Raw genomic sequence first — 144,179 nt, 5'->3', positions numbered from 1 at the left:
AAGTGCTTTTTTGTCCTTGCAGAACCGAAGGAAGTCATTGCATTTGAAAGCATTGGCATCTGGGAGTAAAACTGAAAGAAGAAGTGGACAAAACAGGGGCAGGGTAGTAGTCATAGAGACCAGCAAACCCTACAGCGTGTGCAACCTGTTGCTTGCTTTAGAATAAGTCTTTAAGCTGCTACATTTGTCTGTTTGACCAACGCACAATCATTCATAAAGTAAAAAGAAACTTAGAAAATTATTTGAACACCTTTTGTAAATGTTGTTCAAAGTCTGACTGCTGTGAATTTAAACATTGACCAGACTTCAGCAAAATTATACAGAAATTTGGCTCTTTTTACATCTCTAAGTCTTGGAAATTCTCTAACTTTTAGATTTAAATTCTCGTGATTTTATTCCCCCTACTTTTTTAAGTAACTGGGCGTTTGGTTTAACAATAATCCAACTTTTGAAGCCCATAGTAACACCTTGCAACAGAAAATGAAAAAATAATTGGTTTCCAAACAAACTTTGTTTTACATTCTGTCTTTCAAGGGATTACTGATTCAGGATACTGACAGGGAATATTATCAATATTTCATTTTGGAGATGTGATGTTTACTAGAGAATGTCTAGTATTGTGCTCTTTATAGTATGCTGGTCCTCTTTTCCATAATATTTCTTTTTTATTATTTCTGTTGATCTTTCAGGTAATAAAGTGGTCATCCTTGCTGGTCTGTAATTTGTATTGTTAAATGACTGTATGTGGTACTGTATTTTATTGCTTACTTTATCAAAGTCTATGACCTATTTTCATGGAAAAACACAAACTCTTCTGAACCTGCTATTTGTCTCTGTGGCGAAGACAAACAAATGAGCGGTCTGTTGAATGATTTCTTTAGCGATAGTGCCCGTCGATGAAGGCTCTACCATGCGGTAGTTGAGCGCGACTGGAGTTCTACATCCTGAGCTGAAAGAGAGGGTGCTAAAGAAAGTCTAAGTCAACTACAGTACCACACGGTAGAGCCGTATCTTTCTCATTATCTTCTTAAAAAACATTAAAACCTAAATTGACCTTGATCTTCTAACGATTCGTCGGGTACCCTTCTGCTGAGAAAAGTTTTAGGAAAATGGTCCAACAAATCTTCATAAAGGATAAGTTGCGTAGTTGATTAGAGAAAAAAACATAACTTAAGAGCAGCTTTTAGTTTATCTGGACAGTAACAGATATTTGAATTGAGCAAGATTACTGAATTGTCTGTGTCTTGGTTTGTTGTTGTTGAAAGATGCTGTCTGAGCTCCAGTCGAGTGGACAGGCTGTGACTGGCAGACTCTGCAGTTCCGGGTACAGGATTAGTAGCTGTTATCAGTGCAAAGTATTGATTGGCTGGTTTTGGTGGATTATAAAATAAATTTAGACCAATTGTGTCTTTTTTTTTAGTATTTACTGTCCAATAGATGTGAACTGAGCTTTCAATACAGCCAGTCAAAATGAAAAGGCCAGTACGTGTGCGGATTGATTTTAAATTTGATACACGGGTGATGTGGTGACATTCCTGTGTGCATCTACTGCGTGTTAGAGCTGGAGTCTGATTGGTTGATGGTACTGAATCGTTTTCTAATTGAGATTAGGCGGATTCAGATGGCTATCTCTGTTACCAGCAAGTTTCACGGATGGCAAGAATATCAGCTTGTCATTAATTCGGAAAATGAAAAACAAAAACAACATTGTTTTATTTTGATTTTTTTACCCTGTTTTAAACTGGAAGGTTTAAACCTAGCTAATGGTGAGTCATGAAAAATGCTGTCTTTTTAGAACTAAACTACTTACATATTTTAGTTAGTTTTTTTGATACTTCGTATTTGCTGTGCTTTACAAAAAATGGGAATTGAGAATCCCATACACTGCCCCTTGCCTTTTTATTGTACTGGTAGCATATGGTAAATCAAGATTCTAATATATATATATATATATATATATATATATTATAATATATATATATATATATATATATATATTAGTATAATATAAACTTTTGACTGAGTAAAATTAGACACATGTCGTTCCTAGATTAGGTAAAGCTACAATTCTAGATTCCAGGGTAGTATGGACCTCACGTGTTTCTGTGGTAAAGACGCATGTCGCCTCTACACATGTACTTGCTGTACTGTGACAATAACACAGGAATGCTTTACTGTGAGACAGACATGTGTTGAAAATAAATGTATGTTTAAATTGTGGCATTGTGAGCAAATATTAATCCCTGGGATAGTTTGAAAATTATATGTTATTTGAATGAGGTGTAAGAAATAAATATCATAGGTTTTCTTCATCATACAACACAGGTTCACTCTCATTTTGGCGATGCTGCTGCGTATGCATTAAATAGAACTGAAGAAGCACCGATGGACTTTAGCTAATAGTGAAACTAAGGTGAGTTAGTTGGGGGAACGTCTTGTGTATTGTGCAGAAGAGATTTGCAATGCAATGCAAATGTCAAAACCAGGACGTATAGAAATAGTCTGTTCATGTTTTGTTTGACGTTATGGAGGTATCATTGGCATTGCACTGGGGAATATCTTAATTTAACTAGGAAAAGATTCACCAGTCAAATATTTAAAAAAAAATCAAAATCTAAACAAACAGGCCCTAACTAACAGGAATGCATTTATGTAAATTAAGGTGTTTGAGAAAGTCTTTAAATTGGTATCTGTCAACCTTACATGATATTTAAATACAGGTAACCTAAATAATAGGCTTCCTGCAAAGGGAGTGTCATATTCATATCAACATAACATTTAAAAACAACAACAAAAAAGAAAATGGACACACCTCCAGTATAAGAACCTCCAGTGTACTGCCCCTGCAGCTGTCATTACTTATAAATGAGCATTAATGACCAGAAATATACTTTGATCAGCATTTCTGTAATTCCAAAATAAATCTTTTACCCCCACTCAAAATAAGTATTTTATATATGTATATTTAAATACATACATTTTCAATATTTTATACTGAATTTACTGCCCAAATTTAGTGTTGACAATTACAAAAGTAACTTGAGCCACAGATTGAACAGCAAAAATGAGGCTGACTCGGCCTTGCAAAGCTTCACAAAGACCTTTCCCAGCCCTAAAAAAAAACTGCCTCAGTACCCTCAGCAGAGGTTTCCCTCTTGTCTCTGTAGCATTCCCTGCTATTTCAAATCTTAACTACACTACTACATCCCTGCTTCATATTGTGCGTGATGTATTTCTAGCGATATTTGTTTGTATTGTTGGATATTGTTTTTTTTTATCTGATGTGCTTTTGTTATCCTTGTGACAGCTAGCACAGTTTTGTGATTCAAAATATAATGTAAGTTTTAAATTATGTGATTATTTAATGTCAGTTAAAACAAAATCAACTTGAATTAGGATATAACTATGACGCCTTGCATACACAACATTTATGCCCATGTCTGCATTTTACTGTATAGCTGTTGAAGTCACTACAACAATATCATGGTTTGTTAAATATTGTGCAAACAAACGTTTGAAAAGAAAGTAAATATTCAAAAAATAAAAATACTGGAATAGTCAATTATAAAATGATTAATCATATAATCTGTCTTGTATTGCAACCGATATATATATATATATATATATATATATATATATATATATATATATATATATATATATGTATATGTATATATATATATATATATATATATATATATATATATATATATATATATATATATATATATATATATATTTTTTTTTTTTTTTGAAGCCCCAATAACAGGGCTAAGCCTGCAGCTGCAGCCATTACTATAAATAAAACATGATTTTTTTTCTATGGCTTTAAACCAACGTTTCTCAAATGCAGCCACCAGCGTGATTTTTGTGCGGCCACAGCAGCTCCCAAGTAGCCCATCATTCACTTCTTAATCAGCGCCGCTATGATGCTTAGTGCCCTAACTGAGTCACTGCAGTGAAAATCCCTGCACAGGAGGGTAAAATCATATACATAACATCTGTAGCGCATAAAATATACTTAGTAGCTGCACATTTAAAGTGTAGTGCTGTTTTCAGTGTACAGTGTACAGTGTTTACCTTCCGTGGATGTAAACTGCAACACAAAGCAGACGAGGTTACATGGTGCCATGCTGAAAATGCAGCGCTAGTAAGTTGTGAGAAACGTCATCATGAAATAACCTGTTTTGCTTGAATGCAAGGTGGGAAATTTAACGTTTTTAAAAGTAGTGCACATAAAATTAGGTTGAGCTTTGTTCAAACTGCATGAAAATAACTGGAAATCAGAACGTTTTTCGATTAAATCAGTAGGCCTATCAGAAAATATTTCACAGTCTGATAATGGTGATAACGTTACAGAGACACACCTTGTGAAACCAACTGCTAAGAAAAGCAGAGCATGGAAGGAAGAAAAGTGAACAGTTCAGGACCAGTGAGAAAAGCAGTTTCTGTTTTGTTTTTTTTCTGAAGCCAAGCGATTCAGAAAGTTGCAGTTTGAAAGAGATTCATCAGATTAAAATGTGTGCAGTGCGTCATTGTAACACACATGCAGGTGAAGTTACGAAGAGCTACCATAGTGACTTTCAGAGACATAAACTGTAAATGGAGGAAAAACCAAGCTGCAAAAATAAAAGCTCCAACTGAGATTTTTTGAGTAAGACGGGTCAAATGCAGATGGCTACTTCTAAAGTTGCTTTTCTTTTGGGGCAAAGCAGGAAACCTTTTAGCGACGGAGAACTCGTGAAATGTTTGGCTGTACAACCTGACAACGTCCTTTCCAGAGATGCACTTAGCAACGACACATTACAGTGGACCATTATTTTTGTGAGAGAGTTTTAGTTTTGGCAACCCTTTGTGAACGACCAAGTGGTAAACACATTTTTGAGTCTGGTAGTCAGAATGGAGGAATGCCACATTAGCTTTGACAGCCTGTGAGGCTTGAGCCGACAGAGCAGCAGCTATCCAAAGCTTGCTTCTGTTAACCTGGAACTTTAGAATAACCAGCTTTCAATTATTCTTGACAGCATTGAAGTGCTGAGTGATACCAGTATTGAAGCTATGGGTATTGGAGGTGGTTGGAATGCACTATTGCACGTATTGTGATGTATTGGGCTGTTGCTCTTAGTTCTGTATTGACAGCCCACACTATCACTGTCTTCAAATCAACCAGGTCAAAAAAGCATATTGCATTGTAAATGCCGTAGCATATGTTTATTTTTACAAATAAACACAGATGACAAAACCAACAAAACAAAGCCTAGCTTGTCTCGGCTTAACTAAGCAATACTTTTCCTGTCTACATGAGGACAGGCTAAGCTTGTTTCCCCCACTCAAAGATGTGTTCTTCTTTTAAACTCTTTCACCTTTTTCTGTTTGTTTACCTTTCTTTTCACTACACACCGTCTGCTCTCCTTTCTCTCTCTGACAGGTTGAACCAGGCCCTTTTTAAAGCGCTGTTCATTACGAATCATACCATCCATTTCAACAATTAATTAAACAGTTAACCCCTTTCATATCCTTTATCAAGATGGAGTACACATTCCTTAACTCCAGGGTCCTAAAGCTTTCATATTAACATTTGGAACATTATTAAACTTATTTAATTATTCAAACAAATTCATACAAGAGACTATAAAATAGAGATATAAAAAAATATATAGTACATTGCGGAATTGTTACAGGTCATGGTACAGTTATTTATACTTAAACCACTGTGGTTAATATTAATTAGAAAGCCAATACTAAACAGAATGTGAACACCTCCAATAAACCAAAAAAATTTAAAAAGATAAAATTTAAGTTTTGTTTGGGGACATTTTGCCAAAGTAGAATACTAAATACTAAGTAAAATTCACAGTTTGCAATAATAACCACCTACGATACAACTATCCACACTGCATAGAGAGGCCCAGCCTTGACTGCGAGACTGAGTCTGGCTATGTTTATGTCTCTAGGCCTAGTCCTAAGAGATCATCATCAAAAGCTGAAAAGCTGTATTGTATGGAATCTGGAGAGCTGTAAAAGGGGAAAACTGTAATTGTTTTCTGCTCTGTTACATTGTGTAAGAAGGATTTGTAAAACTTGCTTTGAATGTTCCTTTTAAACATATCTGCAATATATATGGAAGAAGGCAAATACATATTTAGGATTTGTGTGAAGTGCAATGTCTAGGGCTGTGTTCAAAGGTTCAAAGGTTTGTTCTAAAGATAGTTCTAAACCTTGGAAGGTTCATCAGTCAGCATTCACGCACTGTCAGATGTTTTTAATTTTTTTTTTCCTCTGTTAACAGTTTCACAATGCATAGAAGGATGTGCAAAGTGATTTGTGCCTACAAATCCACATAAGATTTAACCACGTAAAGTCCAGATTCAGGTAATACATAAATGTTAACAAACACATTCTTAAAAGTTTTGAAATTTGAAATTTCAGATACTTTATTATTTTTAAATGTTGAAAATGCATATCACAAATTCATAATTTAAAGTCATTTAAAATCATTACACTTGGTGATTCAACATTTATTTACCTAACAGATAAATTTGAAAAAAAACATTGTCGTTCAGCAATTAAATCTGAAAAAATTAGTCTGGTTTTCACAAAATATATATTTATTTTGCCAGCTAAATCTGCAAATAAACCCCTGCCCATCGAAGCGTTTGATTTGGTATTGTGTGCACTCGGAGAGAAAATCTCTCAGCTTCCCCAAATCCTCTGCATAGAATAACAATAACAACAACAAAATCTACACATTTTAAATTTTTGAAGAATGTTTTTAACATTTATATATTTAGTTAAGTCTGGACTCTTTTATTTTGCTAAATCTAGGGAAAAATCTGCAAATTACATTAAATCCAGGGAAAAAACACCTGTTAAAATAACGGTGCTTTTTTTTGTTTTTGCTCTTGGTGTCCCATACATGGAAGCAGTATTTAGCTCTGTTCACTGCAGTTTCACTGACGCTCGCCTTTTCAAACATCATTTCTCCAGTTCTGCAAATCCTAGAGTGGTTATCAACTGCTCATTTGAGGTAAGAACTTGGACTAATTAGATGTCATTTTATGTATTTTATTAGATTTTCTGTCCTTTTATTTTATATATATATATAAACACACACACACACTGACTGAGTGTACAAAGCATTAAGAACACCTTCCTAATATTGAGTTGCACCCCCTTTTGCCCTTAGAACAGCCTCAATTCGTCAGGGCATGGACTCTACAAGGTGTCAAAAGCGTTCCACAAGTATGCTGACCCATGTTGACTCCAGCGCTTCCCACAATTGTGTCAAGTTGGCTGCTAGTGGATCTCTACTCCGAATAGCTTGTTCCATCTCATCCCACAGATGCTCAATTGGATTGAGATCTGGTGACTGGGCAGAACACTGTCATGTTCATGGAACCATTCCTGTACAATCCTAGCCTTGTGGCAGGGGGCATTATCCTGCTGAAAAAATCCATTAGCAGATGGATACACTTCTGCCATGAAGGGATGCACCTGATTGGCAATGATGTTCAGATATCTTATGGCATTCAAATGTTGCTCCACTTTTATCAAGGGGCCCAATGTGTGCCATGAAAACACACCCCACACCATCACACCACCACCAGCCTGCAGTGTTGACACGCGGCATGATGGATGCATGTACTCATGTGGTTTTCTCCACACCCTATCCTCCCATCAGCGTGAAACAGCAGGAACCGGGATTCATCAGACCAGGCAATGTTTTTTCCAATCCTCCAGTGTCCAGTGTTTACGTTCCACTGCAACCACAGTTTCTTGTGTTTTGCTGAAAGAAGTTGAACTCTGTTAGGTCGTCGGCTGCCATACCCCATTCGTGTTAAGGTATGAGTTGTGCATTCTTTTATGGGTCTTTCGGCACCAGTGTTGTACTGGACTGTCAGTTGACTAACTGTAGCCCATCTGTTGCTCTGCACAATTCATGTCAGCCTCCTTTGGCCTCTTTCATCAATGAGCCGTTTTCTACCACTGGCCTGCCGTTGGCTGGATGTCCTTTGGGTGGTGGACCATCCTTGATACACATGGGAAACTGTTGAGCGTGAAAAATCCAGCAGCGCTGCAGTTCTTGACACACTCAAACTGGCGCGCCTGGCACCTACTACCTTACCCCGTTCAAAGGCACTTAAATCTTTTGTCTTGCCCATTTACCCTCTGAATAGCACACATGCACAATCCATGTCTCAATTGTGTCAAGGCTTAAAAATCCTTCTTTAACCTGTCTCCCCTTCATCTACACTGATTGATGTGGATTTAACAGGTTACATCAATAAGGGATCATAGTTTTCACCTGGGTTCACCTCATCAGTCTATTTCATGGAAAGAGCAGGTGTTCCTAATGTTTTGTACACTCAGTGTATATATATATATATATATATATATATATATATATATACGTTTACATTTTTACAGAACTTCCTTATTAGTCATAGCCATCCCCCCTTACTGATGCTCCGCTCCACACATTTTACACACCACTGGTATAACTGATGTTGGCTGAGGCTTTTCCAAATAACAAAATGTCATGCTGAGTGACCTCAGCTGTAAGGACTCTCATCTCCTCCTCAGAAAACGTATTTTATTTTCCGTGCGCCAAGAGGACTTTGCTGCACTTCTTCTGACATTTATTGGTTTGGTTTGATTTTCGTGCTCTACAAATCTTATACAACGCCAACTGCTCTCTGTACTCCTAACTCATCTCACTTCTGGGCTGTAAGTGCGGCCGCTAAATAATAGCCCAATGCCCAGGCGGCATTCAAGATGACCATCATTATCAAGATTGCAGCTCGTTATGTGTGCAATTTGGATTTTGTAGCCACAATTGTTTGCACTATGCCTGTCCTTACATGAGCCCTTAAATGTCACTCACATGTAGAATTCGATCTTTTGATTTGTGTAATGCCTGTGTTACAATCCACTACCAAATCTGTACATAGCATCTCTTTATGGTGCCTTCGCCATACATTGGAGTAGGGTATTATGCAAAAGCACTAGCAGTAAGTGGCACTGAACTGTCTGTATGAGGCGTAAATGCCCTTTCACAGCAAGTGCTGCACATCAAAGCAAGCTTAACATAATTCTATTTTGACTAACTGTATAACTTGTGGAGGCTTTCACACTGGTCCTAACGTAAAATGGGCGGTGTCTAAATATACTGTGTTTCTATTTCTCTGTGGGCATCTAGTGTAAATGTAGGGTGTGACAGGATAGCGGAGAGACAGAGACTCAGAAGCCAGGAAACTGCAGTACAAAGCGCCAACACGCACTTTAATAAACAAAAATAAAACAAAACACACAAAGTAACAAGTAAACAGACACATGGGCCAAAATAAAGGTTTAAATAAACAGAAGAACGTAGGCTGGGCATTTGCCTTCACTACTTACAAAATACAAAAAACTGTTCAGGTTGGGTAGAGCCTTCACTGAACCTTATAAAAACTAAATGTGCAGAACCACAGTAACAAAACACAGTGTACACTCACCAAACTCATCTTCCCAAGTGGAGCCCTGTGGTCTCTTTTTATGTGATGTGAGCCGCATTCTCACATGTTTTTAGCAGGGACTGTAATTAACCCTGTCACTGCCACCCACCACTAAAACACCACAGAACACTACACTATGTATAGGCGGAGCGCTTGCTCTGTCACATATCCCTCCCCTTGTGCAAAGCACAAGGGGAGGGATATGTGCAAAGCACACCTGGCCGAAGCGGTGCAGGCTCTGCAGCCCTAGGCGGTACAGAACAGGTCAGGAACAGTTCCTCGGGAGGCGACGGAAACGGCGAACCCTCAGGAGGAAACACTGGGCACTCCGAACGCAGACGTGCAACTGGTTTTCACCAGGCTCCGCTCAGCAGCAAATGCAGTGCCTGCTGAGGTTGGCCTGACTGTTGTCCTGTGGACTCCACTGGCCACAGCGCTTCTCCCTCTAGCGCTGGAGACATCGGGCCTTTTCCCTCTAGCGCTGGAGACATCTGGCCTTTTCCCTCTAGCGCTGGAGACAGTGGGCCTTTTCCCTCTAGCGCTGCAGACAGCAGGGCTTCTCCCTCTGGCGCTGGAGACAGCGAGGCTTCTCCCTCTAGCGGTGGAGGCGGGAGCAACGGGTAGTCTCCCTCTAGCGGTGGAGGCGGGAGCAGCGGGTAGTCTACCTCTGTCTCTGGAGACTGATGCGGCTCTTCTCTCTCTGGTACGCAGGATGACAACTCCTCTGTCTCTGGCACGCAGGGCGGCAGCTCCTCCTTATCTGGCCTTTGGGCAAGCAACTCCCTCGTCTATAGCTTTCTCCGGGCATGGCCGCTACTCCTCTTCTTCCTCTTCCGGACATGTGGCAACTTCTTCACCCTGAAGGGGGCAGCAGGCCATAGAGTGTCTGAACTCCCCACAGGCGAGGCACCAACCTTGTTCCTCGAAGCCCTTGAGGTCCTGAAGTCCACCATCCTGCTGGAATTGGGATGTGTCAGGGTCCCAGCAGTGTTTTATGTTCTGTACATAAGTGTAGTAACCTCAAGTTTGTATCTGGCACAGTAGTAGGCAGCTTAAAGCCATATGATGTTTTAATGACTCATCATTTAAAACCTTCAAATGTAAGACCCCTTGATGTGCATAGCTAACATTTCTTTATTTAAGTGAAAGTTGTTTTCTGTGTCCTTTTTGTTCACAGCACAAATACCATTTTTATTGTCCTGTACGTTTTGTTTACCAAATGATCACCATTTATACATTACTAATTAAGAGCTAGTTCTTCTCCTGATCTTGGGAGAGTACCCATACTGAAAAGTCGAAATTCTTTTGAATGTGCAAAGGTCATGTTTTATTTATAACCATGTTTCAAAAGTGTACTTTCCATAGTGACTGGACATTCTTGCAATTCCCCTTGTCTAATTTTTAACATGCATTGTAGGTATTTACAGCGAGTGTGCATTCCAGATTGCCAGGAATGCAGAACTAAACTGTGCTTCCCTTTAGAGCCCCTATGTTTACACATTAACAATAGTTATGATCTGTGTGGGTGATTAAAACTGCATGACATTGACTGCTGCAGGTACAGTGGAGGGCAGCTTTGAGTGTACAAGGACAAAAAAAAAATACAGTACAGATGCTTAAATAAACCTAAATAAATAAAAAAATCATGTTTATTTACTGTACTACTTAGCCTGTGCTTTAATTATGTTACAGTATTGTGATGTTATTGTTTGTATATCTGGCTAAAGTTAGAAAAGCCTGAACTTTAGTATTACTGTCTTCTAACTTTAATTAGCCTTATTGATATGGGACAGAAAATGCATTGCTATTGAGATGACATACTGTGATTTTAGCCTATGCATTACCCAAAATTGGCATAATATTTTTTCGTTTGTGTATTTCATTTAAGTGAAGTTAATGTTCATATTAAAATTTAAGTTCTTAAGTATCCCTTTGCCAGGGCACTATAAACGATTTACATAAAACTCGAAGATAGCTAAATTAAGCATTGCAAAATAGAATTACTAAAACCCGAAAAACAGAAGTCCTAATTATACAGTATCATTTGGAATTCAGTGAATTGATCTTCATCCAAAGAAAAACAATGTTTTGCAGTCTCAAGACTCGCAACATATCAGAGTCCACGAGTGGGTGTTACTGTAATTACTGTATCAAGTATAATCCCCTGGTACTTTGTAGACATTCATCTTTTTTTTAAAGAAAATTTGCTGACAATTACAGCTGTAATGAATGCCTCTAGCAATTATTCAGGTGCAAAGATTTGTTTTTCTTCAGAGGAATAAAACCATTTAATGGTATCCAATTAGCAAGAATGTCATTTAACAGCTCCTTCTTGTAACTAAGCTTGTTTTTGTTTTCTTCTAATTGAAGGGCACCGTGCCCTGCCCTTTCCTTCTCCCCACACCCCGTCTTGCCATTTTGTTTTTGTCAGCCTACTTTTAAGGTGTATTTAGAATCTGTTATTGTTGCTGGTCTACCATTTAAACTGCATAAAAAACTCTGATTATTAGAAATAACTGATACAAATATCCATCTGTTTGTCTTTTGAGTGAAATAATGTACCTTATCCAGTGCTCTACAAGGTCATAGAGTAGCAATACATGCGTTGATGTGTAAACCCCTAAATCTAATGTGCTAGCCTAACAAAAATGTCACGTTCTCTCTTATTCCTAAACAGAACACTGTACACTGTTTGATTTCCAGATGGTTGAACAAACAAGCCTGTTACAAACAATGAGCTTTCCCACGTGGGTATTGTGTTTTTATAAGCTGTATGCATCATATACAGTATCAGTAATGGGCAACTGGCAGCCCGGGAGCTGCGTCTGCCCAGCCAACTGTTAACAGAAATATATATATTTTTTTTTTCCCCTCAAACTTATTGTTTGGTTGCTCCAAATCTAATGTGCTTATTACAGTGTGGAAGATTGGTTGCCGTGAGAAGGGTTTTGTTTGTTTTCTCAATGTTAATGTCAGCATTTAATGAATAATTGCAGTGGTCAAGGCCTAAGGCTTCGAGATATTGTATTTGTACTCTAGTCTAGTTTGATCTTGTGTCTTGTGCAAGAAATCTTATTTGTGTGTTTTTTTGAAAAGCTGACTGCCACACTGTCAGTGCTTTATCTCTCATAAACCATTTGAGTTAGTGACTTAATATTTTCAAATCTGTTTATACGGGCTAAACCCTGCATGCTTATGTGTTGGTGGTGACCATAACATTGACTTCTGACCTAATATGGCTGCCATATTAAGGTCATGTGACCCTGGGTTGCAAAATGTTTCACAGCTATGCTGATGACTGACACAGCTTTATGTTTCTGTGAAACGTGAAGATACCTCAGCAGTCTCTGATTTAATTGAGTGTCTAATTGATGTAAAAATCTGGATGGCTCAGCATTTTGACAACTGGAATTTGCCAATTCTGTAAAAACAGAGCTGAGTAATTTAAATTCAAACCCAAGATCACAGGCTATAAATTTGGTTTTCATATTCTGATTTATGTTTTGAGGCTCATAGCCATAATGTCACCAAAGTGTAATTTTATCATCTACGAAATATTGCTAAGATTAGGTCTTGTCTTTCATTTCTGGACTCTTAGAAGCTAATTCATGCTTTTGTCTTATCTAGACTATTACTGCAATGCTGTTTTTGCTGGGTTACCAGACCATGCCTTTTCACGGTTACAGTTTGTTCAAAATGCAGCGACACAGGTGCTTAGGGAAAAAAAAAAAAAAAGTGACCACCTAACTCCTGTGCTGGCTTCTCTACACTGGCATTCCGGAACGATACAGAGTTGATTGTAAGATCCTACTTTTGACTTACAAAAAACCTTCATGGGCTGGATCCTGATTATCTAAAATAGCTTTTGATCCTATATGTACCTAGACATGCTTCAAGGTTGGCTGATTCTGGTCCCTCTTGCTTTGAGGCGAATACCCTGGAAATACTTATATCAATTCTAACATAACACTACCATGGTTTATTTGCACAGGACTAAAAAGACACAGGATGCTTGAATTTGACATTTTACAGAAGGTCCTTATGTCCTGTAAAAAAAAAACCAAAAAAAAACACAGAACCTCTGAGAATTATGTGAAATAAAAAGAAATGGATGGTTCTCACGGGACTAAATTTCACAGATGTCGGTAATCTTTCTGAATCAACCTGTTTATGTGGTGATTTTTAGTCCTGTGTAAATCTGGCTTTATAGGTTACTGTTGGTCAGCTTGTTGGTGTACAGAGTGCCGTGTGCCAGACAATGTTATGGAGCTGTAAGCTGCATTAAATAGGGTTTTTGTTAACGTACTGTCTGTTTTCTCTTTTCAGGTTAACAAAACCCTTGTCGTTTGCGGACTGCGTGGGAGATGAACTCCCGTGGGGATGGGAGGCTGCTTACGATCCTCAAATTGGCATCTACTACATGGACCACACTAACAGTAAGTGTTCATTTTAAGTGTCATAGACTATTAAGTTGTATTTTACAAGTACAAAGCATGTTGTTTCCAATTTTCTAAAGGGGCACAGTACAGAACAGGATAACGTGATGTGCGAGGTGGTTTGTCCAGCTGCTACCTGAGATCTCTTTGTTCCTAAATCCATCCTTTAACACATGTAAAGTATGATATTACCTCTAACAATGTACTTCTTAGTCCTGCATTTCCACTATATGCTGCCTTCATGAGGGCATGTTAAGTTGATTCTGATTTTAAATGTAACCTTATTACATCCAATCATGGAGTTTAGTAATTCATGCCATAGATTACTTCATAACATCTTTGTTTTCTTACTATAACTGCAGCTGAGCCTTCAGGAAACTCATCATACTTGTTTAACTTATATCTTGTTTCCATAAGCACAGATTCACCACCAATCCGAGCTGATCCTGGTTTGCTTGCATTGATAGCCTACCCAAGTTGAGTGAACAGACTCCCTTTCCATGCAGTGCGCCCCCTGTCGTCGCACAATTTTAGCCTAATGATTCACAGTGGAAAGAGTAAAGACTAACTAAAAATTATTTTAGTTGGGGGCTTCCGAGTGGCGTGCACGTCTCGCACTATAGCCTGGAGGTCGCCGGTTTGAGTCTAGGCTATTCCACTGCTGACCGTGGACAAGAGCTCCCAAGGGGCGGCACACAATTGGCAGAGCATTGCCCGGGTCAGATGGGCTCAGGTCGGCCAGGGTGTCTTTGGCTCACAGTGCTCCAGCGACCCCTGTAGACTGGCCGGGCGCCTGTGGGCTTGCCTGTAAGCTGCCCAGAGCTGTGTTGTCCTCCTACACTGTAGCTCTGAGGTGACTGCATGGCGGTGAAAGAGTGAAAAAAAAAAAACGGTTGGCTGACGGCACATTTTTTGAAGCACAGCGTTTGTTAGTCTTCGCCGCTCTTGGGTTAGCACGGTGGTGGTAGTAGATGGTTTACATTACATTGATCTGTGTCTAATTTAAATAAGTAGTCTTTACAGTAAATAAAAAAATACCTAATATGTCATTATTTTTTTATGGATTATATATGTATATATAATATATATATAGATATATATTATATATATATATATATATATATACTATTATATATATATATAGTAGTGCCGTGAAAAGGTTTTTGCTCCCTGAGGGACAGACTGCAGCATTTTTGCACATTTTTCACATTGAATTTGGTCAGATCTTTTTGTGGGTTGTATTAGTATATAGAGAAAGTTTGAGATAAAAAATGACACCAAAGTTTTGGGTGCTTCTTTCATTTATTTGGTGTGCAAGGTAATCAAACATGCAATCTTCAGGTGTGAAAGTTATTGCCCCCCTAGTTAACTCAATCCAATTAAAGGGATAATTAGGGTCAGCTGTTTGAATACTGTATTTAACAATCAGGCCTGATTTGGGGCAGCCCTGCCCAATATAAATCTGACTAACGTTGGCCCTTATCATCAGAGTGAAGTTGTCAGCAAACAGGTTATAGAGGCACATTGTGCCACTATCAAAAGAAATTCCTGAAGACCTCCGGAAAAAAAGTTGTTGATGCCTATCAGTCTGGAAAGGGTTATAAAGACATTTCTAAGGCTCTGGGGCTCCACCAAACCACAGTCAGAGCCATATTGTCCAAATGGAGAAAGTTTGGGACAGTAGTGAATCTTCCCAGGAGTGGCCATCCTGCCAAAATCTCTCCAAGAGCAAGGCGTAACATTGTCCAGGAAGTCACAAAGAACTCTAGAACAACATCCAAGGATCTGCAGGCCTTTCTCACCTCAGCTAAGGTCAGTGTTCATGACTCAAAAAGACACTGGGCAAAAATGGGTTTCATGGCAGAGTAGCAAGGGTAAAACCACTGCTGCTAAGAAGAACATGAATGCTCGTCTCAAGTTTGCCAAAAAGCACCTGGATGATCCTCAAGAGTTCTGGAACAATGTTCTATAGACACATGAGTCAAAAGTGGAACTTTTTGGCCAATATGGGGGCTCGTTATGTCTGCTGAAAACCAAACACTGCATTCCACAGTAAGAACCTCATACCAACGGTCAAGCATGGTGGTGGTAGTGTCATGATGTGGGGATGCTTTGCTGCATCAGGACCTGGATGACTTGCCATCATTGAAGGAACCATGAATTCTGCTCTGTATCAGAGAATTCTACAGAATGTCAGGCCATCTGTCTGTGAGCTGAAGCGCAGCTGTGTCATGCAGCAAGACAATGATCCGAAAAACAAGCAAGCCTACATCAGAATGGTTGAGGAACAAGAAACTTAAAGTTTTGGAATGGCCTAGTCAAAGCCCAGACCTAAACCCCATTGAGATGTTGTGGCAGGACCTGAAACAAGCAGTTTATGGTTGCAGTTATTGCTTCTAAATGTGGAGTAACCAGTTACTGAGTCTAAGGGGGCGATTACTTTTTCACACTGGGGCATTGGGTGTTGTTGCATAACTTTCTTTAATAAATAAATGAAATATGTATCAAAGTGTTGTGTTATTTGTTCACTCAGGGTCCCTTTTATCTAATGTTAGATTTTGGTTGAAGATCTGATAACATTCTGTGTTAAAAATATGCAAAAATGCAGAAAATCAGACAGGGGGCAAATACTTTTTCACGGCACTTTGTGTGTATGTATATTAGTAATTAAACCATATACCGTATTCATTCGAATTTGACACCCTCAAATTTACGATGCAGCCCACCCTCAACTTGAGGAAGAAATAAAACATCCAGTATGCATTTACAAATATACAACCTCAATTATGCATGTGGAGGCAGTTTGCAGCCATCTGCTATCACACAGAGAATTACAGTTATATGCTACTTTTCACTGTTTTTCTCCCAGTTTGTGAACTGTGGTATTGCTTGGTATGTTGAAAAATATGGAAGTCTTATCACCATTTCCAATTTGTCCAAGCTGGTACTGTTAGTTAGAACTGAGCCTAATACTGAAATGCTGAAATCATAAAAGCTAATGATGCTTCTTTGAAAATGGCTGCCTGTATGTCATGGATGATTAGAGCTCGGGCAGCAACATTTTTGTTTCTTTTCTGTGCAGTCAGTCACATTGCTGTTTGTGTACTTGGGTAGTCATGTCTTTTTGTTGCCGATTTTTAATACACGCATCACTGTGCTTAGGGCCAGCCTCAAGACAAGGTGGGCGAGGCAGCCGCTTAGGGCCCCCACCCTTTAGAGGGCCCAGCGCTGAACTGTACTGCCGTGAGATTAAATGTGTTCGTTACGTGCCTGCAAAATGCTCAGGGGTGCAAATTTGGTGCTAGATTCTAGTGCTAGGGTACCGCATATAGAGCCAGCAACATTAAATTCTGGCGTAGACATGTTTTTTTTTTTTTTTTTTTTTTAATTGTGTTTTTTTTTTTTTTTTTTTTTTTTTTGTCCTTAGCAACCATAGATGATTCTTTTCGTTGGGTCTGGGCTACTCACATGACCCACCCACACTCATCCACATACACTGGAGAAACATTACATCTTTCTTCAGCAAGTCATAAAGTTAAATTGGCAATTAGTAGACTTAACAGATGACAATACATTGTAATCTAATGTTTTGTGTTTGCAGGCCGCTTCAATTTCCCGCGAAAGTTAAAAAAAAGTTAAAAAGTTATAAAAACATTTTGATGATTTAAAAAATAGTCATGAAAGTTTCTTAAATATAGCAATTTGATATATATATATATATTATATATATATATATATATATATATATATATATATATCTATATATAGATATATATATATATATATATATATCTATATAAGAATAGATATTATATATATATATATATATATCACAATTATTATATTATATATATACAATTAATTCTAATACCGTTCTTCATTTTGTTAATTAGATTTTGTTTTTTACCAAGTTAAAATACTATTAATAATATTAATAATAATAATGACAATTAATCTGCATCTACCCACTTCTAAAATACCCTATTTTTAAGTACATGTTTGTTAGTAAATTTATTTTCTTTAATACATTAATACATATTATAATTAATAAGTAATGACGACCGATACTCAGAAAGGCGTTACATACTAGGCTCTCTATGAGTCTTCCATGTATGTGAGAGATGTGGCAGAATTATTTTTTACAAATATTTACAAAATATGGTTGTGTGTGTTAGATTGGGGTACATTTTGTTAAACACAACACAAAACACTCCAAACTAATTGAAGGGGGTGGGAGACAAAGTGGCATTGCACACAGTGTCAAAGGGGGATTTTTAAAATTATTATTTATTATTTATTATTATTTGAAGACGGACAAATTAATTGTTAATTATGTATTTATTTCTGCCTGGTTATTCTCGCCGCTGACCTGTCAGATACCACTTATAGTCGGGCATTACAGTATTTTTCAATAGGTCTACTGCAGCATGTTCATTTTAGAAAAAGTGAGTACGTGATATGTTTGAAGTAGACTGGAATTCTGAGTGCGAGTTATATAGTAATTCTGAGTTGTGAATTATCTGCAGTGCAGATGCAGTCTATTTTTGAGAAGAAAACAGTGCTTTAAAAAGTGCGTCTTAAATTTGAAGGAATACGGTATATGCATTATACTTAACCTATTTATGTAGCTCAGGTATTATTTGTAATATTGTATTGAAAAACTAACATAAATACTTTTTTTTTTTTTTTTTACAGCCACACAACTGATGTAGTGTCGTTGTTTTTAACAAGATCGGTCGTTTGCTGCTTGCTCGCTAAAGTTTTCTGTTTCCTGCTCATCAGAGGTGTGGATTACATGTTTACGCTCACTAGTCTCTTGATTGGTCAGTGTTGTAACGTACTTCCACCCATCCCGCTTTGGGAAAGGGTTAAAAAAAGGTCAGGGACAGCCAATGTGAGTTGACTTAATTAACATGGAAAAGCAGTATCAGGGGCAGCAGGGTTTTCAGGCTTGGTAGAGTGGTGCATGGAAACGAGGTTTTAGCCTCTTTTACGTTACAGGGCTGGTCATTTTTGTATATAACATGACCCCTTTGGAAGGATGGTCCTTTTATTCTAACTTGGCCATTTTATGTACATATGAGATGTTTTTGTAAACTGCTGCAGGCATTAGCTGAAATGTTTGTCAATTTCTTATACATTATTACACGGTAGAGACACTTGGTATACAATAGATGTGAACATTTTGATTTTAGATTAATTGTGTGTCATTTTATGTTTTAGTCCTCACATTGTGGTTTATTTACAGCCTCAAAAAAGCCTCAGTGTAACCAGTAACCCGTTTCCGTGCAACTCTGTCCCTTGGAGAGTGTAGAATGTTGGTTTTCGTGATCACTCAAACCAGAAAATGCTGTAATGTGAATCTTAATAACAAGGAAACAAGAATACATTTTGTAAGATAAATCTGGTATTTCACACCTATACCATAAATTCGAACAGAGTTGTAAATTGTATTACTGAGCTGTAAGCACAGTTTGCAAAAGCTAGGTAAAGTTTTCTTGTCGACGGAATGACAGGTGAAGACAGCTACAAAGGCCTTTTCCATGGTCACTGTAAGTTTGGCCTGACGTATTCAAGCTCCAAGGCACAGAAGCAGATTTACCTGTCTTTCTGAGTATCACTTAAAGTTTATTTTTCTTTTTTGAGGTTGGTTTGGTATAGTGTTCTGAAATGATTCATTTTATTAGAATCACCAGGAGGCAACCTGCCTTTTATAATGTTCAAAGGCAGGTCAAGTGTGATATGCCAAACAGCTACAGTAGAGTGGTTTGTTATAATCCACCTGACTGGAATGTGGCGGGCCAGCCTTTTTCTTGAACCTATGTGATTTATTTTCAGACTAAACTCCTTTTCTAGTCACTGCTTTTACAAAAATAGTCCCTTGTGTTTTACTGTAGGTCTGCTGCTGCTGTTTATTTACTATAGATTATTAACTCTTTCAGCACTTATTAACTTCACAGAAGGATTAGCCTAGGATAATTAAAAAGTGTCTTCTGCTGATAAAAAACAGACATACGTATTGTGACAGGGCAGTGGTCCTGCAAGTGTGAATAGTTTGTTCTGTGTGATCAGTTTTTTTTTTTTTGTAAATAAAGTTTTAACTGTTTTTTAATTTTAAGTATGGCAGGGATGGGGTTAAAATCCCATCCCTGCCAGATCAATGCGCAGAATGTGGCTGGGGCTTAATTGAATAATTGGTGATCAGTTAAGCCAAGCCACATGGTATGAAAGAAGAGCCAGTTCCTTTGTTAGAGAGAAGGAGATGGTTCAGTAAAGGCTTTGCTAAGTCTGAACAGAGTAGGAGAGAGAAGGACAGAATAGGTTGTTTTGTTTTGTTTGTTTTGTAATTAATAAAAGTGCAGGAATGTGCTGAACTGCAGTTACCGCCTCTGGGTTTAATCTTCCTGCTGCTGATCAGCCTTGACTGCCCGCCAGTTTACCACAGTATATATAAATGTTCCTATAGTTTTCTGTTTCGCGTTATAGTTCCTATTTCTTTAAGGTCTGAAGTGTTGAAAGTAGAAGTTAAAATTGATCCCACAATAAATAACAAACCTCGGGTAAATAGTTCAGTTAAAAGTCTTGTACCACCAGCTGGTTGTTTAGTTAATGCTATGTATGATGTACTGATGTTCTGATGTACTACACTGGCCTAAAAGAACAGACATCATATTTGAAAGACAAAGTGTGTGTTTCTCACAATTTAGAGAAATTATTTTTGTTTCTTTTCCCACAAAATTAATGTTTTTTTACTGTGCAAAAGGGGTGTGTTGCCTTGAGAGAGAGAGGGGGAAAAAATTCAGTTGTAATGTAATTTGAACTGCCGGTTGACATACAAGTCAAGTAAAGGCTCTTATGATAACTGACAATATAATATATTTATCTCAATGTTGGACTAAACACTGGCCTCCAGGTTCGAGTTTGCTATGCCAGAAAAACAAGGTTGCATTTGCAGAGCACAGCCTCAATTCAATCAGCTGCAATACAACTGACACTTCATTACTGTATTTCTCTGTAATTGCATTGGAGTTTGGCTGCTTCAGTTGATCTCAGGCATTTCCTGGGAGGACTGATGGCTGCTTTGGTCATCTCCTGTTTAAATGTTGGTGCCGGCTTTTTTTAAATTGTATTGTTTCAAGAAAGTGGAGGGGTGGGGTTTCCTCTCTATGAAAGGGTGGGGGGCACGTTACAGGACCCCTAAAGTAGTGTACAGTACAGTGTCTAATAAGGAGCTCTTTAGATGTTCTTTGGAAACCGTTTGCTTGTTAACAGATACTCTATGTCTAACGACAGTGTTTGTAAAGTGGTTATACAATAACAGTATTCTGAATTACTGTGACTCCACTTACTGTGGTAATAAAAACAAATGTTGCAAAATAAGGTTCTGCATTGAAATGGATTGTATCTTGAAATTGATGTGTGATAGTACTGTAAGAGAATAGAGAAGATGCATTTTAAACAGTTAACAAAATTATTAACAAGAACCTTGTGGGACATTTGCTTCTGTAACTCCCATCTCATTCCAGTATCAAACAGGGGCTCCCATTGGTTCAGTCTGCAATCCAATCTCCAAAGGTTAAAGATTGGTTCTCTGTATTGCGTTTTGTGTAATTGATTTAAATTAATTCAACCAACCTTCTGATAGTATAATTAATTTAGTCCTCTGTTTATTTTTTCATTTTTTACTGCAGTCTGTTGTTTAAAACTTCCTTCTTGTGCTACACCAATGGGTTGTTCATTCTCTTGTCAATCGTTGGCACATGTACCTCCTTTCCTGGTTGCTTCGAGGCAAAAAAAAAAAAAAAAAACCCACCACCTAATATTCATTTTTCATTCAATGTAGAAACAGCGAATGAGCAGGTTTATTTAAAAGAAGCCGAGTTCCAGAACTCATGTGTCAACATTTTAAATCTTATAAGTGTAGTCCATGCAGAAAATACTGCTGAAAGGACATGACCTCCATGGCAATTTGGTGCTCCATAATTCTTACCAGTGGCATTAGACCAGCTAATGAAGAGCTTAATCACAGCCTAATTGGGAAAGTGATAAGTGTGCAATTCCACTCAAGTGACATGGTTTTCCTGAAGTGCTTGTTAATACAGTAACATATGTAATATAATAACTACATTGGGCTTCAAATTGCAGGATGTAGTTGTATGTTTATTTTATGGAAATAATTATCTGAATGAGATGGGGGGGGGACCCTCCTTGTTGTTCATCATAGCAGACAATGTACATACTGTACATAGGCATGTAGACTGGCTTTTAAAGTGTAAGGCTTAGGTAACAAAGGGGATTAAAAACAACTTTTTTTAAACAATTGTTGAGTGAAACAAATGGCAGGGCGAACTCCGTAAAGCATTGCAAGCCACATTCTTAAACTAATACCAAAAGTGGTATTTTTTTTAAAGGAACTCATTTTAAAACAAGCTTTAAAACCTAGCCTGACAGCTATTCTGACATTTTTAGATTAATTACTGAATGAATAAAACATCTGTGGCATCTTTTGAAAATGTTGGAGATTAAAAATATATATATATATATATATATATACACACACACACACACACACACACACACACAGATACTTATATACATCTTGTTTCAAGTGTCAGAAAGGCAGCTTCTGACATTCCAGTAGTTTAATAGTGCAATACATACAACACACAGCTATAGGTCAAGTTAACAGCTATAGGTCAAGTTGTGTTTGTGTTTTCTTTGCATTCTGAAGTTACTGGCAATCATTAGGTTTTTTTTATGTATTGAAGCTAAAGCTGTCCATTCTTGTTTGACAGCTTGAAATAAACTTGGTTCACACCAGTGACCCACGCAGCATTTTTCATTGGGTGGATCTCCCCAACGACAGCAGTACTGCTGCATGTGCACTGAATGTCGTCCATATACTTTCAGAGATTTCTTGAGATGTTTTGATAAATGACAGTCACACACAAGAGCATACTGATTCACTGTGTATCAGGGAACTGTTATACTTGCGTTACACGATATATTGTATCGTAATACAGGTGTGTATTGTTTATAACGAGGAACCTGTTAGTTTTTGCATCCATCTATCTGTATGTCATACATACAGAGAATGTTGATCGTGGGAATAAACTTTGATACTCAGGCTCAAAAGCCTAGCTTGGGATGTTTATTACTATGATTTTGTTTTAATTTTTTTTTAAACAACTCCTTACTTGTCGCTCAGCGTAAGCCCCTGTCTCTACCATGTAGTAAGCTCTGCTCCACTTGCAGTACCTTGCTGGGATGATTACCACATGTACAGAATAGTAGAGTTGTGTGTTGGGAGTTGCTCTTTTAATATCTGTCTGTGATGTCAGAGACGACCCAGCTGGAGGATCCCCGGAAGCAGTGGCGGCAGGAGCAGGAGCGGATGTTGAAGGACTACTTGACAGTGGCGCAAGATGCCCTCAGCACTCAGAAGGAGCTCTACCAAGTGAAGGAGCAGAGGCTGGCGCTGGCCCTAGACGAGTATGTGCGGTTGAACGATGCCTTCAAAGAAAAATCCAGCTCCCGGACAAGTTGTGAGTACCAAACAGAAAGTAGGAGAGGCTGTGTGGTCCAGTCGTTAAAAAAAACGGGCTTGTAACCTGGAGGTCCCCAGTTCAAATCAGAGCTCAGCCACTGACTCATTGTGTGACCCTGAGCAAGTCACTTAACCTCTTTGTGCTCCATCTTTCGGGTGAGACGTTGTTGTATGTGACTCTGCAGCTGATGCATAGTTCACACACCCTAGTCTCGTATCTTGTAAAGCGTTTGTGATGGTGGTCCACTATGAAAGGCGCTATATAAAAATAAAAGATTAAAAAATAAAAGAAAGCGTTCCACGTGGATGTGCCCTATAGCCTGTGGTTCTGCAGTGGAGCCTCCGGGTCTGTGTTGTCCTCCGGCACTATAGGTCTGGCGGCCTCGCTGTGGATCCACAGTGTGTAAAATGATGGATTGGCAGGAGCACGTTTCGGAGGACGCGTGCTCCAGCCTCCGTTCCTCGAGTCGGCAGGTATATATGTATGTATATATCCTGCTGTGCAAAAATATTATACATGTTGCATTATGAGCACCAATAATTTACTTAAAGCCTTCACTAGTGTTATCTAGTATTATAACAACCTTGACTTGCATAAAGTCATCTGTAATTGACAAACCCAGAACTGGAAGACCCAAAAATCTGTCTAACAAGGATGAGCAATACTTGAAGATAATATCCTTAAGGAATAGATAGAAGACAAGCATTGAATTGACAACAGAACTGGCAGAAGGCACAGGTGTCGTTGTCCATCAGATCAACAGTATGAAGGTCACTCTTGAAATCAGGACTTAAAGGATGTGTTGCAATAAGAATACCTCTGTTGCCATTGAAGTTGAGGAAGATGAGGAGGCGCTGGAGCATAATTAACTGCTAATAAGTGGCAGCGATGAAAATGACTCTCAGAATAATAATCATAGAAATGTAATTTAAGTTAGGCTTACATATAATGTATAGTGGTTTAATGCAGTTATTATGTTATTAAATGTTTTGATAATTTTAAGCATGCTGAAAGTAGGCCAGATGCAAACGTTTTGTTGTATTAAAAATGAGGAAGATGACATTTGTAGCTTAAAGCATAATTAACTGCTAATAAGTGGCAGCGATGAAAATGACTCTCAGAAATCATAGAAATGTAATTTTTAAAAAACATTACATGTAATGTATATTATTATTAATGCAGTTATTATATTATTATTATTATTATTTTAAGCATTGAAAGTAGGCCAGATGCAAACGTTTTGTTGTATTAAAAATTTACATTTGTAGATTAAGCATAGCCTACACACGTTTTCTGATATATACAGGGCTGTCTTTTAGTGGATTTAACTATTTTATTATTATTATTATTATTATTATTATTATTATTATTATTATTATTATTATTATTATTGTGTTGTAAGCATAGCCTACACACGTTTTCTGATATATACAGGGCTGTCTTTTAGTGGATTTAACTGTTGTTGTTTATTATTATTATTATTATTATTATTATTATTATTAATGGTAGATCTAATTCTGTTTTTAAATACAAATTTGTACTTCTGCGTGTTCATTTTCCAACATTTTGCATACCGTATCCTTGTTAACCAATGCATATAAAAAACTAATAATGCTTTAGCCTTATTCTTGAAGGTGTACAATACAATGTAATTGTGTAATAAAACAAAACTGTTCCTTCGTTTCCACTGACAAACAACCTTTCAACAAAGTTGGTGGAATGTTTCAATTGAGTTACGATGTTGCTACAAGGTTGTGTGTTAGCGGCTTCTCAATGACTGCATGAAGCATGTGAAGCTAGAGAGCTAGTATAAACACCGGTCTCAAATAGTCACCGGTCTCCAATACACACCGGGTCTGCTGGCAAATACTGCAAATAAATGCCGGGGGCGTTCAATTGAAGTTTTACGGCAAGTTGTTTAAAGAAAATCAAAGAGAATGACAACATTTAAGTAGAGACAATTCTGTAGCAGTGAACACATGAAAATAGCTTACAATTTGGATGGTGTGTTTTAGCGTTGTGTACCCAGCACTGCATGATTTAAAATGCTGAATTGTGACTGTTGACTCTAAATGAAACTCTGGGGTGATACTGATGATTAACTGCGTTATTTCTTGGTGGTATGTTGTTTTTATTTTGCAGTATTCTCAGGATCTTCTTCAAGTACAAAGTATGACCCTGACATTCTAAAAGCAGAAATATCAACTACAAAAGTCAGAGTAAGTTCACCTTGACAAATTAAGAGTGTTTGAAGTAAGTGCCTATAGTATTATTGAGCTAAAATCTTTTATAACCTTCACACAAAAGGTTTATCAAAACCACTGAGATGTATCTTTTATTTAAATAAACACTAAAAGATACAGTTTGCGGAATCAGTGGCATTTATAATCTGTATTAACTAGTTTCCAGATCTATTCAATATTGAATTCGGTCAGCGAGGGTTTCAGACAGTTTTTTTTGTTTTTGTTTAAATCATGATTTCCTTTTAGTTTTTTGTTTTTCCGTTTGTGGACAGGATTTCTCTGAGAGTGAGCTTTCTTCTCAGCAAACCAGCCTTAAATAATGACTAACAACACAGATCGGGTTTGCTCAACCCAGAGTAAGAGCAAGTGAAGTTCACCTTTCTATGCCCTCAGCTTTTGAAGTAAACCCAGTGGTTTTTTTTTGGTTAGGATTTTGGATGTGTTGTTGCAGCACATTTTGGAAAGGTTTCTTGTGCCATGTCATGCCAGGCAATACCAGCACTATTAATGTCTCAACATTCTACTGTATTTTAAAGAAATATGCTCGTCTCATTTTTTTAACAGGTAAGTAAGCTGAAGAGAGAACTTACACAAATGAAACAAGAACTTCTGTACAAAGAACAAGGCTATGAAACCTTACAACAGTAAGTGTGATTGGGTGGTGAATAACTTCTTTTGGTGCCTTTCTGTTTGGATTGGATTGTTAACAAAATTAACCTGTGGCTACCTGCTTTAGACAAACAAGAACAAAGAGCTGCTAAAATATGTAGGTTACATGTTCGTTTGACACTAGTTAAAACATCTTTTAACAACGTTATATTCTCATCATGTAAAATGTTTTGTTGACCAGTAAATTTAATAATTTATTGCGTGGCTAGTATCTTACATAAATTGAGAGATTGTTATGCAGTTCAAATGTTCCCTTTCCATATCAGACATGGTTATTAAATTTAAAAAAATTTTATATATATATATATATATATATATATATATATATATATATATATATATATATATATATATATAGTATATATAGTGGATGCTTGGCCTGCAGTTGAACGTAAAAAACCGGAGAAAATAAAAAACTTGAGACCTTTCTTAATGTAATTAATAACCTTGTATTTATACATGAAATGTTATATGTCAAGCCTTGAAAATACATTAAAAATAATGTTTTTATTATTCGTCTCAGGCTATGCAGAAAACTGTGTCAGGTGATCATTCCATTGCCTGAGGACTTTCCCTACTGCGTTAATCTAAAAAAATGAAATAAATGTAGTTCTAATATTCACTTAAAGCAGTACATGCCAATAAAAATTAATCTAGTTTTGAAAGGTATATTTTTTATGCAAGTTTCTGTTATGATTCAGACTTCAGTAAAGGCATCGAAGCACTGAGACTGAAGTAATAACGCTTACATGGTTATGCTTGGATTAAAGGGTAGCCAAGCAGACTGTTTTTATTATATTAACTAAACAATGAAGTATTGTTTTAAATCAGCTTGATTTACTTTCAAGCAAATTTGATAAAATCCACAATATGTTTAAAAGGTTGCAACTGCACACCACAGACAAACAATGGGTGTTTGTTAGACATTCATTCAGTCTTTATAGAACCTTTTATTAATGAAAAAATAAAATAAAAACACCTGAATAACTTCAAAGGGAAACTTTGTTATGAAATACAGGTATTATTTAAAGCAGTGCTGCACAACTGTGTCCTGGAGGGCTGGTGTCCCTGCAGGTTTTAATTCTAACTGCACCCTACAGTACTTTACTGGACCTTATTAGAAGCTTAATTGGTCCAATGAACCAGTATGGTTAGAAAAAAACCCAGGAGGGTTGTGCACCACTGATTTCAAGTATGTATGTGTACTACATTGTATTATTATTATTATTATTATTATTATTATTATTATTATTATTATTATTATTAACAAAAGGTAGCTTAGCTGAATGTTGTTTTTTTTAATCTTGGCAGACCACACAATAAACCGTATAGCCGACTGAAAAATAAGCACATAAAAAAATCACTGATTCTGCATGCAAAGTCATTTAAAAAATTTTAAAGAACAGTTCTAGTTTACTTTTCATTTGCTGAGAGGGGGGGAAAAAAAGTGCACTTTTTTATTTTCAAGTTGATCATTACAGCCGAAATTGATTTAAGTGAATTAATAATCTGTGAAGATACAATACATCCATGAGGAACCAGCACAGTCGGAGCTACGAATCCCCAGCTGTAATCTTTATTCAATGACTTTGCATGTCTCAGAACATGCACATTCCTCATAGACCATGCTAGAATCTTCAGCTATGATAAGGAAGACGGAATGGTCAGTATTGAAAACCTCCTTCTCTTTTAGAATTGACCAAAAAATCTGTGGAGGCCAGTGTGGGTACGAGTTGAAGGAAGCGAAAGCCATTCTGAGTGAGCTCAAATCCATCCGGAAAGCTATCAGCTCTGGAGAGAAAGAGAAGCAGGATCTGATGCAGGTACTGTGGCCTATCTTTATGAAATATTTTGTGAAAATGTTATGACAATATTTGAATAAGATTCAGATGAGCAAAGAAAATGTAGACATATTGTATAACGCTTGAAAGTTGTTTAAAGGTTAAAAACTGAAAAGGCAATCTATTGTTTATTTTATAAAAGTGTTCCTACAGTGTAATCAACATTTAAATCTGGTAAGTGTTGTAAGTATTTTAAAAATACATTACTAATCATTAGGGCTGTGTTCGAAGGTTTGTTTGCTAGCCAAGGATTCGAAGATTGTTTTAAACCTTCAAAGGGTCATCAGATGGGTTCACGCACTGTATGTTTTTCTTTTCTCTGTTAACAGAAACCGTTTGGCAATGTGTGAAAACTATAGATCACACATTAAATGTCACTCACATTCAAAATTCGATCTTTTGATTTGTATAGTGCATATTACTTAAAAAAAAATCTGTTACCAAATCGTTATACATTATGTACAACTCTACATGGTGCCGCTGCCGTGTGTGGAGCAGGCTATAGTATCCCAAGCAGTGGGCTCATCCCTCTAGTGGCTGTATTGTTGCAGTAAAATATATACTGAATACCTAGTGTGCAAGACAGTGTAAGAGAAGTGCTATGGTAGAATATGTTTGAAACATACAAAGTATACGCTAACACTAATAATTTTAATTTCGAAAAGCCCCTCCAGCTCGTGTTAACCAGAAGCAAATCTCTTCATTCTCCATCTCGACAGCAAAGCGTTGTATAGTGTCAGCTGAATTGAAAGAAATGTCTCGAAACCCCTCTACTGTTTGGGATTTTTTTTTGTTAATGCCCAGACGACAAAAAAAAAAAAAAAGTTGAATGCAAACTGTGCAAGCGACACGTTTCATGGAAGTATAACCAATCTCTGGGGTCACTTGACAAGTGTAAGTTCATATTATTATTAGTATTGTTAATGTTTTTAGAAGTAGTAAAATGTGACTGATAACGGCTTGGAACAGTGACTGTTAAATCAAGCTTTGTCCGCTGCAGTCTGTGCTGCTACAATACTGTAAAAAAGCTGTATAGATCGCAAGCAGGCTCGATTACGTGTAAATAAACAATGTGTATTTTTATTTACATTATAAAAACATGATCAATGTTCTATGTAACATATTTTTAAACTACCTGTAAATGTTTTAATCTATTTATATGGATTACCTGTAAAATAGGATTTTCAATCAAATATAAACAAGTCGCTACGGTGACATCACCAATAAATTATGCAAATGAGTATCATCGAAGAATCGAACAATATGTACCCTTTGTTGCAGCCCTAATAACACTATGTAACACAATTTTTGTTCCTGGGTAGTAAGTGTTATTTCCTTTCCTCTCCTAATTGCTTATGCCTCAAAAGTATAGAAAATTGCTATTATTCCCCACAAACTTTGCTTTTGTGACCAGGACAGTGATATTTTGAAATGTACCTATTTCCAATGAGAAAACGGCCTTTTTGTTCACATAAAGTCAGAAGAAAACAACATATGAATCCAAATTAACATGTATTTATACTAAAGTAATACAAAAATGACTACAAAAGATTTAGAAGTGAGTAGTTTTTCGGGATTTACGATTACACTGTAAATCACTTTCACGAATCAGCCCCCAAATGTAGTCTCCCATCATTTTCTCGTTATACTGTCCTTGGTAGCGGCGTTCAAAGTTCAGTATATCCTGGTGGAAGTGCTCGCCTTGCTCCTCCGAGTACGCTCCCATGTTCTCCTTGAATTTATCAAGATGAGCATCAAGGATATGGGCTTTGAGGGACATCCTACAGCCCATTGTGCCGTAGTTCTTCGCCAGAGTCTCAACCAGCTCCACATAGTTTTCGGCCTTGTGATTGCCCAGGAAGCCCCGAACCACTGCGACAAAGCTGTTCCAAGCCGCTTTCTCCTTACTAGTGAGCTTCTTGGGGAATTCATTGCACTCCAGGATCTTTTTTATCTGTGGTCCAACGAAGACACCGGCTTTGACCTTTGCCTCAGATAGCTTAGGGAAGAAGTTTTGAAGGTAATTGAAGCCTGCTGACTCCTTATCTAGAGCTCTGACAAATTGTTTCATAAGGCCCAATTTGATGTGCAGTGGTGGCATCAGCACCTTCTGGGGGTCCACCAGTGGCTCCCACTTGACGTTGTTCCTCCCCACAGAGAACTCAGTCCGCTGTGGCCAGTCCCGCCTGTGGTAGTGCGCCTTGGTGTCCCTGCTGTCCCAAAGGCAAAGATAGCAGGGAAACTTGGTAAAACCGCCTTGGAGACCCATCAGGAATGCCACCATTGCAGCCTCTTGATGTCATCTCAGAAAAATGCAGATATGTATCCATTTAGGCAGCTGGAACTAAACTGAACTGGTGGGCTTAAGGCCCCTGTATTTATATTACTATTTATATTACTGGAAAGTTCTAGAAAGTTATAGATGTTACTCCAAGTTTACTCAGCACTGAATCTATCTGGAATATTCTGGAAAATAGGTAAATTTCAAAATATCACTGTCCTGGTCACAAAAGCAAAGTTTGTGGGGAATAATAGCCATTTTCTATACTTCTGAGGCATAAGCAATTAGGAAATAACACTTACTACCCAGGAACCAAAAAAAAATAAAAAATTGTTACACAGTGTAATTGTATAAATGCCCTTTTCAGAGTGATAATTACTGATATTAAGATGTTATGAACTTATAAAAACATGTAACCAACTGTTGTCCTAAGAAATTTTATAACACCATATTTCTATATTATAATGAATTCAAAATAGCTTTTGTTTTATGTTATTATTTATTAAAGCATGTCCAGCCAGTCTATGGGGATATTTGTGGCTTTTATGCTAATATGTTTTATTTTTGTATTTGTATGGTGTCGCAGAGCCTGGTGAAGTTAAAGGAGCAATTCTATTCAGACCAGTTCATCGACCCTGATCTACGGTCCACCGTGGCAGGGTCCCACTTCTCCCTGTCCAGGCAAAGGCTTGATGCTGGCTCTCAGACTGACATCTCTGGAGAGGCGAGTGTGGGAGGAGAGTTTTACTAAAAGTGTTTGCATCACCATTCCCTTATAAACTGCCTCCTGGTGTTATATAGAAGCTAGTGAATCAATCGTCTCTTACAGCTTTTGAAAGATGTGCAGATCAAGGAGCAGGGTTTGAGACCAGACAGAATTTATTTTTTAGATGTACGGTAGTGTGGAAATGTATTAGACCTCATGGTGTGATCGTTTCAATTTTCGGTCAGCAATCAGCAGCATAGAAACAATAGGCACTCGTGTGTGAAACTGTTAGACCGCTCTTTGTTTTAATTAGGCGTCTTAAACAACTTCTAAAAAGTCTCATGCATTTACCATTTGTGGCTATGAGTTCCTTTTCTCTTACTGTTTTAAATGAACTGCAGGTGTGGCCTGTTAAAGTCATCAATTAAATTAAACAATCACTAATTTGCCTAATTGGACAATTTTCCAAGATTTTCAGTTATAGTGGTTTTGATTTGATATGCACAACAAAACAAATCAACAGAGCAGTGTATGCAGTGTTGTCATGCAGTCCTGTGTGAGATAGCGTTTATCCTCTATAAATCATTGTGATTGGTGTTTTAGAAATACTCAACCAATTGCAATGCTTTAACCATCAGAGTGTCTTCTCTACCAGTGCTGTTTATTCTGAAAATAAGTTTTCCTGTAAATACTGGGATATTTTAGGGAAATAAAATGATAGGTTTTGCACTTTTTTTTCCTTTCTGATTTACATATAAAAAGTCAAACTTGGGTGTTGCTGCAGTCATTCTCTCCCCTGTAATGCAACATACACAGTGTTTTTCCTTGCTGCGCTAAAGAATGTCCCTCTTTTCAGGCTTTTTGAAATGCTTGTGCTTAATACTGAAGCATATGACAGAAATCCAAGTCAAGTACAGATCATCCTGGGAAATAAGCTGCTTATTGAGCACGATATCACACTGGGCTGATTTTCACAGTAGAATGCTAATTGGGGGGGAGATAGATAATGTATTAAAAGCAGTTACTTGTGATGTTTTTCAGTGACAGACTTGATCATGTGATTGGAGAATGCTACAGTCCCAAAAAAACACATTGTGGGGGTGAATAAGATAAAATTATATATCGTATTGTAAAAATGTAAAAGAAATAGGGTTGTCACCGGTAAGTATATGCTAATCAAAGGACACGGAAAGATGTCTTTCACTCCAGGTGACCTTTAATTAATTCAGGATCTATAGACACCGTTATCTCAGATAGATTTTTGCTATCTGGTTGGTCAGTGGCTTATAATTGTTCTCTTTGTCTGTGTTATAGCTTGGCTTGAGAAGCAGGTGGAACCTCGCGGAAAAGGTCCGGCTAAGTCTGCAGTATGAAGAAGCCAAACGAAGGTATTTTTGTCAGTATCCCAGTATTCAGAAACGTCCCTGTTATTGCTACCCGTTTGAGAAGAGAATGCAGCAGCAGCAGCAGCAGCTTGACTGGTGAAGAGTCCTGAGGGCTACTTGTGTATTCAGAATTGTATTTAACCCCAATTCTGGCTGGGAAATGACTATATATCAATCTTCAAAGAATTACGAAACTCAATATTCAATTATAATCTCTACATCCATATAAATCTAGCTGGCATTGCCACTATTGTTATTTTTAGATGTTGTTATATCTATCCTCCTTAACTTCATTGATGTTATGAGAGCTGTCATTGCACTGTCATGCGAAATCAAGCACATTACCCAACAGAAAACTGGTTAAAGTATAGGTATATGCAACAGCAGAGGTAATTGACATTTGACAGTTCAAATAGATTGTATGTTTATTCTGTCCCTGGTACTGTTGGTCCTCTGTAAAGAAATGTTCTAAACACCAATTTACTTTATTCATAAAGCTCTGTTACCTTGATTTAGCTGAGAGGCTGTATACAAATTAAAATACATAATGTAGTTTCAAGGCTGTATATGCACACACGGTTTCTTTCTACCTTCTAACCTAGCAAAGTATGCCATGGCTAATAAAGCTGTTGTTTAAAATGTCAGGTTACACAGTAGAGAGGGGGTTAATGTTTTATTTTGTGTGTTCAATCATTCCCGTTGTTACTGTTATTCACGAATAAATAGCACCACCTGATGGTTATTTTAAGATATGACACTTTATGGCAGCATAACAGATTGCTACTGAAGGTGCTGGGGGTATATGTGGACATGCTCAGTTACCAAAAGAATGTGGCTACCCTGAAAACCCGTCGGTATTCCGAGTAGCAGGGAACTGGAGCTGAAGCTTTGTTTTGCTTCTAGCATGGCTAATCTGAAGATTGAGCTGGCGAAGATGGAGAGTGAGGCGTGGCCGGGCGCCCTGGACGTGGAGAAGGAGAAACTGATGCTGATTAATGAGAAGGAGGAGCTCCTGAAGGAGCTGCAGTTTGTGACGCCCCGTCGACGCACGCAGGACGAGCGCGAACACCTGGAGACTGAGCGCCGAAAACTAGAAGAGGACTTGCTGTCTGTCAAGAGCACACCCAGCCAGGCACTAGCTGAGAGGTAAGTGTGCTGCTGCCGGGTTTTCAGTTGGACCCTGTCGATATAGTAACCGTTGCGGCCTTTGACAAAACAACTTACAGTATGTGGCTTTGCCAGGAATGGATGATCAAACACTTTGATGTTGTTGTCATTCTTTATGAAAAATCGGAAGTTCAGGAATCACAGACATTATTATGAAGCAAACTTCCTGTGATCTGTGATGTTATCTGTCTTTTATTTATATAGCACCCTTCATGTGTTTACATCACATCGCTTCACATAAAAAGAACAAGGGACGATTCTACAGTTTTAAAGGCAGCTCTGAACAGTTGAGTTTTCAATAGCTGACCAAACCACAACAACTAGTCTCAAATAATATGCTGACTGTAGCTGAAACTCACAGGCTTTTGGAAGTGTATTCCCCTCAGTTTCTCTTTTGGGATATTTTTTTTTTCTTCGTAATCATCCGACAACTTTTCCTACAGTGTTATTATGTTTCAGCCGAACCTTACAACAAAAGTAACACCAATTAACTTTTGTTTTAATATTAATAAATCACTAACCCCTTTACAGCCTAACCTTTTTTGTCATAGGTCGAACAGCCTGTCAATCAAACTGTGCAAGTAAACCGAGAAGTCTAGTAGGTTTGCAAAGGGCATGATTGTCTCTGTACAAAGTTTGGTGCAGTTTAATTATGGAATGTCGTATTTACATAGCTGAGAAGGGACGCATAGCACAAAATTGAACATGGAAACACGGCAGCAGGGAAATCGAACATAGCCAATGGAGGCTGCAAAGGGGTTAAGCATTCTATGGAATTCTGTGCAAGACATTTAAAGGTTTTATTTTCCCTAAAATATCCTTCCATAGAAGTACAAAGGATGACTTTTGATTTGGGGGGTGAAAATACAAATTGGATACAAAATCCACAAACACTGTTTAAGGTACTGAGTTTAACAGAACGAGTCCCCACATATTTAAAAGACCAACGTCCCAGCTCATCCTTGAACATATACATGTTGGCACACACATGTGTAAAGCCAGCTAAATTCATGAGAATTAGGCAGCATTTTTTAAAAACCGTATCTGTTTGAAAAACTAGGGGTTCCTGTGGCTCCTGCACAGTGCATAGTGTGTCTGTAATTCAATATCTGCTTACCTTTTAAGCTTGAAAAGCCAAGTCCCTGCAGCCTCTTACATTTTTTTTTTCTCTCTTAGACTGAAATTACAAGACAAGAGAAGGGAGTTGATGCAGAAGTTGGAAGAGTCCACAAGACTTGCAACACTCTTACATTCACAGCTTAAAAGGTGAGGCTTTCTAACATATTCTGAAAACAGCAGGGGAATGTCTTACTCTTTTTTTGATGGTTTTATCTAAAAGAGCAAGGTTGTCCACAGGGGCAGTACACATCCAGGGGGGATTAAGTTAATTTTGTGGATACAATTAAAAAACTAAAAGAAATAAAAGCTGTCAGAGAAGAATTTTGCACATATTGCAGTGAAACAATTATGTATGGTTTTACAGCCTGATTTATACCTAATCTTGGACTACCTAATAAAAAAGATCTACATTCTACGTACCAATAATTGGTACACTTGGTACCCTTGTGTGCTGCATCAGTTTTAGTCTAGGCTGGAGATGAAGGTACCTAGATACCTGGACAAACATGAGAAGAATTACTGAAAGTCTGTTTCTTCTACTTCCACTGACTTTGTCATAATTTCAAATAATTGTAATTACCATGAATGTGTGTTGGTACAAAAAATGCACAGTATTTAAATCTGCCAGTGGGAAAGCATAAACCATTACCAGCTTTGCATGCAACAACACTGATTCGTGGCTACAAGTCTGCAATTTCATAGTACTGTGACAGATATCCAAATATTTGTATTTCAACAAGCATTGCCTAAAATGAAAACAAGATATGCATGTTTGTGCCTGTCCTTTGTTAAAAAGGTAAAATATTAGAATATTCATCTAATCTTTAAAGAATACACGAATATTAATAATATATGATCTTTTACTCTACAACATTATAAACTTAACATACTGAGTGCACTTTTTTTACTGCGAGCACTTTTACAAGTGCTTCATCAAGCTGTCTGAGAAAACCTCTAGTGAGTGTGCCAATAAATTAACATCTAAATTATTTTACTTTTTTTCCCCAGCCTCTCTGCTAGCACGTTGTCTGTGTCTTCAGGAAGCAGCCTGGGCTCGCTGGCGTCCAGCCGAGGTTCCCTCAACACCTCCAGCAGGGGCTCTCTCAACTCCCTCAGTTCCACTGATCTCTACTACAACCAGGCAGATCAGACCATGGACCTGGACTACCAGTACAAACTGGACCTAATGCTGCAAGAAAAGACTGGTTACATTCCCTCGGGACCCATCACCACCATTCATGAGAATGAGGTGGTCAAGTCCCATGGGAACATGCGCTTCACAGACTCTTCTGAATCCCCTGCTCTGTGCCACACAGTAAAGTCGACAGAGCCTTTCAAATCGATGACGTCACTTTCCTCCAGATCCTCGTTGTCCTCACTTTCCCCTCCCGGTTCACCCCTGGTCTTGGACGGAACCTTTTTACAGTCGATACAAGACACTGTTACCACAGACTTTGAGGATTGTGAAATTGCAGGAGACTTTGCAGGCTTAAGCTTTTATGAGAACCACATTTTATTAGACTCCGGAACAGGAGCCGGACAGTTTCTTCCTGGAGACAAGGAGCACAGGGAAGGACGTCCCCTCTCCACATTACGGGAAGGTATGCCACTCTTATGCACTGCAAAGCAACCCTACTTTTTTCCCCCACTCTTCCATACTTTTCACCCATTATGATCTTCAACATGATTATGTATATCTGTTGTATCTATTTACATTACTTGTTCAAGGTTTTGGTGCAGACACACACACACACGCACTTTCCTTGTGTTCCTTCACGTACATTTTATGCCTATAATATAACTGTTCATAGCTCTGAAGTAGCTTCTGTAATGTGGTTTGTTATAAATGGGTGACAGATTATTTCAGGATATAGAGCAAAATTTAACCTTATTGGTCTTTCCAGGTTTGTTGTTTTTTTTTGTTTTTTTTTTTACCTCAAAAAATGTGCACACTTAAACATGTTTAAGCATTTCCTATGGTTTTCTTTATCTTGCATATGTGAAATAAGCATTTTAAATAAGACTTTCAAACAGATTTATTTAAGTACAAAGGCAGGTAGAAGGAGCTGTGTAATGCATTCTAAAAAATGTGTCTGTCTGTGTTGTAAACGGTATTTACCAGATAATAAGCAGTCTTTCTGAGGAATGCAGTAGACAGGGTAACTACTGTAGCAACTGCAATGTTGCAACATGAATGCAAAATATTGTAGTAACCTATCAGTCAGTCATTAAAATCAATTTGAAGCAGCTTTCATGCAGATTTTGAGTTTAGACAATCATAGAGTCATTCAAGCTTTTAATGTGAGCTTATATATTGGTTAAGGGTCACAGGAAACCTGGAAGGACTTAAACTGTTGGAGACTTGCTGTAAGAATCACTTGTTCAATTGAGAATGAGGTTAAAGTTATTAATTAGCACAAAGAGTGGCAATGTTATCCAAATCTTTGGGTATTGGAGGCATCTGCCTACTTTTTTATACTGTGACAGGCTGTATATGTCACTTGTTACCTAATGCTCTTCTTGCAAAGGGTCTTGGGGTGACTTAGTGGAAGTTGCTATAAGGTACATTCACCATGGTTACATCACTGTTTTAAAAAAAAGTCTATGAAAATATATGTCTTGTTTGATAATCTGCTAATAGTTTTGGTACAATAATTTTAAAGATATTTGTATACAATGCGTAATTTTAAAATGAAGTGTAATTTTACTATGATATGATCTATTGCCATTTTGAGATAATTTTCAAAGTTTTGCATATATTTCTTTGTCCCTAAGATAACATGGTGCACAGATCTACTGAACTATTCTAAACGTTCCAGTGGTTACCATATATGCATACACCACTTTATGGTAAAGGAATACTGCAGCTACCAATCTCTGCTCTAACCGAGGAGTTTAAGTGCGCCAAAGTCTGACTGGAAATGACATAAGTAGGTTCACGCGACAAATGCGTAAGGGAGGTAGCACCTGTGTTGAAAACTTGAAGAAAATGGAAGGCAAAGAAAGCTGTGGAAGATGCTAAGGCTGCCCTTCGAATCGGAGATATTATGGGGCAAGTTCAGCATGGAAATGGAGGTTTTGGTCTCTTTTCAGCTCCTCCTACATGGCGCAAGGCAACCCCAGCTCAACGGCGGAAGCTGGTAGTCAGTGAGGTGCAAAAGCAGGAAGCAAGGATCAGGTGTGTAAAGGTCATTTCCCAGGCCAAGCAGGGAGAATGGATGAGATGGGAGAGTGTGGAACAACGGAAGATCGGCTGGCAAGACCTGTGGACAATGGAACAGAGCAGGATCAGTTTCCTAATCAGATCAGCATATGATGTTCTCCCATCACCACAGAACCTAAACCTCTGGGTGGGCGAGGATCCCTCATGTCCTTTGTGTTCATCACCTGCAACATTAACGCACATTTTGACAGGATGTAAGGTGGCTCTTAGCCAAGGTCGGTTTACTTGGCGCCATGACCAGGTGTTGCGATGTTTGGCCTTAGCAATGGAAGACAAGCGTAACCTGACCAATAAGTTGCCACCTGTTCCATCAAAACATTACACACAAAAGACAACATTCCTCCGCCCAGGAGAGCAACCACCAAGAAAAGGTGTTAAAACCAATCCTCGCCCAGGACAACTGGAAGCTGTTAGAGACTGGAAAATGCTGACAGATGTTGGTCAACGGTTTATTTTTCCACCTGAGATTGCCACCACTAACTTTCGACCAGATATTGTCTTGTGGTCTGGGTCAGCACGCCTTGTTCACCTGGTAGAGTTAACAGAGCCATGGGAGGATGCTGTAGATGAGGCGTACGAGAGGAAGAAACTGCGGTATGCTCAACAAGCCACTGAAGCGGAACAGCGAGGATGGAGAGTCCGGGTTTACCCAGTGGAAGTGGGTTGTCGAGGATTTGTGGCACACTCTACAACCCGGTTTCTCAGAGACGTCAGATTCAGTGGCCAAGAGTTGCGTCGCACAGTGAAGAACTTAACTGAAGCAGCAGAGAGGAGCAGCAACTGGCTGTGGTTGAGACGGAAAGATTCTGGCTGGGGATCTCAAGCACAATAGAAAGAAAGAAACGCTGATGTACAGGTAAGTAAGCTGGGCTGAGTTGAGTGGGGGACGGAGGGGGGTGATGCGGGGACGCCAGAATCACCGTCGAGCCCTCTTGAGGTGTCGTGGGCTAGTCGACGAAACACTGAGGATGGAACGTGCCCACTTGAAGACCCCAGAGATGTACCCTACTTAGCTCAATCCAGACGGTTGTCATGCTGATGCGCTGGGGAGACCACACTGGGTTGATCCCCGGAACCAGCATCGCAGCCGTTGTGTGTGCTAATGCACTGGGGAGGCAAAATGAGCTGATCCCTGGAGCCAGCATTACACTTCAGCAATCAACACCAGACAGAAGGATATCTACATCATCAGATGGAAAACAACGCAAATGGATGGAGATGCAGATGGATCATATTAGTTTACTGTAAAGCTAGGTCTTAGTTGGTGCTTATCTTGGTGAGAGCCGAGTTCAAATCAGCATGAAGTTCAACATCTACTGTCATGTAATGGAAATCAATCATGTGGCTTTCACAAAGCCAAAGAAAACATGCTTTCTAAATTTAAGGAACTTAACATACTTGCAGTCGTTTTAAGATGTAAGTTTAAGATGGCCACTGTTAAGTCAAGTGGTCCAAACTACCTTAAGATTGTTCAACATGACCTATGTTTTCATATCAAAGTATTAGAAAACAAAGAAAAAGAAATATCTGATGTCCTACAATGTATTATTTGATTGATATTTTTTTTGCTATATTATAAAATGTACAATGCAGTTTTTACACAGTGCATTAATATCAGGTAAACAAGGCAATCTTGTTGTTGGAGATGTCTGTAGTTCTGCTTGGATTCCTTCCCAGCTAGGCATTTATCTTGAATAGATACACAATCTCTGCATGTTGCTTGGAATTTAAAAACTTGGCAACGGTAACATAATTAAAGGGAAAGTGTGTTTTTAATCTCTGCACAGGTTCTGATTTGCAAAGAAGAGGCGCAGGTCATTTACTTGAAGGGAAGACAGCGTGTGTGTCTGCAGCGGTATCTGACGAGTCGGTTGCTGGAGACAGTGGCGTGTATGAAGCGTCTGTCAAACAGTACGTGTGATCTGATACAGAGAAAAAAAAATCACCAGTGTTTCCTTTGTTTGCCTTCTGTCTGAACCTCCTACATTAGATCTGTTTTCATTTTAATAAAATCATGCAAAACCTGCTTTTAGATATGAATTTGCCTATTTTCTCAAGTCTTCTCTCCTCTAAAAATTAATTGGGACACCTGTCCATCACAAACTGGGCTGCATTTGACATCTGCCCCCAACTGCCATCGGATTCAGATTGCATTTGATCAGGGTTGGAAATTAATTAACCAATAATTGATTTGTTCCATGGAAACAGTTGGTCTCGCAACAGAGATTTTAAAGAATGCAAACCCTTATAAAAGTAAAAGCATAGCAAAGAATAATAAAGCATAGTGAAAACAGAGGTAAGCATTGTAAAACAAATTAAAAAATACTTATGGCAAAGCATTTTAATAAACATGGCAAACCAGGGTAAACTGGTAAATGTATAGTATAACCATGGGGGAAGCATGCTACAACTGCAAAACTACTGTGCAAAAGTCTGGTGGTAAACCTTTGACGAGTCAAAATAAATCAGTGCATTTCTGTGTAAATATGGCAAACTACTATATTATAAAGTGGTAAAACCAACACTGTTTGTCCCCTTTCTTGTTATCAGGTCAGTTGAAGTGGAAGACATGGTTTATATTGAAGATGATCTCACATCTTTAGAGGCAGCTCAAATTCAGATCGGACTCAAGTAAGAGGTTCTATTAAAAACAAACAAACAACAAAAAAAGTACTGCATTGGACAATTAACTTTTTCTTTAGGGTTGGGCCCCAATAAATGAGAAAGGAATTAAACACTCAATACGTCTCCTAGTTTTTGAACACCACGCCAGATTTCTAATTTGTCATCTACCTCTAAATAAGTACAAATTATTGTAATTTGATGACAGTATATCTAATTAAACATATTTATTTCTTAATGGAAATAGTTATTAATTACTCTATTTTACTTACTCGGTTTCTCTCCTCCTCCTTCTATAGATATGATGCTACTAATTTCAGTTTTGTAATAATCATAATGCAGATGCGAAATCAGTCCACTCTTCTGGTGCCACATGGTACAAAAATGTAAGTATAGGCATTTTAAGAAACGAGACTTCTTGTGATGAATGATTTATTTAAATCAATGCACAGAAAAAAATAGCAGATGGCTTTCATAGGCCACAGTCTTTGCACCTATTAACTTTCATGCATGAAATATTGAAAATAGCTGGAAGTCGTTTTTTCATTGCTTTATATGGGGGGGGGGGGGGTGGCATGGCATCCCCATATAAGGCTATACGGGGAAGGCTATGTGTATTGTACCTTGTGTTTCATTGTCAAGATGTTGTTCTGTACATACAATACACCAAGTCATGTACGATAAAGTCTTTAAAAACATCTCTGACAAATTCTCGTGTGATTTGTAGAATGGTTCTTATTTGGCAGTGTTTAAATTGTGTGAACTTTTTTTTAAAGAAATGGATTGCACATGTGAAAATCACACTGTCCTGTTTTCTCTGATGGAATTGTAGGTATTTTAGAGTTGCCTTGCTTCCCTCTTCAAATGACACCAGCTGCTTGTTTCGCACTAAAGTCCTCACTATGGCAGACACCATTGTCTTCAATGAAATCTTCAGGGCCGCGGTATCCCAGATCATTCTGCAGCAGAAGACCCTGAGACTAGATGTCTGTACCTTGGGCAACACCTGCCAGGAGGAATGTCTGGTATGTGCTACTGATATTTTGTGACGAGCAGTATTGGAATGATGAATGCAGTACATAAAGAGAGGTGATGTATGTTTACAAGTAAAACGAGTTGTTGAATGTAAGAAAATTCTTAACTTATACTGAAAATCAAATACACTTTCTTTATCCACCTGTCATGTTCAGTACTTATAGAAAGTCTGCACCCCCTTTCAAAATTTACACCTTTTGTTGCCTTATCACCTAGAATTATTAAAATAGTTTTTGTTTTGTTTTTTCATTTATCTAGACATCCTATCCCACAACTTCCAAGTGAAAAAAATATTCTATAAAATTAGTAGAAAATTAATTAAAAATTAAATAGCTTGGTTGGATAAGTGTCTACTCCCCTTGTAATAGCAATCCTAAATTAGCTCAGGTGTAACCAATCGCCTTCAAAATCACACACCAAATTAAGTGGACTCCACCTGTGTTTAATTGTAGTGATTCACATGATTTCAGGATAAATTCACCAGTTCCTGTATGTTCCTCTGCTGGGTAGTGCATTTCAAAGCAAAGACTCAACCATGAGCACCAAGGCGCTTTCAAAAGAATTGAAAGGCACAGATTAGGGGATGGGTACAAAAAAATATCAAGGCCTTGAATATCCCTTGGAGCACGGTCAAGACGATTATTAAAAAGTGGAAGGTGTATGGCACTACCAAGACCCTGCCTATATCAGGCCTCCAAAATGGATGATTGAGCAGGAAGGAGACTGATCAAAGAGGCTACCAAGAGGCCAATGGAACTTTTTGGCCTAAACGCAAAACGTTATGTTTAGCGCAAACCCAACACAGCGCATCACCCAAAGAACACCACCCCTATTGTGAAGCATGGTGGTAGCAGCATCATGTTATGGGGATGTTTCTCATCGGCAGGGACTGGGGCACTTGTCAGGATAGAAGGGAAAGTGAATGGAGCAAAGTACAGAGAAGTCCTTGAGGAAAACCTGCTGCCCTCTGCAAGAAAGCTGAAGCTGGGACAGAAGTTCACCTTTCAGCATGACAAAGACCCAAAGCATACAGCCAAAGCTACACTGGAGTGGCTAAGGAACAAAAAGGTAAATGTCCTTGAGTGGCCCAGTCACAGCTCCGACCTAAATCCAATCGAAAATTTGTGGCATGACTTGAAGATTGCTGTCCATCAACGCTCCCCAAGGAACTTGACAGAGCTTGAACAGTTTTGTAAAGAAGAATGGTCAAATATTGCCAGATCTAGGTGTGCAAATTTGGTAGAAACCTATCCCAACAGAATCACAGTTGTAATTGTTGCCAAATGTGCTTCCACCAAGTATTAACTCAGGGGTGGAGACTTATCCAATTATGATCTTTCAGTTTTGTATTTTTAATATATTTTTTTTTTCTCAGTAAAAACTTTTTCTCCCTTAACAGTGTGGAGTATGGAGTGTAGACAAGTGGAAAAAAATCCTCATTTAAATGCACGAAACTCTGAGGAACTGACGCAACAAAATGTGAAAAAAAGTTCAAGGGGGTGTAGACTTTCTATAGGCACTGTAATTGCTTGCTGGAATACTGTACAATGATTTGACTATTTCAAAGTGAGTCTTGTTGTCAGTCTTTGTTTTTAGGGCATTTTTTTTTTTTAATTATGTTTTGAAATTCCTAAGTTGCCTTTCACTCCAATCGCAGAATTACATTTTGGGTTACAGGTACGGTGTGGTAGGACAAGAGTTCTGTTTTGACAAAACTTTCAAAAAATGATCGTCTAAACAAGTGTGTTGAAACTGCCTGCCTTCTGCACCTCAAATGTCATTCACCTTACAGGCTGGAACGCAGATAAGCTTAGCAGACCTTTTGTTGTCTGGCGAAATCTCAAACCACTGGTACAACTTGTTGCCTTGTAAGAATATCTCAAGCCAAAAGAACAAAGAAAAAAATGAAGAAAAGGCTCTGGCACTGCCTGATCAGCACTTGGGTGTTGTGGATTTAGTAAGTATGGTTTTGCTGTTGCTAACAAGATTCAAATACCTTAAAACTTCAAATAATCGCTCGGTCGCCTGCTGGCAAATACTGTAAATAAACACTGGGTCTCTATTAAACAGCAGGTCTCTGTCATTACCATTGAAGCTGAGGAAGATGAGGAGGAGCTTGATCGTAATGAACTGCTAATAAGTGACAGCGATGAAAGTGACTCTGAGGATTAACCCTTTGCAGTCCATTTATTCAGCGCTTGTCAGGCACGTCGGGTCCAGCTCACCACACACACTGTTTATTTTGCACGTGCAGAGTAAAACAGATTTAAAAGGCATGACTTGCAAAAGGACACTGTAGCCTCTCAGCCAAGCCCCACCCCTTGTTCAGTGTATTTTTCACATACTGTACCTTTTGTGATGGGGTTTTTTAAATATCTCGCCGTTGTAGGGGTTCTATGCTAGTTTTCTTGGACGGATGAGAAACGTAAGAATCTTGGTCCCTGCCCCAACACAATTCGTCCCTATATCCCAGATTATAGGTATGTGCCTATCCTGCATTAACCTTTTTACTGTTTCAGTAAAGCTTTCACTTAATTTGGCAAGGTAGGGTTCAGGGTTTGAATACTCAGTGGTTACCTGAATTAACAGTAGTGGTACACAACAGGTAAGTAATAGTACCAGCTAAACACCCCCCCCCCCCCATGCAAATCTATAGCAATAATAACAGTTGCACAATAGCTATAGTTCAAATTGTTCTCTGTATTTATTAAAGAAAATGATCAGTTGTTACAGAAAGGGAAAAGTGAGGTTAATTCAGATTATTTTGAATGTCTTGCTGGCAGCTTAGTAATAAATGTCAGTAGTCAAAGACAAATAATATTAACCTTTCTAAGCAGTATTACTTATCCAGGAACATCTGAGGTGATGTCACTGGATTGGCAGGGCAAAGGCGAATAAAGGCGATTTACTACAGCTGCTCTAATAAGGCTATGAGTCCTAACACTCTTTTCCCTCACAATAAAAACACGGGTGGCTGTCCTGGATGTTTTGAACACTTGCCAGGCGAAGGTTGTTCACTTCAGTCCCCATCCACCCCCGACAGGCGCAGAATCACGCTCTCTCGCGCACAAAAATACTTGCTAGCTGTATTTGCTTCACAAGTGTATACTGCTAGTTCAGACCAAACACATTTCTTTTGTCCAGAAAATAAGCTTTATTTCTGCTAACAAAACTACAGTGCACTAACAACTATTTACTTTTTCAAACGTCGTAGTTCAGTTTCAGTAGAAAATAAAGGAGATTTAGTGTACTTTACTGTGCTACAAAAAAAAAAATAATAAAGCTGTTTAAATGCGTTTTTTCTTTACTTTCACTTTTATCACAAAGCTTCTTTCTGACAATAACTCATTGTGCTGATAAGACTTACGCTATCCTCCAGCCTTTTAGTTTTGTCCAGGAACTCTGTCTTCTGTAGAAAAACAACCGTAGTCCTTTTAGTTCAAGACTTTTTTATTTTTTTAAAAGAAAAAACAAAATATTTTTAAAAAATTTTGCACACTTAATCTACCATCATGACAATTTTCTTTCTTTTTTTAAGTTTTTCTACCCACCCTTCTTGAAAATGCTGTATTCCGACTGGCTAACAGGTTAGATGATTCGGAGCCGTCAATTAGATTAGAACTTTCTAGATCTCTTAAAGTAAAAGTACCATATTTGCATATGAAGCAATATCTTGTACACAAAGCTACTTTTTCAGGAACAGTGGCTTGAAACCTGGTTCCAGGAGACCTAGTTTGAGGCAACTTTACTGTATCAAACCCCAAGCCCCCCCTCGTGTGCCATGCTGTGGCTTGAAAACTAGTCTCCTGAAACCAAGTTCCAAGACACAAAGTGGCTCCGTGTTCCTTCAGCTTAAGATCTTATTGGTTCTAAATTGTGTTGAAATTAACTGTGACTAAGTGTAATTTAGATTAATTTCTGTCCTTATTTGAACAGTCATTGAGAGCTAAGTATTTTATAGGTCAGAATAAAGTGTGATATGATAATCACCTCAAATTTAAGGGTTCATGTAGCTTCAAGTCACAGGGTAGTTTCCTCATTTCAGAAGCATCTTAAAAGACACAATTACAGTCTATCAGCTTGTATGCCACGACAGATAACTGCGTTCATTTAATTGTGGTGTACAGTGTTACAGATATCCTCCCTTAATCTTTTCACGAACACTGCAGATAAAAATGTATTCATTCATGCAGCCAATGCTTTAGTGGTAACTTGTATGCCTATACTAAGACAAAGGGTAGAGAACAGAAAAGGTAGAGAGTTTGGGCAATACATTTAAACCACATCTTTCAAAGTGCTGTCCCGTGCAGCCAGAACAAAACCGATTTAATGCAACTGTTTAAATTGTTCTGGAGAGAAGTGTAACCATTTCTCAATGGTAACATCTGTATTTCCTGCTGAGAAGGTAGGGTTGAAATATCCAGCAAAGTTGGTTCTCCAGAATTGCCTATTGATTCATCACTTTTGCGAATGCTCCATGAGAAACATGAATATTTTGTGCACTCTGATTCAGAAACGGCTCTGAACTAAGTGCCTTCTATTGGTCTATGATCTGTTGTGGTGCCCATTCTGGTCTGAAATTGGAAGTTTCTGCTGTTGGAGTTTATATTTGTATAAAGAATTGGGGATATGTTACAAATAGCCCATGTTTCTCTTTTTTGTCCAGGTAGACTTTTTAATTATTTTAAAATTAATTTTACTCTCCCTCTTAACCAGCACTTGTTAAGTACATTGTGTAGTATTTTTAATGTTTTGTGTGTCTGCAGATAAACTCATTGTGTTGTTGTGTGTAAAACAGGATGCTGTGTCTGCATTGCTGGAAAGGACCTCTGCTGAGCTGGAGGCGGTAGAGCAGGAACTTGCACAAGAAGAGAGAGATGGGCAGATGGAGGGAGGAGAGGAATGGTAAAGTACTGTTAAAATTAGAATATTCACTGTGTCTGTTTAATCAAGTAAAATTTGTAATGAAGCCAGTTTTTAGGTGTCTGGATGCAAGACATGATATTGGAGACAGCAAAGGGGAGTGGAAGTTTATTTTATTTTATTGGTGAGTTTTTTGTTCAGTTTCCTGATCCGTAATACATATTTGTTACAGGGAGTGTGTTTAAGATTACTACACATGCTCAAAGTCGGACCAAAATACTGTCTGCTTCACTTTCAGTTTCACTGTACTTATCTGCAAGAATATAATGAGGTAGCTGTCTGTTGCTTGGTGAAAGTGACTAGCTTGTGTAAATGTACCTGTACATTCCATTAACTACATTTTATGAAACTTTTTGGTTGTGTCGAAGAATTTATCTTTTTTTTTTTTTTTTAATTGTCATTCCCAGCAGTAGGTGCAAACCTGAGATCTGTGCATATTTACAGTTATGTGTTGTTAAGATAATGATTTCCTAAGGATGTCACATACAAAAGTGACTTAAATCTAGTTTAAGGAATGCCATCTAAATTTGACAATACTGTTTTAGTAATCTTTTCCTTTTTTATACTGGACTTCTGTCAACCTCCAAGCCCTTAAAATGTATTGATTGTTGGCAGAAAATTCTAGAGGCTTTTTGATGGTAATCTCTGTTGCTGACAGGCCACACTTGCTGAAAAACATTAATTCTTACCTTAATAGATTAACTTCACACAGAGTGAACTCCCGGTCTCCATTTTGCTTGGCAGGAGAACAAACGTATCTCTAGCTCAGAGATCTTTGCAATATAGTCCTTTTTGGCTCCAAGTCGGTATCCTTCCACCATAAAACCCTACTCCAAATAAGCATTTAACTGTTAGAAACTTCAGCCCAGTATTAAGAAAGGAGATAAACATTTTTACCGACAACACCACAGAGGTAAAATATACCAACGAGCATGGGGTACAAGGTCTTGGGAGCTTTGCCTCCTATCCATGAAGAGTATTACCTGGATACGAAAACAATGTCGCGGATTCATTCGGCAGAAAGATGACTCCCCACAAGTGGCAGATCTGCACAGAGGTACGCTGGGTATTCAACACGCTAGGTCATCCACAACTAGACCTATTTGCGACAAAGAAAACATTCAGTGGCTACTTTTCTGCTCCTGTTTTCAACAGGAAGTAGCCATGGCAACAGACGGCCTGTCCATTTCATGGTCAAGAGGCCTAATGTATGCATACCCACCCCTGCCACTTATCTCAACAGTACTCAGGAAGATAAGGAGAGACGAAGCCAAAGCCCAAGAGTTTATTTTTCAGAAATCCAGGAAATGGCCGAGGCCTGGCAGTGAGCCAGCAATCTGCTGTCCCAGAGTAACGGGAAGAGGCTCCACCTCAATCCGTCCGTATTACAGCTAACTGCCAGGAGGTTGAATGGCAACTGCTAAAGAAACAAGGACTATATCGGAGCAAGTAGTATCAAAGAAATCTTCCATTTTCCAGGCTTATACAGGCAAATGGAGAAAATGTGGCCTCTGGTGCCAGTCAAACTCCTTGCACCATACAGCTGTCTCTCTATCTAGTTTTTATCCTACCACAGCCACCTGTTTCATAAGGGTCTGTTTCTTTCCTCCATCAAGGTTCATATAGCTGCGATTTCCAGCATTCTACCTGGCTGGGAGGGCCACCCGGTAGATTCTCATCCTGTGGTCTCTAGATTTATTAGGGGGAGTAACCATTTAAGACCTCCAAGAAAACACATTGTTCCACAATGGAACCTCAGCCTAGTACTCTGGGAAACTCATGGGATCACCGTTCGAACCCATGACCACATGTGTACAGAAGTGGAGAACAGTATTTTAGTCGCTGTAACATCAGCAAGAAGAATAGGTGAACTTCAAGCCCTGATCATTGATGCACTGTACTGCCAGTTTTTGTAAGGACAGGATCGTCTGCAGACCTAACCCTCAGTTTTTTCAAAAGTAGAAACGGAGTTTCATTTAGAACAGGTGATAATGTTTCCGGATTTCCACCCAAAAGAGGCCAGACTTCACCAAATTGATGTCTGGGGAGAACCCTCAGTTATTTAAAATTAAGAATCAAATGGTCTTATTATGCTAAATAGTAAAATCATTCATTGGATGGTACTTGGAGGACTGGGAGACCCCATCCCTGCCAATTTCTAAAGGCCAGAGCTGTGCTCTGCCACAGGGTGAAATAAACAATCAATTATTTTCTGTTTTATATTTGTAATTAATTTAGAACAATTTGTAGATTTTATTTTTCGCTTTGACATTACGGACGTTTTTGTGTTGATCAGTGGCAAAAACTCCTAATTTAAATCCATTTTGATTCCATGTTGTAACACAATAAAATGTAGAAAAGTCCAAGGGGGGTGAATACCTTTGAGAGCCACAGTATTTTCTATTACTGGTAGGCCAAAATAAAAAGAAAGTGTGCTAGGTGTTCATTTGATTTTACTACTGTACTGTATACTGTATAGGCCTACTTTACAGATTTATATTTTTACATAATGTAATGTGTAGCCTACCCAAAACACATTAGTGTTATTTCAGCGAAATGATGTACATTTAATATGCATTGAGCAGTATAAATTTCTGTGTGTGCGATTTTATTGTATTGTTTTTAAACCAGACACCTCCTTATGTCGGACAAACATGTCCGGTTTAGCGAGGCGCTACTGTATGATTATGAAAAGCTTTCTGGGGTATTGAAGGTGTGAGCCCCACTGTAGAATCTGATGGGATTCAACTGTCTTTCATTTTTTATATACAGTACAATATTGCATGTCCGACCCCCCTGTGGACTGGGGTATAGGTGGATATGTGAAAAAGTCGTATTTGTGAACATCTATAGAAAAAGTATTTACACATCCATAAATAGATTAGTGAACAAAAACAGCACGCAAACTGCTTTAAACATGGGGACATTCTTTGCTTTAAAAGTAAGCAGACATAAATGACATTAATTAGGCTACAAATGCACAGTGTTCCTATGTGGTTTGCTATACCATCTCCACGCAAAGCTTTTTAAGAAAAAAAAATACAAAACAAATGGTAAATGTACAGCAACCTACAACTGATGGCTTCTTTCTTAACTCTAGAAATCCCTGCCTCCCTGCTTCTGCTTTTTTAATATCTCTGTCACGGTACGTTGCGCTCTTTCTTGCCAACAGATGATAAAATGGTCAGCTTGAATATTGCTTTGGCTATTTTAAACAAACGACCGGTAAATATTGTATTTATGAAGCTTGCTTTGTTTAATTCAGATGCATTTAAAAGCAACAACAACACACTGCCAATATCTGCAAGAGTGCGCTCCATCATATAAACATACTGCACCAAAAAAAAGCTTTCTTGGCTGGTGTATTGAAATGCCACTGCTACACGCAACTGACTAACACACGCACACAGCCTGTCTCTCTTAAAGAGGAACGCACTAAAAGGCTGATTGCTATAACGCTTTCTTTCCGTTTCCATCGTGGAAGCTGCATTTTGCCAATACCATTACTCTCATAGTCTACTTTTAATATTTATTTATTTACTTAATGAGGTGGTTAATTGATCAGGGTGGTTATGTGACAGATATGCGACGTTCCACTATATATTAAAATAGGTGAAATGAAGATAGAACAGAATGCATTGTACAGATGATGTTTACATTTAACAAAAACAATGTTATTTTGATTCTTGCACCATTGCATGAATAGACGTTATCCTTCTGGCACGCTCGCAGTGTATAATGCTAGAGATCTCGCTAAGATGCGGCAAATATTTAAATTAGTTTATGCGGCTGTCTTCATTAACATATTTTCTCTTAGTACATATGACAAAATGTTTACTTAAAGTGTCGCAAAACGGAAATATAAATTGTGGTATGTTTGTGCTGCAACTGGCCCATCTTAGTGCACCTACCCCTTAATCTTAGACAAGTCACTGCCTAACTTAAACTAATGAATATAGCTGAAGATTCAGTACCAGTGGGCATTTTACAGAGTTGATGAATGACTACAGTCCTCGCTCTAGGAATATTGATCAGGATTTTTAATGGCCATTTTTTTCCCAGGATGGAGGTGCTTATCGAGGACACAGGTGACTTGGCCCTGGAAGAGGAGGCTGGCGAGGAGGAGGAAGCTGAAGCTAAGATGATGGCAGAAGATGATTTTGCTGCCTGTGCCCAATCATACCCCAATGGAAATTGCATTTTGACAGCTGAAGGACCAACCTTGGTAAGTATTTCTGGGTTTAAGCTATTGTTTAATGCAAATATTATTGTTGGTGGGTGTTTTTCTTGCATTGTCATTGCTAGTGCTGCACAAGCTGATTTATTAAATGTTGAATATTCTATAAATGTAATTTTGCAATGCATTGGTTAATATGGATTATCATTGAGCTCTATAAATTGCATTTTTACCAGCCTCCCAAAAGGTGCTCTGAAAGGATGCAAGTATGAACTGAACTTGAATTTTTTTGACAAGCTGAGTGTTCTGTCAGACTGTGTGTGGGAGTGGGGGTGCCAGAGTAGCAACTTTCGTCTCTGCTCTGGCCTGCCAGCACTCCCACATGCACTCAGTATTACTATACCAAAAGGCCAGTGGTGATTGAAATTGAAATAAATAGTGGTGTCAAGTTCGTATATTGGGTTTTAGGTATTTTTTTCATTCTTCTGTGAAGCTGAGGTGTAAATTCATTGTTCTACTGCGGACTCCAGTGGAGGTTTTTTTTTTGGTTTTTTTGCTTAGTATATATTGATGTAGTTCCTTGAGAAATTTCTCTTCCAAATGCCTTTTCTGTATTTAAAAAGTGATTTGTGCACAATATAGAAGACACGCTTGCAAGCCAACTGTTTACTCGTGCATCAAAAACCAGGGATTCTTTTTTTTTTGTTGACAAAAAACGCCTGTTTCTTGTTTTATACAACAAGAGTTGGAAGATAGTGTTATCTTTATCCCTGAATTCAGCTGTGTAATTTTAAGTGTGTACATGTACAAATAAATAAATAAATATATAATATATATATATATATATATATATATATATATATATATATATATATATATATATATATATATATATATATATATAAAATATGCATTTTAAAAATTTGCTAAGTGCCAATACAATCAGTGTTTAATCACCCATATGAATTTTGGAACGCTGTAATAAAGGTGGACAAAGAAACCAACACTGAGGGGACAGTTCCTGAGAATGTGGCAGTCAGGCCAAAGGACAGAAACAACCGCAACTCCAGGCAGAGGTCATTTGTGAGGAACAGCATGATTGTTCGCTCTCAAACCTTTTCCCCAGGAGAGCACAACCAGTATATCTGCAGGGTGAGTGGATATTTAAATTGACCCATTTTGTAGTGTTTATTATTCTAACCTCCCTTGTAGTTTTAACCCCCATCCATCAATAAACCATTTCTCATAAGTAACAAAAAAAATCCTTTCCTGAAAGATCACTATTTGCAAAACAGCAGGGTTTTTTAGTCAAGAACATATGTTTGGCCAGGGAACCAATTTAACTGGTGCTGTAGAGTGAAACTTTACTATTACTGTTCTGTCAGCTGCTTCTGCCTCCAGGATGTCCTCATAAATTAGATGTTTCACCTCGGTGGGATTCCTCCTGAAAAAAAAAACAAACATTTAAATAGTGAAAGTGCTTTGATAATTTATAGTACAATTCACTGTCTTCTGTTTATCATAAACAAAGCACAAAAAATAAATAAATCAGGATCGCAATAAAATTTTAATTAAAGGATTATTGATTTAATAAATGTATTGGTTCTTGCAGGAGTTTGTGTATCGGGGTTCTGAGAACTGAGAATCTTGTTTATTTGCCGTGGACATTACTATCTTGTTTTTATTCACAGTTGAACAGAAGTGACAGCGACAGTTCAACGCTAGCCAAAAAGTCTCCTTTTGTACGAAACGCTTCAGAAAGACAGAGTCTGAGAGTGAAACGAGTAAGTTTCTGCATCAGTATGTTTAATGTTTAACATGCAATGTAAACTTTGACACACAAAAAAAAATCTGACATTCTTTATGTTCGATCACAGACTATTTGTAAGCCAGTGATGAGACGGGCGGCTCGAGAGCACCCTGTCCGAACGTCTCTGGACTTGGAGCTGGATCTCCAGGCATCACGGACCTGGCAGAGTCGCCTGGACAACGAACTGCAGGCACTGCGGAGCCTGAGGAAGAGGCTGGATGAAATGAAGGCCCGGGGAGAGATGGAGCTCCCTCGCTGCATCCTGGAGGACGAGCGCTTCCAGAAACTCTTCAAGCAGGCAGAGAAACAGGTAGGCCCTCTGTGGGTATGTTTGCACTGTTATATAAATGCTGTATGCTCAATGTGTTAGTGACCATGACATCGACCTCTACGGTATTGAGGTCACATGACTTAAGTTTGGGTGGTAAAGAGTCATTGCCTTAGTACAGAGAGGAATGGTAGTTCCTCATGCCAAGTTATCAGCGAAGCATAAGAACTGCCAGACTCTATACAGTAAGGATAGTTTACGTGTTTTCAGGGTATTCACGCAGAAAAAATAAATCAGCCAAAAGCATTATTTCACTTTTAACACTCTTAGGTGAAATGTTAGGGAAAAAAAAAGTCAATACCTGTCATACAGTAAGAGAAATAAGTCACCAAAGTAAGGTCAAAATGTCGTCCTTCTTCCAGTGTATTTTTTTGCAAACCCCAGGCACTTTTATCCACGCCTACGTATATGACTGGACATCCATGTTTAATGACAATTAACTTGTTTTGTCAACATGGAAATATACTAGAGAACTAATTTATAATAAATGAATTATTTCTGTTTTAAAATGGAACATTTGCATGCAAAAAATATATATTTTTAATATAAATATAAATATAAAAAAAGTCAGGCATGCATGGGATTTGAAACGATAACCTTCAGTTTGCAAGCATGTTGTGTTACTGTCAGTGCTACACAATTAGTTGAGACAAGCAGTAGTGGAAATTTTTTCGAATTATCATCATCATCATCATCATCATTCTGAGATTTTGATCTTGAGCTCTGAAAAATGTTGGTTTCATGTCAGTGTAACGCTCATTGTGGGCCTTATTGGCGCAAGGAAGTACGGTTCCTCTCGATACTGGTTGATGAGAGTAACGCTATTTGTAGCGCCACTGGAAAAAAAGTAATTTTTTTCTGAGAGTTAGTTATGCTGAAGAATAGCCTATATAATTAGTAAAAGTAAAACTTGAATACATAAATCAATACATAGACATTTATTTCTTTCTTTATCTATTCTCCCAGTTCTGTTATCAATTCAATGCTTGTGTTCTTTCTATTCCTTATGGATATTATCTTCAAGTATTGCTCATCCTTGTTAGACAGCTTTTTGGGTCTTCCAGTCCTGGGTTTGTCAATTACAGATGATGTTTCTCTGTATTTGCTGATTATGTTTCGGATACCACACCTTGAAAATCGAGTACTGCAAGCTATTTCACTCAGTGTTTTTCCTTCTTTATGCAAGTCAAGGTTGTTATAATAGTAGAAAACACTAGTGGAGGCTTTGAGTAAATTGTTGATGATCATAATGCCTCCGAGTAGAAACGTGCAACCTGTCTAAGACTTTTGCACAGCAGAGTATATGCACGTTAAAGCTTTGTGTGCAAAAGTATGTATATTTCCAATGTGTTTTTGTTTCATATTTGGTACACAGCTGCATTCTGTGATTCTTTTAGTCAGAATCAACCTGAAATTTGTTATGGGGCAGTTTTACTATCCAAGCACGTAAGATGGCCCACTGTTAGCAGTAGCCAACTCTGTTAGTTTATATCATTCACATCATACGATTTTACCTCTTACCTGTATTTTAAAAGAGATTAGGGAAAGCTGCTATAGTGTTAGTGTAAGTATAAGCCAGAGTCTAATAGCAGTGTTCTGGAAATACAGTTAAGCACAGTTGCACTTAAAGTTGGGCATTACCTTTACTGGTAGGTTTATGTTCACTGGAAACAATGCACATTTAAAACAAATACCAAATCTAATAGAGCATTTTACATCAGAATGTTGCTCTGATTGTAGTCACAGAAAAAAAAAAAACTCCTTAAGACATGGAACACTTCAACACAAGACTCAGGTGCTGCTTTTGTTCCAGAGAAGGCATCAGTTTCTCTGATGTCATAGTTTAAGAGTTCCTCCACTGAGGTGTAACCCCTGAATTTGCCTTGTTGAAATCAATGACTTGGCACTGACAAATACCAGGAGTTCTTTGAAGAATGCATGCCATGTACTGTGCGGCATTGTAGTGCTAGTCTGCATGTGAGTGAGGCCCTTCAGGTGACCATGAGCAAGTCACTTGACCCACTTGTGCGCTGTCCTTCGGGTAAGACGTAAAACCGAGGTCCTATTGTGAGTGACTGCAGCAGTAGTTGTGATGCATAGTTCACTTCCTAGTCTCTGTAAGTCACTTTTGGATAAAAAGCATCTGCTAAATGACTAATTACTACTAATAATAATAATAATAATAATAATAATAATAATAATAATAAGGCAATTTTGTGGTACTGGCTTTAAATGTCAATAGCACAAATTAATAAGGTATTCAAGAGGGCGTGGATGAGGATTAATTAATCCCACAGTCTATAATAACACTATGAGTTGGATCAGTGGAAGGAAAATGATAAAATTGTGCTACAGATAAAACAACATTAATTTAATTCATTTAAACGGGCTTAATTTTGTTCATAGGCTGAGCAGTCTAAAGAAGAGCAAAAGCAGGGGTTGAAAGCTGAAAAGCTGCTGAGGAAGGCGTCTAAGGATGTGTACAGGTTACGGGAGCAGAGTCAGAAAGTTCCCCTGCAGGTTCAGTCATTCAGGTGAGCTTGACTGTGCTAGTGTGTTCTTCTGACTATTATCTTTGTAGTTTTGTTTTAAAATAATTGTATATGCTATGGTTAAACAACAGTAACTAGGATAGTTTCTTTAAATAGGATTTTTACTTGTCATGCATTGCCATCTTGTGGCCAAGAGATGTAATTGTGGCAAGGACTTTTGAGTAATTTTGTACACCCTTACTGTAGGCCTGTTTTGAGCTTTTGCCTAAGTGGGAAGGCAGCACATTTTTTGTAAAAAAAAAATAAATAACAAAAACTAAGGTTTGACAGACATATATCTCGTAACGATACCAAAATGCGTCTCAGTCAGGGTCTTTAACATGCTTACTTTATCATGCCATTACAATGCTAACCACACATTTGTTTCATCCCCACCTTTAGGGAGAAGATGGCCTATTTCACCAGAGCAAAGATCAATATACCATCTTTGCCAGCAGATGATGTATAATTATAATTTTATAGAAAACGATGAAGTATTTTATTTTTTTTTTTCTAGTTCAGTGTGTATTTTGAGTATAGCTAATTGGATTTAGAAAAAAAAAAAAAAAAAAAAAAAATCTTTATTTTACAACTGCGGTTTTACAGCATAGAAATAATGTATTTGTATAATAAATTGTAATTGAATACATTTTATGTAAAGGTTTCTTCAGAGAATAGAATAGTCCTGGTACATTTTAAAGCTAATGTGTTTGTACAGTTTGTATGTAGTCTTGGCATGATTTTATTTTGTACAGATGAGACATGGGAACCATGGCAGTATGGCTTTTGTTGAACAGCGCTGCTTTGAGAAATAATATTCTGTTCGACAGAATATATTTTGTGATTATCACTGTTTTCATGTGAGTTGACTGTGACGACTGGCTATGGCCATGCAGTGTTTGTGTATGTTGATGAAAGTGTCAGTGTGAAATATAGAGTGAGTGTGTTCTTCCTATTCTGAACTTGCAAAACTGGTGCTGTGTAGTTCATCTTCATCCTGCAGTCCCACAGTCTGGTGCAAAAAGAAAGGCTTCTTGTGAATGTACAGTATTTTATTTTTTGTTACTGCACTGATATGCTTTTTTCATTTTTATGTTTCATGGAATTATTTCCCTTTTCACAGCGTAACTACAACCACCAAAACATGTTAGGTATAAAAAAAAATTTAAAAAACTGTTTCCTTGTTATAGACACTTGCACAGATAGTGCACATATTATTAGGCAAAATATGTTAGAACAAAATATATCTTAAATATAACTTACTCTGGTTCTAAAGTCTTACAACAAGAAATACTGTCACTTTGGTCAAGCTAATAACTGGGGGGGGCATACCCTAAGGAAATACACAGAGGAATTGTGTTTGAAACAGGTATAGATCCTATTGAAACCCCCTTGCATATTTCTTCAGACCTATAACAAATGTGGGCATTTAATCTAATACAAGAAATCCTGGTGGTTTAGTTTAAATGTGTAATGGGAAAGTTAGACAAACGATTTGGTTGCTTCTGTTTCATTATTCCCCTTTTTTATATGCTGGTGTCAACCTTATAGGGCATGAGCACATATCTGCTTCTCCACTTCTGGCATCACAAACGAAAGGGGCACTCAACCCGCTTCTACTGTCCATTCTCACAGTCTGTTGTGGTTTCAAGTCTGGGATGACACTTGTCATACAGCATGCCAGCTCAAGCCCTGAGGTGCACTCAGTTTGTTGAAAGCAGTGCATGGCAAAGTATATTAAACAACTTGCAATGCACATCTGCCAGTATAATATTGTTTAGCTGATATCTTATTTAAAAATCATTTTATTATTTTTTTGTACAGGCTAGTTTGTTGCAAGCACTATCTGTTCTACCATAGTACAAGAGACAGCTTAAAGCCATGGAAGCATTTGTCTAATGGAGATTAGACAAATGGGCATTCAGAACAGAAAATAGGAGGCACTTTTTTACACAGAAATTGTGAGGGTCTGGAATCAACTCCCCAGTAATGTTGTTGAAGCTGACACCCTGGGATCCTTCAAGAAGCTGCTTGATGAGATTCTGGGATCAATAAGCTACTAACAACCAAACGAGCAAGATGGGCCGAATGGCCTCCTCTCGTTTGTAAACTTTCTTATGTTCTTATGTTCTAATGCAAAATGTTATTTTGTTAAAGGAACTGAAATGAAGGATATTTGCAGAAACCGTAAAAATAATGTTCTGTAAAAAAATAAAAAGAGAGAAAAAGGTTTAAATCTCCCATATTTTTTTGCAACAGAAAAAAAAAAGTGTAACTATTTTGGATGAAAAAGCTTTCAGCAAAGGGCAAGACAAGCTCGCATAGAATTAATTGGAGCTTGCTCTTCAGCATCCTTTATTAGAGACTACAGGAACGTTCACCTAACACTTTGCTTATAAACAAAAAAAATCTATATATTTTACACAGATGTTTAATGAAGGTTACTATTTCAGATTAACTTTTTGATTTGTAGAGTGTTGTCAGTAGAATTGTACTTTTGATTAACATGTATTTATTTACTGTCTTATTTATGTTCTGTTCCACGTAGTTCAGTTCTGGCCATTTAAAAGTTGAGGGTACAGCAAGTTGATTCTTATGCATAAATAATAGGAATTATATGTGAAGGCATTTATTTTAGAAGGAAATTATACAGTATGTACCGTGATAGTATTGAAATGGCACACGTCTGGGTTTTACTGTTGAGCTCTACAGTTCTTAATACACAAAAAGTTTTGTTGTCTACTGTGTATACCAAAATTATATTTCTGTTAACAAAGGTCTAGACTCGCAATGTTTTCATAAGGCAGCTTTTAACAGCATCATGTTATATAGCCACCCTACTTGCAAATGAGCTAGATTCCTAAATGAGACACAATAAATAGCAATATATATATGTGGAGTTATTTACAATAACGGTAATTTGTAAATGCATTGTGATTTTTAAACTGGTTCTTATCTAGCCACAGAATCATACACTGATATGTCAGTTTGTATTAGTCTTAGTTACTTTCTGATATTGCAGTTAACCAGATATTAGGAAAAAAGCATTAGCCAAAAGGAACAGGTTTAGCCTTTTTTTTTTTTTTTTTTAATAAAACATTATTTATATTTCTCAATATATGTACAAATAACTATATGAATATCAAATGCTCAGAACTGAACTTGGCATTGAATTGTTATTTAAGCATATGTGTTGTAATATTGTTGTAGAAACAATGTATTAGAATGCAATGTCTAATCTTGCCTCTGCACTTTCCATGTGTTTCAGTGATTTGTTAAAAATACAACTTTTAAACAAACTGTCTGGAGTCTGAAGTTTTTGCTTTTCATTGTCTGTTTAGCTGTGCTTTGCGGTAACATTAGTGAACATTTTCCCCATTAAAACCTAATAAAAAGGGACCCTCACCGCCACTTCATTTTAAATGGTATAGCAGGAATACCCCACCAGCTAGTGCTTTTGTAAGCGGATTGAACTCATAATCGAAGGGTGATGCATATGTTGATAGTCAGTATACTGTAATTAATTGCTGTCTGGCATTCCCTATGGACAGAGTTGAAGATAAATGGGGTGTTAACCATTCAAGGTATCTTTTTTTTTTTTTTTTTTTTTTTAAACACACATATAGTTAAATGGTTTCCTAAAAAGACCAAAGTGAAATATTATGCCTTAAAAAAAACTCATGCAGGTTACATTTGTTAATTTATGCGTCTGTGGATTTGGTCACATGAATAAATTTGGCTGACTTGTTCAAAACAACCAGAAGTTTGTAAGACAATTTTCAAATCCATTACTGGCAATATGTTAGTGCAGCTCTGTGGAGGTCACTTCAGTTGAACTGCTGTGAGTAGGTTCCCTTTCAAGTACGAAATACTGATTGGGTATTTAAGAGCCGAATCCTGAGTACTTTATACCAAAGCTGCTCTTTGAGCCTGATGCAGTCATGACCCCGCCCCCGAGGGACCAAAAGGACTGCAGTCACAGATCTCTGCGTCATTTTTCTTTTCAAGACTGACCTGAGCGGAGAGCCTTGTTCAGATAAGCACATTGTTGCTTATATCTGTATATATTTCACATGTTATGTGTTTTTACACATTGTGTGTAATATTAAGCGAATCACTGTAATAGTTTTTCTATTTATGCGTGTTTGTGTGCTCTACAGCCTGTTGCTAGTTATGGCCCGCTGCGGCCTTGTGCCCCGCATGAAGCCAGTGGCTCAAGTCGCTCATTCCCAGGGACCCAGCAACATGTCGGTTCACTTTGTGCTCTCCCCCCAGGCTGTATAGCTCCGGCTGGAGCTTATTTTCTTTCTCGTTTGTGCAAATTAGCACCATATAACAAGTTTATATTATTTATGTAGTTGTTGAAGTGTTGATTTTTGCTGAACATTTTTTCTCATGTGTTATTTTTTTTTTTTATTTTGTACAGCTACCATGTGCAGGCCTGTATAACGTGATGTTTAGCACACATGCAGTAAGAGCAGCTGCTGGGCACAGCAGCACTGCGCAGGACTGAGATACTCAATACAGCTATATTCCCTATACCTTCACTAGGTTCTACAGGCTAAATGTAGTGGATATTCAAAACCCTGGTTTTGGAACAAGAGTGTTAAGGGCGGTTTCCCAGTCGACCCTTACAACATAGAGTAACAAAGGTGAAATCCTCCCTCAATTTTTCACCCTAGCTGCTTGTTGCTGGGGTACCGAATGGTGATGCACAAGGCAGCCTCTTGGCTTAGCCTTGTAGCATTCCGGTCATTCTGCAATCATATCTTTGTGAAGGCTTGGGTATACTCACCCATTCAGTAGGTTACATTTCATACTTGCAAGGGAACGTTAGGTTATTATCATAGCCCTTGTTCCCTGAAATAGAAATGTAACCATTACCCTTCAAGGTCACTGCATCCATTATTCGCAACAGGCTTGAAGTAAAAATAACACGAGATATGTGACGGCAGTACTATTGATCCATCAGGGGCGGGGTCACGATTGCGTCACAAGTTCAAAGAGCAGCTTTGGTATAAAGTATTCAGGATTCAGGTCTTTAGAAGGTAAATACCCATTCAGTAATGGTTACATTACTATTTCAGGGAACATGAATACTAATCGGTCAGACACAGAGCTTTGGTTGTTGACATGCTGCACAGATTTAATAAACACACAGGTTCTGTCACTAGGATACCAGCAATGGTAGCCCTAGTGTCAGATTTAAATAAGAAAACAAAACAAAGCAAAAAATAAAAGTTTGCCACACAAGGACAGCAGTAGCCTCATTATAAGTGATATCTCGCTCCAGGAACCTACACTACCAGCCCTCTCTATACCGGTTGGGATCAACGCCTATAAAACGAACCAACTGTACAGAGCATTCACAGGCACTGTCTTGCAGTTGTAGGGTTCTGTAGTAGTTATCCTCCTTGTTGTAAACAAAGTGCCTGTCTGTGTAGCACGTAGGTGCAGCCATCTCGACCTGAGGCGCGTGCTCCCTGGGCACGCTCCCTGGGCACGCTCCCTGGGCACGCTCCCCAGCTAATCCGGACCTGCGGATCAGCTCAACACCGGATGAGCCTACATGCTCAATTGGTTGCCTAGCTAAACGTCTCCTGTTATGCATCCCAGCTGCATACATCTGCGCAAGAACCAGAGGAAGGGTCCTCCCTGTCAGAGTGACAAATTAGTGCTGTGAATTATAACAGAGAAAATGAAATAAAGTGTGAGGGGTGTGTTGTAAGGAAATCACCTGAAATTTAAAAAAAAAAAATGATTTGACAGTTAGTTAATTTCCAGTGGAGCTGTAATAGATAAGGAGTCAATTTGCTCTGAAACATTCCCAATGGATTTGATAAAATGATACAGTATCAGCTAGATTCTCACTTTATTCCAAAATCTTGGCGTTACATTGCCATCTTGTGTTAAGAAGTGTTACAAAAAGGGGGAGGAATTTCATTTTAGCATTCATAACTAAGAAAAAGTTATAAATTCAATATTTTAAAATCCATTGTCTTGCCTATTAGCACAAGCAGTGTTATCACCGATTCCCCTTTTTCTGTGTTGATGTTGTTTTTTACACTTTTATATTTAAAATTCAAGCATTTAAAGATGCTGCGGCTTCCTAATTCAGTACTTGATCCCTTTCAATGGTAAAATTAACAGTGTCCTGCTGTCCAGCACAATAAGTGATTTGGTACCACAAATCTACCTATTCCCTTCGGTCACTGCATGTATGTATCCTATTTATGCTATAATTTATAGTTGATATATGTTAGTCTTGGCAGGGTAATTTCATCTGGCCCGGTGAAATTGTCCCTACCTTTAATGCTTTCTTTCCTGACATGATCCAACCAGTTGCTTACATACAAACAGTACATTGCTGTCAATGACATTGACATAGTTAACCCAAACCAATACTTTAAGCACAGTACAGGAGCCAAGACCAGAGGAAATTAATATAGAGGGAGGGAGACACTGTTTTTGAGACAGAATTACTTAGATCCTTCAAGACCCAATGTGACAAAGCTTTGAGAACAATCAGCTACTAGGAGCCCAACAAGCTTAGATGGGCCGAAAGGCTTCTCTCGTTAGTAGATTTTCTTATGTTCTTATTACATTCTTTTGAGTCTAAAAGAAACAGCCGAGGTGAAACAGAAACAGTACGGCAAGCACACTGAAAGCTTTCTTAAAAATAATAAACTACCAGAAAACTGCACACATGAAATCGAAGTAAAGAATTGAAGTACACAGCAGGTAAGATTTAGGGAAAAGATGTGTAAGGTGTAAACATTTTAAGACAATATTAAGAGTCTAAATTATCCAACAGTGCATTTAGCCACCATTACAGTGGTTTGCTGGAATACATCTACAAACAGTGGAATGCCACAGTTAATTCTAGGCTGCATTTCGGCTACCAAAGAGCATACTGAAAGCCAAACAGCTGCTTTATATTAGGATGATTGATGAAAGTAAGTGGTTTCATCAAAGTGCATGTGTAGTTATTGCTTCACATCGCCGTTGCTTTGCACCTCAAGTAATCCTGACTGTTTTCTTCAGAAAAACAAGACGTTATCTTTAAGTTGATAATCTGCAATGGAGAAATGTCACCCTGCAGCTCCAAGCAGTGCCTCAGCAGCACAACAGGGAGCCATTAATGACAATATAGAATGGCAGGCCCCAGTGGGACTACAGACGTGAGCGCAGGAGCTGATAAAGCATTGGATTGAAAAGAAAGTTAAACAGCTTGTTTTCTGAACATTTCATAGCAAGTGCCAACAATGCATGTCATTATAGTAAGCCCACACAATTGCATTTTAAAGTTTAATAATGTAAACTGATGTTCCAAATCCTAACAATTGGTATTATTTTCTTTGATCGTCTATATTTGAGTTTGAACAGGACTTGTAGATTTGTCATAGTAAGCAATTTGCAAGTTACTGTATGCTTTGTAAGCTTAAAGCAGTAGTTGTATCAAATGTCATTTCAGTTTTTTATTATTTATTTATTTTATTTACTTACAATTTCCCTTACTATACTATGGTGTATGTAGTCATTGAGTGCTTCTGGGTTATGTTGCTCTCATATTATTGCGATTATAGAGAGATTATTAAAAAAAAAAAAAAAAAAAAAAAAACTAATCAACTCTGTCTTTGTCTAGGTATAAACTGAACACCCTTCCTCATTCCATTCAAATCATTCGACAACACGGCTTTGAACTCATAGCCCACCTACTCAACGTACACTGTATATATAAGTGACAGAGAGAAGATGGGGCTCCCAGAGTTGAAAGGTTACATCATCACATGATTTGAATGAAAAAGGAAGGCCTGGGTTTCTCTAGACAAGCTCAAACCCAGGTAAAAGCAGATTTAGAGAAAAACAATTGTCAAAACTAAATATTGGAACAACAGAAGCTAGTAGAAATAATGTAAGTGGTAATGATCTACTGTTTACAGAGAACCAGAGCGTCAGCCAAATCAACTGTGCATTACCTCAGCACTGATTCAACTCTTTCAGTTCTAAAAGAGGAATACGTTTAATGCAAGACTACATACGGCACAGTGTATGAAAAATACATTAAGTCTAGAGCACTGGAAATATGTTATCTTACTGAAGCACAAAACCCAGATTTCATTCAAAAGTTAACACTACCAAACATTTAGGGAATTGGGTTAAGGTTAGAATTTAAATACTTCATCTGGTGGTTAACATTCTTCCTTCGATAACCATAAACCCTCACAGCAAACTGTACGGTGCCATTTAGAACAAATGACTGCTGTTAGTGTGCCATCTAGTGACCACATAAATATATTAGACATTTTAGTTTGAAAAGAACCTCTTCAAGTTTATTTGGAAATCTCAAGTTTACCCAGGTCTCACACCTAACTAATTCTTAGCTTTGTAGGCGGTTAGTAATGGTACAGTAGGTACAGTGTAATGTGAGGCAGTAAGTAAACTGCTTTCAGCTTTATTCAATTACATGCATTTTCCAACAATATTACATGGGCTTCTTTTCTATTACATTAGAAAACCCAACTGAACTCTCAGAATATATTACTGTACATTCTTTAATTCACAGTAAATATCCCAAGAATGCACATCTCTGGCGAGTGGCAAACAATCTGACTCTAGGAAGCATAACTGTATAATTTTTTATTTGCTGAGAGAGAGAGAGAGAGAGAGAGAGAGAGAGAGAGAGAGAGAGAGAGAGAGAGAGAGATACAACATGGCCCTACTCACAAAGCTTTTAACTCAAGAGTTGATATTATTTTCTTTTATGAACACTGACCCTGTTTGTCACCAACATGTTAGAAAAGCTAATGAATTAAATTACAGTTAAAAAAAAAATCATGGTCTTACTTTTCAGTATTTTATGCTACATCCATAAATACAAAAAATAAACAACCTAATCATTAATTATAAAGTAAACATTTGAAGACATTTTCATCTGTATTATCAAGTATGTTAGTTCATAATTTATGGTTTACTAAATTCATACAATATTATTTCTTCTTTATTTACTATATGCTCAAGCACCTTTAGTGCACTGAGGCCTCAGAACCTGAAGACAGCCAACGTTCTAGATTAGCTGGTACATGTATGTTAAGAACACATGAATTTAGTACGCATTTTACTTCGAAATGAGTTATTAAAGTTTACCACAATATGTTTGCACAGGATTTAGCAGTTTTCTTAGTTCCATGATCCTGCTATTGCATTTGCCATGTATTTAAATATGTTCTCCAATTTGCTAGGCCTTTACTATGGTAAGCTTTTATAAAGGTAGAAGTGGGAACCAAGGATATTCAAGGGAGGCAAAAGCTAATTGTAGAAAACACACCCTCCCTTCCACAGAACATAATCTTTGTGTGGAGCAGTGGAATGGAACAACTCTTACATTGATCTAAATTGTACTGCTGTGACTTATATTTTGTAAAAATGCAATAAAGATTTAGAAATTAAGCTCCTGAATCAATGTGGCTAATAAGCACCTGTGTCATACTGCAAGTCACCTACTTTCAACTCATTATGAAACTGCTGTTCACCGTTGTAGTAATTAAAGAATACATGATGAGTCATGCACACAGTAATGAATTACAGTATAACAAAAAAAAAGTTAATTACCAAAATGTTCATTAACATTTAATTAAAGAACAACTTTTAACAGTGTTACTAGAGACAGAGGTTGCAGTAGTAGTTTTTTTTTTTTTTTTTTTTTAGCTTATTAAGATATAATTTAATTCTGTAGGCTGGACTTAACTTATTGAGACGCTCCTTTACAAGGATGAAATCCTTCTTTTTCAAGGCTAGGGGAACTGAATAATTGTTTTATTACAAGCCATAGGTAAGGGAAATTTAGTTGGCTAGGGTTGATAGTAGGGGATGATTGCCTCAGTGAGTTTTCTGAATAGCTTCAATAATTACTCACAGTAGAGGTGAGGTCCTTGTGTGTCTCTGGCGCTCCTGTGGGTTAGAGAAGACAACATCATGAGGGAATGTTTCGCTACAGCGTACTCTGCTGACCAGCTATCCGGGGAGCTCAGACAGGCGGACCCTTGTGCTCTCCAATATCTGCACACAAACTGGGGTGTAATTGAGTTAGTCGTGGGTCCGGAGGACGCTCACTGACCTTCGGTTCTCCTGTGCTATTGTGGTGAATTGCTCCAGTGAGAGAATATAATTGGACATTCTAAACTGGGAAGAAAAACAGGGGTCAATTATTGACAAAACAATTATAATAATTACACACAATAGCAATGCCTGACGTGGCCATATTATTGTTTAATATGTTTGGTGAACCTTAAATTATCCTTACATCAATGTCTCTGAAGGTACAACATTATTATAGAGAAAAAAATGAAAGCATTATCCAAAAAAAAACCAAAACAAAACATCTGTGTAGGTGACTGTTACATGGTGGAGGAAAGGAGTTGTAATGTGTGAATTTGTATCATTTTTCATTTATTATTATGGTTATTATTATTGTTGTAGTGTCACTTTAATTTTTCATTTATGCACTGTGTATCTTAATTTTACATAGTTTTGCACGTAATATGTTTATTAAGCACTAGACATGTTTCTTTCTTTTTTGTGCCTTATCTACCTCTAACAAGACTTTCCCCGTGCAAATACGAACTGTGAAACACTTGCGTGCAGATAATTAATCCTGCAGCACCGTCTATTACCTGTGTTTTCAGTACATAAAAAGTAGATACGGCATATGCCTGTCTGCGAAGGTCTATTTTTTCTATACTTGGCCCCTGTATTGCTGTTTAACCAAACAGAAGAGTAAAATAAATCAAAAAAGACACGCTGCCCAGTATTTGTGTTATGTTTTACTTGGTCTGGCTTCTATTAATTGCTTAATATTATCTAAGTCTTTCTGGGCAGTGATACCTCATAGTTTACATTTCAGATACAGAATTTCACACGTCAAAAACAATATATGGAATGACTAAAAATAAATATAATGTCACGCTTTCGTAACCAGTAGTGTGGCACGTATACACGGATATATTTGACATTCCAATTCAGCCGTTTTTTAAAAGAGAAAAAAGCATCTGCGCAGGCGTGAAATCACAAGGGATGCCGAATTCCATTGGGTACCAAAATCAGCGTCTCACCTGAGTTACGTAACCAACGTCAAGAACCAGATCATTTAACTAGTCTTTTTGGTCCTAGTTTACAAATGCCGACATTAGAGACTTTTATTTCGCTTCTCTGAACATCTTATTTATTTATTTATTTATTCTGCTTCAGACACGTTTAATATTTTCGTCACCTTTGTAAACTATTTCTCGGCATGATATCTGCCCATGTAGGGAGCTGCTTCATTACCTGACTACACCTCATGCATTCCATTCCATCCCTAGACCGTTCAAAAATAATATTCATTTTCCAGAGCATAATGGATTGAAAGATATTTTAGGCTTCCTGATATCTGATGCCATTCTGTCTGCTTTATTATTATTTATTATTATTATTATTATTATTATTATTATTATTATTATTATTATTATTATTATCAATAGTAGTAGTAGTATTTCAGGGGCACAGCGCAGCGAATAGAAAAAATGGATGGAAATGCATCGAACTTTGATTTTTGTTAGGATCAAGATATATCTGTGACAACCATTTTTAAACTCGTGACGTCGTTAAGTTCAACCGTTTGTTCGCTAGAATCCAGTGTTGGATTGCAAGCTAAGATTCGCATATATTTTATAAGTTGGCAGGAAATGTGTTCGTCTTGTTAATGGAAACATAGCTGGTAACACATTTTAGCCAAGAGTCAATCCATATTCCATGCGCTTCAGATAGAGGGACTGTGGCTTTAAACTTACCCATGATCCTCTAGTAATACTCTTAAAAGTTTTTAATACAAATTAAATACTTAAATATTGTTGTGTTTAATAACCATAATACTATAATAACCTAATGTTACAACTAATACTCCAACGACACTTTACATCATTGCTTACAAGTTACAAGTATTATGCTGTAATGTGCTGATTTGCATAATATATTCCCAAACGTTCTCTATCGTATTCTGTCAAACTAAACCTTTGGCAAATAAGTAAACTTTTATTCTATACTATGTATTTTACAGCGTATAAAGCATATCAATGCATATGCATTCGAATTGAAAAAAATATGACTTACTTTACCGGTATTTCTCACCACAACTTCGAGTTTGAACTAGTCTTGGGGATATTTAAAACAACCGGGGGAGTGACTATTACAGGCATTCTGAAGACCTGTTAACTAGGCTACTGGCTGAGAACTTCGTTTCTCCTGTTAATCCCGCCTAGGGGAAAGTCCCCGGACCCGTGGCAGAGAGTGCCCTGCATAATTGCATCGACCCTGTCTGCGTGCTTACATAAACAGCTAAGAAGTCCTCGGACCGAGCGGGTGAGAGCAGAGAGGGTTCTGTCAATGTAACGCAGTAACGCAGGTGACGTACGATTATTCCAAATACTTCAACAGAACGGGGCTCACTCCCAGAATGCCGTTTTTACTGCTTGATGGCAATGCACAAAGGTATTTTGCTACATCATACTAGAGGTAATTTATAGTACAACTCCAGTAAAAACTGCATCAAACGTATTTCAGCGTTAGTATTGCAATAGGCTTTTAAGGGTTAAGATACATTTAATGTCGGTATTTCACTAGCACACTGAAATATGTACATTTTTTTGTAAATAAATACTGGTTTATTTTCAGAATTCTGAAAATTGTAAAAAGCAAGCCATTTATGCCTAAGAATTTCTAAGTTTGGTAAGAGGTGCTTCCAACCTTTTGCGTCAGCTTTTCATTTCTGTTACGTTACGTATCCTTAGTCATAGTTGTGAACGGTTTAATTCAGAATAATAAAAACAAGTTTTCACTTCTAAATTGTATTACCGATCCTACAGTTCTTATGGGAAGTACAATGTGAAAAGCACGTCCAATATATTTTACAAACACAAGTAGGCGTTTACTTTCCCTTTACAGGGTGGCATCTCTGAACTTTAACCCGAGTGAGTACAGCCCAACCCCCTGTTGGAGAAGCTGCGGGAAAATGCAAAAACGCGGTGCCTTATAAGGCATATCCCAGAGCATGCGCAGAAAAGATAGTTTTGTTTGAAGTGATTTGCAGTTAGTCAAGCAGATTGAGCAGCATAGAAGCAATAGTACAGTATCATTTTCCGATGTTTTTTTGTTAAGTTATTTGCTGCTTTTTTTTTTGCTTGATGCATTACTATAAACATGTTAGGGCATTATCCAAACGTAGAAAAGAGCCAGTTGGTTAGTTATGTGGAAGATTATCTCGAATGTGTGGAGTCTCTCCCTTTGGACATACAGAGGAATGTGTCTTTGCTACGAGAGATCGATACAAAGTATCAAGGTATGTGTCAGAGTTAATAAAGAAATGGTGTTCGCATCGACTGGCTTGTTATATTTTAGCGGTGGTGTTGTGTGCTTTTTTTGTAATGCGTTACAAGCATAGTACCGATCTGTAGTCTAGATATTTGGAAATGGTCTTTTTTTTTTGCTGTGACGAACTGCAATGTAAACCTCCGCGTAAACTCATTTTTAAAAATGTAAGGTAGCAATATACGCACGGTAGCTTTTGAAAACGCGACTCGTGTGTGCGATTTAAAAGGGGGTGTTTTCTAAAGTGGAAGAGGCTAGGATCAGCCATTTTGGCAAGTAGAAAAGAAAATCCCAAAACAAATACAAAATGCTTCGTCAGAATACTTAAGTTGGGATCGATTACTGTTTTGTTTAAATCCAAATATTCTACTTTGAAATTCAAAACTTGTTATGCATTCCGTGTTTTTAGGTTTACTACGGCTAGCTAGAGATGTTGTGGGAAGGCGGTGTGCTGGTCTGTTTTTTACTGGGATCTTGGGGAGATTGACTGCTTCAGGAATCGAGGCTTAGGGAGGTAAAACGTAGCCTACCGGTTAGCAATTCAGCCCCAAAACATTCACGCACACATTCACAGAAACCGGGCTAGACTAGCAGTATTTACTTTTTGCTGTTTGGTTTCTTGTCTCATGATTGATTCTTGTGTTTTGAAGTGCTACGAGTCTACGAAAATAAGTTTCGTGCCCTTGATTTTAACGATCTCGTTCGGTTTAGAATGGATTTCATAAGCGACACAAAGGCACCCCGCTTTTTTACAGTTTTTATTTTTTATTGTTTTTGCTTTTTAAACATATTTGAATTAATTTACTCACAAAGCAAGATCATTTGTCGTCACTTCCTGGATGTTGACAAAACGCCTTCAATACGGAAGAGGGTTTGTGAAGCGCTCACTCTGTCTAGCGATATAGTATGGATTGCACATTCTGTTCATTGTCTTCCTAATAATAATAAAATGTATAAACCGGTTGCTTTTCTGTTGTCATATTTGATCAAATGATATGCATCAAATTTAAACGACACGTTTTGTTTTTAATACAAGCAATCGTGCTTTTTTTTTGTCCTCAACGTACATACAGTAGGCAATAAGTGATTTTTTTTTTTTTTGTGGTTATCTAAACTAGACTAGAAAACACAGTTGTCTGCAAAAAATAAATAAAAATAAAATACCTGTAAAGTCCTGAAACCAGTTTAGATAGGACTTTACTTCCTTACAGCCGTGCGTTTTTCCATCAAAGATCCCGGTTTCACGACGTTTCTCAAAATCTTAACCCGGTTTTCAGTCACTGCATTTTGTCAAAATAACTTACAGACGCTTCCTATATAATTTAGTTTATGGCACCTGCAGTGAAAACATACAAAAAAAGTTACTAGGTTAATGAACATTAATTTTGTAAAGTGATTAACGCAGACAGACGTGCAATATGAATCTACAACTATGTGTAATAGGAGAATTCGTAGCTTTTCAGTTCTGGCCGGGTTTATTTAACCCAGACAAGGCAGAGCAGCGAGAGGTTGCAATGCACGCATTCGAATCCACCAGGTTAAACCACACGAACAACGTCAATAAATCCATATTGATGCAGTGAGTTTAAAAATGACAAAACGTAAATGTATTTTTGATGGATTAATTATGCAGCACTCGGATATAAAACACTTAGATACACGTCACTCTCGTTTTACTGGAGTTAGTGTTATCGATTATTTAACAACGTGTCCCGATTTTGAGCTTTGAAAATTTGGTACAGGCATATTTGAGCTGCACATTAACAGTAAATGTGATGTTTAGTATGAAATAGTAGCACGCATGGTTAGAGATGAGTTGTACAATATTCTTATACATACACTGAACTAGTAGAAACCTTACTGTAATATAGTGTTGGAGCACATGTTCTGAATCCGCTCAGAACACTACCATACCACTGGTTTAACCAGTGTTTTTGGAAGAGTTGGAAAGGTGATTTAAAAAAAATAAATTTGTAACGACTCTGGATTTTGTTTGCGTGTGTGTGTTTTATATAGTGATACTAAGCTATACTTTAATTCAATTTAACCTGTTGCTTCCTCTGCTTGGTGTTTCTATAAGACATTATATCGCCTGTGTGGGAGTAATAACGTGAAGTACCATGCAAAATGTTTGGGCCTACATATTCTTCTAAAATTACAGTGCAGGTCATAATTTAGTTCTGTGTGATTGTACATCACTTTGAAACTATCTTGTATTCACATTTTTTTTTTTTTTTGCAGAAGTTTTAACAGAAGTTGATGATGTCTATGAGAAATATAAAAAAGAGACTGACCTGAGTCAGAGGAGGAGACTGCAGAATCATCTCCAGCGAGCGCTAATCAGTAGCCAGGAGCTGGGAGATGAGAAGCTCCACGTGGTCACTCAGATGATGGAACTGGTGGAGAACCGGGCCAGGCAGATTGAAGCCCATTCGGAGTGTTTCCAGGAGCTTCAAGAGGTTGAAAAGCCTGTGGAGAAAGCGAAACCAGAGGTCATCCCACCGGAGAGGCCTTCAACCAGACGAATCCGCCGGCAACGCAACAGCGAAAGCCGTGAATCGTGCCACATCGCCAACGGGGTGGCGGCGGTGGTGGAGGAGGAAGCCAGTGAGGAGCAGCCGCCCAAGGAGAAGAAATCAAAATCGGCCAAGAAGAAAAAGCGATCCAAAGCCAAGCAAGAGCGAGAGGTCTCTCCAGTCGAGTTTGCCATCGACCCCAACGAACCCACTTACTGCCTGTGCAACCAAGTGTCTTATGGTGAAATGATAGGGTGTGACAATGAACAGTGCCCCATCGAGTGGTTTCATTTCTCATGTGTTGGACTCACCTATAAGCCCAAGGGAAAGTGGTACTGTCCCAAATGCAGAGGGGATAGCGAAAAGACAATGGACAAAAGCATTGAGAAAACTAAAAAAGATAGAAGATCGAGGTAGTGACATCCATCGACACTTTTGTTTTTTTGTATCGTTACATTTTCTTTGCAGGTAAAACAATCTTTTAGAACTGATGCATATGACTATGCAATACTTTTTAATCAGTAGTATTAATTAGATATTAAAGGTGCCGTACTTTTAAGTCTCGTCTTTTAAGTGAATTGTCTGTTGCTGCACTTAACCAAAAGGATAATGCAAGTTGTGCCAGGGTGCTCTTGCAACAAAAAGAACAATGCGTCATAGCATCGACCAGAAAGAAAACCTCCATTTAACCTTAAGATTACATAAGGGTATATATTTAAAAATAAAGAAATACTGCCGTTACTTTGTACAGTAGGAACTTTTTGTTTAGTCAGATTCACATTTTGTTTAAAACTTTATAAACTTTGTGAAGGTTACAAACTAGCTTGCATTCACAGTATTTATAGATCATGCTCAAAAGACAATGCTCTACTTTTTTGTAAAGTTGTAAAACAAACCATTGGCCATTTTTAATGTCTTCCAAGGCAAATGTCACTGTTTTTAGTATATTATTTGGTATTTACTAATTTAATTGTTACTTTTTGCAGTATTTAAATAAAACTGTGACCGTGATACCTATTTGTTGGTTTTTTTGTTTTTGTTTTTTTCTATAAAACAGGTGTTTTTTTTGTTGTTTTGTTTTTTCTCAGAAGTAATATTTCCACTGGCTAACCTTGCCTCTACAGGAATTAAAATATGACTTTTCTTGCACAGAATGTTGGTGAATTCCCGGTTTTCTTGTCCTCATTTATTTTTTTTACTTCAAGAGGTCACATGAAAGAACACAAAAGACATTGAAAACACATGAGTTACGGACAAAGCAGTGATTTGTTACTCTGAGGGCGAGCTAAATCATGGGGCTGCTGGGAGTTGAAGTTCTTATAGACTGCAGTAATCCATTGCATTTCTATGACTTTTTGTTCTTTCATATTACTTTTCTCTGAATTGTAGGGCTGAAATATGTACAAATGTGCTGGCCAATTTTATATTCACCAATTGCCATTTAAAAAATCTAATGTAACATTACTGGGGAGTTGGTTCCAGACTCCCACAATTCCCTGTGTAAAAAAGTGCCTCCTATTTTCTGTTCTGAATTCCCCTTTATCAAATCTCCATTTGTGACTTCTGGTCCTTGTTTCTGTTTTCAGGTCGAAAAATTCCCTTGGGTCAACATTGTCAATACCTTTTATAATTTTGAATGCTTGAATCAGATTGCCACATAGTCTTCTTTGTTCAAGACTGTATAGATTAAATTATTTTAGTCTGTCTGCATATGACATGCCTTTTTAAACCAGGATTAATTCTGGTCGTTCTTCTTTGTACTCTTTCTAGAGCAGCAATACCTTTTTTGTAGTGAGGTGACCAGAACTGAACACACTAGATGAGGTCTTACTAATGCATTGTAAAGTTTTAACATTACTTCCCTTGATTTAAGTTCAGCACTTTTCACTATATAACTGAGCATTTTTTTTTATAGCTTCTCCACATTGTCTAGGTCAGGGCTTCCCGGCAACCCTGTGTCTGCTGGTTTTCATTCCAACTGAGCACTCAATTACTTAACTAGACCCTTAATTGAACAAATAATTTGCCTTTTTACTTGTTTTCAGTTCTTAAACCATTGCAGTTCAAGTTAAGTATCAAATGTTATAGCTAACTTGAAATATGCAACTGTGTGAGAGCTGAAAACAAGTAAAAATGTCTAAGCAAATTATCAGGTCAGTTAAGGGTCTAGTTAAGTAATTGAGAGCTTGGTTGGAATGAAAACCAGCAGCCACAGGGGTGGCCCAGGACCAAGTTTGAGAAGCCCTGGTCTAGATGAAGACGTTTCTGATTATTCTGGTATTTATAATGAACATTTTTATTGTCTGTGTTCAGTACCTTACACTTTCCAATATTAAATGTCATCTGCGTTGTGTCTGCCCAGTTCTGAATGTTGTCTAGGTCATTTTGAATGACCTTTGATAAGATCATAAGGTGACAAGAATATATAACGGTCCTCTTCATGGTATTAGACAATCCACAAGTTCACAATTTATATTAATGAAATTGAACAAATGTTTTATATTGAAACACTACAGCAGAATATGGCAGGCCCATTTACTTTGCATGTGTTGTTGGGTGTGTGTTTGAATGCAGAACTTTGAGATGAAAAAGCCAACACAGGGTTCTTTAGGCACTCAAGTCTGGGTCTTGGCCACTCTCATCTTCCTCTTCATCATTGCTGCTTGATATTTCCCCAAACAAATCCATTCCCTTTGAACTTGTTTCCATGGTTTCCTTTGACATCAGTTTCATGAGGATTAGGGCCAGGTTACCATTCATACTAAATAGAATCATTTCTTTGTCACGTATCTGAGACAGACATTGGATTGTTCTGTCTAGAGTGAAGACAGCTGCAATAGTGCCACCCTTTAGGTCTCACAAGCTGATGTCACCTGTGTGAACAAAGTCCTATTAATGAAACTCATGAATACTGTACTAAACAGGCAATTCTGCAGTGTAATTAATCATCACTAGTTGTTACTTTCAGGTCACTTATCACTTATCCCCAGTTCAGATATAAGGTGTTTAAAGAACAACACAAAATAGTTTACATAGAACAACAATGCAAGACAATACTGATACAACATAATACCACAGTGGTTTAAAAAAAGAAAGAAAACAGGGAGCATATTAAAAGTTCAACAACATAAAATGATTGTAGTTAACAAAATGACTCCATACAGTTTAAATTGAAATATGATCTCTTGTAACACACTCAGTTAAATTAATCTGTGTTTCTTGTTTTCTGATAAAATGGTCCCCACTCTTTCAGGTCCTTCTTTCCTGTAATTCCTCACTACAGCTGTGGACAAAAGTTTTGCATCACCCTATAGAATTAACATTTTGCTTCATAAAGTCAAATCAAACCTACTGAATAATGTTACATTAGTAACTTTACATACTGCTTTGTAGTTTTCCACATACTTAATGAAAAACTGAAAAATGTGACATTTCAAAATCTAACATGAAGCACTGTACTACTATTCTGGCTTATGGTAAACTTTTACGATTTTGTAATTTTTGTAAATCAAATAATTTTTTAACTGCAGCGTTTACAGTCATGCAGATTTGAGTTCCGCAGGAACTACAGTCAGCAACCATACTATGCATAAAGTCTTAATGAAAACCATTTCATACTTAATGTCATTTAATGGCGTTTAAATTGGTAATGAGACACTGTGCCAAAAAAAAAAAATAATAATAATACACAATAAGCCATTGGTTTCACCAATACAGCTTCATTGTAAGAGCTACTACCATTATATTCAAGCACCTCTAGAGGGCAGCAGAGCACTGGCAGAGAATTACTGAGAGGCTTGAAAATCACTGAAGTTAACTCTTGAGTAGATGTTTTCAATGTTTTGGGTGTTAATTAAGACTGAAAAAATATGTTTCATAGAATGCATTTTTGCCCTTTGTGTAATGTCAGAACAATTTAAAGTATCAGACACTTTTCAGTGAAATGTGTTTGCATTTTTTTTTATTATTATTATTTTACTTTTGTATTTATTTAAAATGTAAAATGCAAGATTCTAATAAAACAGGGCATTTTCGAATACATGTAAAAATACGAGGTCATTTACAACGTGTTTCCCGGTTAAACATTTACAACTTCACAGCCTTAGCTGCTAATATGCCTGGCTATTCTCCTACTGTTATGAAATCATATAGAAGTTATTCAGACAAATATAAAGCATGTATAAAATAAAGTATCACATTAATTCTGGCTTGTGTTTTTCAGGAACGCTGATCACAAGAAGAACACAAGCCATGTTAGTAGAAACAATTGGGGCAACCTAGAGTCACCGCTATTACAGTTGTGCCTATTTGCTTGGTGCTGGCCAAGGTTGCCACAATGGTTTCTTGAAACTTAGCTTGTGTTTTTGATATCTCCACTTTAAATGGCTGGGCATTTTTGAAAACAGTTTTTCACATTTCCAATGTGTTTTTGTTTGAGATTAGCATAGAACTTGTAACACACCGTATATACCACGCAGTAAGGGTTAAACAGAGTGCCAATTCACAACAAGGTGCCTCTGTATGAGTTATCCAACTCGAAATACAATAGAATCATATTCTCCATTATACACTTAAACAAGTATAAATGCAAGACGTTCCATGTAAAAAACAAATAGATCAATTAGATTAAAACGCATTTTTAATTCAAAGCAGCACACGAATGAATGAATGTTGAATACATAAATAAAAATAATAATATTCATTTGATAATAATGACTCATGTAGCTACTTTCCAACAATATTTTTTACTTCCAATAATTATATGGTTAATGTGAAGCTACCGACATCTCATATATTCAGAAACCATATAAAGCGGACCCCGTGTTCTGTCTCGACTGCTGACACTGGTAAAATGGAAGATGACAGTCTCACTAGCATTTTCCTGGGCAGTAGAATGGCCAAATATCTTCAGAATTGTTCAGCATGTTTCTGTGCCATGCAGTAAGGCATTCGTGGAGCGAGTTTTGAGTTTAATGTTAAACTTTTGGATTGACGAAACGAATCGCCTAGTGTTGAAGTGGTCAAAAGTGAGCTTTGCATAAATTCCAAACCACGTGTTCACATTGAAGCGTACAGTTCAGAATATAGAATCGATGCATCGATGCAGACTCTGTCAAAAGCATTCTGGAAATCTAAATAAACCATATCATATGCTTTGCAATTATACATTATCGATGTTGCATCCTCAAAAAAAAGCAAGCAGGTTAGTTAGACACGATCTCCCTTTCCTAAAACCATGCTGACTGTCTCCCAGGATACTGTTACCATATAGGTAATTTTCCATTTTGGAAATTTTTTTTTCCTTATTACAGTTTCCATAAGTTTGCATATAATAGAAGTCAGGCTTATTGGTCTGTAGTTACCTGGTTCAGTTTTGTTTCCTTTTTTGTGGATCGGTATTACGTTTGCAATTTTCCAGTCTGTCGGTACCACCCGTGTCAAGAGACTGCTGCATGATCTTGGTTAGAGGTTTGTAAATAACTTCTTTCATTTCTTTGAATACTATTGGGAGAATCTCATCCGGTCCAGGGGATTTGTTTATTTTAAGAGCTCCTAGTCCCTTTAACACTTCTGCCTCGGTTATGCTAAAGTTATTTAAAACTGGATAGGAACTGGATGACATGTGGGGCATGTTGTCCGTATCCTCCTTTGTAAAAACTTGTGAAAAGTAATCTGCTGCACGTGGCTTTATTTATACTTAGCCGCTAACCGCTTACTTTTCAGTTACATCAAAAACATTTAAAAGGCTCAGCTTCCTCAAGAAACTTACTCCAACGGGACTCCCCACTTTATAAACTGCAAAAAGGTTTTTTTTTTTTTTTTTTTTTTATGTAACTCTGATCCATTCAGAAATGTTACCATGGAAACTTGATTTATACACTAAGGCAGTGGTTCCCACAGACCACATGCCTGGCATGCTTTCACAACAGCAATTTGAAACTCATTTGCATGTGTATAAGTATATATACATGTAGAAAGCAAAGTATTTATATAACATACCTAACAATGAGATTCCTGGGCTTGAATCCTTGCTAACAGATCATCAAGGAATGTTGTCATTTTACCTGTTGAAAGTTGCTGATGGCAAAGTTCCTGTTTCCTTTGTTTAAAAAAAAAGTTTTATTTTTTTCACATTCTGAATGCTTTGTAGATAAATGGCGTCTCAATTTTGCAGGTATGAGAGGGACAAATTATGCACTGGAGCTTGGGTCGTCCTCGGATCCAGTAAATGTAAATACCAGCACTGGTCCCTGCAACTCTTATATTGTGTAGCAAATAAATCTATTAATTTCTAATGCAATTTATTGCACTCACAGTCACCTGCTTTGATCGATGTACATTTAAAAAAATTACAAAATAGGGGCTCCCAAGTGGCGCGTCCAGTAAAGGAGCTCCGTGTGGAGTGCAGGATGTGCCCTATAGCCTGGAGATCACAGGTTTGAATCCAGGCTAGGTCACTGTCAACTATGACGGGGTTCCTATTGGGTGTTGCACAATTGGCTGAGCAGCGCCCGGGTAGGGAGGGATTAGGTCAGCAGGGGAATCCAGTTCACTGTCCACCAGCGACCCCTGTAGCTGATAGGTCTATAGGTCTGGTGGCTTTGGAGGACACGTGTTTCAGCCTCCTTTTCCCAAGTTGTCAGGGGGTTGCAGCAGTGAACCAGGATAAAAACAAGAATTGGGCATTACAAATTGGGGGAAAAAACCATTACCAATGAATACATTTAAAGAAAAAACATACCAAATACAAATCAGTCAAATACATCAGATTTACAGTGTTTTCCCATTTTTTTCTTAGCTGTAAACAAATTCTTGTCATGTTTTATTTCACTGTAAATGCCTGTCTCAGTGAAGCCACACAAAAAAGCTGGCAGTAAAGTTAAATTCCTGTCTCTTAATACCACAAGCCTAAAATCAGCTAAACAAAACTAAACAAATTCAACACTGCAGACCAGTTGAAAAAAGTCTACATAAAAAAAAAAAAAGATAAACTGAATCTACTGTCTTTAGTGGGGTTTCAGTTAAGACACTGAAACTATTAAATTAATGACCTCTCTGTTAGTTATTTTCTGTTACTGCTACTGCTAAAAGAGGTAAAGGAGCGTTTCTTGATATGTTATGTTAGAAAAACGCACAAATCTTGAACAGAGATAAATAATATTTATTTAAAAAAAAAAAAAAAAAAAATGATTTTGTTTCAAAACATTGTTTGAGAAACAAAAAAACTGATTTTAATTAGCAGGTCAGGAACACCATGTTTATTATTATTATTATTATTATTTTATAGCATTTAGTTAAGTAACATAAAAAGATGGACTTCACTGAAAATAATTTAGATGTTCTACAAAATAAAATTAGGGTAAACCCCATTTTCAAAACCAACATTTGGTATGCCAGGTAATTTTATATATATATATATATATATATATATATATATCTATATATATATATATATATATATATATATATATATATATATATAAAATATATAATAGGTCCAGGTTTTGATTTAACTGTATTGGCACACTCATGCTTTTAAAATTATACTAAAGACATATTCTGATTTTGTATAATATAAAATTACACCCTTAAAGAAACTTTAGAGAAATTTAATTTATTTCATTCAGTATATTGTAGCAGATTCTTTTTTTAATTAAAGATAAATCCATAGTATATGTGCTACAACTGAAAGATGCAAGGAACATGGTGTTGTACTTGTGTCCCCATTTCTTCAATAATGTTACTCTGTTAAGTGAAATAAAAAAGGTAATAAAATGTACATGTCTCTTGTTAGAAGCAATGGGTATGATGCTGCCCACTAACTCTGACCTACGGGAAGGTTAGTTGAACCAACATCATGATCTGTACACAATTTCTTTTAGTTACAAAGTTAACAACACAGGTAACAAGTTCTAATGAAGTTTACTGTATAACAACGGCAGAATTTAGATACATAACGTATAGTTGGTTACATGTTTGTATTGACAGTAAATTAGTGAATCAAGGTTATGTTTTGGTAACATGGACAAGTATGACAGGGCATGGAAATCTGAATAGAAACAAACCTACGAAAAGGGGGCTCTTTTGTAAAATCTATTTCAATTTGGCAACAAGCAAAATTAATTTGTAAAAGTGGAGCATTTCATTAGAAAACTTGCTTTGTTATAACTTTTCTCTTCTTATAAATACTCAAGACTGGGAAGATTCAGGCTAAAGTCAAGCAGCACTGTAGAGAACACATCTGAGGTCCTGTGTGGTCATTGCACTTTATTTTAAAACAATAGAAATCCACTTCACAGTCCGGAGTCTCTTAATCGTCATCTTTACCTCCCGTTTTGCTTAGCTTTGCAAAGGAAAAGAAAACAACATTATAAGATTTGTGTTGCTTTAAAATTCAATGTTAACTTTATTACAATCAATGTCATATAACATGACTATGCCAAAAACGGAATTTGCAAATGCATAACGTATAACTGTAAATCTTACAAAACAAGTAACAAGCCATGTGTAAGGTTTATTTTGTTACTATATCTGTAACATTAACATTTTTCTTTCTTTCACAAAAAAATTCACTTTAGATGAATAAAAAAAGAGTTTCATATTCAGGAAACTGTTCTAGATTGTAATACAAAACAGTCATTTTAAAAAACCAATTGACACATTAGAACATACAGTATTTATGAAAGCAATTTAATGGCTAAAAACCGTTCCTAGCTGTAGAACATTAAAATACTGTTAACCAACTTTCTTAAGACTAACCCCTTATATTGCTATGTTAATTCAGCTCATGCAAAGGTTTTGAATACAACACTAAACTGCAGCAGGTCACAGTGTGATTGCTGGAGTGAGTTTGAACAGCAACACATCAAATTACAGTTACCAGGAAGCAGCAAACACTTTTCATGGAACAAACTGAGAACCAACAGGCCTCCAACACAAGAAAAAGGGAGGGGAGCCAGCAATAACAAGGATACTAGTGCTAACAGGAGGTAAGAAAATATATTTTAAATCCTTGTTTAGCACTCCTTAAACAGTTTGCAATCTCTATAAAAATACCAGACTGTACGTTGTGTATCATATAAAAGCTTTTTACTTCAGGATGCAATCTGACTCTTTTTTTGTGAAACTAAGGGAAATAAAACAATAATACATAGCAAAACAGGCTGCTATCTTGTCCTCAGAAGTGCAAGTAACTAAGATGGTTTATTCCTAGCCTATTAACTTTCTTAACACATGGTACAGATTGCACCCAGGAGTAAAAAGCATTGATAAACATATTTTATCATTTAGCAAGTGGACAAAGGCTACGTTTCTGATAACGTTGTTCTTCATATTCTACCCAGCGAACTCCAAACAGGTCTGACACAAAGCTATCCAACATGCACAGTGGGAGATTAATGCACCGAAACGGCACATCTGTAAGAAACTGCGCTTAATGGATATCGGTGGAAAAGAACAAATCACAGTTTCACGACAGGTACTGTATGACATTTAGGGATGCATACTGGACTGCAAAAACTGGTCCGATATCCGGTTCAACCCTGTACCGTACCGCCATTGGCAAGTCAAAAAAATCGGACTGGACTTCAACATCAGCGGTCCATAGCGGTTTTTCTCTACTGAAGTGGTCAGCGCGGCCATAAATGCCAGATCAGACTCCCAAAGCTGTCTAATGGCTCAAGACTCTGTTTATCAGTCTAAAAAGATGCTTCAGGTTGTCTGTGACACTGCTAGTGTTGTAACCAATTCAGTACCCCCTCAGAAATCTGCATCCCCTGGCGCATTACGCATGCATAAAGTGAGATCGTCCCACAGGCAAGTCTAATTTTACTTTTGCTCGTGTCTGAGGTCAGCTGGATTTTGCAATCATTTACTAACTTTCGATAGGGCGGCATGATTTCTTTGTGGTGTGTATAATCAGTTATAGTTTGTTTAAATACTTAATGCTTAATGTATTAACTATGCGACCTACCTGTTTATAAACAATTGTGCTGATTTCAAAGTAGTCTATTTTTGATATGTTTTTTGGATTTCAAAACTTCAAATTGAAAGTAAATGATCACGAAAGTTTTCATGAATGTTGTTGCTCTGTGGTTTGTGCTGTTATGTCTGGAATAAACACGAGTTGTGTAAATTATATTATGCATAATGTATTACATATAATGTTCTTGTTTACAGATATTTGTTTATATATTTATTTTATATAAAGCACACACAAGATTGGTATTGACAGTGAGAAACACAGGGGATACCAAATTAGACAGTTGACAGTATCTTAGACTATGGCTTTCTGTTTACTGATGTTTTAATGTTCTGCCATTTTGAATGTTATTTTATTGTGTTCATTTTCTTGATAGAGAACAACTTGTTAAATATTGTATAATTTAAAAAGATAACTGCTTGAGGGTAAACACTGCCCCATGTCACATGGGAAAGATAATTTAAAATATCAGATTACAGGCTCTGGTTTATTACATGACAATATATAATATCCACATGTTGTTTGTTGTGTTGTATACTGTCATTACTTCTCATTAAAGCCTCTGTGGGATTTGGCTTAGTATGTATTGTGTTGTTTTTTTTTTTTTTTTTTTTTTTTTTTTTTAATAATTTTTTACCTGTATACCTTTTAAAAAAGTGAATGCTTTAAGTCTTAAAAGTATGCAGCGTTTTACTGTAGTATGCAGTGTTTCCTTCATTGCACTAGTTCCAATCTTTTTAAAACTGAGAGAAAAAAAGCTTGCAGGCTTGGTGTTTGTACGATGGACCGGCCACATACTGGTCCACTCTCTGTACCAGACTTCCTTAAGGTGTACCGGACTTCCATAGATTTGGATTGGACCACTCACGGAACACGGTCCGGTCCACATCCCTAATGACATTAGAATTTAATATTAGCAGCACAAATAAAAATATAATTTTAAAAACAACTTACATGCTATACGATGACACAAGTTCAGTCAGGGTTGATTGAAAGAAAGAAAAAAAAACAAAAAAACAAATCATTTCATATACAAATTATTCTTTCAAGCGAGGATAAATGTAATATGTTTACTGTATGTAAAAGCAACGTACCTTGATTACATCTACCCAGTTCCAGCCACGGGGCAGCTCACCCTTGTTATCTGTTGATTAAAGTACATAAAAATCGAACATCAAAATAAAAATCACGCAGGTAATATTATAATTTAAAGCTACCCAAATGGGGACATCAGCTGTATGTCAAGTTGCTCAAGCTTGTGAATGTTACTCACTAAGAAGAGGAAGTGGTTCATGGGGCAACATGTTACATTGCGTTGCCACTTGTCTTAACAGGACAAATTTACTTGCTATCTTTATTGGAGTCTAAAGCCCCTTTCACACTGGCATGATCTACCCTGGTCAGAACCTACCTAGGCAGGACCCGGTGTCATGCGGGTTCTGGTTTGCGATTTCACACTGCTTTTGATAAAGCAGGGTTGACCTGGGTGACAGACGCAAGTAAACAATACGCATATAAATGCCCCGTAAGCAGCTTGTTACAGACGGTTCCATCCAAGCTTCTGTGGATTGAACCGTCAGCCCAAATGTTGAATAGAAAAAAAATGTTTCTTCATCCCTGCTGCAATCTGGCTCATGGTACGTCTCAAGCAATAAAAACATGGCTAAACATAAACGTTCCTTGCGGGAGTGAAACCGTCACGCAGACATAGCTGTTTGTTTTTGCGTTGGCTCACGAACGGCCGTCAAGCATTTTATCTCACTCAACCGGGGTTGGGCAGGAGTGCCAGTGTGAAAAGGGGCTTACGATATCTGCGGTTACAAAGTTTTTTGATGACAGGTAGCTTTCAGGGTTTCGATGAAATCACAACCAATTTAACACACAAAGACCTGCTTTGGTTAACTGGGGTTTGCACTATTTCCAGACTCGATAAGGTTTTCCATGGACCTGTCTACCACCATAAACTGCAGTTTAAGAAGCCTATCCAGATGAATAAAAAACAAAAACACACAAAAGAAACCCCAGCTCAGTCAGGTAATTTAGACATGCAACGAAAGGCCAAACCGGAAATGAAACATGAAAAATGGGTGTTTTATTTCTTAGCGATTGTTTTGCTAAAGAAAGCCTGGGGGAAGTAATCAGAATTGGTGTGTAAAATATAGCATCAGAACCCCTTGCAAATGTCTGGAATTTCTAGCAAATGACATGATAGGAAAGCATAATGATAATAATAAATGAAGGGTTGAGATATTATCTGAATTATTAAAAAATCATCACATCACTGTTGTATAACAATTACAGACAAGGGGACTGTGGTTTTCAAAGGTTGGTAACTTAAGTTTAATATATTTTTATTAATTAGACTATTACATTTTAGACTTGAAATTGATAAGGCAGACTTGTTTTTAAGACTGCAGGAATCAAGATTTACCTGTTAACCTGTCATTGAAATACTCCCACCTTATCAGTGGACGAGAACAACACTTGGGTCTGATTTTAATTTTATGACCAGTAATGACAAAGTTCTTAGAATCATGTTTGTTATAAAGATTTTCAAATGATATATTAAAGATAATAAACATAGTTGAGAATAAAAGGATATAGGCCAAACAAACTATAAAAGACAATGCCTAGTCTACACACACACACACTAGTCACAGCGACAGTTTTTATAATAGTGTTGCCCTAATAATAATACAGATTAAAAAAAAAAAAAATGATTAAGTTACATTACCATAACAAAAAAAAAATGAACAAAGAAATAGCGTAGGCAAAATGACAGGTTTGGGATGTGCAGGCTTCTGCTTAGTCACCTCGAACAGGCATGAGATGACAACAGAACACTAGTTCTGACCTTAGTGTCTTGGTATTTAATTTACTGTGTAGAATTCCTGTTACAGAAAAGTCAAAAATGATGTTGAACTGGTGTCTAACAATGCGATAGTCTGAAACCGACTGGCCACTGAGTTCATTTATCCCAGGCGACACCGCAGCATGTGATGGTAGGCAGACTGGATCCTATCAACCTGAGCAGGTGCACCATGCTGGAAAAAATGAAGCCGCTAATTCCGGAACTGCAGACAAAATGTAATTGGAGTTGGAGTTACCCAAAGTAGTTCATGCTGAGAAAGTACTGAAAGTTATTTTCAGTGACCCAGTTGGTAGGAAACAGCACAGTAAGGTCCAATAGGTCTTTACAGGTATTGTTAGAACGTATATGGACATTGCAAAGTTAAAATAAATATATATTAGTAGTGCAATGGTCTTAAAATTATCAATAAAATGCAGTGTTTTGGTAACACATACTTTTTTTTTTTTTTTATAATTCTGAATTGTACAAACCTGTTTTTCCTGTTAACTTCCTCTTTTGTGATTTGGTTAACTGCTCTTTTTTTTCCTTTTTCTTTGAAGAGCTGAAATTAGGATTAATGGCATTCTCACTGCTGGAAGTCAACGTCTGCAAAACAGGATAACAGTGTTACTTTTGAAATGCTTTTGATTGCTGTTTTAAAGTGTTAACACGTCGTGCCTTCTCGAAATTTTACAAAATATCTTCTCGTTACTTTTATGTAAATCTTTTTTTTTTTTTTTTTTTTTTTTTTTTTTTTTAATACATAAAGCCACTGTAATGTTTAAAAGAAAATGTCTAAAATGCTCAAAGGGTTGCCATTAGGTACACATTTTGCATTATTTAAAAGAGCTCAAATTAGCAGTTGGTTGTTTCTCATGATTTATGGAAAAGTCTGCATTCGCTGAATTTCTCCAAGAAGCTGGGAGTGCAGACTTACCAGTGCATTGTTCACAGGCTGATGGGTTTCCATAAGCTGTTGCTGGTTTTCTTTTGCCCATTCAAACAGTGTATACATCATGGCAGTGCCTAGATTTGCTTCAACTTGCTCTTCTAGTTTGGTAATAATGGTCTTCTTTACCTCTGGGCAACTGAGATTAAAAACACACACACACACACACACACACACACACAAAAAGCGTCATGAACAATTAGATGGGATCTTACTGATATTTCTAATGCAGGGTGGCTGGCTGATAAAGAATCATATTTCCTGCTGTTCATAGCTTCCTCCTGACAAGAACATCTGCTGGACAGGAGGCAAACTACAAAACAGTGTTTACCCTCAGTCTGCAAACGTATTTTCCCTTTGCAAAATTTGTGTTTCTTGTTTTGACAAAGTTATCTTTATTTTGTGCGAGTGTTTTACATTCAACTTGCACAACTTGTGTACGAAGACAAGATTTCCCTTTTAATTCACAGACTACAGATGTAGACTATACCTTGGAATTTTAACAACTTGTTTGTTTCTGCTTTTCCCTCGGTGACAGCATCTAACCCCAGTGATGTTTACAAGTTTGGGTACTCACATTCTGTTATTAAAAAAGGCATCCAAGGAGATTTTGGGGGCTGTTTCTGGATATGTTTCAGGCCAGGAAATATCCAGTAGGAATGCTTTTGCATCTTCTAGGTCTCCTATCTGTAAAGTTTCAACTCATTCTGAGACTTAAAGCTGGCAAATTTACAACATGCAAAATTATATTATGAAAAACACATTTTTGACTTGCTATCTTAATTAGACTGAAATCCGAATGAATAAAGCAAGAAACAGTTAGTTAATAAAAATAAATAAAAACAACAACAACATTAGAATTAGCTGTTAGGGAGCAATTAATGGAATACCTCACCTAAAACAATGTGCCAGTAACAGTTCACAACAGTTCCAGTAACAGGACTTGACTGAAATAATCATACAATACAGCTGTATGCCAAATATAAGGCAACAACATAGCAACTGGCTTTACCGCGACTAACCACACCTTTTAGGTGGCTGAAGGCATGAGATTTGCCTCATATCAAGCACGAGATGTGGAATATCTCTGTACAACTGCACAAACATCTCATGTATTATTACAATAGAGAAAATCCAGCCTGCTGTAACTCACCCTGTATTGAAAAGAGACCGGGCTGAGCTCTTTAAAGCAGTCGTCTCCTTCATAGATGGATTGAAGAGCTTCCAGCTCCATCTACAAGGAGAAATAGAATTCCCAATAAATTAGGATGGACCATGTTTCATAAGCACACATTTAAAGTACACATTTAAACATTATACTAAGCATGTATTTTTGTTTTAAAACAAAATCGGGTACTACACAAAGTTAAGTAAATCTGTATCAAAACCATGCATCGAGATAGTGTTACACTTGTCAGGAAGGTGAAATCATCCCCACCTCTTCAACAGCTTCCTTCCTGTCAATAACCAACCAGCTGCCAGTAACATGCTTTGTTAATTCACAAGTTAGTGAATTTGGCGCTAAATCTAGGGACTTAAAGGGTTGACCTGGCGACAATTTTTTGTCAAAAAAAACAACAAATCTAGTGATTTCCAGGACAGTCAGAATTTCACAGCTATAAAACCGCCAAAACTTATTGATTATCTTGTATTAGCAACGTCTTTTTAGAACCATTGTCAGGGTAATCAAAATGAAATCCAATAATGCCCCGCCCAATTTGAATATGCAAGGAAAGTCAATGTAATTTTCTTAGCAATGGGCCTAACAACCACAAAACTGCTTCTAAACAAACCAGCAACACGGTGTCGCCAGGGGTAAAGTTGGTTTCAATGTATGAAATTTAGTCCGGGCTCATTTTTTATAGGCTGATCAGAGGGGGACCAAATTTTGCGTGACACCAGCACACACACTCTCTCTTTCACCCCCCTCAGCATTCCAGTACTTCTAGATTTAGGACTACACCATTGCATACCATGTGTAGTTGCTGGTGTGCTATGTACTTTGATTGTTTGGCGACTTTTGCTTTGAAATAGCAACTTTCAGATCTGAAAAGTTGGCAATACTGCCCAGAAGACACTGCTGAGGTGAAATAACCCAGGAAGCGCAAGTGTAACAACTGTCCTGAGAATAAGGCATGGAAACTGAGAATTGTTACAGATAACTTGTTTTATAATGTAAATACTGTATTGTGACAGAAATGTAATGAGTTCTGGTTGTAAATCTCCCTCCCGACCTGCGAGGGCGCTAGGTAGCGAGAGGGGAAGTCTTTGGACGGGCTGGCCTGACAGTTCATTTCCAGGGTCGGGAAGTCGGTCAGCCTGGAAGGCGGCGAGACTCCGGTGCAGGAATGTACTGACCCGGAAGGTAAACGATGTAGCAGCTGCAGGCAACAGAGACAGCTGCAATCGTTTACCAAGGGGTCATGGCGAGAGCCGCAGTAACCACTGCTTAAAAATAAAGGAGACGTGATAAAAAGAATATTTGAGTGTATGTTTGTTTGTTTTGTCTGTGTTTGATAAACCACCAGACAGCTAACACGTATCCAGAGCTGTCGCTTTCTGCTAGCACAAAGCCGAATCAGCACTGCATTACGGTAACCAATAATACAATACAGCTGTTTATCACCCACAATGAGCACAACTACACACAACCAGGACTGGTGACCATGCCCAGTATTATTGTGGAGCGGATAATTTGTGTTTATTGTTTGGACTGTAACCATATTTCTCTCCTCCGTGTATTACACATCGTTGTGTATTGCCTGGGTTTATTATTTGGTCACCAGACCTGGATTAAAAAAACATAAAGAACCACTTTCCAAACCAGATTATAATCGTTGGTGATTATTCCAGCACTGCATCACCTCTGCACCTGTTCACAATCAGCAGCCACTTTTCCACATCTGTTGGATTTTTTTTTTTTTTTTTTTTTTTGCATCATCAGTGCTGTTGCTCATGTAAAAATTCTGGTAATGTACAAAAGACTCCTTAATTTTCCCTGTTGGTTTGCCGTGTAACATGGATTTGGAGGTTGAATAGTAAATATCAAGCAGTCATATAAATACTGCCAGCTATAGCTTGAAACCTAAGTTTGACCTCAGTAGAATGTCAGCTCTGGTTACAACACTGTCTATGCTTTCTTTAACGTGTTTCTTTCATAACTGCACATTTGAGACCAGAACACACTAATAAACAACAACACACTAAAAGCAATACAGTACATTCACTTATTACCATGTGTACAGTAACATTGTCGAAAAGCTTTGTGACCAAAATGGAGGTCATATGATAATAATTCAAAACCCCTAAAGGTCCAAATTATATGAATTCTAAACAGTTAAGTCTGTTGTAAATGATGTATTCTATTTGTTATTAATTATGTTAAGAAAATCCACAAATATTCAAACACAAATTTAAAAAGTTTTATTTGGAACACACACACACATATATTTTCAATCACAGCTTTCATGCGTCTTGGCATGCTCTCCACCAGTCTTTCACATTGATGTTGGGTGACTATGCCACTCCTGGCGCAAAAATTCAAGCAGCTCGGCTTTGTTTGATGGCTTGCGACCATCCATCTTCCTCTTGATCACATTCCAGAGGTTTTCAATGGGGTTCAGGTCTGGAGATTGGGCTGGCCATGACAGGGTCTTGATCTGGTGGTCCTCCATCCACACCTTGATTGACCTGGCTGTGTGGCATGGAGCATTGTTCTGCTGGAAAAACCAATCCTCAGAGTTAGGGAACATTGTCAGAGTAGAAGGAAGCAAGTTTTCTTCCAGGACAACCTTGTACTTGGCTTGATTCATGCGTCCTTCACAAAGACAAATCTGCCCGATTCCAGCCTTGCTGAAGCACCCCCAGATGAGTCCAATTTTCAGCTTTGCCCAACACCTGGTCGTCTAATGGTTAGACGGAGACCTGGAGAGGCCTACAAGCCACAGTGTCTTGCACCCACTGTGAAATGTGGTGGAGGATTGGTGATGATCTGGGGGTGCTTCAGCAAGGCTGGAATCAGGCAGCTTTGGCATGAATCAAGCCAAGTACAAGGTTGTCCTGGAAGAAAACTTGCTTCCTTCTGCTCTGACAATGTTCCCCAACTCTGAGGATTAGTTTTTCCAGCAGGACAATGCTCCATGCCACACAGCCAGGTCAATCAAGGTGTCATGGCTAGCCCAATCTCCAGACATGAACCCCATTGAAAACCTCTGGAATGTGATCAAGAGGAAGATGGATGGTCACAAGCCATCAAACAAAGCCAGGCTGCTTGAATTTTTGTGCCAGGAGAGGCATAAAGTCACCCAACATCAATGTGAAAGACTGGTGGAGAGCATGCCAAGACGCATGAAAGCTGTGATTGAAAATCAGGGTTATTCCACCACATATTAATTTCTGAACTCTTCCTAAGTTAAAACATTAGTATTGTGTTGTTTAAAAATGAATCTGAACTTATTTTCTTTGCATTATTCGAGGTCTGACAACACTGCATCTTTTTTGTTATTTTGACCAGTTGTCATTTGCTGCAAATAAATGCTCTAAATGAGAATATATTTTATTTGGAATTTGGGAGAAATGTTGTCAGTAGTTTATAGACTAAAACAAAAATGTTCATTTTACCCAAACACATACCTATAAATAGTAAAACCAGAGAAACTGATAATTTTGCAGTGGTCCCTTAATTTTTATATATTTCGACATTCCTGGCCCGGGGCGGGTACAGAGCCCAGTTTGGCCGGTAGTTATGAAGCACCACAGGCCCGACTGGGACGGTTACATTTAACAAGTATAATATATATATATATATATATATATATATATATATATATATATATATATATATATATATATATATAGTGCATATGGCTTCCGTTTCATGAATCCACTAAAACGGGTCAGTGTGTCAAAAAGTTGAAAATTAATTTACAAACCATTTTTTAAAAACATAACTACGAACTTAATCCTAACTTTCCCGCAGCGCGTCATATTTGTTTTACAGTCAGAATCTGGGACTACGTATCCAAGTGCTGTATTGCTACTCGTTCCCGGGGCAAATCTTTTACAAATCGGGTTTTCTACAACTAAGCAACCAATAAGCCAAAAGGAAAGCGCTGAAATCTATAAATCATAAAGAATGTAATTATGAAAAAATAAAGACGAACATTTAGAGTGGAGGTTTTATTATGACAGAGAAAAAAAAAATACGTTTTTCCTTGTTTGGCGTCAGTTTCCCATACTTGCAGATAAAACAGCAGCTTTACTTGTTGTGAATTCAACATTTGTTTACATCATATCCCGTCTCACAAGATGTCCCGATGGATACCCAGATACGCAATCGAACTGTCAAACTTTTTGATTTGGGATCTGATGTGTTCAGGTCAAAAATGCCATTCGCAATCTTTCCAGGACTCGTTGGCATCACTCGGCAAGATTGGCGCTGACTTGGGAGAGGCTCCAAGTAGGATTGTTATTATTTTGTATTATGAATATTGTTTTAATAGTGTTTAGTGCTAGGATTAGGGAATTTTGAAGTTTCTTATTTGAATACACTGGGTGCAACCTTTTTGTGTATTCGATTACCCGAACTCTGTTCCCTTACGCTACCAAGAGTAAAAGGCAAATGCGTGTGCACAAGCAGACAGCATAACAGTGTAAACCGGTAAAGTTTAGCCTGGTTCACAAAGTGTTCAAACAATGTCCAAGGCGAGATTTCTTCGCTCTGTACTATATTTCCTTAGGCACAAGGTTTTTCTTTTGTTTACTTAATTAAAATGCACACAACTCAATGAGCAGCAACGTCACAGAGGATCTCTTCCAATTAAAGCAACAGTAGCATAATATTGCGCAAACCACCAAATAATAATTTTTACTGTAGTGTATTCAGAGTAAAATAACACCTATCATATAGCAACCCAAATATTCTACATCTGTTTAATTATAACAAATAATACTTATAACAATCTTTGTGTAAATATTGTAACCTGGCCAAAATAGAAAATACATTACAACATTACAATAGTTTAACATACTAATTACAACTAATCATCTGACATCAGATGAATCGAAGTCAAGTTACTTTGTTTATTCAATAACCTGTAAATAATTCAAAACAAGGATCCCTGGTTGTACTTTTAATGGTCAGTGCAAATGTTGTCGTTACTCCATCCATTCACAGAAAGTCAACAGTAGATGTTTTGCATTGAACTGCAGTCCAGAGTTAAAAAATAACTTCTTTCCAACTCCAAGTATCTTGCATTTTCTGATAGTTACTGTGTTGTTATGCTCAACATTTAGTATGTATCTATATTCATCATAACGTTAAAATACCTTTCTAATTTCAATGTTACCGAAGTTTAGATTACCGTACCTCTTTTAGCACTTGCTATAAACATGTTTAAATGGCTGAAGTAACATATTGAAAGGCTTCGTTTCGCCACTTTCTTTTGAGACGTGGGCTCTCTTTGGTTACCATACACAGAAACATACTGAAAATAAAAACCATCATGAAAAAAATCTATAAATATATTGGGCCAGACAAAATTGCATCCGGGCCAGTAAAAACACTAGCTCAGTGGCCCGAGGGGCCAGTAGTTAAAAATCTAAACTTAGAACCCTGATATACCTCTCAAATTAGATAGACGCGTATGGAGAGTAGACGCGTATATATTATATATATATATATTATTATATATATATATATATATATATATATATATATACACACACACACACACACACACACACACACACACACACATATATTCTTTATTCTTATTTATATAAAGCGTCTATCTAATTTGAGAGGTGAGTACTGGCAAATCAAGGTCTTTGCTTAATAGACTGCTATGTTTTTTATTGGTATTTCCCTAAAACATGTGTGTTCCACTATCCACTCTGAAATCTATGGCTACTTAGCACAATGAAAACAAATGTCAAAACTCGATATACATCTCACGCGTGGTATCCAAGAATCTGATCTTATCGAAATTTAAGTTCAGTGACTTACCTCTTGATCTTCGTTGGCTGTCATGGTTTGTACAAACCCCCAACGCTCACGATGTACGAGATTTATTACAAGTTAAAATGCTCCGGCTTAATCTCGGTAATACCAGCACCTACGTTAGCTCCCCTGCCAGTCATGTCAGCGTCACATTCCGTGAACTTCCACCCCCGCCCGCTGACCTCCCAAACGACGCCAAGGCCCTGTTCACGTGATCTGGGTGAAAGAGACTAAAGAAACGAGACGGTTCCCTTTCAATGGAAAGTGACGAGTTAATATTTTATTTACATGGAAGGGGTTGCAGTGTTGTGTGAAAATACATTAATGTCATTTTCAAGAATTGTAGCTAGCAATATCGGTATGTATAAGTAAAGCAATGAAAAATGCGTTTTGAATCTAACATATATACGACTCGAGGATAAATAGTACAAACTTTAAGCACATGACCCCCTTCCCCTGAGCATGGAGTGGGAAACTACAATTGCACACTAACTTGCAAGTTTGCTTATCTATAAGACAATACTGTGTTTATACCTCTACTGTCGCCGCTGAATGCGTACGGCTCTCTGACTTCCCTTTACTGGCTGTCATCACGTGAGGTATAAAGATCATATGACAGACCTGTTCTGAGTCCGGAAAGAGAATAATTGGATCGTGGCTTGGCTATTGTCGACACTCAAAGTCTGATTTGCCCACAGCAGTGTCAGTCGGGGTTTTGGGTTAATCTTCCTGGGTCGTGTCGTTGGAGAACTGATTGCCTGCTCATTGGATCTGTGGATGAGGACGAAAAATCACATATATATATATATAAAAAAATAAATAAAAAACACAGTAAGTACAGAATGTGCATTGGACTGGATTTTGTAGTTCACATGCTACAGTTAATCATGATGCGATATGGAAATATGTAATGCAAACCACAGAAGTGTCCAGTTCAATAATAAATGCGCTTGGCCGTGGCAAGAACTGTAGCTGCAGACTAGAGCTTTTATTTATATGTTTTAAGAAAATGGGATACGTAAGATAAAACAACGTTTAATAGTGGTTATAGTGTGTCAAATCTCTGTATACAAATATGAGTGAAGCTTGTGTGTTATGCATTGCCTTGCATTGTTTTTACTTAACAAAGAAACAGCGTAAAAAAATGTAAGTGCAAGTATTAATTAACTATTGACTTTTATATAAATGATACAAAAATTAATACTTCTGATTTTAGTTTGTATGTTGACATTTGATACAATAGTTGTAGCAAACGTTTCAAAATAATTATATTGAAAAATAGCTACAGATCAATACAAGTCGATACTGGACATGCACTTTCTGCACCAGTTATATAGTCTGTTTTTATGCGATGTGGTGAGAGAACACTTCCAACATAAAACTGTATCAGTCGTGATCACTATTGCACTGTGCCATTTCTCTACAAGTATGCAAGTGTCAATGAGTGTCTAAAGATCCGTGTTCATTTACTATAGGTTTTGCTTCTTCAACAAGGAAAACAAGATTGTTTTCCCTTTTTGACTGCCAATTTCTCATGTTTTACATGTTGTGGTGATAAGTGTGTCTAAATCTGTATAGAAACATATTTTAACAATTGGAATAGTTTTCCCAAAAAGTTTGGTCATATGTAGAAAGTCACTATTGTTGCTCTGCCCATTATTCTGAATTGACAGGAGTAACTACTAGGATACACTGAGTTAGACTATATAGCCCATATTATGCAGTTAAATATATTACAACATGACATGCAAACATGGAACTATCTGGTCATTGTTTTAATTATGCAACATGATTTCTATATATGTATGTATTTTAGATTGTGTTCCTGATCCAGGGAAGATGAGTCCCACACAGTGGGATCTGCCTCCAGAGCTGTGCTGCCGGCCCATGGCCTTTGTGGCCCTGACAGGTCTGGACATGGTGTACAACGCCGTTCACAGGGCTATCTGGGATGCATTCTGTGCCAACCGCAGAGCCGACAGGGTCCCCATTTCCTTTAAAATCCTTCCTGGGGATCACGAGTACCCAAAATGCAGAACTAAGGTAGAGGAGTTTTTCTCCAGAAAACAAATGATTTTAGGAGGCGTTCAATGCATGCCAGGTTTCATGTAGCCGACAGATCCCAGAACTGTGTCTCGTCGGCACATACGCGGTTCTGATGACTTGGTAACCCAATAGCTTGGTAAATCTATTCCATACACTCGCCATCGTCTTTGGGATTTCTTAATCTCCTTGCTTACCTAACGAGTAAGTAAGTTACAGTATTTCAGTTACATTATTATTTTTGACAGAAATCTATGGTCATAATATTGGCACTCACTTTTAAAATTATATAGAGACTTTAATTATTGTGTGTGCGTCATCAGGATACAAGACATGTATGTAGTTGTTATGGCATTACCATATTGGAATATAAACCTGTATTTCTGGATTACAAACAATTGTCCAATCTTTACTGCATCTGACAATTTATACCACTGATTTAATGATGAGTAAAGAAACATTTATTTTTCCATATTTATTGCTGAAGTTGTCTTATCTGCTTTATATATTGCCATTTTATCAATCCTTATGTCTGCTGTACATTATTGTAATGTTTGTAATTTATCGTCTTTGAAAAGATTTTACTGTGTCACTGTCAGTGGCCTGCTATTCTGTGACAGTCTGTGGCCTGTGATCACAAACAAAATATGACAAAAATGGGTATTATAGACCATGATGGACAATCGCTAAACTAATATAAACTAATAACAGAGTATAGATACTGAAGCATATAATATTGGTACTCGCACACATTACAATTTTGGAAATTGCACTCACCATGCTGTGTTGCCTATCCGTCACAGGTTTTGCAAGGTCCACAACTCGATTTCTTGTCGATCCCCATTTGGTCAGTGCCAGTGTTGATCAGTGGGATCCCACTGCCTTGCGAACAGTTAAAAAATGTAGGGTTGTGGCAACAGTTCCCTAAAATTAATTGGGTCTTCGACTTCAACTTCTGTGTTTTCAGCGGCAGTCGCCATGTGTATTTACCGTTTCGTACATAACTTCCGGTTTTATTCCAGCCAGCACGATTTTTGATTGGCCATACGCCACGCAAAAATTAATATTCTATAACCGCATAAAAACACTTTTATTTGTATTGATGAAATCTATACAGAAATGTATTGGTGTGTTTGACCTGCAAGATACACTAAGTATGATTTACGTTTTTTAGAGGACATCCTATGAATGGTACATCCCCAAAGGAATTCTTAAAACTGGTTGGATGAACAAGCACTTGAACCTGGTACCTGCACTGGTGGTGGTCTTCTATGAGCTTGACTGGGATGAGGCGCAGTGGAAAGAGAAGCAATCGGAGTGTGCAACCAAAGTGGAGATAGTCAGGTACTGTATGTGTGTTATTGTCAAAAATAGGAGTAATGTGTGACTAAGGTCTGTTAAATTTCATATTCTTCTAGATTTATTAAGTTGGTTATTAAGTGAAATTTTGATTAAACCTTTCATCACAAAGTGGTATTGCCTTAGGCTTCTTACTCTAGTCATTAGAAGGGAGAAGGGAGCCTGGTTTAATATATAACAAACATATGGCAAGGGATTTTGTATAGAAAAGACAATTCCCCTTTTAAATCATTAACTTTTTTTTTTTCTAGGACAAGTTTGCAGGGAAGAAACACAAAGGTAGCAGTGGTATTAATTCAGAAGAAAACTCCTCTGCCCCCAGGTAATTGACCAAGGAGTGGCAAACCCATGTTTGGAAATGAGTTTAAATTGTGCAATGTAACAGGGGGATAACACTTGTTTTTAGTACATTAAAGTTGTGCCAGAGTTATTTTTATATAATTATTTTATTTAAAATAGATTGCACATATTGGCTAAGCTCCATGAGATGTGTAGTACACTGCGTTTTTAGCTTTCAGCTGTTATTTAGCCATTATTGTTCTGTATCTTCTGTCCAGTTATTTGTGTCCTTTCCTTGGTGTCAATAGGTGAGGACCTGATTGCCTCTGAAAGGGCTGCAGCTCTGTGTAATGCCTGTGATCTCTCAGGAAAGTCTCTTTTTGTCCTTCCACACACTGATCATCTTGTGGGTTATATTATTAGGTGAGCTGTTCTTAAGTGAGCCATTTCTTTTTTTATTCTGTGTTTTGTGTGTGTGGTGGTGTTGTTTTTATTTTTTTCCCCCATTCCCCAAAGCATGTGTAAAATGTAGGATTAGAAAGTACACTGTACATGAAGTCACTTTGTGTTCAGGTATGCGCATAAACACAGGTCAACCCCTACATTTTGTGCTCAGGTATGCGCACAAAACACAGGTCGACTCCTCCCTGTAGCACAAAACTGTGTGAGTGTGTGGGCTTTGGAGTGTTTTGTTTATAGCCACAGAAATTAAGCAAATGTTTGCAAAACCTTTGTGTTTCCTGTTGTCTTTCGCTGACTTGCTTTCTATTGATTTTTTTGCAGATTAGAGAATGCTTTCTACGAACATTCTCAGACCTATTACTATGCTGAAATAAGGAGGGTGAAATCACATAAAGAATTTCTGAATAAAACAACTCACCAGGTAAATGCTACACTACAAGACAGGTTTGAATACAGTTAACTGAATTTGACCCTGTACATTCAATTATATTGAGCTTTTGTCTTGACATTTATTTTTATGTTGTCTAACAAACTGTTACAAAAGCTACCAATTAAACACTGATTAAACTAGAAAGAAATAACTACATTGTGAAGTGTCAGCACTTGGAGAATCTGTACCATAAACAAGGATCACTTTGTACCACGTTTAGTATTTCAAGTTTAAACAGTGTTTCAATGCAGCCCATTCATTTGGACATCACGGGGGTGTGATCTACACGTTAGACTGCCATCAGAAATGCTAATTTATTTTACTGCATAGTGAGATGTACGTACATAGCTAAGGGTTTAAAGATCTTAGTTCATTCTAACATGTCCTACCATGCATGCTACACTACTGGAATAAGCCATGCGTTGCTTCAGCAGGCACTTGCATAAAGGCATCATCTTTTTATATGTTTCCTGTAAATGGAGCAAAGCCCACAGAGTGGACACAGGGAGCCCGGTTTATTGTAACATGCAGAGAAAAGTTTTCTTTGGGGTCCCCTTTGCCTAAAAAAAAAAAAACTTGTGTTTATTTTTTGTTTTAATCAAAACTATTGCATTACAGCTTTTGTTTGTCAGACATCAGTTCAAGATAGGATTTTTCAGTGAACTGAAGCAGGATACACAAAATGCACTGAAGTAAGTACCTTCTTGATTAAGCCATAATAATTTATAAGATATAAGTTTAATAATTAGTATTTTTTATAGAGGTGCAGTATTATATGTAAAGTACAGGGATGGCAGTTAGTACAAGCTTAATGAGCCACACTGTGCATGTAACAAGCTCAGGTGTGTATTATGAAACGCAGGGTAAAACTAGGAATGGATCAAACTGCTATGCAATGGGAGTCCTATTACCATCCCTGCAGTGTATGTTTGTTATTATAATAAACATATTTTTTTAATGTTTTTTGTCAGAAAAGAGTAACCTGCATCCTGCCCTCAATTTTCTTTCCATTGTATTTTAATAGGTATTACAGAACTGCTTATAACCTAGTACATGAGCTGAGAGCCCATGAGACCAACATGCTGGAGATAAAGAATATGGCTGGGTTTATTAACTACAAGGTGAGTGAAGCAAGATGAATTCCTTCAGTTGTTTTTAGTACTGTACAATACAGACCAGCCTAAGCTTTACCAACTTTTGTGAAAGTTAAAAAACGAAAAAGGTGTGTAACTTGGAACACGCAATTTAGTAACATTTACAAAATGTAATATTATCAGATTAAATTTTACTTTAACAAAAATCTGGTCCATTGAGTTAAAAAGAGTATAGTCACTTAGAATAAGTTGATTAACATATCGTTGATGTCTATAGTGACACTGGTAATTGCATGGGTTTATATAGGCAGTTTATTAAGGGTACCCTTCAGTACTTGGTTATCTCCATTTTAAACAAGTTACAGATTAACTAGTGTAAACATGAAACATTGAGGGGTACATCTGATGCTGCTTGGAATCGCTTGGCAATTTACTCTACCCTCCCTCCAGAGGAATAAATGGTCCCAAGATAAATACATGTAAAACCTGTACTCTAATTATTAGAAGGTTGTTTATACCTAGTATATTATAGTATATGTGTGGTAAATCATTATTTTTTTGTATCAGATATGCAGGCTCTGTTTCCAGCACAACACTCCCTTGGATGCCATCGCCCAGTTTCGGAAGCACATTGACCTGTGCAAGAAAAAGATCGGGAGTGCCGAGCTTGCCTTTGAACATGCTGCTTGGATGTCTAAACAGTAAGACAAGATGCATGTCACTTGCAAAATGCCCATTGTAACTAACATGGCACAGAGCATTTTTAGAGGGTCAGGCTGTAGGTCTTCAGAGGTTACTAATCACTGTAATTGTATTCTATAATGGAATGTCCTAGACTGTGGTTCATACTTGAAGTGATGAAATGGTACTAATTCTAAATATAAATTGTTTGGTCAGTGGGAAAGTATCCAATATCCATCCAATAGTGTAAGGTCAGGAGGTAGGTGCTCAAAAGAAACACCTTGCATTATTACTGACTTGTAATACAATTAAAAAAAAAAAAAAAAAAAAACATTCTTGGATAGCTAGACTCAAGATATAAATCCAAATCTGTAGAAAGAAAACTTCTTTGTACTTTCTGCAGGTTCCAGTCGTTTGGTGATTTGTTCGATGAAGCTATAAAGCTGGGTCTAACGGCTATCCAGACTCAAAACCCTGGCTTTTACTATCAGCAGGCTGCTTACTACACACAGGAGCGGAAGCAGCAGGCCAACCAGCTCTGCAACCACGATGTAAGTCAGAGATTATATAGCTATGAGTGCTTGTGGTGGAACAGGTGGTTGTTATGTTATCTCACCAGTCTTCAGTGTGGAAGGATAAAGTTTCAGCACTGATAAAGTAATAAATAAACAAAAACAGACATATGTTCTGAGGTGCTATTTTACAAGCTATGTGTTGTTTTTTTTAACAACAATATATATGTTTTTGAAAACATCTCAAGTTCTATGCAGTACTATTTGGATCATCTTAGTTTTTCTCTTCATGAGTAAAGTGTGTTGCGTTGTTTAATCACAAGCAGCACCGAGTGAATCTTTCACCATACTGATGCTAACACGTCCATTGACCAAGTCATTTCTTTGAAAGTGCAGTAAATTGGTAAAACCCAGAGGACTGCAGTTTAACAACACTGCAACTAAATCTCTAGCTTTACACTTGTAGTCAGATGGTTGTGATTCTCTAGCTATAGTAAAGCTAGCTCATAGTGACCGGTAATGGCTTCTTTATTATTTTTTGTTTGTTTGTAGCCGTTCTTCAGCTACCCCAGTCCTGACCCTCTAGAGACCACTGGATCACTCGATTTCTATGGACAAAGACCATGGAGACAGGGACACCAAAGTATGTAGAAGTCTGTGGACAATAAGAACCCAGAATAATTGGGATTCATTGAAATGATGAGCCAATTACATTATTGATAGGATTAAATGTGGTGTTCTGCAAGACAAGGAAGTGTAATCTTTATAAAATAAATTGCTAAGGAAATTAAAAATGAACCATTATACTGTAGTCTAGTATTTTTTCCCTTTTTTGTGCCACTAGATGTCAGCATAGGTAAAGAAACAAATAACAAAACAATGCTCTTGGGGTGTGCAACTAGCATTTTTTATTCATTATGTATTCCAAACTAGCTGTGCAATAAATTGTAATTGTTGCCCATTACATACATCCCTGTCTGCATTTTAGTGGTGATTTTTTTTACTGTTATAACTAGCTGTAACGCAATACATATTTTTATCTGAGATTTCACCTTGTGAAACCACATTGGTTCAATAAATGACATAATAAAGCAAGAACATTGTGATGGTCATAAATTCATTCTAGAACTATTTGGCATATTGTGATGGCAGGAACCTTGGTGGTAGACATGACTACACAAGCAAGATAAATAAGTCTCTTACTCATTTTTTTAATTTTTTTTTATTAGGAGTCTTACAAACGTTCATTTAATAAACAATATAAAATTATTATTTGACATGAAATATTTACATGTACTATAATAAAGATAAGAAAAGTGGTGCTTATAAAGATTGAACTGAGGCAAGACAATGGACACAGATTGGGCTTACAATTGTTTTATGGATTTTAAATTAAACTTTGCAGGTATTGATCCCCCAGATCCTGAGAAGGAAAAAGGAGGGATCCTTGCTCTCCAGTGTAAAGAAAGAGATGTTCTCCACTCTGTAAGTATTGCTAATTAATCTGTCGTGTTCAGTTTTGTTACAGTTACATTTAATTAAAAGATAACAAAAAAAAAACACACAGGCGCTAATCAAGGCTGGAGTAGATGCTTTGAAAATAGAGCTCAAAGTGTTTGGGAAGGAGTGATATTCAAGTAACATGAATAATATCCTTGATCATTTCATGGCATTGTTTTGTTTTTAGTTAATTGTCAGTAAATGTATTATTAATTTCTGATGTTCTTTCAGGAACTGATAATTGCTCTCCTTAGTAATGCTGTAGCTCAGTTCAAGAAGTACAAGTGTCCAAGAATGAAGAGCCACTTGAGTAAGTATCTTCCTATATAAAAGTTAATACAAATTGATAATTATTTTACATTTTTAAAGTTTTGTTTTGTTTTTTCAGTGGTACAGATGGGTGAAGAATACTATCATGCAAAAGACTATACTAAGGCATTGAAGTAAGTTGAATCATCTGGGGTTCGTCAGTAGTTACAGTAAGAACACAGTGTCTAGAATTGGTAGCTTAAACATTTAAACCTTTTCTATAAATGGTGGTTTACTATATAAACATTTTGAATAAAAAAACATTTGACATGCTTTTTATGTTTCTTTTCTGTAATGCATTAAAATCCGTGGTTGTCTGTCTTTCTTTCAAGATTGTTAGACTATGTGATGTGTGACTACCGTACAGAACGTTGGTGGACTCTGTTGACTTCAATCCTGACCACAGCTCTGAAGTGTTCCTACCTGATGGGACAGGTGAAGAACTACATCTCCTACTCTTTGGAGCTCATCGGCAGGGGTATCCTTTGTTTGGAACTGCAGAAAATAAGGCCTGTTATGGTTGTTTTGTGTTTTTTTGTTGTTTTTTTTTTTTTTTTTTTTTTTTTTTTTACTTAAAGCAATAGTGTTAACAAGTCTTTTTTTATCCACTGTCTGTAAAAATGACAATTAAGCTAATCCATCATGCAAATGCATATTTCATACAGAGTCTGTAATATCAGTTTCTAAATTGGAGCCCCTGAGGTACACTTCCATTTATTCCAGTTCCAATCGCAGTCTTCGTTACAACCATGTCCTTCCATGTCTTTGTGGTTCAGAAGAAGAGTGTTGTGAAATGTAATCTCTTATTGTTTGGTTTCCTTTACTTCAAACCCAGCTTCCACCCTTCAAGAGGACCAAAAATCTCGAATTGAAAAGAATTTTATAAAAGTGTTGATGGTAGGTTTAAAAAAACAAAAACAAACATATTTTCAATGTAATATTTTGAAACAATTCACTATTCGTTTAGAAATCTACTGTACATAAAGGTAAACAACAAAGGTTTTAAATAGAATGCATCAGTTACCGCTCCTCTCTTGTTTATTTAAATGTTAAAGGGTTAAGCTGTTACACAAGGTTTTTTTTTTTTTTTTTTTTGTCATCTAGCAATTTTTATGTTTTATATTACCCACTAATTGTATTAACTTGACTGTTTGCAGAGGTATAATGGTAGTGGATGCTGTGGAAACCTGGTCTTAAAGCTTCACAAGATTTCTACACTTCCAATTTCTCCTCTGCTCGGTATAAAGCTGCTTATAATACACATTACCATAACCGTAGTTCTCACTCCTTCCTTATTTCTCTACAGAACGAGTGCCCTGACCCGGAGCCGGACTGTGATTCGTCCTCTGTGAAAGCAGCACAGAACCTCTGGGCGGATCGTGTTTCTCTAGCAGGAAGCAATGACTTCACCATTGAAGTGCAGGATTACGTGCCTTTTGGTGAGCAGGGCTATGTTTTAACCCTAAAATGCCTGAGACAATTTTACATATTTACAAATTATTTCTCGTTTTACATAAACATTTCAGGGCATTTATTAAGTACTTTGAAAACAGAACGTGTTTACAGATGTATCTTTCAATGTTATTGTAAGCTGGGCATTCTGTTAAACATATTTGGAACTATTACAGGGTACAGTACTCTTTAGATAAACTTTTAAAACATAAATTAAGTATGCATGGAAGTGTTTTCACTATTATTGTTGTTATTATTATTATTATTATTATTTTTATATATATTTTTTAAGATTCTTGGAGTAACTACCCAAAGATTTGGTATGCCCAGATTTGGTGTACCTTTCTCAATGGGAGTGTGTTTTTGAATGTTAAGACTGCCGTGTGATTTCTTACTTCGAACAGAATCAATCTTGTCTTCATTTCCTGTTATTTCTCTTTAATTACAGTGCAATGCAAAGCCAAGTTTTTGTCTCCAAGTTTCCACATTGACATTCCTGTTCAGCTGCATGTTTACCTAAAGACAGACTGCCCTCACCCTATCAGATTCTCTAAGCTCTGTGTGAGCTTTAATAACCAGGTAAGTCAAAATATCCAAGTGTCAGAGTTCATCGGTCATTGTTTGCCCTGAGCGAATTATAAATTCCTAGCTGTGAATGATGTTACTGCATATCCTTATTCAGTTGGCAATGAATAGATAAGTTAATCACTTAATGAAAAGCAGTACTTATTTAAAACAAATATATTAGGTTTCAAAATTACGTTTTAACACTGGCACATATTTCTATTCAAGTCTTTCAGGTAATCTGAATATGTTTCTTTGATATTGAAATATAAGCATTGATAACACTATGTAACACAATTTTTGTTCCTGGCTAGTAAGTGTTATTTCCTAATTGCTTATGCCTCAAGTATAGAAAATGGTTATTATTCCCCACAAACTTTGTTTTTGTGACCAGGACAGTGATATTTTGAAATGTACCTATTTTCAATGAGAAAACGGGCGAATTTGTGTCCTTTCGTTCACATAGTCAGAAAAAAACAACATATGAATCCAAATGAACATGTATTTATACTAAAGTAATACAAAAATGACTACAAAAGATTTAGAAGTGAGTAGTTTTTCGAGATTTATGATTATATTGTAAATCACTTTCACGAATCATACCCCAAATGTAGTCTCCCATCATGTTCTCGTTATACTGTCCTTGGTAGCGGTGTTCAAAGTCCAGTATATCCTGGTGGAAGCGCTCGCCTTGCTCCTCCAAGTAAGCTCCCATGTTCTCCTTGAATTTGTCAAGATGAGCATCAAGGATATGGACTTTGAGGGACATCCTACAGCCCATTGTGCCGTAGTTCTTCGCCAGAGTCTCAACCAGCTCCGCATAGTTTTCGACTTTGTGATTGCCCAGGAAGCCCCGAACCACTGCGACAAAGCTGTTCCAAGCCGCTTTCTCCTTACTAATGAGCTTCTTGGGGAATTCATTGCACTCCAGGATCTTCTTTATCTGTGGGTCGACGAAGACACCGGCTTTGACCTTTGCCTCAGACAGCTTAGGGAAGAAGTCTTGAAGGTACTTGAAGGCTGCCGACTCCTTATCTAGAGCTTTGACAAATTGTTTCATAAGGCCCAATTTGATGTGCAGTGGTGGCATCAGCACCTTCCGGGGGTCCACCAGTGGCTCCCACTTGACGTTGTTCATCCCCACAGAGAACTTGGTCCGCTGTGGCCAGTCCCGCCTGTGGTAGTGCGCCTTGGTGTCCCTGCTGTCCCAAAGGCAAAGATAGAAGGGAAACTTGGTAAAACCGCCTTGGAGACCCATCAGGAATGCCACCATTTTGAATTCTCCTATGACATCCCGGACATACTCATCATACTTCAAGGCGTCCAGCAAGGTTTTGATGCTTTTGTGATCCTCTGAGGTGCACCGAGTGAGCCAGGGGAAGAGACGGGTACTTGTTATCATTATGGAGCAGCACGGCTTTGAGGCTCCTGGATGAGCTGTCAATGAAGAGGCGCCCCTCATTATGGTTACAGGCGATTCCGATTGCCTCGAACAGACTGATCACATTGCAGCAGAAGCAGAGCCCATCTTGACGGGTGAAGAAGCTGGAAAAAGGTTGGTGACGCTTCCTCTGATCTGCGACTTGCACACTTTCATACAACAAGTTCCACTGCTTGAGCCTAGACGTCAAAAGCTCGGCATTGGACTTGGTGAGACCAAGATCTCTAATCAAGTCGTTGAGGTCTTTTTGGTTGGGGTAGTATGGGTTTCTCTCCTCAGCTCCACCTCTGAAATTGTCATCTGGATCTACAACATCTTCCTTGCTCTCTGACTTGCTGCTCTCTTCTAAAGACGGCTGCTCTCTCTCCGGAGGAGTGGGTACGGGGAGCTCATGGCAGTGTGGCACCGGGGCGATGGATGAAGGAAGGTCTGGATACGTGATAGCAGGTGCATTCTTGCCAGTCCGACGTTTGGAAGGATCCACCATGCAGAAGTAGCAGTTGCTTGAGTGGTCAGTGGGTTCCCGCCAAATTCTTGGGATAGCGAACTTCATGGCTCTCTTTTCCCCTCTGTACCATCCTACAAAAATACATTTATTTCACCCATGACTAATGTGTAAAGAGATTCTCGCAACATTTTTCATATATGATATATTTTTTCAATAACATTGAAAATTGTAAAACATTTTAAAATTAAAAACTTTTACAATTTTAAAAATTAACAAATTTTATAACATAATTCCGAGCAACAGTACCTTTGTATACTTTGTATCTTACCTTCCAGAGTTTTTTTGCAGTGCTCGCAGGTGAAATGAGGTGCCCAGGGTTTGTCTTGATCCCCGACAGGCCTCACACATCTTAGCAGATGCTTCCACGGAGTACTTTTTCGCTCTTGTCTTGATAAATTGGCCGCAGACATAGCAAAATGCGTCTGCGGGATGCTTGCAGCCTCTTGATGCCATCTCAGAAAAATGCAGATATGTATCCACTTAGGCAGCTGGAACTAAACTGAACTGGTGGGCTTAAGGCCCCTGTATTTATACTACTATTTATCTTACTGGAAAGTTCTAGAAGTTATTCCAAGTTTACTCAGCACTGAATCTATCTGGAATGTTCTGGAAAATAGGTAAATTTCAAAATATCAATGTCCTGGTCACAAAAGCAAAGTTTGTGGAGAATAATAGCCATTTTCTATACTTTTGAGGCATAAGCAATTAGGAAATAACACTTACTACCCAGGAACCAAAAAAAAATAAAAAATAGTTACACGGTGTAATAAATGTACAATAATAAAATAATAAAGTAAAACCTATAAAAAAAATGTAAACAAAGTCTGTCTTCATTCTGAAAGCAAAAAAATAAACAGCCAAGTTGCTTGTTCTCGTTTTTATAAAATCAGGACCAGTTTTTCACTAAATTCAAGAGTTTTATCTGTCTATTAAATAAAATAAACCCAGTTCTAATCTCCGATTTATGTTTTGCCCTCAGGAGTACAACCAGTACTGTGTGATGGAGGAACCCTGTCAGTCAGCTGATTTCCTAGAGCCTTCAGCACAAGGGAATATGTGCCTGGTCCCCAGGAAAACAAGAAAATACACTTTTAAATTTGTGGCAAGGACTGAAGATGTGGGGAAAAAAATTGAGGTAAATACCATTATGGATGACCAAAAAAAAGGTAATGGATGGTAAACATCTATAATCTGTTAAATATATCTATAATGAGCCCCACCTCACGAGATTGTATTTTTTTATTTGTGAATGGCTGCTATGAAAAAGAGGATTTGGCTTCAGTAACACTGTACGCAATCTCTGTCTGTCAGATCACTGCAGTTGAGCTGATGCTGGGCAGTGAAAACGGAAGGTGTGTGTTTATAAACTGGCGTGGAGCAGGCGGAGATGCAGCTTCTTCCCAGGAGGCTTTGCAGGCGACTCGCTCCTTCAAGCGCAGACCCCGGCTCCCTGAGAACGAGGTGGACTGGGATGCAGTCTCAATCCAGGCAAACACGATGTGAGTGCTTTAGCTCACCAGTTTGCTTTTAGTATGACAAAGTGCTTTTATTATGTAAAGTATTGGTCCTTTGCATTTGTAATACACACCAGTAAATGAGAACCAAGTGCCTTCAACCACCTGAGCAAGGGAGTAGTCTCAGTACTACTGCTGCACAGCTGGCAAGAGTTTAGAAAAGGATACATATCATATATACAGAGCATCAAAAGAAACTTCTCACTATTTTAACATTTATTTTTGAAAAAAATATAATGTATATAAATGAGGAACATTGACGAAATGTTTTTGGTTTCTTTTTAATCTGTCGATCATTCATACTTGACCATGACACGCTTGAATGACTATGACTGAAGCATATGCACTTAATCACCTAATTAGTGAGAGAGATGATTGGACACTGGATATGGAGTGATTTCAGCTGTTGAATTGCAAGCTTGAATAAAAGCAATAAAGAAAATTGCAGAAAAAAAACAATATGCCACGTCTGTTGAGAGCAGCACCTTTGTGCAATCGGCATGTTGGAGACTGGACTAGGGCAGCTTACTGTGGCTCGCCATCTTGGGTGCTCACAGCCTGCAATTTCAAACCTGGCAAGATGATATAATCAGTCGCACTCTGTCAATGACGGGTCACGAACTGGGAGACCAAGAGTCACAACACCTGCCCAAGATCGACAGATCATTTTGCAGCATCTTCGTGATGTCAATTGTTTATCGGCACAATAAGTCACTGCACCGGCTGTAAAACAGAGTTTGTCATTTTTTCGATCACATATAGTGAATTTTATCCATATAAGTGACAAGTTTCTTTTGATGCTCAGTATATAAATGATTGCTACTATTAGTGTGATGAGGATACATAGTACAGTTGTATGGGCTGGAATTATTTTCTGCCAATTGCAGCACTTGGATACAAACTACTATAAAGGAAGTTTATTATACACTGACAACTGTGAATTGTAGAATCTCATGTAATTGACCAGCTTGTTACTATTTGACTTGTTCTACCCGTTAGGGTCATTTCCCGAGTTCCAAGGATTTCTGTGCAGCTTCATCATGAATCTCCGGCACTGACCAATGAAATGTACTGCATGGTGGTCAGCATTCAGTCCCAGGAGGATACTGTTGCCAAAGATGTCAAGCTTACAGCCGGCCTTAAACCAGGTCAATGAATTCCGCTTAAACAACAGTTTAACCTGATTTATCTTTTTTTTTTTTTTTTTTTTTAAACTAAAGGCAATGTAACTCTTATTCATTCAGGTCAAGATGCTAACCTGACACAGACAACCTATGTCACTTTAAATGGCTCTGAAATGTGTGATGACTCCCATCCTGCTTTGCTGCCTGATATTTCTATTGGAGAGCTGCAGCCAGGTCAGAAGGTAAAATAACAAACACTTTAAAAACGTGATCGCTAATAGTCAGAATCAATCAGTTCAAATGTAATGTTTCTAATTTTGTTCACCTGCAGGTTGAAACATCATTGTACATCCGGTGTGAAACAACAGGAACAAGAATATTCTTGGTCCATGTTTCTTATACAGTGGACACAACTGTAGAAGATAAAGAAATTGTCTGCAAGTGTCATAAGGTATATTAACGATTTTGTATTTGTGATGAGTCGTTTATTTTTAGTTTTGCTCAGTACTAGCATTGTATATTTTAACCTTGAGAAATTCTGATTTGGTTTTATAATCGCAACAAAACAAAAAATAAAGTGAACTAAACCAACACCACCATTAAATTCAAACAAAGATATCGAACCTTGAAAATAAAATCCTCCAAATTGTTTTAATTGAAGAGTAAATTAAATAATTGCCAGTAGATTTAATTTGTAGACTTATTTGCCTATGGCATAATAAACAGTAGTAAAGGTAATCATAATGTTTTGTCTTTCTAGGATGAAACTGTTAACATAGAAACTGTTGTCCCATTTGATGTAGCTGTGAAGTTTGTTTCCTCAAAGGTGAGTACATTGAATAGATAATTTGACTAAGTTGGATTGTTATTTAGAACCTTTTCCTTTTGAAAAAAACATTTTCCCTTGCTTGTATGAATTCACTTTTTGCAAGTAGTTCATCACATTGTTTTAAGTAATACACTAAAAAAGCATTGGGATAGCATTGCAAGAGTATATCCAGTACTTGTTGAAGGAGAGTGATATATTAGATAACACACGTAGAAACGCACTGATAAAGGAAAGTTCCCAGTGGTTACTTATCGCCTCTTCCTCTGCAGTTTGAACATCTAGATCGAGTGTATGTGGACATCCCCTTCCTCCTAATGACTGATATCCTGAGTGCTTCTCCCTGGCCTCTCAACTTGGTCTCCAGTGAGCTTCAACTGGCGCCGTCCATGGCAGCAGTAGATCACCTGGACTCTCAAGTGGAACAAGGTGCAGCTCAACAAAAATGTGTTTGTTACAGATGACCTTAATGATTATACTTTTGTGTAGGTTATGCATGTTCTATATAGAGGGATTTTTTTGCTTGAACATTCTGCTCATTGTCGGTCTGAGATGCAAGTATGTTTGTGTTAATAACAAGCCTCGTCTTCTGTTGTCTCTGCAGTTGTTCTGCAGACAGGAGAGGGTGCCAGTGAGTGTTTTTGCCTGACTTGTCCACCAGTGGCCAGTGGTGCAAGTGGAGTAGCATTAGGTTGCTATGTTATCTCCTGGAAAAGGTATGTGCAGTAGAATTAACTTAACCTAAAGACCCACTAAAAAAGACACTTGTCATTGTTTGCACCATTTAAGAAAAGATAAAAAAAAAATTAAACCTAACATTACTGTGGCCTCATACTAATAGTTATTAAAAAAAGAAAAGTGATTGAGGGTTTTGATGCTCCAATATTAAGTTATTCAAATCTGTCTTTACCTGGTTTTGAGCCTGGAGAATTCTGACTGCATAACACTAACCTTCTCATTCCATTCAAACCATATGCCAGTGTGACATTTCAACTGAGCTCACAGACAGGAAAATAAATGTATAATCAATACTGGCTCAACAGAGCCACTCAAAATGATTACATAAGGTAAGTGAAAGACTATGAAGTCTCATAAAACTCACATGTAAAAGGAACATATGTTGTTAGTTTTGAACAACATGGTACTTGTAGATAGATATTATTGGAAATGGTGTTTAACTTATTAATAGATCACTAATAATTCAGACTGTCCATTAGATTCACTTATTGTTCTTGTCCAAACACATTTTTGCACTGTAGAAAACTGAAAATGGAATGGTTGCATGCCACTAATACCTCAAGGGCATGTTTTTCAAAAGTTTGTAAATGGTAACTCCAGTGTTAATCAATAAATCGGTATGTAGCATTGATTTTGGCATTTTCCAGAGGTCGTTGTGCCTATTTCGTTATTAAATAATCATCCTAATGTGATTTCCAAAATTATATTGATTTACAATATAATGTTCATATCTTAACAAGCAGTGCTTCTGGCGACTATTTCTTTTGTTTGCATGGGAATTTAAAAGCAAATCCGTGTTTATTGTCATCATTTATCAAGAGTTAAATTGCACGTGGAAAAAGAGGATTTTAATTAACGAAAGAGTATATAACTCGTCTTGCTTGAAACAAACATTTTGACCACGTCTGTGACACCGACGAGAGTGTGTGTGTGTGTGTGTACAGGACCAGAGTTAATTTCTTACAGACAACCTAGATAATTCAATATTTTTTGTTATGAAAATATTTTAGCCTTTTCTACACTTGTGGTTATGAATGAGATTTATGCACTTATTTTAACCTTACGGAATGTTTGTTGTATTGCTAAAATGATATACCGTTATTTTCACCCGGTGTAATGCTACTACCAAGAAATTATCAATGCAACTTTAATTATCAATGCAATCTGAACTCTGGATATGTACATTATATGACAACTGACATCTACTGTAGATTTTATTTGAATTATACAACTGAAATCTTGGTATAGAAAACGGCATATTAGATATTACAATAGTTTCCGTAGGTGATTGCGGATTTGCAATGCGTCCTTGGCTTTTAACAGCTGTGCCTTATCCACACAAGAATGAAGAACAGGCGTCAAAGACATACAGCAATGCACTAGGAATGTGATTGAGGTCATTGACATGGATTTTGCCTAAACATATTTGTAATGTTGTCAGACTCCCCCCACACTTTATGTACAATGTACACTTTCACCATCACATGTTTGCATGCATATAACATGTTCTTATTATACTGTAAGTGTTTGGTTGCTACTTCTAATCATGTTGAGTTTATTTATTGCAGAGGCGAGCAAAGAGTACCAGTGAAAATGCATGATTAGAGGAATTCACCAAACAATTAATCATAAACAAATTGTGTATTGGTTTAGCAAGTTCTATCATAAAATCTTATATATATATATATATATATATATATATATATATATATATATATATATATATATATATATATATATATATATATACACAGCTCTGAAAAAAATTAAGAGACCATTGCAAAATTATCTGTTTCTCTGGTTTTACTATTTATAGGTATGTGTTTGGGTAAAATGAACATTTGTGTTTTATTCTATAAACTACTGACAACGTTTCTCCCAAATTCCAAATAAAAATATTGTCATTTAGAGCATTTATTTGCAGAAAATGACAACTGGTCAAAATAACAAAAAAGATGCAGTGTTGTCAGACCTCGAATAATGCAAAGAAAATAAGTTCAGATTCAGGAAGCAAGTTTTCTTCCAGGACAACCTTGTACTTGGCTTGATTCATGCGTCCTTCACAAAGACAAATCTGCCCGATTCACCCCCAGATGAGTCCAATTTTCAGCTTTGCCCAACACCTGGTCGTCTAATGGTTAGACGGAGACCTGGAGAGGCCTCAAGCCACAGTGTCTCGCACCCACTGTGAAATGTGGTGGAGGATTGGTGATGATCTGGGGGTGCTTCAGCAAGGCTGGAATCGGACAGCTTTGGCATGAATCAAGCCAAGTACAAGGTTGTCCTGGAAGAAAACTTGCTTCCTGAATCTGAACTTATTTTCTTTGCATTATTCGAGGTCTGACAACACTGCATCTTTTTTGTTATTTTGACCAGTTGTCATTTTCTGCAAATAAATGCTCTAAATGACAATATTTTTATTTGGAATTTGGGAGAAACGTTGTCAGTAGTTTATAGAATAAAACACAAATGTTCATTTTACCCAAACACATACCTATAAATAGTAAAACCAGAGAAACTGATAATTTTTAGTTTTGCAGTGCAGCTTATTTTTTTCCAGAGCTGTATATATATAATGAAGTGTTGCAACTAACAACTACAAACACAAAAATGGCACTTGAAATGTATGTATTTATAGCCTACAATCGAACATACAAAAGTAGATGATATCATAACAAAATCAATTCCAACCAATATACATAGATGACTTGCAGTATTTTTTTTCTTTTTAACCAAATAAAGATATATACCCCCAAAATGAGGGTAAATTACTAATGGGGCTTATTTATTTATTTTAATCGGAAAAGTCTGATTTTTACGCACACGCCAGATAATTGTAAATCAGCATTTTATATCTGAAGTTTTCTAAATAAATGTACATTCTGCATGACAAAATGCACAATTTTAAATTCCCATTATTTTTTATTTCCATTTGGCTGCTGCTCGCTGGTGGGAGAGCCACCTCCCGGTAGGCTAGTAGTTTCCATAACGGCAAATTATGCTTTTGTTAATTTTTCTTGCTCATTAACAGGTTCCCCTTATCTAGTCATTGAGACAAGAAGTCATGTAGTTGACCTGCGACAATTAAACTTTTTAGCAAAAAATGCATTTTGGTGTGTTGGGAAAGAATTGTCAGTTTAAGATATGAGTAATTATCTGTATAATGCAAAATACTGGACTGCATTCTGTATTAGACCAGCTACATGTGGCATTGAAAACATCTCTTAATGCAGTATAACCATAATGTATGTTACTTTCATGTTTTGGTTTTTATTTCCCAGAAAATCTGTTAGACAAAATGTGCCTGATGTAAGCACTGTGATCACTCTGCCACATGTCATCGTAGAGACCATTCCACTGTATGTTCACGCAGGTAAGTTTACAAGTCATGTAACTTACTGAGAGATATATATGCAGGCTTTATTGGGTAAATATACATTACTGCCCATTGAAAATATTAGTTTGGCTGAACTAATAATATATGCACTTTTTATTACTAAGTTAAAGAATAGTTTATTTTATTGTTGACAGTGAAACAAAAAAAATAGCTGTATTTACGTTCTTTAAGTAGTAACATAAACTTGTTTGTAATTCAAGATCTACCATCTTTTGGCCGAGTCCGAGAGTCGTTACCTGTCAAATACCACATCCAGAACCGGACAGGGTTAGTGCAAGATGTGGAGATGTCTGTGGAGCCTAGTGATGCCTTTATGTTCTCTGGTCTCAAGCAGGTAGAGTTCATTTTATTTTTGTACAGGTTTTACAGGCTAGGACAACATTACATCACTTGACACAAAAGTTGTTGAGTTTATTTGGTAATAAGGAAGTAGCTTAAAATGGGTGAGAAATAGCTTAACCATTTGCAATGAATTTATTCAGCGCTTGTCAGGTCTCATTTATTTTCATACAAGCCGTTTATTTTACACACGCTGTTTAAAAGTAATTTTATTCACAGTAAAACAGGTTTAAAAGGCACTGCATATCAACAGAACACTCAGTACTGCATCTCCAGCCTTGCCCCACTCCTTGTTCGCTGTATTTATCTCATACCTCTTCATAGCAGTGTACACTGATAAATCCTCTCCTGATCACTCGTTTCATCACCAAACTCCTCAATAATGCGATCCAAGTCATTATTTTATTACTATAACATCTCAAAAAGCTCTGCAAATGTCTGTGATATTCTTTGAGCGCTGGATGCGGAAGCAGCTATCTTGTTTTTTAATGTCCGTGTTAGGTCTGTGGTGCAGGGCCTCTGTGTATTGCTCAGATCCGCCCCTTTTTTCAGCTTTTCTCGGCTCTTATCAGTCTCACTCAGCCACTGAAAAGTTTTCTCTGCTTTTTCCAGAGAAAAAACGATAAGAGACCTGTGCTTGACAGGGTCCGACATCCGACTGGAAAGGAAAAATTATAATGTCGGACCTGTTTCGACATAGGACCACAGACGGTTAATGCTGGCAAACGTTTTAAGTCGTTAGAACAAAGGAGCTTTGTTGTTTATTAAAACCATAATGTATCAGTACCCCAAATAAAATGGAAGTATCTATCCCTTTCTGAGTTTTAACCACATAAAATGTATTTCAAAAACTAAATCCAAAGTAGCAGAACACAACTGAATTAAAACCAATAGTGGCATAATCTGTTCTAGAACACAATGAAATCCTTTACTACAACAAATTTGCTGATGCTGTCACATAGCTCGTATAGTCACACATGGCATAACATGCAATCCAATCAGGGCTGCATGGGTTGGCATGTTGAGTTGAGCCATGCATTACTAATCATTGTGGGTGGGCGCAGGCCCTGTGATTGAAAGTACAGCACTGAAATAGAATGAGCAAGCGACAAACTGAAAGTACTTCACTTGAATAAGAATAAACAGAAATAGGAACATTGAGTTGGAAATTCAAACTTTAACCAATATTATTTCAGGTTTTAAGTTCCCATTTTGATTACTGAGCTTAAATTAGTGTTGAGCATTTTCCATTTAGCAATAATTAATTCTTATATTGAGCTTTTATGTTTTTGACACTTGTTAATTCTATTGAGTGTTGAGCTTTGTCGGTTTGCAATGACTCACAATTTTCATTGTTTGTTTACTTTCACCTCTCATCCTACATCCAGTAGAGGCAGGTGGGCAGGTTAATAGTTATACTCATTATTCTGAGTGCTGTTTTGAGGCCATGGTGATGCTTAAAGTGGAGTTTTACTGTGATGTAATGACAGAAACTGAACAGGATTTTGTCTGCGACAGAGACCATTTTATGCAGAAATTCATTAAGGTGTGGGTCTTCATTCTTGTTCACCAACAGTTAGATCCTTACTAAGCAGTGTATATTGCACTAAAGTCTATGGTGACCCACTCTGACTATGCTTCCCATGTGCTCCAGGTTCGATTGCGGATCCTGCCTGGCACCAAGCAGGAAATGTTGTACAACTTCTATCCTCTCATGGCTGGATACCAGACCCTTCCATCACTCAGCATTAACCTGCTGCGCGTCCCAGGATTCACTAGCCAGCTCTTACGCCGCTTCCTGCCCTCACGGATCTTTGTTAAGGTATGGTTCACAGAAGGAAACCTGCAGTTGAAAATATAATAGCTGTCCTCTGTTTTATGTGAAAATATTTCCAATAAAGTTTGTTCACTAAAGGGCAGTCCAAACGTTTTCTTTTCCCCTCAAATAATTACAGTATATAAATGAAGATGGAGCATTTAAAGTTGACCAACCTTCAATGACAACAATTTGTATAGTGATGAGTTAAGTACTGAAACCTATATATTGTTTTTATTTTGAAGTACTGTACCCAGATTTTTCAGTTTCTGCTCCAGACACCTTATCAAGGCTTGTTTAAGCTTTGTGATATATTTTAGCACTTTTATTATATATATATGTGTGTGTGTGTGTGTGTGTGTGTGTGTGTGTATGTATGTATGTATGTATGTATGTATGTAAACAGTTCATCTACTGCTGCTATTACTTTCTGATGCATGCTGTTCATCTTCTGAAAGTTTGAGCACATCATAGATTATGTTATGTAATATAGAGTGACCTCTTTCTGCACAAGATGGGGAGACGCACAGTGTTGAGCAAAGTTTTAAAGGTTGTTGCATTCATGATAAAACTGGTGAATCACAAGATTCTAAGCAGTAATTTATTTCAACCACACAAGCATATTGTGCCAGAATTTGTCTAACCTTTAAAATGTTTCTTTAAATAAAGCTGAATAGTATGGTTGTAAGTGTACTGTATTTCAGAACTAACTAATAATCAAACAAGTTTTAATGCAATTTATGTGGAGCAAAAAAGTTGTACTGGATTGAACCATCTTGGCATTTGGCTTTCAGAATGGGATTGAAGCAATCCGTAGAAATTACATTGCTAACATTTCGAAAAAGAGTGCCTGCAAGTGGTATTTAGGGCAGCAGTTGAAACAGGTTGTTTGTTTTAAACAGTTGTGTCAAAACATACCAGTATTAAATGGATTTTATTTGGTGTTTTTTCTTTCAAACAACTATTTATTTATTTTTTTTTTTTATTGTACTGTAGATTGAGTTTAAAGTTGAGCATTTTCATGTGTTGGCGTACCTAGATATGTAAGAGCTAAACTGTATCTCTCAGTATAAATGATTTTTGTATTCATTTTTTTTTTTTTTTTTTTTTTTTAAGCCACAGGGACGGCAAGTTGATGATGCATCCATTGCTGCTGCTTAAACACTAAAGAAGAAAACATTTGTTGCATATTAACCATACATTGTTCCATATCAGTATGGTGGAAATTCAAGTAAACAGGTATGATCAAACCATTTACCACCGGTTCCTGGGTAGCTTTAGTTAATTATGATTTTCATTGATCCAGAGTGTGCTGGTTTGTGAGTTTTTTCAAGAACAAGCAGCATATTTTTGTAACAGATATTTTGCTGAGTAACTACATTGTATTTAATACCCAGTCTTTTGATCATGCATGTTAGATAATTTTGGGAGTCAGTTTTACAAAGGGTTTAATGTTAATCCTATATAATAAAACTGTGTTGTATGTGTTTACGAAATATGGCATAATTCATGTACTTTGCCATTAAAATTCTGTTTAATGAGGTTGGTGCTTGTATTTATTTTACATTGGAAATTTAAATGTATTGCTAGAATTTCACTTGGCGTGGTTGTGCTGCATCACTCTTTCACACATCTGCAGTGGACGGAGTTCTTTCGCATCACCAGGGCAACATTCAGCATTATAGTGGAACTGGTAAAGGAAGATATTCAGCCAACAAGAAATTATGTACAGCCTCTTGTGCCAGTTGAAAAAAGAGTGGCGATTTGCTCTGTATAGGCTGGTATCCTCGGCTGAGTACAGGGTAGTTGGCAGTGTGTTTGGGGTACATAACCACAGTTCATCTCTATATTCTAGAAGTTTGTCAGCTCCCATGTTCAGAGGCACTGCAACATGTACATAGATATGCCAGATGTAACTGAAGCAAAAAGCATTGTTCTGTGGGACTGCTCGTTCCTGCAGGTAGAACTGTTTAAATATTTTACATTTGTTCCTAGCTTGTGGGACTGTGCGCTCTATTCCTGTTTCTGAGAGGGCATCAATCACTTGTTGGTACACATGCTTGTTATGCTGTTTCGGGCGATCGAGCTGGCTCAACACACCCAAGCCACTAACTATACTTATTAATGCCCGGGTTTCCTCCTCGCTCTGGCGATTTTGAGTGGAGGGAACGTACGTTGTCTTTGGACATAGCTGGGACCATGCTTCACTTTAGTGTGCTTAACTTCAGTGTAGTTTTTACAGCAAGAGTATTCGCAAACAGGTGCTATAACAAGTGTACACTGCAATTCTTGGTAAGTGGTTCTTAAAATTAAGGGCCATGTAAGAACGATAAATACTGTAACTGATTAGAAGGCCGTCTTTGTTGTTTTCCATGTTGCTGCAGTGACAGTGTAGATGCTATAATGAGTAACTGTGAATAAGATACTGTTTTAGCAGACATATTTAAGTAAACATTTATTTAAATGTTTTTGGAATTAAAAGTATAGATGCAAAACTGTGACTTTTTTGTGAACATCAAAAAAATCACCCATGTATACATTTTTCTTTCCTCCTACACCTTTTTTTCTCTACCCCCTGTCCAGGTAGAAAAGGAGAATAGTAGCATTGTGATAAATAAAATAAAATAATAAAAAGGTAGACTAATTTAAAAAAAATCTTTGTCACTTCCATTTGGTTTATATATAGGTAATGTGTGTGTATATATAACAAATAAAACAAATAAATAAACAGTAAGCAAGTAAATAATTATGCTTCTAAAATAAATTTGTTTGCATTTAAACACCACAAGCTTGCGGTAGACATGCAAAGGAATAACTAAACTGCCCAACATCCCCCGAGTGGTGCATCCGGTAAAGGCACTCCGCATGCATCGTGCACTCTATAGCCTGGAGGTCGCCAGTTCAAGTCCAGGGTATTTCACTGCCAGCCATGGATGGGAGTTGCCAGGGGATAATTAGCATAATAATGCATAATTAGCCGAGCACAGCCCGCGGGGGTAGGCTTAGGTCGGCCAGGGTGTCCTCGGCTCACCATGCAGTGGTGTGGACTAGCCGGGCACCTGCAGGCTTGCCTGTAAGCTGCCCAGAGCTGCCTTGTCATCCAAAGCTGCAGCTCTGAGGTGGCTGCATGGCAGGCCTGCAGAGTGAAAAGAAGTGGTTGGATGATGGCACACGCTTTGGAGGACAGCATAATTATAATATAATTATAATATAATTAATACAACTGGCTATTTCAAATTGTGTCGCATAGGTTTCTACTGCGACCCTGTTAAGGATTAAGTGGTTAATGATAATGGATGGATATTAATTATTCTTTTTTTTTTTTAAATTTTTAAAGTCATTGCTTTGCGTACTGTATGAATAATATTGCCTAGTATAAGTGTTTATAAATGTTTTTTAGGCAGAAAAGGAGGACAGCAATATTGTAACCGATAAATATAATAATAATACAAAGACTAAAAAAAAAAAAAAAAAAAAAAAAAAACACCATTAACTCTGTTTTCTTGTACCATACAGTACTTCTCATTAATGAATATACAAAATTATACAGAGTAAGAAAACTTTGAAAGTGAACAGCTGCTGACCAGTTTTGGATGCCAAGTCTCATTTCCCATATCTCCAAGTGTCTAATGCTGCTTTGCTCAGGTAGACAGAGATGAGGGGCCCCTCTTAGCAAGTCTACTGATAAGGGCTTGTATCTTTGTGTATTTACCAAGGTTATTAAATTAGATCATAGCTTGCATTTAACTGTCTCATTTTTAGACTTAAGTTTTCCTGTAATAATACTTCTACTATTACAGTAAACCCTTAAATAACACTTACTTCAGCAACTTAACCCTTGTTAGCCAGGCTCCCATCTTATCATTCTCATCACCATCATCAGTGGGGAAAACGCCAAGGAAAGCAAGCTGGTTCTATCAAAGAGCCATGCATCTCTGCTGCATGCACCTTTCACCCAGAAAGGTGGTTGCACCTTGTACAAGGGAGGGTTTCAGGGTAACATGTACACACAGATGTAATAAAAGTGAATGAGTAGGTTGCAATGAAAGATCATCTGAGGTTATCCTACATAACACTTAACATGGTTAAATCTCTCTCTCTCTCTCTCTCTCTCTCTCTCTCTCTCTCTCTCTCTCTCTCTCTCTCTCTCTCTCTCTCTCTCTCTCTCAGTATATACAGTGGCTTGCAAAAGTATTCAGACCCTGACCAATTCTCTGATATTGCTGAATTACAAATGGTACATTGAAATGTCGTTCTGTTTGATATTTTATTTTTAAACACTGAAACTCAGAATCAATTATTGTAAGGTGACATTGGTTTTATCTTGGGAAATATTTTTAAGAAAAATAAAAAAAACTGAAATATCTTGCTTCAATAAGTATTCAACCCCTGTGCTGTGGAAGCTCCCAGTTTGCACTGATGAAAGAAATTGCCCTAACGAGGACACAATTACCTTACCATTGGCCTCCACCTGTGAACCATTAAAGTTGCTGTCACATTTTCTGGATAAAAACCCCACTGTTGAAGGATCATTGGTAAGGCTGTGAATCTGAAGGAAAATGAAGACCAAAGAGCATTCTACAGAAGTTAGAGATAAAGTAATACAAATGCATGGATTAGGGAAAGGGTACAAAATAATATCCAAGTAAGCACAGTTGGATCAATAATCAGGAAGTGGAAGCTGCATCACACCACCCAGGCACTGCCAAGAAAAGGCCGTCCCTCAAAACAAACAAGAAGGAGACTTGTGAGAGATGCCACAGAGACCAACAATCACGTTGAAGGAGCTACAGAGATTAGTGGCTGGGAGTGGAGTAATGGTGCACCAGTCAACCATATCAAGAGCTCTGCATAACACTGGCCTGTATGGGAGGGTGGCAAGAAATAAGCCGTTACTCAAAAAGTACCATCTGAAAGCATGTCTGGAGTTTGCCAGAAAGCATGAGAGTGACCCAGCTGTGATGTGGGAAAAGGTTTGGTGGTCAGATGAGACCAAGATATAGCTTTTTGGCCAAAACTCAAAGCGCTATGTGTGGTGCAAACCTAACACTGCCCATGGCTCAAGACACACCATCCCTACAGTGAAGTATGGTGGTGGCAGCATCATGCTGTGGGGATGCTTCTCATCAGCAGGGACTGGGCATCTTGTTACAATTGAAGGATGGAGCAAAATACAGGAAAATACTGCAAGAGAATCTGCTTCAGTGCACTAAAAAACTGAAGCTTGGGAGGAAATTCACCTTTCAGCAGGACAATGATCCCAAGCACAAGGCCAAAGCAACATTGGAGTGGCTCAAGAACAAAAAGGTGAATGTCCTACAGTGGCCCAGTCAAAGTCCTGATCTCAATCCCATTGAGAATCTGTGGCACTATTTGAAAATTGCGGTCCACAAGCGTCGTCCAACCAACCTGAAAAACCTGGAGCAAATCAGCCAAGAAGAATGGGCCAAAATCTCTCCGACACTGTGTGCAAAGCTGGTACATACTTACCCCAAAAGACTTAAAGCTGTTATTGCAGTGAAAGGTGGCTCTACCAAATACTAATGTGTGGGGGTTGAATACTTATGCAAGCAAGATATTTCAGTTTTTTATTTTTCTTAAAAATATTTCCCAACATAAAACCAATGACATCTTGAGTTTAAGTGTTTTAAAATAAAATATCGAACAGAACGAAATTTCAACGTACCATTTGTAATTCGGTAATGTGATAGAATTGGTCAGGGGTCTGAATACTTTTGCAAGCCGCTGTATATATATAATGCTTTGCATTTAGGCCAAAAAGTTCCATTTTAGTTTCGTCAAACCACAAAACTTTTTGCCACATGGCTACAGAATCTCCTGATTCTTTTTTTGCATACTCCAAATGGGATTCAAGGAGGGCTTTCTTGAGTAATGGCTTCCATCTTGCCACCCTACCATACAGGCCAGATTTGTGGAGTGCTTAGGATATTGTTGTCATGAACACTTTGACCAGTCTTGGCCATAAAAGCCTGTAGCTTTTGCAAAGTTGCCATTGGTCTCCTTCTTGCTCGGTCATCCAGTTTGGAGTGACGTCCTGATCTAGGCAGGGTCTTGGTGGTGCCATACACTTCCACTTCTTAATAATCGTCTTGACCATGCTCCAAGGGATATTAAAGGCCTTTGATATTTTTTTATACCCATCCTCTGATTTATGCCTTTCAAAAACTTTGTCCCGGAGTTCTTTTGAAAGTCCCTTGGTGCTCATGGTTGAGTCTTTGCTTTGAAATGCATTACCCAGCAGAGGGAAACTACAGGAACAGCTACATTTACTTTGAAATCATGTGAATCACTACAATGTAACACAGGTGGAGGACACTTAACTTGGTGTGTGATTTTGAAGGCGATTGGCTGCACCTGAGCAAATTTAGGATTGCTATTACAAGGGGGGTGGAATCTTATCCAACCAAGGTATTTCAGTTTTAATTTTTAATTAATTTTTTATATATTTCTAGAATATTTTTTTCATATGGAAGTTGGGGGGTAGGGTGTGTAGATAAATGAAAAAAAAACTATTTTAATGCATTTTAATTTCAGGATTGACACATACCAGACTGACAGGGAAATGGAATACAGAATACAGAATACATAATTTTTAATATTTAATATACATAATATTTCTGCATTGTAGATTATCTCCAAAGTACGGATAATCACAGCATATGTTGCACAACAAAATAGCATGTCTAAAAAAATAACAAATTTAAACTATTAGAAATGAATCCTAACCCAATAATCTTTGAGTTAACATAAGCCAGACAGCATAAGTTTACCTGCACTTACCGTATCAGAAAAGAGTACATAACCTTAGACATCTGTACTTTTTCTCTTGTTGAGAGCGTTTTGTCTTTCTATGCTGGGCACCTGAGAATTGTTTCCTTTTACTTTCTGACTCCAACTTGTCAAAGATTAATTTAAGAGCAATCGATGCTGACAAACAACAAGGACTCATAGTGCAGAATGAGCAGAGTACTCTGCGCAGTACTGCCTGCTGCTAATGTTAACTCGCCCGTCTCTGCATAAACTTAAATATTCTAGCATGGCTGCAAATGTTTATTTTAAAGCAAAGTACGTGAGAATTTCAATTTTCAAATATGTAGGCATTTTTTTATGGGTTAAGAAAAAGCGAAAAATCAGCATACAAAATAAACAGGCTAATGGGAAAACTTTCAAAAAGTTGCCCCCACCATTGAAAGTGTTGTACACATCTGCGTACACTGCGTATGCCCTGCTACGCCACTGTTCACAGGGACCATGACACTTTACTTCCTCGGGTAAAATGTCTTTGTTTGATGTAAATTACTCTCAGTCTTTCAGGCTTCAGATGCACATTGTTTTGAAAAATCCTTGAGCAAGGCTAGATAGGGCAGGTTTAAAAATACTGTACTGATGTTTACTGTCTTTGATACATATTGAGAAAGTTCAAATAGAGCTGAAAATAATGTGCTTAGTCGCTAATATTACTGGAGTAAAAACTCTTTCGGAGGTAAATATTGATGGAGTTCCAGTATTTCCAACGTCACTCAGTTCTTTGAAACAACCCTTTGTGTTGTTACACACAAGAAGTTAAACTGAAATCGAATTAGTTTCCCTCATCGCCATTCATGGCCTTTATTTTTATACACAATTTAAAACTGGGTTGTATCTGTGCTGGTGTACTGTAAGACGTACAGTATACACTGCCTTACTGTGAACAGTCATCATCAAGAAACTCTTCTTTGAAATTATTTGCTTACTTCTAGCACTTTCAAGTTTTTTAAAACCAAAAATTGGTACCAAATACAAAAACTTTTATTTGGATATGTAGGGTAAGTGTACCCATTAAGCCCACCACCACTTATGATCAACAGTTTAAAAAAGAAAAAAAATTCTACTTTTGTTTTTTTTTCAGTCTTGATGAATCCAGTGGGTTGTTCTACTTATCTTACTTTTTGTAGACAATCAGAGTTTTTGTTCTTAAGATATGCATACTTTTCTGTTTGTAATTGCTGGTGGCCTTGTTGAAAAGCACAAGAAAACTTTTACTTTTTTTTTAAATGTATTTAAAAGGTAAGTATTAATGCTTTTTGTAAATTTAAGAGATTAATGTTCTGAATCTTAGTTAGAAAATATGTCTAATTAGTACTTTTATAAGTAATATTATCATCTACAAAGATGGGTTATCTGGAATTTTAGAAACTAAACATGTGATAGGCTTCAGATTAGTCATATGGTATTATACTTACTTAAAAAAAAAAAAAAAAATTCTGCATATCCCATACCTTCTGGTGACTTTTTTCTTACTTTATTATAAAATGAAAAGCCATAAGCAGTGCAGATCATCCAGAGTGATATGCCAGGTTCATGACAGATCATCCAGAGCTCAGTCAGAAAATCTGAACAATTTCTGCATGGAAGAGCCAACATCAGATCCTACTATACTGGAGCACTGCTTTAATGAAATTCTCACAAATTCACAGAATGAAAACAATGTCCATGACAAACCACAAAACATATTTAATGTAGATGAAATTGGCTTCATCATAGACCCTGTATCTGACCAGATCCTGCTCCAAGAGGATCGAAAAATACATACCAAATCCCTGGGGGTACTGGAAGAGAAGAAATAACTGTATGGATGACTGGCGGCTAGGATAAGTCTGCCTCCATACGTAATATACAAAGGTAAACGCTTCTATAGCACATGATGTCAGAATGGTCCAAAATTAGTAAAGTATGCTGTGTCTGATCATGGCTGGATGGAGAGATCACTGAAGCGTCCTCCAAGGTCTCAAATATGAAGTTTTCTAGTCTTTATTTTTGATGGATATACTTCACATGTCTCTGAAATTAGCTCTAAAAGCAAAGTTAAATAGCGTGCTCCTCTTGAGGCTCCCATCTCATCTAACTCATCTTACAACCCCTGGACAAAGCTGTGTTTGGAGAGGTAAAACAAGGGGAGGATGAAGCTACAATGTCAAGCACGTGTCAGTCGTGACAAGATCAGAAAGATTTTCCATCCACGCTGAAGGATGTGCTTGATGTGGCTTTAAAGTCACACACTTTGATAAGCGAAATGGGTTTGTATTTTATTTTAAAAAAACCTGTAGTAATATGCAGTGTGTAAAGGGAAATAAATTATTCATCTAAATATCATGTTTTCATATTTTAAAAAGATAATTCTGAATTTCAACCTTTAAAAAAGGAAACAATAAACACTGGGCTTAATAGGAACACACATGGGCTTAAATGGTACATGATGTACCTATTAAGCCCAGTCCAGATTTAAATCATATTTTGAAAGTTATTTTATTGTCAAAAATAATATTAGTTTATATAAAGTAATGAAACAGCAAATTAATGACGAATCTTTCATTTACACCACTCTTCACTAGCAGAAAGCCTGAGCTAAATATCTAAAAAAAAGGGTTCAAACTAGATTTGGTGGCTTAAAAGGTACACTTACCCTAATTTGTCAGTTTACACTGTCAGTGCCGGATAAACTAATCAAGTTTCAGCTCAATCACTTCACCGGTTCCCAAGAAGAAGATTTCGAAGAGTTTCTAAAAAATGCGTCAAACGGCCATTTTTCTTTCCGGTCAACACAATTTTTTAAAAGCCAGTTGTATTGATACAGTATACAAGATGCTTGTAAAGTTTGGAGTTAGTCAAGTAAATCGTTTGTCAACAGACGCAGGTTTAAATTTCAAATCTAAACGTATAAGTGGCGGCCATCTTGTTTTATAAAACATCACTATTTTCACACATTTGTTTCCCATTGTTACTGGGACGATAACTACCAAGTTTGGAGTTTGTTGGACAAACGGTTTTCAAACAGCAGAAGTTTGTTTTTAGGGGCGCGTTTCGGTAAGATTTGTGGCAGCCATTTTGACATTAATATTTATCACAGCAACGTCTGCGTCGCAAACTTGATGCGGGTTTGGATGCTGATGATTTATGCCAAATTTCAGATCAATCACTTCACCGGTTCCCAAGAAGAAGATTTCAAAAGGTTTATTGAAAAATGTGTCACGGCGCCAATTGCAAGGATGCAGCAGCCAAATGTTTTCAGCATCTGACATTCAATGTATCCAGCTTGTTAACTGCCAAGTCAGAACCTGATCAGTCACACAGCTTTGAAGCAGCAGCAGTTGAAAGTTTTGGGAAGAAAAAAATAAATAAAATCTTAGCAATAACAATACATAATGCAATACAGAATTTCTCTGAAAATATTTTCTGTAAATCAAGAGCCAACAAAATCTACATGTTACCTCTCTACTATATTCAGTGCAGTGGAGGAGCGTGCGTGTGTGGATGGTGGAGGAGTCAAGTATAAGACAGGACTTATGGTGAAAGGCATGGACTATTGGCTATTGCAGTAGGCCATCGCTGTCAGAAGGCAGAGTTAATATGTTTAAAAGATCATGAGAACACTATGGGAAAGTACTAAGGAGCTCAGTACAGAGGACATAAATCCCCCATTTTGAAAAATATTTTCCCCCATTTTTTCCCATCCATGGCTTTGATTTCCCCTACAAATGGGGGTGGGGTGAGGGGGTGGGTTCCCCCAATCTGACAACCCTGCCTGTTGTTCGCTTGCCTGTATATTTCTTATATGGTGACCTATAATGTCTTGGTTAAGCTTGTTAACTGAGTAAAGCCTCATCTTTCAAACAAGACCCACCTGTCTATGTTCCTCCCCTGAGCTATTGAGAGTAATGTGAATGGACACTGTCAGTCAAAATATGCACCAGTTGTACTACTTGATAAGCAAGTTCAACTTGAATGTGTCTTTTTGTGTTCATTGGGCAGCCTGGCCTCCCATGAAGGTGTTAACTAGGTGGGGTTCAAACAAAACCAAAAAAAAAAAAGTGTGTAACGTTGATAACTGAAAAACGTAGCAACAACTAGGAACTGAGATAATGACAATCAGAAAGATACAGACAGTGCTGCAAATATTCTGCTAGATATCAAAAAGCACAGCTTTCGTGACAAGACTTGAAAATCCTGCGTGTTGATACTGGTATGCTGAGCAGTAAACTCCTCCCATAAAGCTCATAAGTAGGTGGGATTCAAACAAATAAAAAAAGGCGTGTAATGTTGACATTTGAAAAACACAGCAGCAACTCATAATGACAACCAGAGAGACACAGGAAGTACTGCAAATATTCAGGTAGAAATTAAAAGGCACAGCTTTTAGATTTGTATGCTGGTGTGCTGAACAGTATTACTAGATTTCAGAAAAAGCTCCAGGTTTATTAATGAAACAAAAAATGAAACTAGCAATTGTATGGTTGTCTTGAAACCTACCAAACAGGGTAAATATTAGATGTGTTTAAACATAAAATACAATTGTTTACGTGGAAATGTGAAATTATGACGATATTACTTCATTTTTGGGTGACTGGGGTTTATTCCAAAAGACTATATTTTTCTTATTAAGCATTAGTACTATCCCTAATGGTTATGTGGGGATGTCCATGGTATTTCTGGCAGACATCCCATCACACCACTGCAAACTGCCATACCTCAAGGAGACCGGCGAAGCTTTGAATCAGTCTTTACCAATGCAAGTGATAAATGGAGAAATTATTTACAGCAGATGCTCTCAGTACAAATGGGTCAATACTTCTAGGACAGGATTTTTAAATGACACGGAAAGCTGCCTGGATGGCTGGGAGTACAGCACAGAAAGATACACCTCCACCATAGTTACAGAGGTAAGTGAATTAATACTACAACACTTCTTAAAGAAATGTGATGTTTTTATATATATATACAGCTCTGGAAAAAATTAAGAGACCATTGCAAAATTATCAGTTTCTCTGGTTTTATTATTTATAGGTATGTGTTTTATTCTATAAACTACTGACAACATTTCTCCCAAATTCCAAATAAAAATATTGTCATTTAGAGCATTTATTTGCAGAAAATGACAACTGGTCAAAATAACAAAAAAGATGCAGTGTTGTCAGACCTCGAATAATGCAAAGAAAATAAGTTCAGATTCATTTTTAAACAACACAATACTAATGTTTGAACTTAGGAAGAGTTCAGAAATCAATATGTGGTGGAATAACCCTGATTTTCAAGCACAGCTTTCATGCGTCTTGGCATGCTCTCCACCAGTCTTTCACATTGATGTTGGGTGACTTTATGCCACTCCTGGCGCAAAAATTCAAGCAGCTCGGCTTTGTTTGATGGCTAGTGACCATCCTTCTTCCTCTTGATCACATTCCAGAGGTTTTCAATGGGGTTCATGTCTGGAGATTGGGCTGGCCATGACAGGGTCTTGATCTGGTGGTCCTCCATCCACACCTTGATTGACCTGGCTGTGTGGCATGGAGCATTGTCCTGCTGGAAAAACCAATCCTCAGAGTTGGGGAACATTGTCAGAGCAGAAGGAAGCAAGTTTTCTTCCAGGACAACCTTGTACTTGGCTTGATTCATGCGTCCTCCACAAAGACAAATGTGCCCGATTCCAGCCTTGCTGAAGCACCCCCAGATGAGTCCAATTTTCAGCTTTGCCCAACACCTGGTCGTCTAATGGTTAGACGGAGACCTGGAAAGGCCTACAAGCCACAGTGTCTTGCACCCACTGTGAAATGTGGTGGAGGATCGGTGATGATCTGGAGGTGCTTCAGCAAGGCTGGAATCGGGCAGCTTTGGCATGAATCAAGCCAAGTACAAGGTAAATTACATCTTTATCATGTATGCCAGGCATACATGATAAAGGTCAAAATAAAATAATATCAAGTTGCGATCTGAAAAGATTAATGAGATATGGACAGTTGGCATTGGTGGTCATTTAACTACATTAAAATAGATTGTAGACGATGGGCACCTCTCAAACTTTGTTTGAACATGGCACAGTTAAAAACCCTAGTGCCCACAATCAAGAAGTGTTTTTATATTTACTGGATGCATTTTCTGAACTAGGCAATCGGTTAGCTGATCACTTTGCAAATGCAACTGTGTCTAAAAAAACCATTGAAAATCATACAGAACAAATTTCTAGATTGAATGCTGGAAGTGTACAAGAAGAAAATTAAAACTGAAGTTTCAAGTGCAAGCTTCATGTCAGTAGAAGCCGGCGAAATGACAGATGTGTCATGTACAACTCAACTAGTGATTGTACTGCGGTATATCACTGAGGGCTCTGTAGTTAAGAGGTTTCACAGTTTTTTTGGAAGACAAAAGTTTTTTTCGAGACAGAATGGTTGAAGGATTAGCAACTCTTCTGAAGTAAGAACTGGAGCCTTACAATTTAAAAACGAAACTTATCACGTAGACATATGACGGTGCAGCTGTAATGAACGGTACATAAAATGGTATCCAAGCAAGAATCATAGAATGTTATCCATATGCACACTTGTTATGGTGACCAACTAAATATTATTATGCGACTGCTCAGGTTGTCAAACCAGTCAGTTTTCTTTGCAAATCTTTTAGTCTTCTCAACGTTTTTCTCAACATCTCCGAAATGAGCAGCTGTTCTTGACTACTAAAGTTGGATTTCAAGTTCTGAGGCAACACGGAGGAACTTTAAAAGCAGAACAGTAAACACTGTATATGAAAATCAAAAGGCTCTGCACAAGTGGTTTGAGTAAATTCAGAACGAGGACAGTTGGGATGATGGATCAGTTCAGCAATCTTATTGACGGCAGTTTCTGGGAAATAAAGTTTTTTCATTGTGAAGTGAAGTATCACCCAATGCTATGCAAAGAAAAATTAGAAAGTGAACGTTAGTTTACCTACCACAAAACCTGGTTCCCTGAAAGAGAAGATGGCCACCAAAACATTGCTATGGGATACACTCCTGCCTATTGGTAGGTGTCACTGAGCTCTTTAAAACTTTAGAACTTATTTGTAATCATGTTTTGATTTTAGTAATGACATTGTACTTTGTAATTTTCTTTTCTTTTTTTTTTTCCTGTAAAGTGTTTTGGGGTGGCATTGCCCTGAAAGGCGCTATATAAAAATACACTGATTTATTGATTGATTGAAATATTGTAACCTGGCCAAAGCAACAGAAAATACATTCTACCAATGTAGAATTATTGCACTCTTCAGATTATTTTATTAATGTTATTATTTGTTATAATTAAACAAATGTAGAATATTTAGGTTTATTTGATGTGCTATTTTATTCTGACTACAGCAAAAATGGCGGTACTCTGCACTCCGCAGTTTATGTGGTACTGTAGCTTTAACTGGAAGATCATGCGCACGGTGACGTTGCTGCTCACTGCTTGAGTAAGGTTGTGTTTTCGGATTAGCTTCTTCAGATCTGGTTCGGGTTAAGTGAATTTTCAGCATCGTAATGGGGTCATTCACAAGACAACCCTACCCTTAACACGACAAGATTTCGGGGTTCAGATTTCACCACTGTTAGGTCCATATTCCCAGTATTATAATCTGCACATCCATTTTGATTGCGAAGCGCATTAACGGCACGGTGAAAGACATTTCATTGCCATATTCTGCTGGAATTTTTTGTCTCTCAGCAGTACCTCTCAAAATGGCCGCATTAAGCGTTTGTTTTCCCAGTTTTGAAGCCAACCGTCAGAGGCTGAGAAATCCCCAACATTATGTTCTGCACCTGCTTTTAACGCATACGCTTTAAGCCTGTTATTGCTCACCGCATTCCTTTCTTCGATCATCCAGTCACAAACATCTAGATCCACAGCATTAGATGTAGGTTTCCTGTCTTGATGCAGAGATCGTAATTATTTGTTTTTCCCTTGGCACCGCACCCTCAGCTCAAATTCCGTTTATACCCACTCATGAATCTGACACCGGTCAATTTGGAACTCCCGTGACGCAGCTTTATAATTTTGATCATGTTGCCGCCACCAGTCAATGCGTTTAAGTTTAGTTTCAATGTAGTCGTGAAGTGCTCACAATTTATAACAATCAATACACAGAACTACTACTGTACTGCACAGCTTGTTCTACTCGCTTGAAGCGCGAAATTTGAAATCTCAGGTATTATTTGCACATGTTTTTTTTTTTTTTTTGCACATGGTTATTGGAAACGGTGAAAAATTGACATTCAGCTAAAAGTGAGGGTGGGGCCATAAAACATTGACTTTGCAAAAAGAACGTTTTAGCTATATATATATTATATATATATTATAATATATATATAACTATATAATATATATTATATATATATATATATTAGAAATCTAAATAAACCATGTCATATCCTTTTCAGTTATCCATTGTTGATGTTAGATGTCTAGTTTCTATAAGTTTACATATAATAGAAGTCAGGCTTATTGGTCTGTAGTTGCCTGGTTCGGTTTTGTCTCACTTTTTGTGGATCAGTATTACACTCGCATTTCTCCAGTCTGTCGGTACAACCCATCTCAAGAAGCTGTTGCATGATCTTACTTTTACACTGAAGTAATCGTATTTACTATGATGTTAAAAACCATACAGAATGACTTTATTTCATCCATTCAATTTACTGTGCTAGAAGAGATCAAGAAAGAAATTAACAAAGCTCCTTTTTTGCATGGCAGATTGATATATATATATATATATATATATATATATATATATATATATATATATATATATATACACACATTGAGAGCTTATGCATGCAGCCTACAGCACTCAGCATTCCCAGGTGGTCTCCCATCCAAGTACTAACCAAGCCCAGCATTGCTTTGCTTAAGCATTGCATGGTAAGTTTGATTTGAAGAGCTTTTTGCTGTCAGAGATGTTGCCCAGGGGTCACTACAAGGAAGTAGCTCTTCTTGACTCCTGGCAGATTGATGAAACCACAAGTTTGTGGCTGTGTCTCGTCTGAGTTAGAAGTCACCAGCCACCACTGTACAGAATGGTATAAATATTTTGTTGGTAATTTATTTAAGTTTATGTAAACTCCCCTACTAGGTTTGCTGCTTATCTTTTACAGAAAATATGAACTAGATGTAGGTATATCTAAAATTACCACTCACACAGGGGTCTGGGATTCTTTTTCAGGGTCTTGATTTCTTCACTAAAATTAAGTTAGGAAGGAAAGAGGTATACAAGGGAAAAGTCACAAGGGAATAAAGAAGGTGAAAGATAGAAATGCTGTATAACGATGGGTGAATAATCTTACACAGAGGGTGGAGGCGGCCCTTACCAAAATATAGACCTTCTGGCAAACTGTAGTGGCAAGTTTTCAGCAAGTTTGCTGTGAATATTTGCGGAAAACTTTTCACATTAGATGTTCTGGCAAACAGTTGTGGTATAGTAATAGCAAACTTCTGGTGAACTATTGTGAATATTGTGATTTTTTAATTTATTTTTTTTGTAGAGATGCAGTGGAAATATATGAAGCATTGAAAAAAACCTAACATGTATTTTTAAATATTTGTTTTCTAAAAATAAATTATATAAAAAAAGAATATATACACACCAGCTTGGGATTAGTTTTGATCATTCAGCTCACGTATTTAAACAGTGGAACACAATAACATGTTAACGATATCTTCACTGCCTAATGTCTTTACTTAAATATTCTTATAATACATGTTAAATATTCCCATTACACATTTTAATCCTAGTCACAGCGAACATAGAAACTATTTTGTTATACTCCAGGGTGTGTTTTGCTGACCGCATTTCTGCTTATAACAAAAGCATGTTATTTCAAGCTAGCTATATCTTGATCCGTACTTTCTTCATCTTATCAGCCTAAAAGTAATTTGAATGTAAATATGTATCAAATATTAAATAAATGAGTCACATTTTATGCCACTGTATTGATGAGTCCTATTTTAATTGGCTCAATGGCAGATACTTAGATCCCACACCATCATTTACCCCCTTTACTAACTTAAAAAAGCACTGAAAACTAGCTTTAAAACTTTATTCAATAAACAATCAGAATACATAAAACACTGAATAGAGCGCAATGTCAAGTACAACAGCTGTACGTCGGTTCCCATTCACTAAATATTACATTTTAAATGGAAAAAAAAAAATCCACATGGTAAATTAAGATAATAATTTGAAAATGATTAAAAGGTATCACAACAAAATAACATTCACATACTTGAAATATCAGTAGAAACATACAATTGAAATGTCTTAATCAAATACAATGCACTCTGTTTATAAGACTCACATCTGTCCTGGATGATTTGATTCTCATAAGCTATTGATTCTTAAAAGCGGACCGATATGATTACAATTAACAGGGTGTGAAATAACCGACGGCACTGGCAGCAATTGCCGAAGTGCCCAAGCACAAATTGCCTCCCACATTTTTTAAAACTTACGGCAAAAGTTTCCTGTAAAAACGCCCGTCACTGCCACCAGTGTCCCTCAGCACCAGCACATCGTGATCTACATCCTATTCACAGACTTGCTCCGCATCAGCTGGCACGTTCTGTCCCAATTTAATTTAATTCTGTCTAATCTCATCCTGCGAGAAAGTGAGTCATTATCATAATGTATTCATTATTGTTGCCATTCTCTTTACTGTTCCCCTCCCGACACTAAGCCATGAGAAAGACGTACTGTATCACGTTAATGACGGGCAAACAGATGGAGGGACACTTACGTTATACTGAGCTCAATATGACCGTGCTCCCAGGATTTTTCAACCACATGTATTTTTTTTTTTTCCTGAATCGAGTGTCCAGCAATGCACCATAAAAAAACTGAAAATCCTTTGCAACTGTAAACATCTAACATTATGTACATCCAGCTGTTGGATGATCGTTGTGATGCAGAGCACTCTCCATTGCCTGACAAGTGTGGGCTTTTTGAATAAATGGCTTTATTGAAGTCTGAATCCTTAATTCTCACCTTGTTGATGGCACACACTAAAACATAAAAATATGTATATATTAGTTGTATTAGACACAAAAGTTTTAAATCACTTACACTTACTGTTAAGAAGATAAGAAGTGTTGTCAGTCAGAATACAATAATATGATTCTACTGCAGCTGAGGGCTTAAGGGGATCCCATTCCCACTGCCTTTTTTCTGCCTCCCCATTTTTTTTTTGCCCACCAGCCGCCACTGATTATCCATTTATCAGTACATGCTCTTAATAGAATTTACTCTTATAGCACATTTGCTCTTAAATGTAATTATTTACTGTATTCTTTATTTTGCTCTTATTTGAATGTGATCTTATTTTCTACTGATTTTATTGTACCTTATAACTGTTCTTATCTGTGATGTGATATTCTGTAATGTGATATTTGCATTGTGATGTTTTGTTCAACTATAAGTTGCCCTGGATAAGGGCGTCTGCTAGTCTGCTAAGAAATTATTATTGGTAATGATATGATATTCCATATATACTAATCCATGATTAGTCTACCTAAAATTAATTAAATTGGGTTCTATGTGAAGCCAGCCATCAATGTATTTGCTGTTTGCAAAAAAAGGTAGTCATTTGTATTTCAGTGTTTTCTGACAGGGCGATGTCTACGGTTTCTGGTAGAATTCAAAACTTTTACAGAGACGTACAGAGTACAAAGTTGTCTTGAATTACAAATCCTTTCTTATTTTTTTTTTCAAAATAACAAGATGGATCGAGGTATATATACCGCACCACAACAGTATAAAATATTAAACGTGTATTTTTTTTATATGAGCCTTTCACACTGCCTGCGATTTGTTTTGCGATTTTGTCATGCGGCATCTAGCGAACTGACAAGGGGAACAGCTTCCCTTACCGCATTTGAGGAGATTTTTGGAATCGGGTCCAAACCGGGTATCCAGGCATTTTGTGTCTGATTCCGAAACTATTTTGAAAAACATGTCTGTATATCAATGTGTGAGTGGGGGGTATCTTATATACATATAAACAAGTACTAATCCTACAGGTCTACGTCAGCATAAAGACCATTAGAAAGACTACAACAATCACAGAGCAAGTCAAACTAAACTTATCACAGCCACGATCAGTCAGTAGTCCAAAACAAGGACAACAAAAAGCAAATATATGGACTATCAAATGTATTTTGGACAGAAAATAATTGTAATGTAATTTTTTTTTAATAATCAGTTTTACTAAAAACATAATAGTACTCTCCGATGCCGGATCCTTGATATTTGTATCCGGTTCATCGGGTCTGAAGCAGGAACTGGATACCCGGTTCCAAAGGAACTGGTTCGTACATTTCTAGAAGAAAAGAAAATTTTTGCAGTATGAAAATACCCGGAGCTGTACAATAAAGGACATAAAAATTATAAAGACGCAATGCCCTTTACCTTTACTGAAATAAGTATTCTGAAAAGCTATTCTGTAGTCTACATTTTTATTAGCTGTATAACAAGATTGTTATACTTGTGATGTTTCTAGCTGGTGATACAATCAGATGAGAGTCGCCTCTCACATTGCATGCACCTGTCACCACTTCTGTGAAAATTAGTGTCTCAGCGAAAGTACTGTACCATTTCATCACAGGACAAATCGCATTGTGTCCGGTGTGTGGAGATCTTAATGCTTAATTCAACTCCTGCTTTATTTGTATGGTAAAAGTTTGATTCTTATTAAATAAAATATAAGGCTCTTGAGGTTGAAAGGACATTATCCAGGACATTCAGCACATTATTACAATAGAGGATAACCTTCCCTACACTATGAACGTATTTTAAATCTTAAGTGTATTTCAATTTTTCTTCTAATCCATACCCATCCAAGGTGTATGCACTTTGATGAAACTTTTCTTTCCCTTATATGTTGTTGTTTATCCAAAGAGGATGGTGTCTAATGGCTAATGTTTTATTATTTAAATGATTTGTATACAGCTGCAACCCTACAAGATATGTATTTAAAACAAGATATATGCCATGTAATACCAATATCAAAAGTCCAGATAATAATAATTATCCAAGAAAGAAAAGGCGATTGGCCAGCTGTTTCATTTTTATTTCTCAGGCACTGAGCTCCTTGACAAATCTTCACGAGTTGCCTATTCAACCCTTGGAATCTGCGTATTTTATGGGCTGGGCTACATTATTCTTCCCCTGTTAGCATATTTTCATCGAGGCTGGAGGACGCTGCTGCTCGCAATGTCCCTTCCAGGACTGCTTTATATACCATTGTGGTGGTACGTGTGGACATGAAATAAATAATCTCCTTTCCAGTAAAGCCAGAGCTTGAAATAGTCCTGTTATTATTTATACTGATATTGCAATGTTTCCTTTCAGAGCTTTTCAGTGCAATTACATTTAATAATGTGTGGTGTTGTATGAAAATACATTGAAGATGACCTGCAATCCCTCATGGTTTTTTTTAACTACCTTATATTCTTGGTCTATCTCCACCATAGAATAACCTGCATTAAAATACTCTTCACAATCAAATAAATACTTTATACCATCTGAATACACAAAATATGACTAGAATCTGAATATAATAACACTAAGGGTTATGACTCCCTCAACTACAGGTTTATACCCGAGTCACCAAGATGGCTGCTTTCTCAAGTCCGAGTTGAAGACGCAGAAGCAATCATTCGAGCAGCTGCCAAGAAAAATGGCATTACACCACCAGAGAATTTATTTAAGGGAGAGGAATCCATGGAGTTTTTGGTATCTCTTTCTTCATGCCTTTTCTAATAAAGACATTTCACTTTACAGTACATCTATGTAGCTATGTTGTGATGAAACTGAAGACTGTCCTTAGCACTAGTTATTATTATAATCTCAGGGCATATGGAAGCTGTCTTTCTGTCAGAATGTCTGTCTGTATATGCCACAGGCACATTTTTGTATATTCATTACCAGCCCCTTGTACTGTGCATTTTTCATAGTTTACCCTGGTTTGCAATGTTTTTGGAATGTGCTTTACCATACCTAGCTGTTCTTTACAATGCTTACCTATGCTTCACCATGCTTTCACTATACTGTATTCTTTGCTATGCTTTTACTATGGGAAACTTTTTTACTGAGAGTAAGAGATACGCAGTGAATATACTGTAGATCATTATGATCTACTTGTTAGAGCACTTAGTAAGACCTGCTTTTTCTAGCAAATCCACTTCTAAACACTTCAGAAATAAAATATATTTATTGCAATCCTTAAAGTGAGAATGCTTCAATACCAATTGATTTCGACCAAACAGGACGGACAAAACATCAGTGCAAAATTGCACTGGAAGAGTTACAATAGAAAGAACCAAAGCTTTAGTTACTAGTTTACGATTAATATCCAGTCAATTAGATACAGTCTTTCAATATTGATTAAATATGATCATATCTTCAAAACATCCTTCTTTGTGTTACGAATAGCTGTTTTACGGCTGTGGCAGGAGAATGGAGGGTAACTGTCATTGACTTGACTTGCTTTTCATCCGCTTTCAGCAGCTAACCTCTAAAGAGAAGAACCAACATTCATACATCTACATTGATCTTATTAGAACAACTAACATAAGGAATGTGTGCATCATTACCTTCTTCATCTGGTAAGTTAAATGTCTTAACCAAAACGTCCAAAAAATGGGATTGTGAAACAGGAAAGGGTGTCTTTCTATTACTACAATGTGATCAAATAAAGCAGTTATATAGATTATAGATGGGCAGCCCTAAATTACAGAGCACCTCAATGTAATGAAGTTTATAATTTAGTCACATTATAGCCTAAAGTAATAGCAAACGCTCTTGTGTTTCTTTTAAATATATGGAACAACTTTTGTGTTAAACTTCTTTTTTATTTTATTTTAAAAACACACTAAACTTCTCTTTGAAAAAACAGCTAAACATTCAGTGCAGCTTTAAGCTTGAAAAGTGGCAAAAAAAAAAATACATAGGAAATAAGGTCCACAATAATTGAGTGACTTTTTTTTTTTTTTTTTTTTTTGCAGGATGGTTATTACCATCGGCTACTATGGCTTATCCTTGAGCACTTCAACCATGGTTGGGGATCCATATATAAACTGCTTCATTGCAGCAGCCACAGAGACTGCAGCCTACATTTCGACCTGGGGCATCTTAAAATGTACTCCCCTGCGCATTGCCTTTTCCAGCACGTTACTTCTTGGTGGAGCTGTGCTGCTACTCATCCAGCTTGTTCCTTCCAGTATGTTGTTTCAACCTTTTAATCGCTCCACTGTTTCAGAATATGGTGCCTAGTAGATTTGTTTAAACAGGTTTTGCATTTGCATGCTTTGCAATATACTGTTGAGGAAAAGACTGATGTATTTGTGTAAACAGAACTGTTGCCAACACTTTGTGATACCCCATAAAAGGTTATCATAAATTATATATTGTTTTCATGGTATTTCTGTACTTTTCCCATGGTTATACTATGCAGTTATCGTAAGTTACCCTGCTGTGCAATGTTATTAACCGATTAAGTACAACATACATTTTTCTTTGAAAAAAACAGAACACAAGCTGTATTTATGTAATTTGATGCATTACATGTAGACTTAACTTTTGTGGTTAACAAAATTAGAGTACGTTATCATAACCTTATAGTTAAAGAGAATATTAAAATAACAGGTTAAACGTGCTCCAGAAATTACAAAGTAGCCAGGACAATGGCACTTAATGGGTTAATTATAGCTCTCTATGCTTTACGGTGCTTTCCTTTGCTTTCACTGTGATTTATTACACTTTGCTATGCTATTACTATGGGAAACCTTTATAAGGGAATGCAAATGTCTGTTTTACATGTGATTAGGATTTTGTTATGCATTTTACATAGTGTGTTAAAAATGTATTGAAAAATACACACATTGTAAAATTGGTATCTCATTTAGCACGGTATCTTATTTTAAGTTGAGAATCAAGCCACAGCCTCAGTTAAAAGTAATTATTTCCTTAATAAATATTATCCTTAAAATTTTTTTTCCCACAGTCGTCTGGAACATGGGGGTGGGTGCGTGATCCATGGCATCCAGGACTGGTGGCATCATCGCTCCATTCATCGCCTTCATCGGTGACTACCGCTGTAACTCTTTGTGATCAGACAAACCTTAAATCAGCAATACTGCATTTTTTATTTGTATTTCTATCCTCAATGTATGTAGTACATTATAGGTACTGTAGCTTGGACAAGGCCAGTGATTTACAAATGGTCTGATGGTAAGGCAGCAACAAATAACAGAAGCTGCTTTGCTTAACTGGAGTGTAGGCCATTTAGAAGCAGATCAATCTAGGCAACAAACTATATACAGGTCTGTCTATTTAGATATTGTCCATAGAAGACAGAATAAATGTTACTTCTGATCATTCAAAATGCAAAAGCTTAACATATTAAAATGTTTGTTCTGTTTTGGCAGTCAGTTTCTTTTGAAGGTGACTCAACATATGTGAAAGTAGCTTTATAAAACCAACATTAGAAAATTGATCGGTAAAGTAAACCCTCACATAATCAAGTAATTTACATTAAATTATACCTATGTTCTTACATTGTACCTGATTTGTAATTAAGCATTACCATGTAACAATGTGAAATAACACTAAGCGGACATTTAAAATGTGATTTGCTCTTTCAGGGACATATAATAAAGCCCTGCCTTACATCCTGATGGGAAGCATTATGATAGCTGTAGGTCTCCTGGCCCTGTTTCTACCGGAAACAAGAAGTCTGACTCTGCCTGAGAAAATCAGTCAAGTACCCCCACTTACATGGTATGTTTCATATCATCACCTGTAACAATCAAAAAGTATTGTACAGTATTTGTTCATAGTTCCATGCAGTGCCATTAAATTGATTTAATTTATCCATGTCACTAATAACCAGGTGTTTATAAAACCGTAACATGCACGTATCTGATTACCCCTGTTACACATCTCTGACTACACCCGATCTATTGGTTGGAAATGTGCATACACTCAGCAGAGGGTAGTTTGGAGAATGCTGTAAGCTCTGCAGTTATGGTGTTCACCACCAAGCAGGGATGCCAACAGGCTTCAGAATTTACGGACACTTTAAGCCAGGTCAGGTTTTTTAACTTGTCTCTCAAAAGGCAAATTAATTGGTTTTTGCTGAACATGTAACACGAGTGTAAATTGTGTGAGCTGTCGCTAAAGGAATGTAATTGTTTAGCTAACTATTACTAAAAGCACACACCTGTCTGAGGGCGGGGATTACATCCTGTGAGGATCGTTTCCATCAATCAGACCTACACAGCTTGCTGATTTGCTGTATTTGTCTGACTGGGGGGACGGGACGGGACGGGACTGTGTGAAGCAGAAATAAGTACTACATTAATAGATAATTAACCCCAAGGTTAAACCAGTGCGGGTGAGTGCATAATTCTCTATAACGACGGAATTGCCCTATTTTGATACATATTGTTTACAATATAACATTTTAACCACTATGATTTTAATACATGATATGATGCTCTCCCAATAGAACTGCCACCACAATTGAACACATTTATTAAAGCCGCTCACACAATTCACACTCACTTTACTTGTTGATTTAACATCAGTTCATGTGTGGTTTAGTGGCGACCGTACCACCAAGCTTGAATAAAAGGCTTCAGTTTGTGATCATGCAAACAGTTGATAATGATTAGAATAACCCTGTTGCAGGGTGAAAGCCTTTAGTGTGCACAAGGTGTGTGTGGGAAAGTAAGGTTGAGGGGTTCATTTTTATATTGGTTTGTATCTATAGTGAAGACTATTGTTTTGTTTTTTTTATTATTTTATTTGATAGTTCTTAGTTAAGGTTGCCTACAAATTAATATCTGTCAGATCTTTTGAACAATTTCATCATATATTGGAAGCAGTGTTGGTGAAATGAATTTCAGTTATAACATAGTTAGCAAAAAAGATCTTACCTTGTTTTCAGTCCCTGAATTTTGTTTACCAAAAAAAAAGTTGTGTGCTTATTTGTGGTTTATACTTAAAATTAAATATAAATACTGACAGAGGTAGTAATCTACAAGAAAAAGCTGTTTGGAGCTCACCATCCTGAATATTAGGTGGTAAGTACAGCCAGTACTCTGTAAACAGGTTTGGCAGACTTTTCCATAACAACAGTTATTATATCTGTCAAAAGGATGACAGAATATGAAGTCATTCTGTTGGACTAAATCCATTGTTTCAGCTGCAACTAGGAAGCTACAAGTAATATGACTTGGCAAATTTTGAATGGTCTATCCAAATTAGCCATTAAAGGCTGTTTCTCCAACCAATGACTGAACATCTTGAGTCACACTTCAAACAATCTCTTTGCTCATCACACTGGGCACTGTTTCAGTTAAATCTGAAGTACCAAACCAGCTAATCAGAAAAACATAAGAAGCATTGTCCACATCTGCTGGGTTACCAGAGAAAGAATTGGTCTTTGCTTTAAGTTCAGCCATTCTCCATTAAATCTCTAAAATATTGAATATGTCGATATGTTTTCCCAACACATAAGTACTGTCTCCTATAACAATGAAAGAAAAGTATGTAAAATTAATAAATAAGACATACATTATATGCAAGTATTCAACCCAGACCTACAAGTGTATTGACTGCAGTTATGCAATATTTGCATAACTGTAATTTCTATTGATTGGGGAAAAAATTAACTAGTGAATTGGTTGTGAACACTAAGTTAGTACACTGGGAATCAATATGGGCTTTTACAGTATATAGAATACTGTTACTTTATGAGAATAATACTTTTCTAAAACGTTTAAACATTTTCTAATATTTACTAACATACTATTCATTAGAAATTGTTGAGAATTGTGTCCTTGATGATTTCATATTCAGCCAGAAAATACAGCAACTCTTTATGATACATATTATTCTCTTGTTTTGCTAAGCTGTTTTTCAAAAGAGTCATTCAAACCACTTTTTTGGACTTGGTTAAAATGGTCTTTTTTATTTACTGTACCAGTTTAATGCTCACTCAGCCCTACGGTTATGAAGTAGGTGGATGCACACCAAATAAAGGCTACATCCCAGCCAGTCAGTAGGTTATGATTCCAGATACCTGAATTACCCCTGCCTCCTCCTGACATAAAAACTTAAGATCTGTCATCCTTGTCGAGGGCATGATGTTAGTGCTCACTTTTAATTACTATTACAGAATGTAAAAATAAGATCTACTAAAAGAAACTTCATAATTTCAATGACAATACATTCTCATTGTCAAATAACAAATGTCAAATAAAATGGCATTATATCACACATTTATGAGGGATTGATGTACTGAGTAGTAGATTGTAATTACTTTAATTCCTCCACTCCAGCGTCAATATTGTTCTAGGCAGGGTTTTCCAGTCCTGGTCCTGGGGACCCACGACCCAGCAATCTATTATTGATCTGTTCTAGGTCAAAAGGTCAGATTTTTTGTCTAGTTCTTAAATGATCATAACCCAGCTTTATCTTAGGGATCAGTCATTTGTTTGTTGGTATTTTGCTATGGGGCAATTTAAAATAAAATCATTAGCATTACAATTAAATTATCAATGGTACTGAAATTCTAAACATAGAATTCCTTACCTTACTCATTAATCACTGATGATCAAAGGACTTTATTACAGTTATATATTGATATAGATAAAGAAGGATGATTTAAATTTGATGTTGTATAATTAAAAGTACTATACCTGTACTTGGTAGAATAGGTGCCAGTTGATGTGTGTCGTGCATATTTACATTGTATATCTAGGGTTTATGTCCTCGTCAATTACCATTAAAGAAAATACCCATTATAGCTCATAATATAATTATTAACCATAATAAACAGAATACCTCAATAAGAACTAGGGATTCTGGCTTAATTATCCCTAGATTCATGATGAAAAGAGATTAACAATTAATATTATGTATGTTTAAGTATTTCAAATCAGTCATAAATGTGTATTTGTTATAAGACAAAAAGAAACCTAACAATCCAAATTATTATTACATTTATTCATATGCTCAAAGGAAGAAGAATAAAGGCTAGGCTTCATAGTTAAAAACATCTATAAAGAAGAAACAAAATAAAACATTCTAGGAAAAGTAATGCATTGTTAAATGTTCATAATTAATCCTTGATATGCTGTCTGGTCATAGAGTTCTGCATTAGTGAAGCAGTCTTAAATAGTTCATCGCGCATTGCTTGTTTGAGTCAGGCATTACATATACATGCACCAGTTTGCTCATGGCTAAGTACACATGTACAATGTTCAGCATCTAGTTGAATAGACACACATTACGTATTGTGACGATATCAAAAGTATGGCTTCAGTTCAGTTACTTGTAAACACACAATATAAGTTTGATACTTATTCTGTTGGTGGGATGGTTAAAACAAAGTCTTCTTAACACAGTCGTCCTCTCTGTAGAAGTTAGCTGTGCAGTAGCGCAGTGCAGTATCTCTGTGAAGGCTGTTGGCAAAAGCTTTCGTTGTTCCAGAGGAAGTCCATCTTCTCCAGGACAGCTTTGAAGATTACATCATTGAGTCTTTGTTGAAGAACTTCAGCATTTGATGAGTTGAGAGAGATGAGATGTTTTGAAGAAAGAGCAAATCCAGCAAGAATCCAGAGAGAGCCAAGAGAGCATCCAGAGTCTAGAGAGAGTGAAAATCCTTGTTTTGAGTTTAAATAACACAATGTATAGGCGTTCCCTTGTACTGTAAACAAATCCTTATCGGTCCTTCCATTGGTTCACAGTATTTGATAGACAGTTGAATGTCACACAAAAAGGGTGTGTTAGAAATGGAATGTATCTGTCTATTTCATTATCAAAGGATTTAACATTTATCATTTAAACCTTCTGTTCAATATAACTTTAGTTACATTCATTGGAGAAGCACACGAATTTCAGTTTCATTCTCTACAAAATTACGATTAGAAGCATATAAAACAAATACAATCAAAGAATAATATTTTTAAATAGTTATTAGTTTATAATATTTATTTAAAACACAATAAACCCTTCAGATTTATTGGGAAACTTATTTAAAATAACTATTAAACTTGTGTCCACAAGTTATGTAATTAAAAATGATACTTAAAGCATTTTAACTAACTTTTAACACAATAATGGTACAACTGCATCATCACTATAGCTTGCTTGGTAAGTTTTATGACACCTTAGGAGACCAGACAATCAGATAGCATTTTGGAAGGAGAGCTTCAAAGAGTTAATACAGCTTGTGGCCTGTGCCTTATCTACAACCTTTGAAGTTCTGGAATCTGTGTTTCAATACAGATGTCAATACAGACAACAGAATTAAATATCTGAGAAATGCTTATATTAAAATTAATTTAACCATGAATTTCCTTGACATGTGCAAACAAACCTTAGGTAACCATTTGAGTCTGTGTGTGATATAATGAATCTGGTATTGTTAAACTGTCAAAAAGATGCCCATTCCCTGACAAATTTGCCTGAAATCACATTATTTCATCATTATATGCATGTTGTGTGGTAGTCATCTCAATGAATGCATAGCATAAATTAATAATTGTAATAAAGTATTTTATGGAATTATCAGTCTGTGACTATAATTGTGGCCATTATCTGCCCTACACAGTGCCACATGTTGGTGGAAAGATACATAAGTTATTTAATAATAGTAGTAATTAAAAATAAAAAAAACTAAATAATTTATCTTTCTATCGTATAGATACCAAGGCTTCTACAACATAAAACACTGAACATTGACTTCTGTCTTTGTTTCCTAGCTGCTGCAGCAGAACAGACCCATCTCCTGAAATTGAGTTGGATGATAACAGCAAAAGAGTTACTAGTCAGCGCAGCGCTTCAAATCTCTAAGTGGAGGAATTCATACTGATAAGATTTTTCACCCTTTCAAGAAACATTTTTCACATTTTTCAGTGCAGTTTTTTTGTAATTTATAGATAGACATTTTGAGCTATAACTGGCTTTGCCAAAAGAAGTAGCAACTGTAGTGCAAAACAAACATGTTGCTTTATATAGATCGTGTATTTCTATATATGTGTTTTAGAGGTTGGATTTGAGCTAAGAGATATCACACAGGTTGAGGAACTAATAATATAAATATTATGTTAATACACAATTTCAGGAACGACCATAATGTACTAAAAAGTAATTGCAGCTACCTCACAGCTTACTGTTGTTGGAGATGTGGCATGTGCTGGTGTAGATACTTATAAACAAAGCTAATCTTCCATGGGCTCTGGTGTTACTACTGAATATGGCATTATATCAGGATATTTCGAAATACAAGACCTTCATCAGATGGAAGGAAAAAGCAGTGCTTTTGTTAAAATTAGATGTACAGAAAAACACAGTTAATTTACAGAAAAATAATAATAATAAAAATATCCCTTTCACAACCTAGTATGTGTTTTTTTTTTTTTTTTTTTTTTTTTTTTTTACTTCAGATTTATTCAAATGAAATTGAATGTGTAATGTTAAATTAGTTCTGCTGAAAAATATTCAAGGTTTATAAACAACGATTGGCTGCAGCAAAACTGAAAAAAAAAACTTTTTAAAAAAGGAATCCATTTTAACACACATAAAATGATACATTTGCCTCTCGATCCTTGTGCTGTTAAGTATACTGTACAATTGAAATACATTCTGTAGGCATCCGAGGGGGTCACAAGCAGATCTCTAGATAATATAACTCTAGGGCCTGTTAATTGAGTGC

The 144,179-nt window shown here is 37.1% G+C and overlaps 5 protein-coding genes and 1 long non-coding RNA gene across 7 annotated transcripts in view; 4 read left to right on the top strand and 2 right to left on the bottom strand.

Annotated features, from left to right (window-relative positions):
- LOC121320575 (protein WWC2-like) overlaps window positions 1–56,527 on the top strand; it is a 70,759-nt gene extending 14,232 nt beyond the window's left edge. Inside the window, exons 2-23 of the mRNA XM_041259030.1 lie at window positions 13,824–13,933; window positions 23,275–23,478; window positions 25,624–25,700; window positions 26,289–26,368; window positions 28,087–28,216; window positions 31,102–31,239; window positions 32,536–32,609; window positions 33,510–33,752; window positions 34,950–35,039; window positions 35,901–36,493; window positions 39,903–40,026; window positions 40,666–40,746; window positions 41,037–41,123; window positions 41,570–41,762; window positions 43,565–43,729; window positions 46,571–46,677; window positions 50,758–50,920; window positions 51,860–52,024; window positions 52,564–52,656; window positions 52,750–52,992; window positions 55,417–55,544; window positions 55,944–56,527. Of these exons, the coding sequence (XP_041114964.1) occupies window positions 13,824–13,933; window positions 23,275–23,478; window positions 25,624–25,700; window positions 26,289–26,368; window positions 28,087–28,216; window positions 31,102–31,239; window positions 32,536–32,609; window positions 33,510–33,752; window positions 34,950–35,039; window positions 35,901–36,493; window positions 39,903–40,026; window positions 40,666–40,746; window positions 41,037–41,123; window positions 41,570–41,762; window positions 43,565–43,729; window positions 46,571–46,677; window positions 50,758–50,920; window positions 51,860–52,024; window positions 52,564–52,656; window positions 52,750–52,992; window positions 55,417–55,544; window positions 55,944–56,010 (3,355 nt within the window). The 3' untranslated portion in view covers window positions 56,011–56,527. The remainder of the gene's footprint in view (window positions 1–13,823; window positions 13,934–23,274; window positions 23,479–25,623; window positions 25,701–26,288; window positions 26,369–28,086; window positions 28,217–31,101; window positions 31,240–32,535; window positions 32,610–33,509; window positions 33,753–34,949; window positions 35,040–35,900; window positions 36,494–39,902; window positions 40,027–40,665; window positions 40,747–41,036; window positions 41,124–41,569; window positions 41,763–43,564; window positions 43,730–46,570; window positions 46,678–50,757; window positions 50,921–51,859; window positions 52,025–52,563; window positions 52,657–52,749; window positions 52,993–55,416; window positions 55,545–55,943) is intronic.
- LOC121320597 lies at window positions 52,036–70,934 on the bottom strand. The gene is made up of 3 exons (XR_005950864.1): window positions 69,752–70,934; window positions 65,458–65,492; window positions 52,036–52,316 (listed from the first exon to the last, which is right to left on the bottom strand). It is a non-coding gene; the product is annotated as an uncharacterized LOC121320597 (long non-coding RNA).
- LOC121320582 (inhibitor of growth protein 2-like) lies at window positions 67,791–72,489 on the top strand. 2 transcript variants are annotated; one of them, XM_041259051.1, is made up of 2 exons: window positions 67,791–68,066; window positions 71,184–72,489. In XM_041259051.1, exons 1-2 carry the CDS (start codon window positions 68,051–68,053, stop codon window positions 71,873–71,875), a joined length of 708 nt encoding a protein of 235 aa, XP_041114985.1. In that variant the 5' UTR covers window positions 67,791–68,050; the 3' UTR covers window positions 71,876–72,489. The 2 variants fall into 2 exon arrangements, with proteins under 2 accessions (XP_041114985.1, XP_041114976.1); XM_041259042.1 differs by lacking the exon at window positions 67,791–68,066 and adding an exon at window positions 68,615–68,913.
- Window positions 72,490–79,365: 6,876 nt separating this feature from the next.
- On the bottom strand, window positions 79,366–92,442 carry rwdd (RWD domain containing 4). The gene is made up of 8 exons (XM_041259019.1): window positions 92,247–92,442; window positions 86,394–86,474; window positions 85,818–85,927; window positions 85,229–85,379; window positions 84,783–84,897; window positions 82,535–82,584; window positions 82,395–82,397; window positions 79,366–79,802 (listed from the first exon to the last, which is right to left on the bottom strand). The coding sequence occupies exons 1-8, from the start codon at window positions 92,268–92,270 to the stop codon at window positions 79,770–79,772; spliced, it is 567 nt and encodes a 188-aa protein (XP_041114953.1). The 5' UTR covers window positions 92,271–92,442; the 3' UTR covers window positions 79,366–79,769.
- A 463-nt stretch (window positions 92,443–92,905) lies between these two features.
- On the top strand, window positions 92,906–116,171 carry LOC121320567 (trafficking protein particle complex subunit 11-like). Its single transcript, XM_041259004.1, has 30 exons — window positions 92,906–93,071; window positions 94,057–94,283; window positions 95,458–95,627; window positions 95,894–95,964; window positions 96,230–96,344; window positions 96,705–96,804; window positions 97,432–97,505; window positions 97,838–97,934; window positions 98,475–98,608; window positions 98,992–99,139; window positions 99,653–99,743; window positions 100,506–100,585; window positions 100,832–100,910; window positions 100,989–101,043; window positions 101,242–101,387; window positions 101,745–101,806; window positions 102,216–102,348; window positions 102,810–102,940; window positions 105,854–106,009; window positions 106,186–106,373; window positions 107,388–107,536; window positions 107,633–107,754; window positions 107,844–107,963; window positions 108,273–108,338; window positions 108,611–108,767; window positions 108,943–109,054; window positions 112,358–112,449; window positions 112,674–112,807; window positions 114,467–114,634; window positions 115,745–116,171. Exons 2-30 carry the CDS (start codon window positions 94,080–94,082, stop codon window positions 115,787–115,789), a joined length of 3,399 nt encoding a protein of 1,132 aa, XP_041114938.1. The 5' UTR covers window positions 92,906–93,071; window positions 94,057–94,079; the 3' UTR covers window positions 115,790–116,171.
- Window positions 116,172–134,569: 18,398 nt separating this feature from the next.
- On the top strand, window positions 134,570–138,751 carry LOC121320560 (solute carrier family 22 member 5-like). Its single transcript, XM_041258991.1, has 6 exons — window positions 134,570–134,703; window positions 135,046–135,187; window positions 135,959–136,059; window positions 136,459–136,673; window positions 137,457–137,537; window positions 138,097–138,751. The coding sequence occupies exons 1-5, from the start codon at window positions 134,666–134,668 to the stop codon at window positions 137,483–137,485; spliced, it is 525 nt and encodes a 174-aa protein (XP_041114925.1). The 5' UTR covers window positions 134,570–134,665; the 3' UTR covers window positions 137,486–137,537; window positions 138,097–138,751.
- Window positions 138,752–144,179: the final 5,428 nt, after the last annotated feature.

This window comes from Polyodon spathula, chromosome 1, assembly GCF_017654505.1.
Source record: "Polyodon spathula isolate WHYD16114869_AA chromosome 1, ASM1765450v1, whole genome shotgun sequence".
NCBI classification, from domain to species: domain Eukaryota; kingdom Metazoa; phylum Chordata; class Actinopteri; order Acipenseriformes; family Polyodontidae; genus Polyodon; species Polyodon spathula.
The sequence above is the reverse complement of the archived record's forward strand: the minus strand, read 5'-3'. Positions and strand labels throughout refer to the sequence as shown.

Coding starts and splice junctions, on each gene's coding strand:
- LOC121320567 (XM_041259004.1), top strand. CDS start 94,080: ATGAGTCCCACACAGTGGGATCTGCCTCCAGAGCTGTGCTGCCGGCCC. Junction 100,911..100,988: donor AAGAATGAAGAGCCACTTGA/GTAAGTATCTTC, acceptor TTGTTTTTTCAG/TGGTACAGATGGGTGAAGAA. Junction 112,808..114,466: donor TGTTCTCTGGTCTCAAGCAG/GTAGAGTTCATT, acceptor CATGTGCTCCAG/GTTCGATTGCGGATCCTGCC.
- rwdd (XM_041259019.1), bottom strand. CDS start 92,270: ATGACAGCCAACGAAGATCAAGAG. Junction 85,928..86,393: donor CGGTCTCTTTTCAATACAGG/GTGAGTTACAGC, acceptor GAAACTTTACAG/ATAGGAGACCTAGAAGATGC. Junction 85,380..85,817: donor GCCTTTTTTAATAACAGAAT/GTGAGTACCCAA, acceptor TTTTAATCTCAG/TTGCCCAGAGGTAAAGAAGA.
- LOC121320582 (XM_041259042.1), top strand. CDS start 68,775: ATGTTAGGGCATTATCCAAACGTAGAAAAGAGCCAGTTGGTTAGTTAT. Junction 68,914..71,183: donor GATCGATACAAAGTATCAAG/GTATGTGTCAGA, acceptor TTTTTTTTGCAG/AAGTTTTAACAGAAGTTGAT.
- LOC121320560 (XM_041258991.1), top strand. CDS start 134,666: ATGTCCCTTCCAGGACTGCTTTATATACCATTGTGGTG. Junction 135,188..135,958: donor AGGAATCCATGGAGTTTTTG/GTATCTCTTTCT, acceptor ATCCGCTTTCAG/CAGCTAACCTCTAAAGAGAA. Junction 136,674..137,456: donor CATCCAGCTTGTTCCTTCCA/GTATGTTGTTTC, acceptor TTTTTCCCACAG/TCGTCTGGAACATGGGGGTG.